Source organism: Procambarus clarkii, chromosome 30 (genome assembly GCF_040958095.1).
Source record: "Procambarus clarkii isolate CNS0578487 chromosome 30, FALCON_Pclarkii_2.0, whole genome shotgun sequence".
Classification (NCBI taxonomy): Eukaryota; Metazoa; Arthropoda; class Malacostraca; order Decapoda; family Cambaridae; genus Procambarus; species Procambarus clarkii.
The window spans coordinates 14,725,564-14,827,506 of record NC_091179.1 but is presented as its reverse complement, the minus strand read 5'-3'; the positions used below and the strand labels follow the sequence as shown (position 1 = coordinate 14,827,506).

The following is a 101,943-nucleotide window of genomic DNA, read 5'->3' as shown; positions in this document are numbered from 1 at the left end:
CATATGAATGTCTGTACAAATATTTAAGATTCTTAAAGACATTCTTATGTTTGCTAGTGTCCCACAAGATGCTAATGTTATTCTGTTCACATAAGCTTATGATGGGATTATGTGTACTCCCAGATGTTCTTACTTTGTTTCTTTTAAATGTCATTCCCTAAATGTGTGTGTCTCACCTGTACGCTTAACTCATGGACACTTAATGGAGCGCCACCCTACTCATTATTGCCCAAACTGCATTGTCCCTCTTACAGCTGTGTATATCCTTGTTGAATGTCCAGACTTCAAAGATGAGCGTGTCTTGCTTTCCGACTGTCCCTCGTAATCCCTTGTCCCTCGATAGAATTCTTGGTGAATCATACTTTTGATATCATTCGCCTTATGTGTTTCTGTTCTCATATTGGCATCCTTAGTGATATTTAGCGCCCTCTGATTATTCTGCACGTTTGATGGTGCTACATAGCATTCCCGGCTTGGCGCCTTCTTTTGATAATTAACATATCCATTGTTTTGTCTTGTATTGATACCATCCTCTTGTGGGGCACTATGTCAAAGGCTTTGACAGTCCAAGAAAAAGTAGTCCATCCTCCCCTTTCTTGTTATCATATTTAACTTGAGGCACAACTTGCCATCCTTGAATCCATGTTGGTGGTGTTTAACAAAGTCCCTTATCTCTCTCTATATGTGCTGCTAGCTTTTTTCCCCATGATCATCACCTTGCATGGTACAGGTATACAAGTTGGGAACATCAGCCTGTAGTTCAGTCCTGGCATTCCAGAATAGCTTTCAAGGTCATGACAGTTGTTACTTATTACTGACAAGAGACATGCATGGGTTTGACAATATAGGGTTTCTTGTGATGAATCTCTAAGATGTCCTAATAATTGGAGTTTTTTCTTTTTTGTAACAGGCAAGTACAGAACAGACTACTACTGTTAACAGGCAGAGTGCTTTTCCCTTACTTTAAGCTATGATAAGCCTATTCACTAGTTTTCCCTGGAACATGACTGGTCAATTAATTAACAACCGGGTGTTCAATTACTGCAGGGTAAACAGAGGCAAAGTTTAGAATTTATGCCCAGACAATCCTACCTGGCCAGGACTCGAACCTAGACAAATCTCTCGTGAAGTATTACCACTGTGCCATCAGAGATTGTTCTTTTAGACCAACTTCTATCAGGTTTATTAATATGCTGCTGTTGGAAAGTGACTACTTTATGCCTGCTGACTAAAGTACGTACTATGTAGTTTCAAATTGTCCGTGATCAGATCATCTGAATTTACATTAAAGAACTTTGTTCATGTTTGTTGCTTGAAGACCAAAAAATTATTAGAATTGATCTTATTGTGGGCAAGGTTGTTTTAGTTTGAGTTGTATATTTCAAAAGTTTTCAGTAGTTTGAAAATTAAGCAAGTGTGCCTTTGTGAATGATACTGCACCGTGTTACATGCACCAACTGCCTCAAATGTGACAGCGAAAATAAAAGTGCAATTAGTAGATCAAGAAAATGTTTCAAATACATGGTTGTCCAGGTAGACATTCACCCAGCTTCACCCCCCATTTCCCCTTCCTTTCTTGGTACTGTAACCATACTACGTAGCTCATAAGTTCATATTCTCCCCAGCTTGATGCCTTCTTTTGACAATTACTTAGCTCAATTAACTTGGCTCATATTACTTAGCTCGTGGTCAAGATTAGGTGCGAGGGTTCATTTCAGTTCATAGTACAATACAGTGTTCTACATTAACAGGAACAGTGAGTTGACTGGCTCCTGTGTTAGATAATCTCAAAAGCAACTTCAGCCCTAAGGCAGTTCCCAAAAGGGGGAGGGGGGGGGGGCTGGTATTATGTAGTTAAGTACTACTGTGTATGACTTTTGGAGTGTGGTTGTGTTTGTTAATCCATGAAACTACTATATGTACAAGTGAGAATTATTGGGGAGTGTGCCAAGCCATTACGACTATATAGCACTTTGAAGGGGTCAAAGAGATTTTGAAATGGGATGGGGGAAAAGGAATGGAGCCCAATCACTTGGCCGGTCAGGGATTGAACGCTGACCTGCATGAAGCGAGACAGTCGCTCTACTGTCCAGCCCAAGTGGTTGGACTATATTAGTACATGTGTGAATGAAAGTAATATAGATTTAAAAACAACCTTATTGCAGTTGTATGTCGTTCAGATTTTGTCAGAGCTGATGAATAAATGCTGCCCATCCTCAAATAAAAGGCCAAAGTATATTCCATGCATCAAACATTGTTTATGAATGAAAAATGGTTTACACAAGATTCAACGTGATGTCCGAACACTTCTGGAACAAATGCTTTGCTAACGACACTTGTTCGAATCACCGCTTTACCTACGTAATACAGGTAGGTACCAACAGAATGTAAACACCCAACATAACCAATGCCTAAATGTGCACAATATGCCGACATTTAATATTAATAATTTGTATTTGGGAAAATTCCCGTTTTGAATGAACAGCATGTTAAAAATTGATGAATGTCTCTTTGGGGTTGACCTCTGGATGGAATGGGTTGATAAATGAAATGGTTAATGAGCAAGTATTAGTAAAATAGCCATGTGTAATTTATTAATGATACAGTAATTTCAAATATTTGTCAGGAAGTTACTTCGTGATGGATGGCTATTTAGGACACTAAATTAAATGATGGGCAGAGTGAACAGTTACACAGTAGGGGGATGCACACACAATTACTATAATCTCTTTATTTCTGAAAGTTGTACATTGCAGTTTTATTATAATGTTAAAATAAAATTCCTCAATGCCTGACATTCTACATAAAGTGTAGGATATACAAAGAATTTATTTGTGCCTATAGTAGTTACTAATTCTAGAGGTGTTACATTATCTTGGCAGCTGAGGCATGTAATTTATGACAAACAAAAATTAGTACTTTTATATTCTGCATTAATGTTTTAAAGTATAATTATTGTATAATTACATGATACTGCATATTAGGATGATATCTTTAGTATAAAATGAAACTTGTAATTATTATAACACATTTAAACATTTGTTATTGTCTCCATTTCAACCATCATCAAAACTATGAAAAACAAAATTACCACTACAAACTACTCTCCAAAAATTTAATACAGTAATTACCTTTAGTAGTCTATAAATTGATGGTTAACTAATGAAAAAAATGCACAATTGATTAATCAACAATACTTTATTTTTCACCGAAATATATGAGTTCTTTGCTCACCTAAACAGGTTTAATGCTGCTGTGGATTCAATCCTTGCCTATTACTTTTAATAAAGGTTCAAGAAATTAGTTCTGTGCAATGGGAATGACTTTTTCATCACCTCCAACGATTGCTGGAAGTGGCGATTCCACAGTCAACACTCCATCTTTAGAGAGTGAAGATTTGATCAGTTCTGGGTTTGTACCCTTGGGAAGCAGGAACTCTCTATTATATTCACGGTAAACAGAGCGACTATCTGTCTTCTCTTCATGTTTGGCATGGACCTGTTGATAGCAAGTTAAGATTAATCATGACACCAGTTTCTTTTCATTAATCAATGTATAGCACATTTAAAAAAAAATATATATATAAGAAAATAAAATTACAGTACACAAATGTATTTTTCAATTCTTCTGATGTGCACAAATCATAGTACAGTACTGTGCCTTAGCAATGAAATGCAATCTGCATTCAGAGGAAAATAAACATTTTCTCATTTCTGTATTAAATATTCGTGTCGTCCAAAATAGGTAGAACTGTACTTCTTATAGTTACTTTGGATGGAAGAACAAAATGTGTATTTTTTAGCCATATATAGTCTTATATTACAGTATTAATTTTGTCAAGGGCCTGAAAAAAAAAAAATCCTTACTTTTCCTAGGCTTTAATATAGTGCATTATGTACTAAACTAGGCCCAAGAGAGTGCATGCTTGTCTACAATTACTATTTAGCCTAGAATAGGTTAGGAAAGTTTTATACTGTTACTATAGAACAAAGTGAAACAGTAGTTATAGGTTCTATCATTCCTGGAGGATGGGTTGTAATTTTATTATAATTTTTTTTTTTAATAATGAAACAGGAGATTGGTTGCACTTAGGTTGCAGACCTAAAAGCGGCGTCCGACAGCTGAGTGGACAGCGCTTTGGATTCGTAGTCCTGAGGTTCCGGGTTCGATCCCTGGTGGAGACAATGGGCAAAATGTTGCTTTCACCCTGATGCCCCTGTTACCTAGCAGTAAATAGGTACAGTACCTGGGAGTTACACAGTTGCTACGGGCTGCTTCCTGGGGGGGGGGGGGGGGGGTTCGTAACAAAAAGGAGGCCTGGTCGAGGACCTGGCCGCGGGAACACTAAGCCCCGAAATCAAGATAACCTCAAGATAGATCTCTAGTTTGCCTAGTAAGGCATCTCTAAAAAGGCACCAAGGGTTTTTGAGACTATTGGTACAAGCCTGAAACAATGTCCCAGACCACTGTACTTGCTGGTTTTCTGGAGTCTCCCTGAAAATGGCAGTCCCACTACTATCAGACACACTGTATTGTAGATGGGTATCTTCCAAAGTAGATGTACAAGCTTTATTCTGGATAACTTGCCCTAGGCAACTCTGGGCAAATGAGCATGTAACAAAAATTAATGATTAAACATTACTCAATATGTTTTGCCAATTGGGTATTTATAGTCCTTCCAAGGTTGCAGTGACTTCATCTGTATACTTGTGACTTATGTCTGCACATTTTGGTGCCCTTTGTGCTGGATGCTTAGCTGTAACCAAATGTTTTAATAATGATAATGATTACTTCATGACAGCATCTTTTCCCCCTCATAAATTAGAGTAGACCATGGTTGCCATATTGGTCTGCCAATACATTGCCACAGTCCAGACAGGAACCCAATGAGGAATAAGGGACAGCTAATAGGAAATCTAGTAAGAAGGCCTTAATCACAAGGCATGCTTTATCTTTCCTAAAAAATGCATTCATCATTAAGACGATTGTCTTTACTATGGAGCTATTCTAGTGGGTCTGCTGTCATTTGAGGATGCTGGCTTTGGTAAAGAGCCTGCCAAAATATCCCAAAAACTGGCTCTTCAATGACCCTGGGATCATGAATCCCAATGAAATCTCCAAGTGTTCTGGTAGGATCACACTAATTCACTACCAGCACTACATTAGGATAGGAATGCAGGCAATGTTACCTGATTGATCGATTAAGATTAAGCCACCCAAAAGGTGGCATGGGCATGAATAGCCTATAAGTGGTGGCCCTTTTGAGCCATTACCAGTATCAATCGATGATACTGGAGATCTGTGGAGGTGCGACTGCACCCTGTGTGACGGGAGATGTCTCCTGTAATGTTATCGGCATTGCCTTGTCAATATCTATATACCCCCAGTGTGTGGTAGGGCTGCTCGATCCCAATGGCCATGTTCCAGGAAGAGATTTAACACTAACATTGGTATTGCTTTCAGAAGTGTGCCACTCTTACCCAGGAAAATATTATCTGTAAATAAGGTTTCTTTAATTAGTTTAAATGGCTTTTACCCCAAGGGTTAATTATATGTTTAAACAATGCATAAAAAATTAGTTAAGATGTCTATATATGATGACCTCTATAATGCTTTATATTGTAGCGAGTTAATCTTATACTCACTCCATTATCTCATTATCTTAACAGCATAACTAATTGGCACTAATTACAGAAGCTACAATCCTTTCCCCAACTACAGGTAATACTCTTCTCATCTTGTTGGAGGGAGCCGAGGCGTAGTCGCCATATAAGCAAGCGATATGAGGAATAATGGACAGTACAATTTCCACAGTCAACAATGTAGCACTCAGCGTGTACAGTTCTAATCGACCCCAAGACGCTACAGGTTTGACAGCAGACAGCAAACTACGACCGCATCGAGCTACAACGCTCTCACTCCCCGAGTTCAGACACTCAATTCCCAATCGAGCTGCCACGCTCTCCCACAGAGCTCCACGACTCCGGCCTCACTCGGCTCTCTGCTCTGCTCCAAGCTCCGTCTGAACGTTTATGACAATGCCACCAACCGACTACTGTAATCAAGACTACTAAATAAATATGAAAACTCGCTAAACAATGTATCTAATCTACCCAACAAAGTAACAAACGTACGTTACAATGTACAACTGGGCCACTTACCAAGAGTTTATTATCCACAGTCTTAACAACGATCTCTTCTGGCTTGTACTGGCTTACATCAAACCGTAGCTTTAACTGCTTACAGTCACCATCTTGCTGGATAAGAGGTGAATTCATCCCTTCCAGCCAAGACCCAGTACCCTGGTTGGAACTGGCTTGATCTTGTTGGCTGTAAGATTATGCAGGATTAAGTATTTTGTCAACATAAAATAATGTACAAATTACAGTATATCCTTTGAAAAGTCAATATCCATATTGATCTTTATTCCATTAATTGTTTGGCTAATGCCACCATCTAAATTTGCCCTGTCTTATAAAGTACAATGATTACTTTCACTTTCTATTTTTAAAAAGCAAGAATGGCAGCTATTTTTAATGGTGTCACTGTTTTCCATTAGTGTACAGTACTTAATTTTATTAGATTTTTAATGAGGAAATAAGGAAAGAAGCAAAATTTTAAAACTAACTTTTCGGAGATAAATGCATCCAATACAAAATTACATAATATGGCTGAGAGAGATGTGATGAAGTACATCAGGTTGAACTAATTTATTGTAGAGTAATATGAATGGTAAGGCAAGAGCAAGGTAAAAATGGAGAAATTGCTTAGCTAGTATGACTATAGCACTTAGGAGGAATATGAAGACAGTTGTTGAATGAGGAAGGAGTGAAGGAACAGTACCCAACCCCTAAATCGAGGATGGAACACCAACCCAGCAAGACGTGAGATCACAGCTGTACTGACCAGTTTAAGTGGATGGATCACAATGAATAGTAAGAGAGAAGAGCACTTTAAAATACAGTATTTTAAATCCTAATTCTTTGCACCTCACATGATAAAGTTGGTGGCAGGTGACTGCAATAAAACTCAAGGATTTGAGTCTCTTGGACTTATGGCTATCACCCATCACAATTTCAGTCATATTTAGTTATATTTCTTAGAATGAAAAAAAGTTTTACTATACTGTATTCACTTCCAACATTTGTTGCCACCATTGCCAGCGGTGGATTCGGTGTTTGTAGAAGCGGTAGATAGTACTTGCGCTTATATATGTAGGGTGGGGGGTTGTGTTCCTATTGGTTGTGGTTTTATAGGGATTGTGCAACATGTAATTACCCAAGTGTAATTACAGGATGAGTTATGCTGAGTGTTTAGATGTACCACCATCATATAATCTTTGAAACTACTGACGGTTAGTTAAAATAATAGTCTTGTGATAGCCATAACATATATTCCTACCGGTTATATCTAATAATGGTCCCTATACAAAATTTAGACCAACTTTGCAAAAGTAGTGAGCACCTGGAGGACGACGACTCTGTTTCACTGCTGACCACAGTGTTACCGTCTTTGCCCGTGACTCTGGTCTCTCGTCGCCGCGTACTGTTGCTAACTATCTCTGCTCTAGTTAGTGACACGCACACAGACGGTTTGGTTGGGGAAGTGTCAGAGATTGACGGTATTTTATATGCGATGATTCAAATGATAAATATGCCAGGTGAGATGGGTGGTGGTGTTAACGGGCCAATATAAAAATGAATCATGGTCATACACAAGAGGTTATCGGGTCGAGCCCACAATATGATACGAGACAAGAGCCGCCAGTTAGAGATGGTCACGTACAATTCATTTTTTTGTATTTTCAGGTAAAGATTACAACAGGACCTCATAAGAGTAGTAAGCATATTACAAAACAGATACAGTACAATAAATAGTGAATGCATAACATAGCATTAAATTTATAACATTCAAATTAATCACCAGACATCAAATAATGAGATCATAATGAATCCATTGGCAAACAAACCAAATAATTCAGTGAGACCCGCCTCCAGACGAATGAATATGGTCGACCGGTGGCAGGGGTGAGTGAGGTGGGTACCAGCATGTGTAAAGTACAAAAAAGTACCATATCCCAGTCCACGTGTTGAACATCAAGGTGAAGCATTAATGCAGCGTGCAAAAAAAAAGATGGAAAGAGAAGAGTTAATGAAAATTGGTTTTGACATTAAAGAATGGTAAATTTAAATACATCTGTACGTGTTAAAAAGGCATCCTACCAGTCCAAACTACAATGAGAAAACCCATTACAAAGTTCACCAATATCTAGGTCATCGTTAAAGTTGTGTTTTCATATTTGTTAAGCAGAGTTCGGATTACATGAATTCTGCCACATATAACATGACAAAGTAAAGCCATGTAAAGTGTCCACAAAGATATTAAAAGCAATTACTTTTGCTATAAAGTAATTCAAAGTAAAAATGCAAACATTATCAGAAGTATATTTATTATTAAATCTTATTCACTGTGTAGATGGTGAGTATAGTGCTTATCTTCATAGTTCGTATCTATCTGTTGTATTTTGGAACATTTTGCGAATTGACATTCAAGGATTTTCTTCAATGTCGAGATCAAACACGCTACATAATGAAATGAAAAAAAAAATCTCTGATTTAATATTCACCCCAATACCCATCCCGCGGGCGGTGGTGGAAAGTGTTATCAAGGCACATAATCGGTTCAGGAACAGATGATGTTCTCTGAAAGAAATTAACCACATCACGAAATTAGTTTTTCTTAAGACCAGGTTTAATAAATGTTGTTCACAGTTCTCTATCACAGTACCTCTGCACTACTTCCCATAAATTCTAAGTGATTATTTGTGGCTATCCTTGTCTAACTTTTTGTTCTAATACTTTACAGCATCAGCTGTAAATGTCACACTGCTACCAGTGTACTTTTACTAATTAATACCATAATTACAATTAGCTCAACTTTCATCGAGAAGAGGCGTGGGTTGTCCAAGCCTGTCTAAATCCATGGTTTATCACGTTCTTACTGCCATTATTCCTACTAAAATATACGGGGCTCCTCGCCAGCCGTGCTGACGGTTATTGTATATTAAATACAAGTATTGTATAAATATACAAGTTATAATGTACATTTACTACTGTTACTGTGTTTACTAATGTGCATTTAAACTAGTACTTAAAATAAAACTTATAAATAATTACTATCCCTATTATCCGTATAGATTTGATTGAACTTCGTCTATTAATTTTGTTGACATCTTTATCTCGTTTACTTTAATTAGAAAATTCGAGCTCAGTTTTTACCAAAAAATTATAATGAATGTTGATAAGAATATATTGATGGTGGAGTGGAAGCAACAGCCTGGCACAGTGCCAACATAAGGCACCGCGACTCCAGCATCCCTCTCTACGCCTCCCAGAGATGGGGAGGGGGGGCACACCTAGGCGCTCTCCATGTCGCCGAGTAGCAACAAAAAGTTAAAGATTTTAAATTTATCTAAACTAAATTGATCTGCACCCATCCCATCTAAGAATCTATCACCAAGAAATGATATGAAGATCTTCCTTTTCTAAAGCCAATCACGTACAAAATAATTGTCTTATCGAAATCCCAAGATCCCACGAGCATAATGTTTACACTAATGGCTTTATCAACCGTCAAGACTAACAGTATACTAAAAACAATTAAGTTTGTAAATCAAAATCTGCTCTTCAACACTTTAAAACTTATGGAAAATAAACAAAACCCTTATAATGGTAATCAAATAATCTGCTCGCTACGCAGAATAAAATGGTTTAGAAAAGATCATGGGGGAGGGGTACATTCACACCATAAGAAGGCAACTATAGGAATCAAAAGAAAAAATTGGGAGTGGCTATAATTCCAACACTAACACCGGAAGCATATAAAACAGGGTAACAGCAACATATTCGACGCTGGACAAACAAGAACATTTTAGAAATATGAATCAAGCCTCCTTCAAGGCAATTCACATGTTAGACCAATGCTGGAATATGCAGCACCGGCATATAATCGGTACCTTGATAAGCACAAAAGCAAAATTTAAAAAAATACGGAAGCTTGAGATTCAAGGCAAGTCTATTGGAAATATATCTCGCAACCGTAGAGGACAGAAGCATAGGGGATATGGTCAACAAAATATACCAAGGAGAAAAAGAAAAGGTGAACAACGACTATCTTTTTCTCCTGTCCCATCCCAAATCCTTATCCTGACCCCTTCCAAGTGCTATATAGTCGAATTAGCTTGGCGCTTTACCCTGCCTCCCTCTTCAAATTTTAAGACAGCAAGACAAGAACACAAGTGGAAGATTGTAATGTAAAAGTCCACGAAATCCCAGGAAATATTCGTACCCCTGTACGGGTGATCAACATGTGGAATGAACTGGAAGTTGTGGAAGTCATCGCCAGCCACAATTTTAAGGTCAGATTCAACAAAAAATTCGAACACCAGAATAGTTAAATAATAATGCAGCAGGTACAAGAAGGCTAATAGGTGGGACATAAGATCATGAGGTAGGAGTGTAACAATGCAGAAAGTAGTGTCAAGTTGTACAATTCTTTGGTATACGGTGGGAAGTTTCTACTCTTCCAAATAATGCTGACCTGCTACGTTGAATGGTGTATGCTCTATCTTATGCCCAGTTCCAACCGGCTTCATAACAGCATGACAATATAAAACTGAAAACTATTATTGCTACCATGTCTACAAATTTCCACTATACGAGAAACCTACGGCGGAAAGTAGAGAGCAAGAGAAGTAAAGATGATTAGAAAGAATATCCTAAGCCTTGGGCTAACTGGGGCAGTGGCAGGGATGGTAAATCTGAGAATCCACTTAGGTTAATTGGTGGAGACGGCCACCAACTCGCCCAAACATATTACGCTCACACTTTCCAGCACACCATCTGGCACACGCCGTAAGTGCCACCACAACCAAGACAGGATGAACAATCCATCTTAGTTTCTTCCCACTGGGGGATGTTATGCATGCTGCTATGGAGGTATGTTCACTCACAGGATGAGTGACGCTGCCCAATAAACTAGCGCCCTATGGGGCGAATATAAAACCAAAGCAAGTTGTGACAATAGATTGAACAGAGTTCGATTTCAAGATACGGAGACATATTTGAAGTTTCCTTACATCTGATGTTTGTTTACGTAGCTAACTATTAGGCAAATTTTACTGCTGTCAAGGATTCTATCCAAATGATCAGAAGTCGAGCCTGGCTTCAGGCCGGGCTCGGGGAGAAGAACTCCCAAGACCCTCTCCAAGTAAGACGAAGGTATCCTAGGTAAAGTAGCTGGACAAAAATACTATATTTATGCAACATCTCTACATGATCCAGTATCCTGAACTGCTTTGTCACTCGTCTAGCAAAAACAAAAGTAACGCTGTTGTGAGATTTTGCTATAAAGTGAAACAAAACCACCATTCATTATACATGTTGTTCAGAGATTTAGTTCAATCCAGAAATTCGTCTTGTGCTCCCGAGTTGTGGTTGAAAAAGTGTTTGACCTTCACTTTAATAAAAATCAGCAGCTGACACAGCAAACTCCTTGCTTTCGCACAATAAAAGTGAGAAAATCAGTAGAAGCCACAAGGGGGACTCGAACTTTGTACTTTCAAGCTCACGCCATTAGACCACGACATGGTCAAAAGCAATACTGAATTCTCTAGGTTGTCTGAGGCTTCAACTGAAGCCTAAGGACGGAAACCTTCGGTGGAAGCCTCAGGACCCATAGAGGATTCAGCTGAATCACAGGCTGCATTGCTTTTGAGCATGTCGTGGTGTAGTGGTCTAGGAAATGGGAGTGCCAAGTGTGCGGGTTAGAATCTTCCTCACGGCTCCTAATTTTCTCACTGATACATAACGTTAATGTGATTTCATTGTGAGTAAAATAATTGTTATACGAGATGAGCCAGAACACTGTTTGGACTACTATGGGCGAGGGAGAAAGAGTGAGCAGCGGTTCCCGCGTCACACAAATAGCCACTAATACGCTGCACGTATTAGCTGCACGTATTAGTGGCTTAAGACATAGTATATACACTAGCTCTACCTTTAAACCCACCACTATAACGCATTGTGTGTATATGTACTCTTACCTGAATACAATATTGAGCCTCGCTTCCTGGATCTATAAGTGAAGCCAATACACCAAAGGAACCCCGACCTCCTGCTGGCCTGGGTGTGCTATACTCCAGCCAGATGGGCTACCCTGAGGGGTGGGGGGGGGGAGGGGTCCAGGTCACCAGCCAGAGTATCAACCCTGAGGGGAATGTCCAGGTCACCAGCGGGACGACCCTAAGGGGGAAGAGGGGGATCAGGTTACCACACCAGCGGTCAGTGAACCTTCCTCAATCCCAACTATAGATTTTTCTCCCCAGCTGTGGGCCCCTGCAACGTCTCGTCGTCTTTTCTCCACTGCCAGGTATCATTCAGCTCTTCACATCCTCTAGAATATACCGACTAACTTATTTTACTCTCAATGCGTAGATAAGTACTGCAAACTTTAACAGCTTAACACGATAATTTATTCTCGACTGGTCTGAGTATCTGTATTAATACCTCTTGAACTATTCAAAACAAAATTTAGTTAATGAATAACACGCACTTAAGGAGAGAGAAACGATACCGACATGCACGATTCTCAGGGGAACTGACAGTGTCAACAAAGACATGTTCAGTGAGAGGCTTGATTAAACAAGGAGACATTGGGCAGAAACTGTGCTACATAGCCTTTCCGGCTTGATGCCTTTGATAATTACTTGGGCAGAAACTTGAGCTGGAGAGTCCCGGGGATGGTCGGAAGACCTGGTTTGGCGTAAAGGTAGTGAGCAAATTTAACAGACTAGAGGGCGAGATTGAAGCTTGCACACTAGTTTCAAGAACAGATTAAAAAAAAAGAGACAAAATGACTGGTCATAGCATTAGACAAATAACAGCTGGTAAAGTCCGGCTTAGGACGTGTGACCCTGCAAGCATATTTAGGCGAGTTCACCCCCTTTCCACCGCCTAATTATACAACCTGACCCCTCAAATATACAATAAACACTAGGTGTTTGAACCACTAGGTGCAAGAACCCACAAACAACACAACACCACATTTTAATTTAGGAAAACGGGTAACATTATGACTATACACAAGACACTGAAGATAATATACAAGGTGTCTTAAATTAAAGAGAAAACAGCAATTTGAACTTAAAACGCAGTCAAGCCTTTGAAGAAATAAAATGGAATATTTGTACTCTGTACGTGTAATCAACTATAAAAAAAAAATGCACAGATGAACTACACCGTAGTCACTGTTAGGCAAACATGAAGATTAAACCACCCAAGTAGTGGCACGGGCATTTGTAGCCCGGAAGTTAGGCAAACAGCTAGATTGATTAAGATTAAGCCATCCAAAAGGTGGCACGGGCATGAATAGCCCGTAAGTGGTGGCCCTTTTGAGCCATTACCAGTATCAATAGATGATACTGGAGATCTGTGGAGGTGCGGCTGCACCCTGCATGACGGGAGATGTCTCCCGTCGCAAACAGCTAGGCAAGCCTCCCTATATATATGGCCTGCCCTTCTACCTTCCAGGAAGCAAGCCTCGGCTGCATAGCGACAGGGAATGTCGTTAAAGGCGCCAGTGTTACAGTCTCATACGAGAAGTAATACAGTACTATGATGTAGATGGGTGCACGTAAAATTTAATACTATGTTTTACAAGTATCAATGATAACCAGGCCTAGCGTCTGGCGATAAAACTCGTGTAATTCGGTGAAAACAAATAATTTATAAAAGCAAATTTACATGACATTAGTTTCCTTAACCCAATGAAAAGTCTAGATTCCATAAGCACAATTAGAGAATACACCGAACATTATTAGTCTGAACTCTTCAACCTTCCTACCAACAAATATACAAAATTTAGTTAGAACAAAAGTTGAAGCTTAAAGAGGAACTTGACACGCTCCTGCTGGAGTTACCCGATTAGCCTTTGTGATATGAAAACTGCCTCACATACCAGGCAGTCAACAGGCAACCAATGCCTCAGGCCTGGCAACGGTAGAAAGTGCTGCCAGTCCAGTGATGGACGCCATGTGGCTTGCCATGTGGCTTGCCAGGTGGAACCAGACAGAAGCAGCCAGACAGGAAGACACTGGTGTGACCTTACCCCTCCCCCCCTCCCTCCCTAACACGCATCTCTTAACTTATATAACTTAAATATTCTTCCTCGATCTGTAGGATAGTCATACACGACTGTACTATAGCCAAGAAAAAATGTCAAAAGTCGTCGATAGTTTTGGATTGTCTACGGGGCCTCGACAGCTTGGGCAAACGATGTGCAAAGATGTGTTGAAGATGTGCAAACATCTTCAACATAACTCAAGTTTGGAGCCATCGAGGCAGAGACCATCTATTCCATTTATTACCATACTATCAAGCAAGAATAATATATTTAGATCATACAACAACTTGTGTGTCTTTAAAAGTTATTAATGCGCCATTAAGCTACCAGTATCACCTGCTGATAACAAGACCACAAGAATACAAGCAATTGAATCGACTCTTGCACGAAAGCTATTTATATCCAACTACTTCCAACAGTGTATTGTTCAACCATAGCTTTAAACTTTCCAGTTAGTTTACTCCCGTATCTCGGTTGGAATGTTCCACGAATCTGCACCCTTTCATGTTCCAATATTGTTTAATATTTCATCTTATTTTTATCCCTGTTTAAACCTTTCATTAGTTTGTACACTGCTATCACCTCCCACCTGTCTACAATACGTAGGCCGAGTTTTCTTGGGCTTTTCATAAGGATGGTTCCTAATTAGCATGAAACTTTTTGCTGTTCTGTATATTTTTAAGATAATTTACATAAATTCTATAGTATGACATTAGAAAATGGAAACAATGTCAGCAGAATCATCCTAGCACCTTTCACTCTTGTGTATTAGATTATGGAAAATACACAAGAATTTAGAGGCAGTTATATCACAGATTACTTAAAGGAAGAGCCAATACAGTATTCCATTACAACTGTAAATACAGTACTCTAGTTCACTACCACGATAACTTTCATAACTAGAATAGAACTTCAGTTCCTGGGTCCAGATGGTGCCCTTCCCTACTGCCCAGAAGGATGGGTGTAGGGTGCACAATAAACACTATCAAATCAGTGGAATTCATCCGTAATGCAACTATTTTTGCAAAGATTGATAAAGGTGCAGCAACACCGAGGATGTTCAGTGGGACCAGGTAAAGCCTGGCCTGGCGCCAGTCTGACGTGTGGTGTCTCCCTGACCACCGAGAAACCCGACAGCCTCGCCCACGCAACACCTACTTCCTTCATGGTATTTCTAGCAGTCCTCCGCTTTTCCCCACTCAACAAAATCATAATTATTTCCAGACAAATCCAGTGTAGTGTTAAGTAAGAGTTCTCTGTACAGGAGCAGTGTTTGTGGGCGTCTCCTTGCTGCACATATGAACAGTTTCTTACCCAACTGTCTGCACTTCCGGCCCACGTATTTTTGTGCTAGTTTTAAGACGTTCCCAGTGACATTTATAATTAGTGAAAACAAAGTTCTAACTTCAATAAAAGTGACAATTCACTTTTTTTTAAACGGTTTAATGTATTAACAAAACAACACAAAACTGTGATAATTCCTCCATAAAAGACTAGCGAGGATTTACCCAGACATTAAGGCACCACAGTATATTTGCGTCTCAAAACTTCGGAGGAACTTCTTGAATGCGCTACACAAGATTATCAATGCAATCAGCATATTAATACATGTCAAGCCCTAACAATATACTTTACTGCTATCTGGTCTTCAAAGATAATGCAGTGGAATTATTTATTTTGTATATTATAAAGGTGGAGGAGTATGGTGGAAAAATCACACCGGCACACTTTGTCCATCTTCTCCGTCCTCAAAAGAACCTCATGTTATCGCATTTCCCTCCTCATACCCACGCTTCCTTCTACCATGTCAATTACCCTACGATCTCTTACCTCGTCTTACCCTCTCGACCACAACATAATTCTCCCATTTGCCTCTCCCTAACTTCCTATTCTTGCCCCTTTCCCAGGCTATCTTCCTCCCCCCCCCTGCCCGTCAACAAGCCCCAGCAAGCAAGGTTACGTCACGGACGGCGGCCCTCAGCGTCGAGAAGGCAAACATCAAGGTAAAAATAGTCGGTCACGCCCCCCTACCTCCGCCCAGCTGTTGACTGCCTTCATGCCTCCTACCTCATGCATACCTGCTTCCTCCACACTTCCCCATCCTCCTAGCATGTGTGTATTCTAGTCGTCTGTGCCTGTCACTGCATCATGATAACAGTGTCTGGAGGACCAGACACGGGGGTTATTTGTGTAGTGTGTGTACTCTTGTACAGAGCTTGCGGGAAGGGATGCTCTTAAGGCCATCTAGTAGAACTTTGCTCAAAAATTGTCGTGGTTATATTACTTTCAAAGTTGTGTACAGTTTCCGCCTCTACTACCTTTTCGATTTGTTCATTCCAACCGTACATCTGCTGCACGCACACTGGAATAGCACTTCCTTACATCTCTACAGCTGTTCTGTTTATCCAGTTTCTCACTGACCTTTTGTTCTATTTTTCTGTACATGAAACAATTCATCCCTATTCAACTTTTGTATTCGTCTTCTAATCTTAAGACTTCTTAAATCACCTCTCAAGTTTCCCCTCGAACATGACCCGCCAATCTATTAACAACCAGGAACTCAATTACTGTCAAGTGAACAGAACCGAACAGTTAAGGATTAACGCCCAGACAATCCTCCCTGGCCTAGATAAATCACTAGGTGCTTGGCGAATATGCTACCGCCGAGCCATCAGGGACTGGTTTCAAGTGCTCTTCTAAATATTCCCGTCTGCCATGTCCAGTAATTTTACCCTACATGCATCTTCTCTCGTGAAGATCTCTTGCTATCCTGTTGTGTGATTAAAACGTCGAATCATGAACTTTACATCTTCATTGTCTGCAACTTGTGCTACTGTCTCCATGATCTTAGGCCTACTGTATTATTATGGGCTATGGTCATAATCTTATCTTGGTTTATTATAACCATAACTAGTTTATTCCTTCGATGGTAACGCATACAATCTTTTTGATGCATTTGCTTGATTAAGACATTGGGCAGTTTTACGGTATCGCCATCTTCGTTGAAGAATGGAGTAACGATTTCGGCGCCATCTATGGGTGGGCACCTCAGTTCTCCTGATATCGGATGCTACGTGGAAAACGCCATCTATTGGTGGTGGCGTGGCAGCTATTAATGGCTCTTGTTTCCTGCCTTGATTAGACAGAGGTTGACGTGGATGGCGTCTTTTGGATGGCGTGTCACGATCAGCGCCATCTGTTGTGCTACAGAGCATAATGTCAACTCCCCGATGAGTGTTAACTCATGGTTTCCCCAGTGTACCTTACGTCTGATTGATGACGTTTTTGTCCACAAGTGACGTGTGGAGGCGATTGTACTGAGGAAGGCAGTTTACCTTGAGCAGTTCATGTACTCTCGGCTTGGTCCTGGAAGACGACTAAGTAAGCCGCCGTTGATCTGAGCAGTGTGTTAACTGCTAGATTATGCAATGCTGGTAGAGATCGACGTACCTGGGATTGGCTTAGAGTAACGGACGACAGTGAGGCGTCTTTTGTGAAGCTCTGCTAGAGGCTTCTGCCAGGGGTTAGCTACCCCTGTGTATGGTTGTTTGTGATCCCTGTCAGCGTCTTGCTCAAGTCCTCTGCCAGTAGGTTGCTGGAGAGCGAAAGTAGGGGTGTAGGCACCTCGTGAGACTGTGTGTGGATTGGCCCACGTAAAAGGTGAACTCCCGTCAGTCAGTACATGTGTGCAAGGTACTGGACGAGGGAAACGCTGGAATTGGTGAACACTGCCAACGTAGAAGTGTCTTGCGTAAAAGTGGCATTACTGTATATAAGTGTAGTCATATTCTATTTAAAATAATAATTTTAATGGTGCAGGTGTAAATATATTGACAAAACGAACTGTGTATTGTTCATCCCCCCTTTTATTCTTTATTGCACTACTACAGTTCTCGAAAGCTTACTACCGACTTGGGGTCGGACACTAAACTAGGTCAATCCGTCAAGAACCCGGTTACCGGTCCTATGTGGCTGTAACAGGCATTGATGTAGTGAAGGCAGACTCCATACCGTTTCAAATGTAGATATGATAAGAGCCCAGTAGGCTAGGGAAGCTGTACACCAGTTGATTGATAGCTGAGGGGCGAGACCAAAGAGCCAGAGTTCAACCCCCACAAGCACACATTTTCAGTCATTTCACACAGGATAAACTAACAGCACTTCGTTCACAAGTTTCAGCTTCCGGTACACAAACATTTTCCATCTACACTAAATGGAAATTCTGGATACATGCACTCAAACGAGTGCGAGGAGCACAATAAACAATTCTGTCTAAAAAGCAGACTTTTAGAAGTTACTACTACCAGGCTTAGACTGTTACGAGTATATTGCACCACCTGCCCAGGAGAATCTTACCAAAAGTAAACTGTCAGCAGAACTATTCACGTGTCCGACAATGAGAGAAATCGGAATTTATATAATTTTATTACAAAGTTGACCAGACCACACACAAGAAGGTGAAGGGACGACGACGTTTCGGTCCGTCCTGGACCATTCTCAAGTCGATTGAGTCTAATACAAATACTACATATAAATATGTAGTATTTGTTAATACTTACAAATACTACAAATATTCAAGTCTATTACAAATACTCAGGATAAGCACAAGCATTTATTTCAAAATGAGGTACAACCAGAAATCTTAACCAAATATTGTGTTTGTTTACTGAAGGGTAGACACGCACGTGGTTGTAAACTTTGCACCCTACCCATTGGGTGGTGTAGGGTCACTGAAGGAGCATTAGTAAATATTAAGTGGCTCACCACAGATGTAAATTGCTCGGTTTAGAAACTTTGTGGTCCAGTTGTTTAATCAATTATTCTAGAAAAGACTATTTATATACATTAACCAACCAGCTTATCGGATTAACTATTGGCTAAATGAATTTAAAATACAGTTAGAGTCCATTACGTGTGTCGAACCTTTCCCCACTACCTAACACTGAATGGGTATATATCTGGTGAATATATGAACAAAATCAAATTTACATTTCACTTGAAATTGAAATTGACATTTCACTTGTGTCCCATACAAAAAAAAAATTGTATCTACCTTAAGACACTTTTCTTGAAGCATGCGCATTACACTAGTAAAAACGCCCAAGGGGGAGGGGGTGAGAGACCCCAGGTGCAGCAGAGTATCATCCTTATTTAATTATATAGAAATGTGTGTGTTCGAGGTTGGAAACCAGACGATAACGAGAAGGGTGGGGAAGGGGGGAAGGATTAAGAGAGGGGAGAGGTGGTAAGGGGGGAAAACAGGGATAAGATGGAAAAGGGGAAATGGAGAAGAGATAGAAAGAGGGGTTGATATTGGTAGAGGGGAAAAAGAAGGGGGGGGGGGGAAGACACTATCCCGGGCACCGCCATGTACCCACTTCTATTATCTTATAAAATGTTAAACTTCTAAAAAAGTGGTTATACTCAACACCCGCAAACTGTGCCGCGCATGCGCCACGACCGGCGGCCCTTGTACCAACCAAAGGAATGCATAAATATGTCTAGTCACTCGTGTCAAGTATGGCCAGAGGTGACGCGTGAAGCTTCGTCACACGTTTATTCTCACCAAACAGATATACCTCAGGTTACACACATTTACGAGTACGTCTGGGATGGTTTGGAAACAAACAGGCCAGTAGAGCAGTCCTCTGGAGATCTCTGATCGAGGAAGTTGTGGCGCGGTAGTACCACCTTAGGGCGTGTGTCTGATCAATACGCTCCACACGCACATGTGCGCGCACACACGGGTCCTCGCACCCGAACGAACAGTGCTCTTTCAACCGGTACCTCTGCTCACCTAACACTAAATAGGTACCTGGAAGCTAGACAGCTGCCTTCTGAAAGCTACATCCTGGGGGGGTGTGCGCGCGAAAAACTTGCAATAGGTATCATAAAATTTGTCGGGAGTCAAACTTTAAGACAACCTACTGTTAGAAAGGTGGGATCCAAGAGCTTACAGCTCCACCCAGCAGGAACAAAGTAAACACACATTTTCCACGCCCTTGTATCTTTACTGACTATGTTGTTGTTGTTGTTGTTTTTTAAGATTCGCTACTTGGAACAAAAAGTTACAAGTAGCACGGGCTATGGTGTGGGTACCGACCTGTGAGATTTATATTTATTTAATTTATATGAATTTATATTTACGTTAATTTATATACTTCGATAGCAATTTGTATAATGTTAAGTGGACTGTATTTCTGCAATAATCTCAATCTCACAAATCGATCCTCTACACATTAGGGGGGGTTAAATTAATATATATGCAGCCAATCAAACTACAGTAATAGACTACATACTATTAAACATTGAAGAGGTTCCTTATCTTATAGTACAGCAGGTTAGTCCACCAGGTATAACTAGGGTGTAGACACCAAATTATCCTCTTTGAGGTAGCTTCCATATCACCCAGTAACTGGTGCACAATCTTGCATCCTCGTCTTGACCTGTCAAAAGTGCGCTAGCTGTGAAGCCAGAATCCTATATATGACAAGCTATATCAGAGAAAACACTATACAGTACATGGAACATTAAAGACCTGGCTTAATTACCTTTAGTATGAGGCGATTTCGCGTTCTAACCGGCTAACCCTATATCCTGACATTAATGGCCATAAATGAATGATAAACGGGTTTCGGATAGACACTTAACTTGTATTTGTAGACAGCGTGTTGACAATGGTACACCTTTGGGTTCCACAACACTACGTCCAAGTAAATTTAACAGGAGCCGAATTTGCTCCCGTGTGAGCCTCTGGTCTCAATAAACAACAATGGCTGCCCTCCTTCCCCACAGACGCCTGGCCTACTTTGTCCAGATTTCAGAAAGTGATAGAAGGGTCACATTTACTCTACTTTAATATTGATAATTAAGTTAATTTATATAAGATGTTTTTATGATGGTAAAGTCCAAAGACTAATGTATTTAAGAACAATTCCCAGCAAAATAGCTGGTGAATTATAATAGTATGTGGTGATGATATCCCGTTTTCTATAGACGGTAATTCCACTACAAGTTACGTTTTCTATGGGTAACTTGTGGGTAATACAGCTATTATCTGTATGATATTAAATGGTGTCGGATTTTCCGACATAATTCCCCAGGGGGCTGCTCACGGGTCGAAGTCCTCTTTAGAACAGACGAACACCGATACTCCTCCTTCGAATTATTTGATTAATTTGATGTTAGTAGTTAGTAATCACACATTTGTGTGTCTGTTCGTACAGGACGGATGTCCCGTACTAGAGTTGCAGGGGTTAGAAGTCTAATGCGATTTCATTTCCCTGTCAACTCTTGAAAGGCTAATATTCAAGCCTTATTACATATTATTTAACCCAGAAGACTGGATGTGATCAAGTACTACAGTCAAGTATGATTCAGGGACTGCAGTGAGATCAGTGACATCAGATATAACTTGAAGTTTCTTCAGGTAACTGGTCACTGATATATAAACACTGAGGCCCATGGAATACATCTTGATTAAATAATAAATGTATCAAATCAGTCATCAGATTTATTGGGGTTTAATTTAGTTAATTGTTTCAGAAGATTGAATAGCTCATCATTAAAGTAAAGTATGGTTCTGAGACTGCAGTGGGTTCAGTGACATTGGTCGCAGTGACTTGTAGCTGTTTTAGGCTACTGTTCACTGATTTGCCACTGAGGCCTCATGAACTCATCTTCAGCTTCAAATGATGATACTAACATCAACTTCTGTTGGTATAGTCAGCTGTAATCTCCTTAGTATAATGCTACTGGAGAAATATAATCAGCTGACAAATTTAGTTTCTATTGGTATTGTTTATCTGCATGCATAGGTCTCCTCAGGCTTGATACTGGGCCTGAGAGTAATTTACCTCCTGCAGAGTTTAACATGGTTATACCCTGATATTTAGTAGGGCTACCGATGAATCGATGGCAATAGTCTGTCCCTACAAGGAGACCGAAGTCGGTGAGGTGATCAGACTTAATATTATCTGCCAATTTTATTCCTCTATTTCTCAGGAATTTGGCTGTTGCTCTCAGACCTTGAACTTGTAGGTCTACTGGTATTTTGTCCACCACAATGGCTTGTACTCGACAGATGTACCTGCCTAAACGTACTGATGGTTGTACCACCTGGTAGACTTGAGGTCCTGCATCTGTTACAAACCCTGAGATGTTGAATGACATCTGGGCTACAGGCCTTAATTGTAATTCATCTGCCAACTTTTTAGTGATATATGTTCTCTGGGATCCTTGGTCAAACAACCCACGGGTATGGACCTTGGCCCTCTTATTCAGGATGGTAATTTGGGCAGTAGGCAAAGTCGTATTACCTTTAGACTTTGCCGATTGGACACTCTTTGTTTGTTGCACCTTGCAGTACTGTACTGTGGTGGGAATGCTATCTTCCACCTTGGGGTTTGGAGACGTTGTTTTGGTGTCTCTGCACAATGCTGCATGGTGCTGACCTTTGTTACACCTATTACAGGTGTGTAATTGGGTATCACAGTCCTTGATGTTATGTTTCCTGAGGCACCTCGTGCAATGTTGCAAATCTTTGAGTCGCTCAACACGGGCGTCACTATCAGGAAAATTAGAGCAGTGGTACATTGAATGTTTCTCATTGCAGAACAAACATGTTCCATAGCTTCCAGTACCCTTTGGTGTCACGTTCTTGGGTGACACAGTAACTATAGGCTTGGAGGGTCCCACTGCATATACGCCCACACTGCTACTGTTCCACTTTGGTGTTGAATTATATTGTCTAGATTGATTTGGAGTACCTTTGGTACTCTGTGGTTTACTATTATTGGTTTCTGAGGGTTTACTTGGTGGTTTTAATTTGTCATGTGTTCGTAATTGATGAACTACTGACTTTAAACCTTCAGATATTTCACTCATGGATAAGATGCTTTTATTGTAATGAGCACTCATTTGTCTCAATATGTCCCTAGGTATTTTCTCCTGGACAATTATTTTCAAGACCCACTCAGCCCCGTTTGTATCTGCTGTCAGGCTGAGGGCATTGATCAATGATTCTACCTCCAGCTTGAAGACTTGGAGTGAATCAGCTGAAGCCTCCGGTGGGGGTAAATGCAACAGCTCATGAACTAAATGTGATGTTCTTACTTCTGGATCAGCATAATTATCCTTGAGGAGTTTTACTGCCAGATCATAGCCGTCATTAGTTAATCTCAGATGGGATACTACTGTTTTAGCCTCACCTGATAATTGGCCTTGCAAATAAGAGAATTTACTACTCTTTGGTAAAGATTGTTTTGAGTCTACAAGGTCAACGAATTTGTTCCAAAATTCGTCCCAATCTTCCTCATCTTTTCCTGAGAAAGTGGGTAAATTAATTGGAGGGAGTCGAGCTTCTGCTTGACTCGTATTAGATGCAACTGTTGTTGTTGTTGCTGTTGCCTTGTTCTGGGCAATTAATTTGACATAAGGCTGTAACGTGGCCTGAGTCTGATCTTCATAATTCGCAAGATCAACCATAATGTCGTCTATTTCTGTTTCTGATAAATTAGTGTTGGCAAGTTCAGCCACATATGTTGCTATTTGACATTTGATTTGCTCAAATTTACCTGCAGCTGCTTGATAATAGCTTTCCAGGTCAGCATAATCAACTGTTGATTGTTGTGACAAATCTTCACATTTCTTGATCTGTCTTGTTAAGTGGCCTTTAAGACCTGCAAGGGTTCTTTTCATTCTCCCTGCATTATCCATACTGGCTAGTTGGAGAAGCCTTGTGGGGCTTGTACTTGGGCTGCTCATAATACTGAACAAGCTCTAATGGTAGCCTAGGGTAAATTCTGAACTCACTAGGCAATAATCCTACCTCTACTAGAGGTTAGCACTTAAAATTAATACACATTATATATATATACAATCATCCACACTAATGATTTGAGTGATAAACCAGTGTCACTGGAAGTACCTTTAGGTTAGCTCTTCTATATCACCCTAGGATGGTAGAGACACTAATTAATCACTCAAAGGTGTAATGATCATAAGTAAATTATTATATATACACAACTCAACTCGAGTTGTTAAAAATTACACCCAAAATAGGGTCTGGACCATTCATTAATGGTGTTAGGTTGATCAATATAGTACAACTGACTATGGTAATAATGGGACTAGGATGAACAATAATAGTTCAACTAGTCAATGGTAATATCCTACCCTGTTGTGGGTTGGCAATTAGTAAATATTATATTGTGATCACTAGTGCAATATATATTAAATAATTCTCTATTTTGGAGAAATAATATACACAATTATTGATAATAGCCTCTTAATTAGCCTCTATGAAACTTCTAATATTATCTAGAAGTATTAAATATTATTAGTGACCTCGCGAAATAAAGTCCACAAAATTCGTAGATAATCTCTCGCGAAATGTAACACCACGAAATCCGTGAACAATATCGCGAAGACACAGTCACTAATTTGGCTGGATTCTATATTAGCGCTGTCATTTCACGAAATAACACGCCACCAAATCTCTGTGGGTGTGCATGAAACCGCTGATGAGGCAGATCTGAACTGAGGGAGGCTCCTGAGCTCCCTCGAGGCTACGCTTCCGTCTTTGACTGGCTGGCCTTTGTTTTAATAACACTGCACTAGTATTTAATGAATCCACTGGTTAACTGGTTCATCCGGTACTAAGATGACCAAATGTGGGTTCATAGGATCAAATAATCCGTCATCCGGTTCGAAGATGACCAAATAATGTGGGCACCGACCTGTGAGATTTATATTTATTTAATTTATATGAATTTATATTTACGTTAATTTATATACTTCGATAGCAATTTGTATAATGATAAGTGGACTGTATTTCTGCAATAATCTCAATCTCACAAATCGATCCTCTACACATTAGGGGGGGTTAAATTAATATATATGCAGCCAATCAAACTACAGTAATAGACTACATACTATTAAACATTGAAGAGGTTCCTTATCTTATAGTACAGCAGGTTAGTCCACCAGGTATAACTAGGGTGTAGACACCAAATTATCCTCTTTGAGGTAGCTTCCATATCACCCAGTAACTGGTGCACAATCTTGCATCCTCGTCTTGACCTGTCAAAAGTGCGCTAGCTGTGAAGCCAGAATCCTATATATGACAAGCTATATCAGAGAAAACACTATACAGTACATGGAACATTAAAGACCTGGCTTAATTACCTTTAGTATGAGGCGATTTCGCGTTCTAACCGGCTAACCCTATATCCTGACATTAATGGCCATAAATGAATGATAAACGGGTTTCGGATAGACACTTAACTTGTATTTGTAGACAGCGTGTTGACAATGGTACACCTTTGGGTTCCACAACACTACGTCCAAGTAAATTTAACAGGAGCCGAATTTGCTCCCGTGTGAGCCTCTGGTCTCAATAAACAACAATGGCTGCCCTCCTTCCCCACAGACGCCTGGCCTACTTTGTCCAGATTTCAGAAAGTGATAGAAGGGTCACATTTACTCTACTTTAATATTGATAATTAAGTTAATTTATATAAGATGTTTTTATGATGGTAAAGTCCAAAGACTAATGTATTTAAGAACAATTCCCAGCAAAATAGCTGGTGAATTATAATAGTATGTGGTGATGATATCCCGTTTTCTATAGACGGTAATTCCACTACAAGTTACGTTTTCTATGGGTAACTTGTGGGTAATACAGCTATTATCTGTATGATATTAAATGGTGTCGGATTTTCCGACATATGGTGAGCCCGAGTTTTTACCGACTAGAGTTACGCTTTGTGAATATCCTAGTCCCTTTGTCTCGTCGGTTGTGCTTACAACGTCTCCCAAATTTATGATCACATGCTATGGTGCTCAGCGTTGTGTAGAGACCATTTAACTTCAGCACTTTACATTATCTTTCACAGCACTGACTTTCTTTTTCTTAGCCACCCTTCATAACATTTTGCATACAACTCCTTATTAATGTACTGTGTTTCATCCCGAAATTGCTCTGCGAATTGGCAGCATTATGTACACATCTGATGATTCTCCACTCTAATCAAGTACCAAATTTATGTACTTTTGTATATATAAAATATTACTACTATTAAAGAACGCTGTGTTATGGTTGTATTTGTTTGATAAAGACAGAATATACTGGTGCCGTACATGTTTACATGTAACTGGCTTATTAAGGATGCAATTTGCTTACCTAACCGAATTTGGGAGCTTTATTTCAAAGGCCATTATGTGCTATAAAAGAAGATAAATGTTAAACCATGCAACCAGCTTATCAAGACTGGAACTTGCTCAAATAACTTTCCGATTCAGTCCCTGAGCACATTGTGGGCCTCTTATGATCTCTGGCAACACCGCTGTCCGGAAAACCCGTTCTCTTGCATATTATATACGTGGCATTATTACCGGAATCGACAATGTTAAAAATACAACCAAATAGTAAAAATTAGTGTTATGATAGTTTTCTGTGCATCTGCCTCGATGGGTTAAGGTGGACTGCTAGGGTTCGTATGCCTAGTCTCAAATTTCCTCTATTAACAAGCTGAACTAACTTATTTCAGTCATTAAGAGACTTAATTTCTCACACCAACATTTAAAACTAAGATGTTCAAAACGGAAATCAGGATAATGACAGCTACATCTTCACCCAATTCAAGTGACACTGATAGCTGGCAGGAGTACCAAAAAAGCCATATACATGTGATGGTTTGTGGGGGGGCGGGGCAGAGCGCGCGCGCGCACGTGGGACCAGTCAGTGTTAGAGTGGGGTCGTGAGAGAGACGCGGCCAGGTAATATATTTACCTGGCACCATAAAAGGGTGAGCAATGTTTGGGCGTCAGAGGTGACCACCCCGGCCAGACACGCGGACACCTCAGGGCGTGGGGCCTCACATACTGGTGTCATCGATCACCAATGTGCACCAGTGCTTAAATTGGTAGTCTCTACAGACCGCCTCTCACATCCAAGATTGTATCCTGTTGCTACTTTTGGCCCGAGACCTTTGCTCGACGGCCGATGGAAAAGACGGTATTTATCAATATATATAATTCATGACCATGTTACGACCCTCGGCTTTAAAAGTTCTTGCAAATGTCTAACATCGGTGGTTCATACCAATGAACTACCTACTGAACTGTATATGTATGTATTAACACGATGTACTGAACGGGGTGAGAATAGCTTGAGCTACCTCATCCCTTTGTGTGTATTTTACATCAATAAACTTATTTCAATACCAATAAACTTGAAAATAATTATTCCATGCGTTATAATATTGACTTTCTATGAACCTAAATAAATCTATCTGCAATACAACCACTCGACATTGAGCTTCAAACGGCAAAACATGCTGAAGAATGTGATAAGCTTAAGAATGCTAATACTGTATTAATATTCCAAGCGTGTGAGGGCGAGCCACATGCCACCACAGTGAGTGGTGAGGTGACGCGGACTCACCGGTCAGACTAGTCTCATCCCCAGACACGCATAGTGCTACTCACGCACAATATGAAACCATGCAAGTATGTTACAAAAGGGGCTCACCATAGCCCGTGCTACATGGACATATCCTTCTGAGTAGCAAAATCTAAAAAAAAAAAAAGCTACAAAATGAATAATAAGGTAAACTATACGAAACTGAGTGGGTGTAATACAAGATCTTTTAATACAAGATTATATATATAATATATATATATAATCAGTCTTGTGCAGTCTCCGTGGTGTAGTGGTAAGACACTCGCCTGGCGTTCCGCGAGCGCTATGTCATGGGTTCGTATCCTGGCCGGGGAGGATTTAATGGGCGCAATTCCTTAACTGTAGCCTCTGTTTAACGCAACAGTAAAATGTGTACTTGGATGAAAAAACGATTCTTCGCGGCAGGGGATCGTATTCCAGGGACCGTAGGATTAAGGACCTGCCCGAAACGCTACGCGTACTAGTGGCTGTACAAGAATGTAACAACTCTTGTATATATCTCAAAAAAAAAATATTATATATGTATACATATATAATATATGTATATTATATATATATATATATATATATATATATATATATATATATATATATATATATATATATATATATATATATATATATATATATATATATATATACTATATTAATATAGTAATATTAAATATATGGTAACATATATTAAGTAACATGGTAATATATAATATATATAATTATATTATATTTGTACTATATTATGTATCAGCGTGTATTAGGCCTAGAAAAGTTAGGTTTTATCAGTAACATATACGAAACTTTTTCCCAGTTTGTCCACATTCAATAGTACCAAATTCTACTTTATATGTATATAGACGATTTGGATCATCGTCAATATATGTAAGCTGGTCCACACCTTACTATAAGTACTATCTAAACACGAGGATGGTCTGGCATAAGAACACAAAGTAGGCACGTTAATACTGAATAAATACAACAGAACAATGCAAACACCATTTACAAGTTAAAGCTGTGCCCTAAGTCTTACATTTGTATATATAAAAGAGTTAAGAACACTAAGATGATGCCTCTTACAAGAAACCGAAATTGACTTCACTACATTTGGTAATGTGCTCTCGCGTAGAGAAAGAATAGCCAATGTGGCATGAGTGTTCATATTTGGTCTTCACACTAATTTACAATACGTGCATGAAGTATGAAGTCACCACCCAGTCAAAACCTGTTCTCAAGTGGCTTCACTGCCTCCTTCCTCGTCCTGATATAAAAGGATATTCTAGTGTGATAATATCTATGACGTCTTCATGGGAACATTCTAGTGTTCACCTGGTCGCCGAGGCATTCTCAGCCTCTGGTTACCGTGACCTTGTACAATTACTATAATCCTCAGCCAGGATTCATCAAACATGTACCTGTCCACTTACGAAACCTATATATCTTTCCTCGATCATAGTGGCTTAACAGTTTACGAGGTATAAAACTTTGCAACCCAAGCTTATTATTATAATAGGCAATCTCCTAGCGTTTCGGAGCTCATAAACCATTAAATAATTGTAAACTAAGCCGCCATAAGTAAGGAAAGAGGTACAAGTTTCATAAGTGGTTACGTAAATGTTTTACGAATTTGGTCTACGAACCAAACGAACGAATTTGGTTTTACGAACCTTGGTCTACCCGGCGAGGTGCTCATATTTAAACACCATCACGGTATATCACGTTACTATATTTCCTGCCCTGGTAACCGCCACTCGGTTTTATGACGCCAGCAATTTAATCCGGCTCTCGTTGAGTCATTAAACACGTGACGAAACCTAAGGTGACACTTATGAGTCACCTTGGGGCTGGACGGTAGAACGACGGTCTCGCTGCATGCAGATTGATTGAAGAAGATTAAGCCACCCAAAAGGTGGCACGGGCATGAATAGCCCGTAAGTGGTGGCCCTTTTGAGCCATTACCAGTATCAAGAGCTGATACTGGAGATCTGTGGAGGTGAGACTACACCCTGCGTGACGGGAGATGTCTTCCGTGGACAAGACCCTATCAATATTTTCATCGCACCCAGCATGCTTTATAAAATTTACTACCTACTTTGCCGGCAACCTCAAACACTTCCGCTCCACCCTACATCCCTCAGTAGGCCGATTTTTACTTCCCAGGCCGCCGTCCACACCATGTGTCTCCCTCTACCCGTCCCCTCACTCCCCTCGTATCACCTGAGAACATCAAACACTAGGAAAAAATGTGCACAACTTCGAGAGAACTCGTCACGAAATCCAAATTACTAGTATATTAAAATTATGCCACTGAATTGTCAGTTAAGACCAATCAAGATTCATCACTCGGTTAAATCGCTCTAAATATTTTAAGAACAAAATACCAGCTTTAATACCAGACGTGCACAAATCTATCAACAACATACATGAAAATGGCAACAAAGGACTGTTTTAAAACATGAGGAAGTAATCTTTTAAAGAACAGTTTGTACATAGCCTACGCCAAGGTTCAGTTATAGATTATGCAGCACCCAATTGTAATTCTTTCCTTGTGAAACACGAAGCTCGAGAAAGTCACGAGAGTTGCTAGGCGTCATTTATCAGAGATAAGAGCAGAGTTACGCGGGCAGATTATAAGCACTGGTAGCAACACCAAGACTATGATCACTATATAAGGCACTTAGGAGAACAGATGAGGTGGACAGTTTCTTTTTAAAGGATAGGCCTAAATAAAACATCAGCCAGAGGGTCAAGTTAAAAATACAAACGAGTCAAACTATACTATACAAATTCAAATGTAAACATTTGAATTTATTTATTTAGAGCGATCAACATAATATGTTGATTACAAGATCTTGAAACAAAATGTACAATGTCAAATTTTTCCCAGATGAGGGGAAGTTGAACAGGAGAACACTGGTGGAAACCTAAGACAAACCAAAGAGATGCAAAATATTAGCCATTTCTTGACCGCCCTAGTTGTGAACACATGTTACGAATCGAGAGCAAAGCTGTCAATTCAACCCGGAGTTTTAAATATATGACAGTCATAAAAATTTGCTAATACGGTAGTTTTACTACATATCCGAAAGCAATGAGGCAGCCCATCAACTAGTGTTCCCTTACCAACAAGCAATTGCCACCCCGCCCCCGCCCCCCCCCCCACCCACAGGGAAAGGGGATGCAAAAAAACTCCGAAGCTTCAAAGGGTTATATAACATTTTAGGTTAGACGGTAACTCAAGCGTAGCTCTCGCCCTGTAACTACACTAAAGTAATTACATACACTTAAAACTGAGAAAGTACAGTTGTTTACTAATCGACTATCCCAGAAATAGGGGAACTGATCTGCGGGGATAGACTGCTCGAGTGAACTTTATGATGCTGTACAAAAATAGAGGGGCCATATTTCAGAGTAATTTTTAAGCAAGTGCTTGGGCTGACCAGTAACTTAAGAAAACATGCATTGACACTAACCCCCCACCCCCCATGGGCGACGGAGAAACCAGCAAACATTCCTACGGTATAAAGATACTAGGCAAATAGAACGAACTGTAAGGTAAAATAGCGCCTGCCCTCATCCATAATTTTAAAAGCAAATAAGACAAAATGGTCTGGAAGCCTTGCATTACACTACAGTTGACAAGATCTGGTCCAGGAACTAAGTTCGGCCAAACAAGTTGTTATATAGACACCATAACGCAAACAGTCGCCAATGTAGGATGATAGACAAGATCAAGGCAAAATATAACACGGAAGAATATGTAGTTATTTAACTGGTGTGCGGGATGAAAATGTTCCACCCATCCTTCGGACTAGCAACTTGAAGCGACTCCACAGCTTATAAATAGCATACTTGGCAAATGCTGCCTACAGGCTCTGCTGACCTTGACAATAATGCGCGGCAAAAAACCCTCACCTTGAGATGTCCGGCAGATGAGACAACAATTCCCGTTATGCATGGCGTTATCACACTAGAGTGGTTGGATCATGTTGAGAATAATCGAGAAAGATAGCCCGGCCCTCTATCTGCGCAACCCGTCCTATTACAAATTACGTCGCTTTTCGCTCACATGCACTACGGCCAAAAAAGGTCGTAATTTGAAAATTAAAAGTAATTTAAAATCATTTTTTGTTATCGATTTTTCTCCAAAACAGCAAGTTATGGGTCCTCTGGCAGGTTAGGAGGGCAGGATAATCACCCCATGGTTTTAAGGGTTAAGAGGACAGATTGACCTGCTGCCATATCTCGCTAAATATGCCTAGACATTCCCAGCTTTGATTTCATGATAAAATCACACCCCATTTAGAATTTAAATTATAAATTATAGAAGCTACTACAAGAGGTTTAGAAGGCTGAAAATGTATAGGATGCTGTAAGTGGCATTAATTTTACATAAATACCATTCAACAACTTAATGTTCATGCAGAGAAATTAATAACATTAATACCAACAGACATGGTAATGAAATTTGTAAAACTAAGGAATTCAAATGAAAATTAACATCTGAAGAGCTGAACAAATAACCACCGGGAATGTTACTACGATGAAACTTTACACTATGACATGACAGTATTACAGTGCAGAAAATGGCTCTTGCGCAAAGCTTCCTGGAGTGTCAATTCAGAGACTACTAGGAAAAGCAGAACATCAAGAAGGCATGTTTCGCAGTAGATATGCTTGTTCTTTGTTGTAAAATAGTTCAATGTCAGATTTCTCGGGACTACCCATTTCTATAGGAACTTTGTTTCTCTATTTTTCATAGGTGTTAAAGTCGGTAAGAAACATTCCCAAAATATAACAAACCAGTTAATGAAAATATAAAAGACACGACATCCAACTAAAGACAATTACTGGCTACCGACTACAAGTTTCAATCTTTTATAGCCTATCCAACATTGCAATTATGGAACCTGTATTATGAAGGAATGTTGGGGGCCGCATTTTCCTGTACGACTAAGAGAAAAAGGCTATTAATTTTTGTTTGTTCTCAAGCGAATAGCCATCACACATACATACAATGCATAGGATAAGAGGCCCGGGTTTAAATCTGGAAAGGCTACCGTTCATCCCTATGTTCCCAACAGTAACTGGGGATATGAAAGTAAAAGATTTAGGAGATCGCATGCCGAGGAGAAAAATCGAGTTGAAAATCTTAACCAATCCCAGTACCTTGCCCCCAGGCCTAAATCTTAAAATATAAATCACAACCTAACTGATCAGACACCATTGAATTTCCATTTAAAGCTTCGAATACGGTTTCTATACAAAAAAAGGGACAATACTTGTTCTGAATTTTGACAATGAACGAAATGACTAATAAAAAGTAAGGCAAACAACTCCATTGATTAGAGAATCAACTTTTGGATTAAACAAAAAATACTGAAACTAATTGCCTATTATATTTAAGTTGAGAACTATCCACTACTAACTTTCTAGGTGCTTGCCTGTGAACTACCAACTACACGAGGCTCCTAGCTTACCAAAGCCCATTCCCCAACACACAACACAAAACGTAAATAAAGTATCCCAGCAAGCACCCCCAGCGGCCGCTGCTGGAGGAGGATGCACTCATTACCCGCCACACCACCTCACGCTTCATTGACCATGCATGTATTCAAATGTTATTGTTGATCCCTGTCTGGGAAGCCAAATGCCCATCGTTTTGTATTATTAAAACACCTAGCCATTCTAAATTGTTCACCTTTCATTAAATACTTTGTAATTCTAAATTTTTCACAACCGCTGGTTTCATATTGATGGGAAATACTTTGATATTGATATAGTTCAGTACTTCAATGTCCAATAAAAGATTCGGTAATACTGAAAATGCTTATACAGAACCTTTCACCACGTCATTAAAGAAGTCGAAATGGATACCAATTTAAACAGAAAATGCTCCATTAAATAGGAACGTCATCTTAAAGGATTTTAGTGTTCTCGGTTTATTACGAGTTTTAACGTGAAACAAGCCTTTCACGAGCAATGCGTCTTTATAACTGTGACAATATCGAGCAATAGCGTTATATATTAGGCAACGTAGTAACAAATTAATTCCAGAGATTCATTCTCCAGCTCAAGTTATTCGCCTCGCTATATTTAAAATAAATCAATAACGTGCCACATTAGTTCCCAGCACGAGCCACACATTCAAACACCATGGTAACTGGCAAGAGCTTCGGCAAAAAAGAGAGATAAACCGGCCGTCATGCTTGAAGGTGCAGTAGCCACCGCCTTATCTCGCCACAATCTCGGGCCTCACTCCCATAATGGCTTTCCATTAAAGCCAACCTACCGCTACCACTACACGCGGTGCGGGAGCGGTCACAAGGTCAGCAGAGAAAGCTGGGGTCCAAATAATTTCAGACTCCAAAATATATACATAATACTTTGAGTATGTGTGTGTTGTGTTGCCATATAGTCCACCCTGGTGGACTGGAGCTGGTCGGCCGAGCGGACAGCACACTGTACGTGTGATCCTGTGGTCCCGGGATCGATCCCGGGCGCCAGCAAGAAACGATGGGCAGAGTTTCTTTCACCCTATGCCGCTATTACCTAGCAGTAAATAGGTACCTGGGTGTTAGCTGTTGTTACGTACTCCTAATAGATACGTAAGTAAATATATTAATATGTACATTTATAATTGTATGTAAATTACAAGCATGTATATTGATATACTTATATGTTCTATGCAAACGTACATTCATGTTACAGTGTTGGCGTTAGGCCCAACGTATCGTGGGAATGATTGTTTATTTCTTTGTGTGATCAGTTTTCCCACGGGAACTAATGATTTATATGTGATCATATGTGGGTAACAGAGGTGAATAATAATTGAGTGAACTGTATCTGGCAAATTGTCGTGGGATCGTCCGTTGCTGGGTGTGCATGCCATTATTCCTTTCTGTATGCATATTTTAATTACTATGTAAAGAAGTTAGTACTTTATTTTTGTATATCAATATGTATTAATTATTCATTAAGTTAGTTTAAGATTACTCTTGTCACAATGTATTGCTCCATTGTTGAAATAATAAATATTGTAACTTTGGCAAATTGTTCGCGGGGCAAGGCAATGTGTTTTGACTCCCGCGTTATTTTATTCAGTAGCTGATCTGGAACCAGGGAGATAACATCTTGTTGGAGTTAAGTTTTACATTTTTGTTCTGTCATAGCCATACATATAAATTTTTAATTTAATGTCTGGAAGATAGTGATATTTTTAATGTGATATATTGTGACCATATAATCATCTGTTTGCTATTGAGATTTATTTAATATATATAGATAAGATATTGTCTATTCTTCAGTCCTAAGGAAGATTTTATTTTTGTGCTCATTACTTATCAAGGGGTTATACTGGTGATTCGCTATTGAGAACAGCAGTTGTGTCGTATCCCTAGACGTAATTAAAGTTGGCTGCTGTAGGATCACGAGCCGTAACGTACGATAGGTAACAGCTGTCACGGGCTGCTTCCTGGGGGTGGAGGCCTGGTCGAGGACCGGGCCGCGGGGACACTAAAGCCCCGAAATCATCAAGATAACCCCCTCTCTCTGTGCGCTTCTCTCCCGTTTTGTGCAAATTGATCCTCAAGGTTCCGAGAAAACGAAAGAAATTAACGGTGGCACAAGTGTCCAGTAAATGTTTTAAGATTCGGCTATTCTGAACAAATACTGTGTAAGTACCACGGGCTATAGTGAGCCCGCAGTGTACTTACCTGGCACAGGAGCGAGGTTGTATATTGACCAATAAAATAAAATAGTAGCAGCATTTGTTGACCCCCCCCCCTTTTTTTGCAAGTCTTATGCTGTATATTAAGGTATTATGAACAACAAGTCGGGCAAATGATTTTATTTTGCACTTTTCTATGTTCAACTAAATCTCTCTGGTATGCAACATGCATTCAAAATTACATGCCATCTGACGTGGAGACGCTGTGGTTTGAACGTTGAGCCGTTGGGAACAATGTTCTCATCGCAATGCCTAATTCATGGACACCTCGCCATACATGTAACTACATCAGGGTCTCGTCATCAATAACAAAAGGTCTAATTCCCAGTTACCCCTAATACGGTCGACATCATTTATGGGAAGCGATTAAGACTCCACCGCCCGTTTCCTTAACAAGTCAGTATTCTGGGAACCTAGCAGGCACAAGTCTACTTCATCAAATGATCGTGAAATGCGTCACTGGCCATCAATTAACCATTTAAAGTGTCTGCTAACTGTACGTTGCACAGATGCTACCTGGTTGCTAATCTCGTTCTACCGTGACACGAGGCTACTTTCATGATTTCCTTCTACAAAGAAATTGTTACCCGTTATTTAACCATTTCCATTTAATACAGCATTGTCTCACGTAACACATTTGTAAATGTCCTTTGGTCAAGACGAAAAAAAAGAAAGCATGGAAACTGGGTTTCTGGATATCAGCACGAATATTCGCTAATAGTACATTAAACAAAAACTTGTGTAGATAAATATATTTTGCCTGACGAACGAGATACAGCAGTTAGTATGATCCATAATCAACTTACGTATTTAATTCATTGTACAACTTGGCACTCTTCCAAGAACAGGCTTTGCTCAACTTTATTGATTGACCAAGATTTAGCGTACTTGTAAAATAAATTCAAAGATGCTCTTCAACAATATATTTTACCATAAATATTGGAATTGTGCCCCATAGTCAAGGTGGAGGTAGGATACGGTGGTATTTAACGTATACAACATTGCACGAATTCTCAAGAAAAACATGACTGCATACAATTGTGAACCACCTTGAGAGGAGAGTAAACAATGTGGGTGTCCTTGCATACACGAGCAAACCCCCATGGTGGGCAGTGAGTCACGTCCAAATATTCTCTCTGCCTGTATCTCTGCCACAATTAACCTCTCACTCGGTGCCACTCGCACCTGACTACCATTTCTTACACTTGCATTTCCGGGTTTATCGGGCACTGACTAGAAGAGATTTGTGAATTGCCACCTTAACATCAATTTGATCCCACGCTGTCGAATTTAATGAATAAAATAGTAAAAGCAAGAGTAATTCCGCCACTCAAATTTACAGACAATGCAGCTTAAGAATGCACACACATCAAGGCAGCTATAGATTGGTGTGTGTGCATGGGAACAGAGCACCAGCATTGCTTCCATGTCACGGGAAGGAAAAACAAGTAAATAATTGTGTTTACTATAGTCGTAGTCTCTCTCCAACTAGAAGGTGAGACGTGCCACAGGGCCAAGTATTCATTTACGATCGTTCAGAAAAAGGGGGGGGGGGAGGAGGGGTGGCGCTGAGCAGCGAGACACTCATCCCCAAGACTAACTACTATACTACGTTGTAACGTGTAGGTGTGTAAAGGAAGGTAGACCTCTAGTTAAACGTTCTGCGTGTTTTTTCACAATTTCCAACATTATGTAGAGAAGATAGTTTCAAAGCCGTACAAGATAGTATTCGTAATAAGTTACTTATGATTCTCATTTAATTAAAGTTTTAAATAATCAGTGAATTTTAAACACTGACTATTTGATCACCAAAATTTATTATCAGACGCTGTCTTCGGTGACCTCAGATTTCTGAATGACAGCCCAAACAAGGGAGTTCCTGGTGTCGACATTCCAAATAAATTACACATTTCTGGACGAATATCAGTTAAAAAAAAATTGCTAACCTGTTTCAGCATGTCTTCTGTATTTTACCTCTGCCATCCTGTAGCTGTCGTTAGCTTCCAAACATGGCTTGCTCAATCCCTTTGGTGTTCGTCCTCCATTTGTTTAATTTTCACGTGGGAAGTTGAATGTGAGGGCGAAGGGCGTAGCACCCTATACAACCATACAAGGTCAACACCACACTGGGGGCCTTACTACCCGACTGGTACACACACAACCCTACAACACTCACGTCAGGAAGTTTTTGTTACTGCATACATAAAACTTAATTGTTTTTAAGCAATGCCCTAGAGTAATAAACATGCAGGCAGGTAGCACCATACCGCAACGAAGCTAGGAAAACACTACTTGAATTCTTGCACAAGCCGCCCACACCCACTGACTGACTCACGCTAGCCACCCACGACCACAAAATGACTCGCGCTTAAGTAACAGTTTTAACATGTTTAATAGAAACTTAAGACAAATGTAAATGTTTACAGTTGGGTTCCAAATACCCAGACATAAAATGATTTTTGTACAATTTCATTTTGGGCAAATCAAGACAGGTAAATTCCACATATTACCCTAGATGATGTGCAGCATAAAAACTAATTTCAACTCTGCGGCCAAAGTGTGGATAGATAGTTCTAGTAGGGTAGCCAATAGGGTGTAGGAGCGGGCAGGTCGCCAAGTCTGGCGGGGATGATGATGCAACAGCCTCAACTTCTGCCGGCTCCTGTTGCCATTCTTCCTACATACATACAATATACTATTTCCTGTGATTGTACGGGTAATAATTAGCAATTTTGCACGAAGGAATGCACTATAAAAGGGATCAAAATTAAACAAGAGCATATAATGCCTAACTGTTGGGATGCGCTATCAAATTTTTAAATAAAATAGTTGTTCTGAATGTCGTTTTCATTCAAGTGTTTACACTAAACCTGATCACAAAGTTAATGAAGATGAACATAAGAGCGATGCATTATTATGCCCATGTGTGACCGCTCACATTTAAGGCTCCCCTCTAGCCTACCCCGTGCCAGAGATCTGATTCGTCTTGGCAACAGTAAAATTATGTAAATAATTGTTAAAATTATCCCCTTAACATTATCTCCTCATTTGAGATCAAATGCAACAATTTTCAATACATCAGATCCCTGAGTAGCAATAATATACTGTCGCATTATTCCATCAAGGTAACACTGACATGATTCGCATTTCAGGACTGCCTTTGAGAGAGCGCCGGCTTGTGACGTTATCATTACGTCTCACTCGACCAATCTTGTGTACACAAACCTGTTAGTCAGCTCCATAAGATTTATATCCCCAGCCTCACAAACCTGTGCCAACAGCTTATACACGAGTGGTGTATATGTGTATTGTAGTTTCAGCATTATATAACAGATTGCACTTATCAGCGGCAGCTGTCATAAAAAGGAAACTATGCAAGGGTAGTAACTAAACTGTGACGCACGTACTTTTTTTTTGTTTGAGCAACATTAACATTTTACCGAATTTTTAATAATAATTTTGCAAAATTTGGAAGTATTGGGAGGTTAATATTAAAGTCGTATATTTTCCACTAACAATGAGTGGCCCGAGACATTATCCACCAGTTTAATTTCAAACAAATTCAGAGCGTAGTCTTCCTTGTGTGTATGCCTTCTAGCAAACTCTACACTGTTTCTTGGCTACGTGTACAATACTACTAGCCAATGTGCCAGCCCTTGCCAACACTCACGTGAACAAGCCAAACGAATATCATGCGTGTGTGTGCATGTTTTACTATTTGTATTTACTGTACTCACCTAGTTGTGGTTGCAGGGGTTGAGCTATGGCTCTTTGGTCCCGCCTCTCAACCGTCAATCAACTTTTGAACAGATTCCTGAGCCTACTGGGCTCAGTCATATCTACATTTGAAACTTTATATGGAGTCAGCCTCCACCACATCACTTCCTAGTGCATTCCATTAACTATTCTGACACTGAAAAAGTTCTTTCTAATGTGTCTGGCTCGTTTGGGTACTCTGCTTCCACCTGTGTCCCCTTGTGCGTGTACCACCCGTGTTAAATAATCCATCCTTGTCTACCCTGTCAATTCCCCTGAGAATTTTGTATGTAGTGATCATGGCTTCCCTAGCTCTTCTATCTTCCAGCGACTTTCGGTACAGTTCACGTAGTCTCCTCATAACTCATGCCTCTTAGTTCTGGGACTAGCCTAGTGGCTAGTCCCAGTAGTGAAAACACTGTTTTCATGTACGTATATTTACTATTTATACCTGCAGGATCGAGCTGTTAGCTCTTGGACACCACATTTCTAACCATCGAAAGCCTAATGGGTCATTATATAATGGAATGTGAAAAAATCGCGGAATTCAGAGAACACCAATGGAGCCCAAGAAATGTGCAAGTACTTCATTCATAATGATGTGCTGCCGGAAATCTTGGCGAAGTATCCAAAATTTGCTTACTGTAGGTGATTCATGCGCATGACTAAAGCTGCCGCCCATCTGGGTGGGTGTGGAGCCAGACTAGTAACTGACTCACCATAGATGTACAGTGCCTTGTATAGTGACTTTTGAGCCTCTTGTTGCATCACTTGCGATACAAAAAAAAAAACAAGTTATCGATGTGTGTATGTATTTTTGTGTAAATGATTGTGTGGATTATATATACATGCATGTACAACATTAATAATTGCGTAACTAGCTTCAAAAGATTGTTACTTGCTTAGCTAAATGAACTATTAGTTCAGTTCCTGAACCGATTATGTGCCTCTAACCCTTTCCACCACCGCACGGGTTGGGTATGGGGTGCATAATAAAGCAACATTGAATTTAATTGGAAGCTTAATGTACTGACGACCTATTTTTTTCCCTATCATATCTACAACATTTCTTCCACACATCCCCGGGATGCAGACAACTAACTAATTCCCAGGTACCTATTTATTGCTAGGTGAACAGAGGTGAAAAATCAGGTAAAAAAGTACCCATTTGTTCCTGCCTCTGCCCTCATGCAGGAATTGAACCCGGGTCCCTGAACAGCAAATCCCGAAACTGTCCGTTCGGCCGCAAAGATCTGTGCTTGCCTACCTACGTATATAGGTGCGTGCGCGCGCATGCATTAAGGTAGTTAAGAGTTATCGAGCAACTACTCGCCATTTGTTAATGTCTAGCGTTTAATACCATCTGGATAGATGGGGCAACTATAATTTAACATTACGAAACATGGTTCTGAAGATAACTAGACTGCTGAAAATCGCTGGTGCAAGAATTTCCACTTTTAAGTACTGTATGTACAAATGAAAAAAGTTGACATTTACAGTTGTCTAAATGGGAGAGGGGTTATACATGAACATAATTTAAGAAAGTTACATTTTTAATTATGTGCTAATTAAGTTCACGTTCTGATTCAATATTCAAGCTAAATTGAGGAAAGGATAGAAGAACAAATTCACAAGGGCCGTGACGAGGATTCACGTCCGAGATCATCAACTCTTTTGACCATGTCGTAGCTCAGTCGATTAAGGCAGCGTCTGAGATGATCTCGGACGTAGGTTCGAATCCCCGTCACGGACCTTGTGGATGTGTTTATTGATGCATCACGCTATTGTGATTTCTGTGCGTAATAGAAGAACAAGTCTTCTAATCTGTACCCCTAGTACAGGGAAGTTACAGCAGACAACTTCCTATTACTATATAATAGAAGACAGGTGGCAGACAAAAATTTTATGTAAAACCTGTAATAGAATGAATTCATCTTGTATGCAACTATTCATGGTAATTTGGAATAACCAAGAAGCAGAGTTCCTGAATCTGCCGCACGAGAGGCAGAGTTTATAAACGGCAGAGGCCGTTTATAAACTAATTCCCAACTTTACACAACAGTGATATATAACAAACTTAAAGGTCGGTAAACGACCCTTAAGATATCTTTCCTCGACGCTCTGTTCACTCCAGACAGTAAGGTCTCGGCTGCGCTTGGATACAAGTGATAATATTTTTTTTTTTTTTTTTTTTTTTTTAACTTATTAGGGGAGGTTGGTTGACTAGTCCAGCAACCAGGAGGCCCGGTCGGGAACCGGGCCGAGGGGACGTTGAGCCCCTAAATCACCGCAAGGTTTGGAGTGCAGTACATGCTGTTACGGCAGCATGTTAACTCACATTAAGAGGGACGCTGCCCAATAAACTCGCCCTTCAGAACAAATTTGATTTTTAGTTTAATGCTAAAAACCAGAATATTAGGCAAGATTCAAATTAAAAAACTTGATTCATAAGTTTATATAATACAGCTAGTTATCCAAAACTTCAATACATTATTTAACCCAGATAGATAGTGTATAATTTAGATCTAAAAGCTGTATATGTCAGATTTATACAAAATCATTACAGTTGGGACTGGAGTGAATAGGTGTTACAGCCGCGAAAATATAACATACTATTACAACGGCGAGACTGATAATGTAAAGTACTTCAGCTCACCGATTTAAAAAGTTAACAGGTTACATTTACTGTAACAATGATTTCTGGTCGAGTGCAATTCTTGATTTCGATTTAAAAATGTTTAATGTACATGCTAAATTAAACTTTAAAAGTGGACAAGAAACCTAACCGATACGTTATCGAACATGTGTACAAGGTTAAGAAAGAGGAAATTCTAATGAGGGTGAGGTAAAGGAATGCGAAGCATACATCATCCTGCCAGGCACGCAAGCCCGCCCTCCCTCAGGCACGCACCCGCATGCAATATTCAAATTACTATGGTCTCTAGCTAGGACTGACAGCCGACACTAGCCTCAAAAGATAAATATTGAGGCACTGTAATGGGATAGAGAACTGGCGTCCCTGGACTCCCAGACACGCTCTACCCACTGGACAACCAAACTGTCTCAATGTTCTCTCGCAGATACATCACACTTATTTCATTGTGCACTACCTTCTGGTCTTGGCATGATTTTCGACGAATGGGAGTCATAGTGGATGAGTCAGACGCTATTATTAGACCTCCGACGAATGAAATAATAAAAATAAACTATCCAGTTAAATATTAACGAAGAGGTCTTGAGTAAACCCTTTTCAATTGCACGGTCGGAACGTCAGGGATGTCTCCTTTCATGATTTTGAACGTTATCTTTCAAGAGCCTCTGCATTTGGCAATAAAAAAGCAATGACTATTGTTCCACCTTGTCTTCCCAATTTTATGACACTTCCTGTTGGTTATGCAGACTATACCAATATTTGTGTGTCGACAGAAGACTGTGGTGACTGTTCAAGATGAGTTAGCCAACTTTGCGAGGGCAACAGGTGCTGCCATTAACAAACAAAATTTGTATGCGGGTACTGCATTTTTAGTGCGATTAAGGAACAGTTCATAGAGGTGCTCGAGTACGTTCCTACCGTCCTACCTACCGTTCCTACCGGGTGTAATAAAAGTTAATGGACAGGTTCATGGTTCTGTGTAGTCTAGTCATTATGATGGGTTATATTTGTGTGTGGTGGCATCCAGACAAAGTATATTCGAAAACCTTTACTCTGTTCAACAATTAGGTCATTTATAATTGCTAGTACTGTATGAGGTTCTTGCTGTCGATCTTCCGAGAGTTCTCGATTATTTTAAGAGAAGATTTTGAATCATAAAATATTATTCCTCCTATATTTTTAATGTGGTAGCTAGCTGTAGTGCCGCAGCCAAATTTGCGTGTGACAAAGATGAAGTTGAATTAGACCTAGGTATCCTCATCTCTGCTGTCAAAACTGCAAAACACTCAGGTCTACTAGAGAAATTACCGACTCCCAACGATCTGAAAGAACCAGTATAAAAAACTGATTTGTTCAGATCTGAAACCTACGTTTATGGGCAGCACAAAACGTGGACCAGACTGTGAGACACAGTGGTTGCCAGGATCAGGTTGGGTTACCTTTACCTGTGGCAGGTGGCTGCAGGTGAATGGTCTCCCAATCCTGAGTACTCCAAGTGAAAACTCAGAGCAGGAACTTGGACATGATCTCCCACACTACATCACCTAATGCCCAGTTATCAGACCATTCAGACCCGTTGGCATGAGGTACCCGGAGCTTTGCAATTACTTTATTGACTCTCGTGTTCTTGAGGATATCCTCATATTGCACCAAACATTTGCCAGTGCAGGCTACTGAACGTATGACTGACTAACCGACTAACCATCCTGCGAGATCTGGGACTTTCAGTATCATTGCTCCCTCTCACTCGTTCATGATATCCTCATAATGCACCCAGAGTTTGTAAGTGAAGACTACTTATCACATGCCTTTATATGACTAACCATCCTGTGTGATGGGGATTTTTACCATCACGTAGCTATTTATTGACACGCTGTACTCCTTCACATAGTTTAGGGTAGTTGCACAAATGCAGATGTACCCAAATGTGTTAATATTTATATATTGCCTGATTGGTCTTCCGGGTTCTACCACAAAGCTACAACTCTGAAGCTCGCACATGCAGCACGAGGGTAAGGCGGTTCACTAACGCATGGAGACGATATAGATATCACTATTCTCTCCCTAAGCCTAGCAATGGTAAGTACGAACGTCCCACGAAGAAAGCAAGTGTAAGGTGTTACACCAAATTTATAAATTAAGCAAACTAATTTGTGCAAAATAAATCAAACTCACTAAAAGTGAGAAATTTGAGAATACAATTAAAGAATTTGTTGGGGGACAGCCTATCCGCTCATTAAGCGCTGGAGAAAGCAGGGGTTCGAACAGTGGTGCAGCAATAATGTTAGAAATGTGTTGCGAGATACATTCCAGTAGTAATTACTATAGCACAGTATGTGGTAATTTAAGTCGTCGTGGGGTGTGTAATAATAGTTTGGATGGAAGAGTGATGACGTGGTATGTTGAACTTTACGACGCTGCGAACTGTTACCCTCTAGGTGTTCCACTAGCTTATTTTCCTCATTTTTCCGTTACGTTGCAGGAAATGTTTGTTAATGGTGCCGTCTGTACCTTAGCAAGTATTCTCGCTTGATGGTGTTCCTGACTGTGTATTAATGGCTGGTATAGAATATCTGCCGTTTTCAAGCATCCTTTGTATTCCATCTGGTAACTTCTTTTTGATGTATCAGCTTTCCTTTGGCATCTCCTCACTTGTAATAACCTTTTTCTCAGCGACCTGTTCTCTAATTCCGTCAATTGTGTTTCCTATTTTAAACTTCCTGGAATTATTGAACTGAATTCAGGACATTCTATATCCTTATTAAAATAACTTTTCGAAATTTCTGTATCTGCTATTCATAAAGACGTGATTAGTCCTATAGGGTAATTTGTCCAATCACTTGGGGTGGGCGGTAGAGCGACGGTCTCACTTCATGAAGGTTGGCGTTCAATCCCCGACCGTTCAAGTGGTTGGGCACTATTCCTTCCCCCTGTCCCATCCCAAATCCTTATCCTGACCCCTTCAAAGTGCTATATAGTCGTAATGGCTTGGCGCTTTCTCTTGATAATTCCCTCCTATAGGGAGGGTAATTTACGACTGTGTGGTAGTGGAGAGGTGTAGCAGTGGCCTTGGGGGGGGGGGGTGGTGGCAGTGGCCTTTGGGGGGTGGTGGTGGCGCATGGTTTGACAGGGGCCTTTGGGGGGTGGTGTGGCGTGGGGTGGCAGTGGCCTTTGGGGGGGGGGTGTGGCCTTTGGGGGGGTGGTGTGGCCTTTGGGGGGGTGGTGTGGCCTTCGGGGGGGGTGGTGTGGCCTTCGGGGGGTGGTGGTGTGGCCTTTGGGGGGGGGTGGTGTGGCCTTTGGGGGGGGGGGGGTGGTGTGGCCTTTGGGGGGGGTGTGGCCTTTGGGGGGGGGGTGTGGCCTTTGGGGGGGGGGGGGTGTGGCCTTTGGGGGGGGGTGTGGCCTTTGGGGGGGGTGGTGTGGCCTTTGGGGGGGTGGCATTTGGGGGAGGTGTGGCATGGGGGTGGCAGTGGCCTTTAGGGGGGGTGGTGTGACGTGGGATGGCAGTGGCGTTTGGGGGGGGGGTAGTGTGGAGTGGCAGTGGGGTGGGGTGGGTTGGTGGGATGAGGTGGGTTGGAGTAGCCGGGTGGGGTGGCATGAGGTGGGATTGTGTGGTTAAAAACGAGATCTGCGGGCTAGCCAAGACCGTTTTGCGAGTGGTTATGAGGTGAAATGTTGCACTGGTCGTGTACGAAGATGAGGCTGTAACCTTGCAATGTCATATGAAAACATACCCGTGTGTGCATAAACACGCAAATATATTTGCAAACCATGCATGTCAACGTACGTTGGGCGTTTACCTATATCTTAGTTGTATTAGTCTACGTTGGAAGCTCTAGTTCATACACCTGCACGCATTAAGTCAAGACGGCAGGTTGGGGATGTCAGCAGACGGGTCCTCAACTCTGTTTACATTTCTTCCCTGACACAATAAACCACCACCAGCACCACCACTACCGGCAAGCCGGTGCCGGCTAACGCTCTTCACACTAACGTAGGGATATTAATACAAGCCGGGGGATCTACTGGACGGGGTTGGGAGGATTACCAAACAAGGGAGCCTTTCGCCAAAGTTACCCTATATGCTTGAAGAATCCAGCGGTGGGGGATGACAGTTAGGGACAAAGCACAAAATTCATCTCGTGTCATACGCCGGAAAATTATTATACCATAGGTGAACTATATTCCATAGGTAAAGGTCAAGGGCATGGGAGGGAAGAACACGGGGAGCACTCAACCCAAGTCTGGGATAGCCGTGAGCTTACTAGGTGCTGGTGAAAGGAGGCGACGGGGAAGTCTGGGGGAAGCTGGGAAATGGCATCTGAGGCATCATAGGCAGGGACGGAAATCTGCAACGAAGAGTGGGGTTTATCTACAATCTTCATGGCAGTCTAACAGATGCATCCTGACAATGCTTGCCCGGTAATAGTCTAATATTATATTAGCTCCATATTTTTATAATGTCCCAAAGTGCGAGTTTATTGGGTGGTGACTCATTTTGCGAATGAAACCGGCATAGTAGCATGCATCTATGTCCCCAATATGCTGCCAACCCGCTGGATTATTCATCCACTCACATACCCAGAAGCAACTGGGCTCACTATCCCAGTTCTATTGACATTATCTAGGGTTTTGTACTATATAAATGTAACCTTGTAAAAGTACCATACTTTTAGGCTGTTCATTATTTTTCTGTTCTGACAGCACCCAACCTGGTAATGGTGGAATGTACCAGATTTGTTCAGGAGTAACTTATGGAAAAGATGAGGAAGAGTGGATGTAGAAGAATACTTTGGGGGGGGGGGGACGGTAATGAAGGATATGCCCATAGGCAATGTTAATCTCAATTACGTTAACCTCAGAAATTATGCACGTTAGAAAATATCGTTCATGATATTTATAATCCATCCGTTATGTGATGTTTTTACTTATTAGATAAATGATTGTAGTGTATACTGTACAAGCAGACTTCCTGAGGGGGGGGGTTATGCCACATAAGATCAACAACGTAGTCGTTGTTTAACGAATATCTAAATGTTCGACGTAGCGAGTCCTTGTTTAAACAGCGGTACACAAGCCAAGATTGAAACGGAAACCAAATAATTGTGTTGAAGAAGGGGGGGGGGGACCACTTCAGGTATCTATGTTCCCCCCCCCCCCCCCCAACCATCACCCCAATGTCGAACTACTGACCCTCCCCACGATGCAACCCCATAATAGCTGCCCAACTCCCCGATACTTTTTACTATTAGGTAAATTGAAGCATTAGGTGAAAAACGTGCCCAGCCACTTTGTTTTGTCCCGGAATCGAACCCGGATCACATATTGCAAGTCGAAAACGAATCGTACTTGCAACGAGACCCCTATGTGTCATGACAAAAAACTATGCTCAATTAGAGGAATGGAATAAATTATACAACTCACAAAATGACAGCTTTATGTACTTTATACCCATTTTTAAATATGCTTTATACATCTTTCTGTTATAATTAAAATTAACAGTAAGCAACTGATTTTAATGTACAGGTGTATACAAACCTATTAATTTGTAGGGTACTTCGATGCACAAATGTGAATACTGTACAAAGAATACCCTCATTTATTAGCAGCAAAAACATGGCCGCCGCATTGATAGGCAAGACATTCTAAGTATTTCCTCAGAAATGTAACATCTGTTAAATGTAAATTTTGTTGACAATATTAGTATAAGTGTACATGGGTCTATCTAATTTCACAGTTTCACATTTGTAACAGTTGTAATTTGTAATTATGACAAAATTATTTTCCTGAGGGTACCCGCCCCCCAAGATTATATTTTTAGGATTTAATACTCGTGCTTGATTGCGTTGGTAATTTAAAATAACATATTGGAATAGCTTATTAATGCCCCCTAATATCACTATCAACTTGTGGTTTCCATTAATAGAGGAAATGGACGCTTAGGATTATGAATATATTATGTACTAGCTTAGTTGAATGTTTGGGGCTCAGTGTCTGAGCCTACTGTGTTTTTCTAACTTCCCAAAACCACTCACGGGTAAGGTTTATATTGTGCGCATCATAAATATAGGAATGTGAACTACCTGTGCATCGAATCGCACGTCCATGGTTTATCCAATAAGGTTAGCAGACTGATGTTACCACTGCTAGGCTTAAGCTAGTCTACAAGTACCTCTGGAGTTTGTATCATCTGCTGATAGAGATTTGACTAAATGTCAACTTAAAACTATTAGCATAATTTACGTCATTACATGGAGTGTGAAAAAATCGCGGAATTCAGAACACACCATCAATGGTGTCCAAGACATATGCAAGTACTTCATTCATAATGTTCAGTACTGCCCCGAATCTTGGCAAAGTATCCTAAATTTGCTTACTTACCAAATCCTAAATTTGGTAATGCATGCACATGGCTGTAAAGTTGCCGCCCAGTTGGGTGGGTGTGGAGCAAGATTAGTAAGTGTGTGACTCACCATAGATATAAACTGCCTTGTATAGACACTTGTGGGCCTCTTCTTGAATCACTTGTGATTGAAAAAGACTATCGATATGTACTGTATATGTACAGGTATTTGTGTCCATATATACACTGTATGCAGTGCATGTACACACATGTATATGTGGCAGTCAGACCACGGAGGAAAATTTAAACAGGAATTTCCTTAATGAAATTAAGGAAATTTAAGGAAATTCCCGTTTCAATTTTCCTCCGTGGTCTGACACATTTTTAGTCACGAGTTTATTTTCGTGATATACACACATGTATATGTATGTGAATAAGATTAGCAACTGTGTAACTAGCTTCATAAGATTGTCACTTGCTTAGCTAAATCAACCATGGGATTCAGTTCTTAAACCCATTATGGGCCTCTAATCCTTGCCACCACCGCCCATGGGATGGCTATAATGTAATCCTTCTTGCGTTACCGCTCACAGTATGAGTATGGGGTGCACAATAAACTGGCCGCCTCCGGCGGCAACAATAACAAATTATATGGGGTGCATAAATGAATATTAAAAATACTCCTACTCCAGTAACGCCAAAGTGTTAACCAATATTACGCCAGACAGGACACTAACAACAATTTGACCGATGCAGTTGCCAACAAACCATGTGATTATATTTGTATTAAGACGTACAACAATTAAATTGACACGAATACGCAGACGTTGAATCAAATACTGAAAATAATATCCTTTACTTTATGAATTAGGATTAAGGGCTTGCCCGAAACGCTATGCGTACTGGTGGCTGTACAAGAATGTAAGAACGCCCGCCCGCGCGTGCGTGTGCGTGTGTATTCGCCTATTTGTACTTGTGGGGGAGCTCTGCTCTTTCGCCCGCCTCTCAACTGTCAATCGACTAACTTTTTACACACACATCATACACACGCACCGCAGGAAGCAGCTCCGTAGAGGCTGTAACTCCCAGGTACCCACTTACTGCTAGGTAACAGTGGCATCAGGGGTGAAAGACTTTGCTATATATTATAGCAATATAAATATATTATATATAATATAAAATGTGTAACTGTCGGGTGGCAGAGGGACGGGATTTCTTGACAAGGTGAGGCTAGGAGAAAAGGATGCGGGGAGGAGGGAGGGGGGAGGGGTGGTCCTGTGGCGGGGAGAAGGAAGATCTGATACCGTGACTCACCGCTCAGGATTGTTGCGTGGCTTCTTCACTCACATTCAATAAGTCATGTTCTACAGAAATAAACAGGAAAATACAGAAAAAAAGTCTACATAAATATATTAGACATTGAAAACTATTTGGCAAGCAATCCCTGCAAATCCGGAACTGATTTTACCGTACTTTACGGTTAAAGTTTATCAGGGACCCTCTCACCCGCCTCTGTTTAGCACCTCGCTAAACTGTTCCTCCTGAGCCACTACACGTTTCTGGTGTGCAGTATACATGTCACTCATATCTATGATAAAAACACAGTACGAAGCCACTGCCAATGGGCTGAAAGCATCGCAAGATAGCTAAACCTTTTTAAATTTAGCAGTACATCAACAGCCACTTGTTCTCAAGCTGGGCTTTCTTGATAATTTGTTTTATTTAATGCATGCTACTTTAAATTGTTTTAGTAAACTAGGTTTAACAATTACTTGGTTTTTGTATTAATGATTAAAATAGAAGGGTCAACCTATTCCTAGTTATTGTTTACTCACCTGGAGAAACCAATGTGTGTTAGTCACCTTATTTTATCGTCCCGTGTTTCTCAGCATCATAACGCACACCCACTATTATTCAACCACTATACTATTGTTAACATTCAATGGCGAATTCTTAAGATACTACCAAACACCCAAGGAGACGAGTTTCAGCACCTCAAAGTGGCGATCCAGAGGAAGACAATCTGGCTGTATCCTCGGTTCCAAGGGGTTCCTGACCAACATGTCCTCTTTATAGCACGTCGTATTTTGACGAATATTTTACACAAGACCAAAAACTGTCTTACTAGAAAATGCTAGCAGCTTGCGAAATTTATATACTGTCCCGTTTTCTGTTCGTGGGTAATGTGGTTAGTTAGGATAGGACACTTTAGTACGACGGTTTCTTGACGTTGGGAATGCTCGCGAGAACGGACTGACCTGGCGTGACCTGGCATGTGTGGCCACGTTTGTGGTAGAAAATAATAATACAAAAAACTGCCCAGGTCTGCATCTCTCTCATCCCCCCCCCCCCTTCCCTCTGGTTTCGAATAACTTGTCCTCAGGCTAGGCTCGTCCATGCGGTGGCCGATCCCAAAGATTTTATTTTATCACCCGAACTCAAATTTTAACGTACTGCGTATTAAGAATTAATATTTTCTGAAGTATAAAGTAATATTACAATGTTGAATAGTTAGGCCTAAGTAAGGTGTTTTTTTTTTTTGTAATTATTGGCATTTGTTGCACATGTGTGAAGAATTTAGAGGTGTAATTCCAATAATAAGATGGACGTAAACACTGCTCAAGGAAACTGCTCGTTATCAGTTGCAAGTCTTGTGTAGTGTTCATTCATAAACGTAGTTTGGTTGGTGGATTAATGAGCATTTGACTTTTGTCATTGAGGACGGGTTGCTTCGAGACACGTGTTGCTGGCTGGTGGCCAGGTCTCAGGGTGGTGGAGCAGCCCGTCCTTTAAACAGCCCGTCCTCATTAAAGGGCAAACTCCATTCCATGCACCCGCCAAACCCGATGTTTATGAATGAAAAACGATTTACACAAGACAACTGATGACGTATCTTGAGGTTATCTTGAGATTTCATGGCTTTGCGTCCCCATAGCCCGGTCCTCGACCAGGCTTTTTTGTTACACAGCCCCAGGAAGCTGCCCGTAACAGCTGTCTAATTCCCAGGAACCTATTTACTGCTAGGTGAACAGATGCGTCAGGGTGAAAAGCTGTCCATTTGTTTCTGCTTCCGCCGGGGATCGAACCCGGAACCTTAGGACTACGAATCCCAAGCGCTCTCCACTCAGTCGTCAGGCCCCCGAACACTTCCAGAACAAGTGCTTCGCTGACGACTTTTGTTCGAACCACAACAATGCTTCACCCATGCACTAATACAAATAATCGCCACTGGAAACTAAATACCTAACCAATGCCTAAATATGCATAATACGCTAATATATAATTTATATAAAAGATAATTCCCGTTTTGAATAAACAGCATGTTAAAAATTGATGAATTCGTCTTGGGGTCGACCGTTGGATGAAGTAGACCGAGGACGGGTCGACTAACCGGACCCTCAAAAAACAAGAACAAAAGTAGCTATTAAGGTTAGGTTAAGTGTGTATTTTGGTTACGTTGATTTTGGGAGTGTTTACACTACAGGATTTGAAAGAGACTTTTTTAATCTTAGCTTCACATTATTCCAGCCCATCCTCATCAACAAAAGGCCAAATGCTCGTTAATCCAGCCGGCAAATCCCATGTTTATGAATGAAAAGCTGTTCACACACGGCTCTATTGATTACATTTGAAAATTTATCAAAGAGTGCCTCATTGACTACTTCAGTTCGAATCACACCTGTAAATGCTTAACCCACATACTACAAATACAAGTAATTACCAACAGACCCTAGACACCTAACTACACACACAACTTCAACATATAAAATTAATTAATGTACATAAACATTTTTATTCACAATACATAAACATTGATGAATGTGTCTTTGAGGACACACAAACAGCTGCTTAATAATAAGCTTGGCCCCCTTAGGACCGACTGCCAGAGTCCCGACTAGACGGACCCGCCCTCAACCATAAATCAACCCACAACCCATAAATCGACCCAACCACAACCATAAATCAAATACTGTACCGACTTGCGTAATTTAATGTTGGTTTCTGACATACACGGCTGTCAATCCGGTGGATCTTTAAATTTTTTTTTGACGATCAGTTTATAATTAACGCTGGTAACGTAAGTTCAGTTAGTATGGATTAAAACTGCATGAACTAACCAAGATTCATTTGGCGCTACATTCCAGCCGGTGTTCATAGTGGAACAACGCGAAATATGAACATTACAGAACTAGGTCAGTGCATGGATCTTGCAGCACATTTTAAGTTTAATTAGAGTTACTAATTTAAAGCATTTCCAAGCAGTGTCATCACGCAACACAAAGCTCAATCTGTTCTAGTATAATTATTAGTAGCAACTATCAATAAAACTAAATATTAGGCAGCAGTTAATGAAGACAATACCTGGAAGATGTGAGCATGGAGCGCTGGAAGAGAGACGATTCTCGATTCATCAGTTCATTTCGGAAGCGAGCCATCTCATCTTCCATTTTCTTCATTTCAGAATCGAATCTTTCGCGAATAGAGTTGAATTCCTGATCAATGACGCTGAAGTCTCCGAGTTTCACGGGAATGTGCTTGAAACCTTCCATTTTTAATGCTTTTTTTCCCCGATAGATCACGTGTGTAACACAGACAAAGGCGCAAGTCCACCCTCAGTGGCTGCTACAGGCACACTGGCTGAGGTGGTTATGGCGTGTTTTTGGCAACTCTGGTTTAGTTGCCGACGTTCGAGTATATTCTCCGCGTTCCGTTTATTGCCACTATCATCGCTTCTAAAGGGATTATTTTATATCAACAATTTTCAATGCATTAACGAAAATTATATATACATTATTTTTTATAATCTTTTTTTCTTATGTAGATGTTATGATTAATATATAATATTGTGTTATACTTGCGATTTTCACATAAACAGGCGTAGATTTCTAGAAAGATCTTAGAAATAAAATTCGTTGATTTCCTTTTTTTTGTATTAGCCAGCACAGCACACAGTAATGTGCTTCTACCCAATTCTGTATGAGGGATTACAGTGTGTATAATACAAAAAACTAGCTTCTAGTTCAGGTAATCACCGATTACTTAATATACATATACGTTTATACTAACCACCTTGTGAGATAGGAATATTATATGAACTTATAGCTAGTTTTTGATCTGCACTGTGTAATCTTTCATATAGCATAGGGTAACAGCACATTTGTTGTGTATACCTAAGCTTGTTAATCAAAAATAAGTGTTTTTACACTTATTATTAATACGTTACCTAGCCCACACGCATGCACCTGATCAGTTCGCCCAACAGTAAATAAATACTGTACATGTGCATAGGAGTTTAGCAATTGGTGATGGGGGGACCTCGATAAGCCAAACATGCTTATTAAAGTCAGGGTTATAAACCCATGGAACAGCCTACCCGCCGAAGCCGTAACTGTGCGCCGGTCGGCCTAGCGGACAGCACACTGGGCTTGTGATCCTGTGGTCCCGGGTTCGATCCCGGGCGCCGGCGAGAAACAATGGGCAGAGTTTTTTTTTCACCCTATGCCCCTGTTACCTAGCAGTAAAATAGGTACCTGGGTGTTAGTCAGCTGTCACGGGCTGCTTCCTGGGGGTGGAGGCCTGGTCGAGGACCGGGCCGCGGGGACACTAAAAAGCCTCGAAATCATCTCAAGATAACTGCTGTTTTTAAAGTCCAACTGGAAAAGATCATCAGGGCAAATGGAGGAACCTTTGACAAGCCGCCGGCTTCCTGTCCTCGTCAGGGCTACTAGCCTGTTAGGGGCCCTTAAGTAAATTATCGTACGAAAAACAAGCTAATAATTTTTAATTAAAACATAAATAAACTAAGATTTGGAAATGTTCGTAAGTGGTAGACATAATTTTTCCAACTTTTTATAGTTTACAAATTATGTACCCATTAGAGGGAGTATACATAAGTGTACTTTGTGATGTGAACACTTTCTGAGGTCATGTGAGAATATTACTCGATTAACATAGAAATCAGGCACAAATTAGCCGTATGAAATGAGGAAGTACGAAGGCGTCAGGTAGTTAAGACTGGGGAGATTGCGAGTATACAAGAAAGTGGAGTAACTTGAGAACTGGGGGTACACGATGTGGGTTTGGCGGTAGCCTCCCCCCCCGGGAAGTATAAGCCATTATTAAAAATGCACAGACCAGGAGAACAATGTAGGTGGACAAAGACCAGGAGGACAAAGGAGCAGGGTGGCGTCCCATTAATTGCCTTTTAAGGATGTATTAAGACACTTTTAAGTTACGTGTGTATGGCCAATATGTACACTAGTTGTGTACAGGAGCGCGAACATCTGTGCCTTCTGGGTTCGTCTCTTGCAGGGGGATGAGTCCTTAAGTGTGTTTACATTTGACTTGTGATTTGGGCAAGTTTATGTGTGTATATATATATATATATATATATATATATATATATATATATATATATATATATATATATATATATATATATTATATATAGGAAGGGAGTACCACCACTGGCTAGAAGCGGTCCCTTAGCCTTGAAGGAAACCACACAACGTATTAGAGGGAATGTTTAGGTCCCCTCCAATACAGTTTGTGTGTGCTTTTCACCTACCACCCTCTTCCTTTTGCGTTTTGTTGTGCTTTATTAGATATTTAAAGGTTACAATATGTACACTGGTGCTTTATTAGATATATAAAGGTTACATGATGTACATTGGTTGATACAATGAGTGCTTAAAGGTTATGGATCTTCTGAAGCTCCTCCGCTTCCAGACAGGAACCGAGGACACAGCAGGGGTATCCCCTCTGCATCGCCACACTGAGGCACTGAAACAAAAAACTGGCAGCCCCTGGGTCTCTGGTGACGTCAATGAGCCTGGAACTATATATTATACATATATATATATATATGAATAACCTTTCTATATCCCAAGTGATTAAATAGGAGGACATACTACCACATTTAAGAGATTGTAATCTGTAACACTAGCTCAACGATCGCGGATTGAGGAATCAATGACTGGGTAGAACTTAGAATAAGGAGTTTTGGGGGAAATAGGACAAATGCGGTAACCTCCATAGCAGCAGCGCCCACACACGGTCTTTTAAAATAACTCTCATTATCTTAAATCTGCTAGATAAGAAATAGGAATTACTGGGTTTTGACTACCACAGGATGTATAAAGTTAGATGACACCAGATTCATGCGAACACTGAGTGTGCCAACAACAATAACAAAGGAACGTTGACGTCGGGAAAGCAGTTGACGAAGAGCATACAGAATTGCATCCAGGTCAGCCGTGAAGATGCCAGTCTCCGGGGGTAGGAGGCACACACAAGGGTTTGGTCAGGAAAGACCACGGAGTAGCCAAAACCGTTGGCAGACCTGGGCGTGGAGTAGTGGAGTGTTTGGCGAACAAATCTAACATCACAACCAGAAAGAACACTTTCTTGATCTGGTACAGGACTCCTTTCTCACACAGCATGTGGCAGACTCTATGCTCGATCAAATACAGGTAGGGGGAAAAGCTCAACCCTTCGTATGATCACAATATTCTAAGATGGATTTCAATTATAGAAACCCATGTAAAGGTCTAGGATGATGACTTTCTAGATTACCGTCGAGAAGACTATTAAGGAATGAGAGAGGCATAGCGAAACACCTGGAGGGAGCTAATAGGTGATCGAGGTATGGAAGCGTCATGGAAAAATGTATAAAATATCATCACTGAACTTGTTCAAAAATATGTGCCAAGGAGGAGAACGAAAAGAAAGGGATCTATAGATGAATGACAAAGGTTATCTTGAGAGGTTATCTTGAGATGATTTCGGGGCTTTTTAGTGTCCCCACGGCCCAGTCCTCGACCAGGCCTCCACCCCTAGGAAGCAGCCCGTGACAGCTGACTAACACCCAGGTACCTATTTTACTGCTAGGTAACAGGGGCATAGGGTGAAAGAAACTCTGCCCATTGTTTCTCGCCGGCACCTGGGATCGAACCCAGGACCACAGGATCACAAGTCCAGCGTGCTGTCCGCTCGGCCAACCGGCTCCCTAGGTAAGGTGGTAAAAAAAAACACTCGAATAACTAAACGGAACCTCTGGAGAAGGAAAAGGTATCAAAATGCAGGTAAAATCAACGCAAGATGGGTTTGTTAAAATTAGATGCTATGAAAAAAACATAGATTAGGATATATATAGAAGGACGTTAAATTCAACCACCCAGGAAATCAGATCAGCCAAAAGAAACTAGGAAAGAAAACGTGCTCAAAACATAAATTAAGATCCAAAGTCGTTATAAGCCTATATAAGAAAGTAAAACCAAAACAAAGGAGTCGACAGGACCCATATAAGACGAGACTAACCAAGTCAGAATGGATGAGGAAAGAGCAGTCAACCATGTGAATGAATACTTTGCATCACTTCTCGCACTAGAGATTAGACACCATCTCAATACCCACATAAATGTTTGAAGGTGAAACAAACGATTGTCATAATCAGGAAGAGCATTGCCAAAATACAAGGCTCAAAAGCCTAAGGAGTGGAGGGTATTTAGTCCAAAGTCATAAAGGAACTTGCAAAAATAACTGGCTACAATTGAAACTAATTTTCCGAAAATCTCCAGACCAAAGGATAGTAGATTGGAAATATGCTGCAAACGACACCAGCATAAAAGGTAGGAGCTCAGCAGAAAACTAACATCCGATCAGCTTGACTTCACACATCTGCAAGTACACGGAGAAAACCATTCACCATCTCACCGTGAAAAATCTAGGAAAATCTTCGCAACATGGGTTTGTTCAAATTATATCCTACCTTACAAATCTGCTCACATTTTTTAAAATGGTAACCAGCTATTCAGACAAAATATTTCCAGTAGATGTAGTATACATGGACTTCGCTATAAAGCTTTTGATAAGCTACCAAATAAAAGACTGGCAAAGAAATTACAATCACATGGAATAAATGGTAAAATACTAGAATGGATAAAGCAATGGTTAAAACAAAGAAAGCAAAGGGCAGTCCTAAACAGAAATGAATCAGATTGGAGAAATGTGGCGAGTGAAGGTAGCAAATGCAAGGGTCCTTTTTGGGACCAACCCTTCTTGTCACATACATCAATGACACAGATGAGAATATTACAAACCACATCATCAAATTTACAGATACTAATATTTATAGTCAAGTGGTAGGATATTGAGGCCTTACAAAGAGATCTACATGAACTACACAAATAGCCAGAAGAATGGCAAATAATTTTTAATATCGAAAAATGCAAGACCTTGCATGTAGGGCATAACAACTCACGCCCAAGTACAAATTAACAACATTACCTTGCAGCAGATTGATGAAGAAAAGAAAAAAAACCTAGTCAGAATCCACCATTAACCGAAAGTTGCAGAAGTGGGAGCTGCACTAAAAAAAAAAATAAAAAAAAAATACTGTACACCCAAACCCTGGGAACAGTTAGGCGAACCTTTGACTTTAAGGAAAGAAGGTAGTTATCAAACTGTATAAATCTTTGGTGCGTCACCACTTGGATTATTGTATCTAAGCATGGAGACCTCTTTTCAAAAAGACACACCGGCCTTGGAGGAAGTTCAACACCGGGCAGCAAAACTCATTCCAAAACTAAGCCGACTCTCATATCAGGAACAATTGAGGGCTACAGGGCTAGCAACACTTCAAACCAGGCATGACAGGGCTGATCTCATTAAAACTTTTGAAATACTGGACAATTTGGAGGATATTGATAGACAACTTCAAAAGGTCAGATGTAACACAAACAAAGAGCAACGGTTTCAAGCTCAATAAGCCTCAATGTTGGACGGGAAAAAAAAAAAATAAATAAAAAAAAAAGATGCTTTTCCACTCATAAGGTTATAAACCCATGAAACCAGCTTCCCATCGAATGCCCATTTGTATGTTCATTTGTCTCATTTGTATGGATACCATCTCACATAGGTGCTGTCCAGCATGATGACACAGATAATGCAGCTAAAAATGCATGTGATAAGCTTGAAATTGAGTTAGATCTGGGCATTCCAATCTCTGTTGTAAAACCCCACAGTATTTCAGGAAATTATAGATAGCAGAAGACTAGTCATTTACATTTAAAGGCCAAAAAGCACAAGGACTGTATAACGTAATTATCAAAAGGAGGAAGCAATTCGGGGAGACTATGTAGCACCATCAAAGGTTCAGGATATTCAACAGGCGCTAAACATCACTAAGGATGCCAATACGGCAAGAGTATAAAATGTCATATGTTTAGAACCAAGAACTATATGTATGGGCAGCACAAAACATCCACTAGACAGTGCAACATTGTAAATTGCCAGAATTAGGCTGGGGTCAGTAAATAGATGCTTGCTGAATCTTGGCCCTGTGAGATGGGGATATTAGATGAACTTAGTTTTTTATCTGCACGCTGTAATCTTTCGTACATAATAGGGCAGCACCACACTGCTATGTTTACCCAAGCTTGTTAATAAAACAAAATACAAAATTATCAGGGGCCACATTAAACACAGTTTAATGAAGCAAATTACAAATTATCATTTAGAAAATATTAGGAAACAAAAAAATTGTCTTTTTAAATACCTTTTATAGTATATAGCATGGCAATTTTTTTGTTTAGTGGACATGCCGTGTCGTAACATTAGTCTTATATTTTTTATTTAGATATACAAGTGTTCTTAAATTCTTGTATAGCCCCTAACAGTGTTTTGGGCAGGTCCTTAATCTTAATTTTCCCTTGAATACGACCTGCCAAACCAGGTACCCATTCACTGCTGGGTGAACAGATTTGTACAGTTAAGGATTGACACCTGGTCAATCCTCCCCAGCCTGGATACAAACCCAGGCTAAAATCGCTCGCGAAGCCGGCTTGTCGAGGTCCTCCGCCAATTTGCTCAACGATTTTTTCAAGCTAGATATTAAAATTTTACAGTTTGTGGTATTTACAGCTTTGGCTGGTAGGCAGTTACACGAGTTTATAACACTGGATGAAAAAGCATCTCCTGCATTGTGGCTTCTTGAGCTTAAAATCATTGCTCCTTGTTTGTGTTACATCTGACCTTTTGAAGGAATTGTTTAGATCATCACCCTCCAAATTGTTCAGTATTTTCAAGTTTCAATGAGATCCACTCTGTCATGCCTGGTCTGCAGTGTTGTTAACCCTGAGGTCCTTTTCTTCATCAATGTGCTGTCATATTATTAATTTGGTAGTGACATGGGTTGTTTGTTATACACTAAACTGTAGTGTAAATACAGAAATATGTTTTAATTATACAGATGTATCACAGCTGAGAGTTGGCATTTTTTATTCAAGTGCCGTGCTTTATGTATAGAGTACATACATGAATTAGCAGTAGGGTCACTGTAATGTGAAATGAAGGTCTAAAAAGAGTGTACCTTAACTTTAAAAGTGATAGAATCTTTGTACAGTATTATGAATAGTATACACTGTCATGAACAGTACTGTGCTAAGCTAAACAATACAAAAGCGCAGAAGAGGATAACGTAATCTTCTCAGCTTCGTAAAAGTCAATGTCAATTTTATTTACATCTCAAATATTTTTTTTTCAACAATAGCAATATATTAGTCAATGCTACAATGGTGTAGCAGATGGTGTTGGCTACAGTGGTGTAGCCAACACTGTCAGCATACTTCGACCCATCTGTAAACAGAGATATGGAACGCGAGAAGAAAAATGTTAAAATTAAAGGATTTTCAGAACAGTAGGAGGGGTATGTCTTTACCATGTCGGCCAGCATCTAGTAAAATTTCACAAGCAGTACTCTCCATGTGGGCAAGGTAGAAGGAAGTAAGTAATTATCAAAGAAGGCACCAAGCCAGGAAGGCTATGTAGCACTATTAAATGTGCGGAATAATCAGAGGGCGCTAAATATTACTGAGGATGTCAATATGAGAACAGAAATGCATAAGGCGAACGATATCAAAAGTATCTGATTCACCAAGAATTCTATCGAGGGACAAGTGACCGCGGGGGACGGTCGGAAAGGAAGACACACGCTCGTCCTGGAAGTCAGGACATTCAACAAAGATATGCACTACTGTAAGAGGGACAATGCAGTTACAACAATAAGGAGCAGGGCAGCGCTTCATTAAGTGTCCGTGAACTAAGCGTGTATGGCCAATATGCAACCTGGGCAAGGTAGAAACAACACAAGGAAGACATTGCAAACGTGGACAGAGAATGAGGGAACAGGTCCCTCCTGAAAGGCGATGGCAAAGTATGGCTATCTTGAGATGATATTTTGAGGTTATCTTGAGATGATTTCTGGGCTTAGTGTCCCCGTGGCCCAGTCCTCGACCAGGCCTCCACCCCTAGGAAGCAGCCCGTAGCAGCTCTCTAACCCCCAGGTATCTATTTACTGCTAGGTAACAGGGGCATCAGGGTGAAAGAAACATTTTGCCCATTTGTCTCCGCCTCCACCGGGGATGGAACCCGGAACCTCAGGACTGCAAATCCGAAGCGCTGTCCACCCAGCTGTCAGGCGCCTAAGAGAGTGCGTGCCCATGGCACAAGAAAGAGTGGGATATTGCAGGAACTGTGTGAGGTAGTAAAGGTAGTAATGATCCTATAGACAGGATGCCAGTTTCAACATACAAGCTCTTGGTGGGGATGAAAGAAAGGCATCAGGGCCAAGGCTAATCTAGTATGGTACAGTGTGTTTAGATGAAAGGTTGAGGGAGGGGCAGCCACAATCAGGTGCAGACAGTACAAGAGAGAAGTACAAATAGAGAAGTGTACATTTATCAGCTCCCCAGGAAGTACAGGACAAAATTTAAGTAAGGTAAGGGCCTTAGAGCATTCAACTCGGTGAACAACATGGGGGATGACCAAGATAGATGGGTGTTGAAGATTAACACCAAGAGTTTGGCTTTATGCTAAAATAGCAGGGATTTAACGGTGATAACAAGGGGGACGAGGAATGATATGCCTTCAAATAAAAATCATTGCACGTCTTGGTTGTAGAGAACTTGAATCTACGATTGGTGGCCCAAGACAATTCATTATTGATCAGGAGTTAGAGCTGGCAATGGAGGTAAGAGAAGTAGTAACTACAATTGCAGAGAGTGAGATTGTCAACCTAAAGAGCTGAGAAAATGCCAGAGGAGAAAGGGAGACCATTTAGGGCAACCAAGAAAAGAAGTGCTCAAAACACTCAATACCTTGGAGAACACCTTAATATTATTGAAAAGAGTGGGAAAGTAATATCAACTCTCACTTAAAATAAATGATGAGAGAGGAAGCTTTGAGGTAAAAATGAGACTGCTGTAAAGGCCAAAAGAATGTAGTTGGGTTAATTTTTTATATCAAGGGAGGGGGAAGGGGGGGGATGGTGTTATATGCATTTACAAGGGCAAAAAAACTGCAACAATGGAGGAATTCACAGCAAAGTCAGCTCAAAAGTTGACCTCCAAGTCCACTAAGATATCAGTCATGTTGCAACACTTGAGAAAGCTAAATTGAGAGGTGAAAGGATAGTGATGGCAATTCAGTAATCATACGAAACATACATTAACCATATATTCAAAAACTTTGCAGAAACAAATTGTCAGGGCAATGGGAGGAAAATTATAAGGGAAAGCTTCTTGAGTACTGGGTTTTCCTAATGGGAAGAACCACCACCTTGAGCCAGTCTTCAGGGACTGACATCTCCAAAATACGGTTATAGATATAGTGTAATAGAAAATATTGCAAAACAGCAGATGATGGAGGATCTCATAGTAAAAACCATCTGAGCTTGTCTAAAAAGTGAAAACACAGTTCTGTCTGCCAAGAAGCATCATGGAGGTGTGAGGGTGAGGCCGGCATCAAGCAGGGTGGTCTTGGTGGTGGTGGCGAACAGTGTTTTGTGGTACAAATCACTGGAGAAGATCAGATTCGCCCCTTCTCTGGTCTCCAGGATGTCAACCAATGAGATGTTAGCGATGGTTGAGATTTTTGTCTAAAGTTCTGCCATGGTGAGGGAGTGGTTCTCCTGGAAGCAAACCTTGACCTTGTGCATCATGGTGCAGGTCGCCCTAAAACATAGATGCTTTGGTCGACAGCTTACTCCAGATGCAATCCCCTCAACAGAATGCAGTAGTGACGGACGGAGTGGAGCGGCAGAGAAGATACGCCTTCCCCCATGGTGAGCGTGCAAGCTTCTTGTTTTGTGGATCTTGTGATCACGCCAAGCATTGGCTTCTGGAAACAAACACAAAGTTCTGATAAATGTGATATAAAAAGTTGCTTTTCATAAAAATTGGCATAAAAAACATGTATATTCTATTGAAGAACAGACATTGTAAAGCACAGCTATAAGAATAAACTTAAAATATAAATATAAGGACACAATATTACAGGAGATCAGGACCAAGTTCAGAGATATTAGGGTTGGGGGGGGGCATAGGTAAAGTACATCAGAACTACGAGACAGGAAGAAAAACACTTGGAGAATGACAAAGAAGTGTGTGATGAACTTAGGACATTCCAGGAGTTCTACAAACCAGAACAAGATTAGTGTCCAAGGATAACAGACAGTGAGAAGCAACGTTAGGCAGAACTGAAGTTACTGTAGAAGAGGTAAAAAGACACTTGGAGGAGCTGGATGTAGCAAAAGCAGTAAGATCAGATTAGATGTAAGTGTGTTTACTAAAGAATGATGCAGGGATTTTGTATTAGAGCTTTCAGCAAAACACTAGGGATAGATCAGCATATTACTAGAGACTGGAGAATATTCTAGATATCAGGAAAAGGGGAAATGTAGTTCCAGTATTTAAGGGAACAAACATGAAGCACTACAGACCAGTGTCATGCACCTGATTCAAACTACTGGAAAACGTCCTCAGGAAAAGAATTTTAAACCATTTCAGATAAAATAATGCTTAACAAACTTGTCTGAATTTTATTACAAGGTCGCCAAAATAAGGCCAGAGAATTAAGAATGGGTAGGCTCCATCTTTCTAGAATATTAGAAAGCTTTTGATACAGTTCCTCACAAAGATTAATACTCAAGATGGAGAGAAAATCAGGGATAACAGGAAGGACACTGAATTAGGTAAGGGAGTACCTGATGGACAGGAAACAAAGGGTCAAGGTCGGGATATGACAGACTATAGAGGAGTGGAAAGAGAGGTTCCTGTGGCCCTGTCCTGAGACTATTACACTTTCTTATTTATGTACATGACCTATCAGATGGAGTGAGCACATACATTTTAATGTTTGCAGCTGAGGAACTTAGTCTCATCAAAGTTGATGAGACTAAGAACTGAGGAGGACAGTAGTGCACTGCAAGAAGACTTTGACAAGCTCCAGGATTGAGTAGATAAATATCTGATAGAATTCAATCCAAATAAATGTAAGGTAATGACAATGGGGAAAAAAAGATATGGGAAACCTTTAGGTAACTACAGCACAAGAAAAAGACAACTACAGTGTTACCTTCATTTACGAATTTAATCCGTTCCCAGAGACGGTTCGTCAACCGTAAATTCGTAAACCAAAACGAATTTCCCACAAGAAATAATGTAAATTTAATTAATCTGTTCTACACTCCCCAAAATATTAACTTCATAATACATTTTATATATAATACTACTAATATTATGTACTACAGTACAGTATATCTTATCTTAATTGAGGACACATGTTGGTGTATGGAAGATGGTGAGAAGGGAACCCGCCAAACACACACCGAAACTATGACATTGGTACAACGTTCGAACAAGTTTTACCACCACCTAACCAGTTATAACAACCAATATAGCAAGTTGTAACAACGTTCTAATACGTCAAAAACACGTTAAGCCAAGATGTAACATCTTTATTACAAGTTGTAACAAGCAGAAAATAGAGAAAGTTACGGTTTGTGTTTCTAGGGAAGGAGGAGAGGTGTTAGTGTTTGGAAGGGGGAGTCCCATTCCATTATAACATCAGACACTGATGACATTTCAGAGGTACTCTCTCCTATGTTTTGCAGGCATACCATTAGGACCTTTTAGTGGCTCACTGCTTGCTTGTCTTACTAGGAATCTGTCTATAGACATTTCTCAATTTCTCACTCCATCCCCTGCTTGCTTTAAATGCTTTCATCTCTGTATCACTTGTTCCAGGGGTTTTCTTTATTAGATCTTCTGCAATAGCCTTGCTGTTTCATAAATGATGGTCTCTGAAATGCTCTCAGAGACCATGGCGAAATATATAAGAACTTTTATGTTCAGAAACCAAAAATGCACAAAAGACAATGAAATTCTTCACAAAGAATTCAAGCGTGGTCATCACTAGGTGGGAGACACTGGTAAACTGAAGTGCACTATGCGCTCAGTCAGCCCATACTCTTCTTGAGTATCTTGAGATAATTTCGGGGCTTTAGTGTCCCTGCGGCCCGGTCCTCGACCAGGCCTCCACCCCCAGGAAGCAGCCCGTGACAGCTGACTAACAGCCAGGTACCTATTTTACTGCTAGGTAACAGGGGCATAGGGTGAAAGAAACTGCCCATTGTTTCTTGCCGGCGCCTGGGATCGAACCCAGGACCACATGATCATAAGTCCAGCGTGCTGTCCGCTCGGCCGACCGGCTCCCTAAATATGTGTATAAAAATCTATAAGATACGTGTATAAAAAAATCAGCAAGCGAGGCAAAGCTCGTATACCGAGTCGAATTTTACGAAAAAATTTAGCTCGTAAATCGAAAAATTCGTAAAGATGGGCATTTGTCAACCGAGGTTCCACTGTACAAGATACAAGAGAAACAGACATGGGAGTGGATATAATCCCAATAATATTACTAGAAGCTCATGTGAACAGGATACTGTAAATGTAAGTAGCATAATTAATGTTGACAAACATAGGAACAGTATTTAATAAAATAAACAGGATTTAAAATCTACATTCTCGAAAATGCAGCACCAACATCGAACCTGCATCTCATGAAGCACAAAAGGAAAATTGAATCAGTTGTGGAGAAATAATTATTGTCTCTTTAATTGGTAGAGGGTGGACTGTATGAAGAATTATATTTTGTTTAGTTTCCATACAAATTAAATTGAGTTAGCCTAATGTAACTGATATTTAGACCATCCAGCTTGTTGAGCGTAGTCTCAGATTTGATTTAGATATTAAATTTATTTCCCTGGGTAAACCAGTTTGTTTCTATTTAAATTTGTCTAATTTATATATGATCACTGGACTGTCTAAACTATTTATAACTTAAGAGCTTAGCTGGCAGGTAGAATATGAAGTCCTCAACATATGATCGACAATATGGCTGCTCAGCGTCCATTTGATGGGAGAACTTGCTGGATCAGCACCTTCCTGCTGGCAAAGTCACTATTAGATTGAATTTATAATTATATTTTATTTCACCAAATTATCTCTTATAAATAATTGTATGAATAATGATCGTATGATCTTATATGATATATTGGTATTGTCATACCTTGTAACCTTTCTCATCTAACCCCTTGTGTTTGCCACCAACATATCTATCATGCCCACAATATATAAATAGTTAAGGGTATGGGTTATCACTTCTCTCTGATTGAAGTGTGAGGCAGACACGACCTGATTTAGAAATTGCAAAGTTTTGAACAGCAGCAAAGCAATATTTAGGCTGCGTAAAAACAATGGCACCATTTAGTAATTACACAAGTGTAACTACCTACGTATAGTTACTGGATGAGAGCTACGCTCATGGTGTCCCATCTTCCCAGCACTCCTTGCCATACAATTGTCTGAAACTACTGATGGTTTTGGCCTCCACCACCACCTCACCTAACTTGTTCCAGCCGTTTACCACTGTTTGTGAAAGTGAATTTTCTTATATTTCTTTGGCAGCTTTCTCTAGTTAGCCTTGATCTGTGTAATGGTGTGTAATGGTGTAAAAACCTCCCTCCACCTCCAGAGTTAAGGAGAAAACTCGTATATTATTTACTCATTGCACATTTAAGGCTATCTGTTTATAAATGTTTATAAATTCAAATTAATGATGTTAATTCAATTAATTCTTTAAAGAATTGGTTATTTTTTAGTTATATAATTTATAAGTAGTAATAGGAGAGAGAAAATTAATTTTCTAATTGATTGTTATGATGTATGACATAATAAGTCAAGTGGCATCAGCTGTGGGATGACATACTCTGTTTAACTAGGTGCTTATTAATGCAAGGAAATTCTTGTATTCTGTACAATGCATTGAAGGCATACATTGCTGAAACCCCTTTTATCCATAGCTTAAAGAAAAAATCAGCATTGAATGTAATGAAATGCCTCTTTCTGGTAGAGCCTTGATGGCTTCTTGAAACTAACTCGCTGAGATAGCTTCCCACTACTGAGTCACAATAATCATATTAGTCCTGTTGTCTACTGGGGACCAGAGCCAGAACCTGGCCCCCCCTCTCACAGAGGTACAGAGATCTAGGAATTATTATGATTACCCACACTGAGAAAATATCCAGCAAGTAGGTGAAGCAATGGAAACAACTGCATAGTTCACAAAAAGAAAGCATTGAAACAGCTAACAGACTCCACAAATAGTTCACTCAAAGTATGGCTCAAACTCCCTAATACACAAAGCTATTAACAAGTGGCATCTCAGGAGCTCCTGATTTCCACCCCAGCTACAAGTCAGTGTCGAGCTGGAGCTACCGAGGCATATCATTACACCTAAAGGTATGCTGAACTGAAGGGACAACTGTAAACTGAGGGAAGGAAAGAAACACCAGCATCCTATTGAGACCAAGATGGCTCTGGAGGAGTATAAGCCAGCTAGAGGGTGAAATAAAGCTCGAGACAATTTGCAAAACAGTGCCGAGTGAGTACTGTATTGACACCGAGTGATATTAAGGCAGTTCTGCCAAAGCTGAGAAATAGGAGGAGACTGTATTAAACATGATATGCTAATCAACAAACCACTAAGACAAAGACAAACACCAGAACAGACACTGAAGAAAGACGACAGAGACAGAGGAGAAAGGAGCAACAGAAAACTCCATGCTGTCACCATGACAAAATATGCAGGTGGGACACCAATTCAGCCATGTATGCACAGTATAAATAGTAGTAAACCCATGTCAAGAACTCCAGACTAGCAATTCAGTGGAGAAGGTCGAACCAGCAAGGTACATCGCTGGGTTGATTTGACGAAATAAGTGAAGACACTAAGAAATGCCTGCTTTCGGACACCACGTCAGAAGAGCTAGAAGGCAAGGCTGAGCCGGTCACCAAGGAGCCAGCAGGATCACCTCCAGAACCCACCATGGAAGATACTATAGGTGCTGCTGCTGCTGTTTTAGAATCAGCTACCAGGAACAAAAAGTTGCAAGCAGCACGGGTTATGGTGAGCCTGCCGTATTCACCTGGCACATGAGATGTACACTATTAGTGCATGGGCAACTCTAAATGAGCATTTTGAGAAGGACTATCCTAAACACATGCAGCTTAAAGTGCAGATTATGTCATGTCCACTCAAGAAATGTGGCTTGTAAAACACATTTGTGAAGCAAATACTAAAGACAAAGAATGACACATAAGCATATGGCACCCAAGGGACAGAGTTCAAAGGATGGCCTATACTTGTCTTTTGGAAAAGAATTGTAACTCGTGAACAAATCCACAAGGGCCGTGACAAGGATTCGAACCTGCGTCTAGGAGCATCCCAAACACTGCCTTAATCGACTGAGCTACGACAGGGTAAAGGAGTTGAAACTGAAGTTCTACTGAACTTACTGGATCCCGTAGCCTCTCCGAGGCACAAACCAGGATTTTACACAACTCCCCCCTGCACCCGAGCTATGTCAATAGGCCGTTCTCCCTCTTCGCCCTTACATCATTACACACAGAGTTTGCTCCGTTTGTGCCTCGGAGAGGCTACAGGATCCAGTAAGTTCAGTAGAACTTCGGTTTCAACTCTTTTACCCTGTTGTAGCTCAGTCGATTAAGGCAGTGTCTGGGATGCTCTAAGACGCAGGTTCAAATCCTGGTCATGGCCCTTGTGGATTTGTTCATTTGATGCATCATGTTAGTGTGATCTCTGTGTGTAATTGTAACTCACTATGATGAGGTGATTCAGAAAAGTCAGACAGGTCTGATATCCGTGACAGGACTGGGTGAAGGGTAAGGCTGAAGCTGGAAGCCCCAGGTATGCTAACTATTGGTAGCTTTGCACACTAGGGGGAGTTTGAGTTATGCTTTAAGTGAACCATTAGGATTTGCGTGAATCATTTGCAAAGTCTGTTGACTGTTTCAGTGCTTCATTTTTGTGAGCTGCACAGTTATTGGCATTGCTTCACTTACTTTTTTTATACTTTCTTATTGTGGGGTGATCGTAACAATTGCCAGCTCTGTGCCTCTATGAGGAGGGGGCCAGGTTCTGCCTCTGGTCCCTGATAGTCCAACAAGACTCCTACAACTGAGTCACAGATGTGACTCAATAGTGGGAAGCTATTTCAGCGAGCTAGTTTCAGGTATTTACCAGTAATTCCTCCAGACGGGAACTTGAACATTCATGAATATAATTAGCAAGCCAAGAAAAATGGGAAGGATGCAGGTAAAATAAGTTCTAGATCTCATTACCCTTTAGTCATTGTTGGATAAGCACCAGCTTACCCAACAGATTAAACCAAGCCGTGAACCTCCTGTTTTATCCCTATACCCCCCATCACCATAAGTTGTCCCTGCTAACAGCTGCAACTCTTGAACAGATTACTGTACTTCCAAATAGGGAAATAAGAAATATCTGTATGTGGTTTCTATGCAGGGAGAAACCTCAGCATTGAATGTGATGAAATGTCTCTTTCTGGTAGGTCTCTTCATGGCTCCATGAGATACCCACCTGGAACCTCCCAAACCTTGGGTGCCACACCAAGCTCTTAGCAGATCACAAGTGCCTACCGGAGACTAGAACCAGAATTTGGGTCCCCCTTAATAGAGGCAGAGGGGAGTCTGGATATACAAGAATGATAGAGTATTGAAGGAAAAAAACAGTGCACCAAAACCAGCAACTGTTTGGACAACGTTTGCAACCCTAAAACTATGTACACATTCATTGTCTAATACCACATTATACAATGGTTGCTATAATCAGTGCAGTGCACATGGTACCTCAGTACATCAGTGCACATGGGGGCTGAACAATTTTTTTTCCCTCCCATAGCTGCCTGATAAGTGAATAACAAATAAAATTCTACCAGTTTTAGAAAATGTATGGAAAATATTGGCAAAAATATAAATGTTCCTATTTGCAAAACTTTGATTATTGCACATCCCAGTGTGAACTAAAAGTATGGTGTACACTGGGATGCACAAATCAAGCCTGGAACAGGCTTGGGTCCTGGTAGTCCAGTCGAGTTCGTTCTTGACTCACAATCGAGAATTCCGGGTTCGAATCCCGGACAGGAAAGAAATGGTTGGGTGCATTTCCTATTGCCTAATGCCTCTGTTTACCTAGCAGTAAGTATGTACTCAGGAGTTAGTCAGCATGTTGTGGGGTTGCATCCTGGGCAGGATCAGTAATTCTACTGGGGGTTAGGGGGGAGGGGAACCGACCGACCTCAATGTAAGCCTAACATGTATGATTACACACTGCCTGCCTGTCCCGACACAATGAATTATTATCATTATTATTATTATTATTATTATTATTATTATTATTATTACAGAATATGCGCGACTAATTCTTGAACCAAGAGTGGAAAATCTGCAACCCAAGAAACCAGTCGTCTGGGCAAAAAAGAACAGGGAACACAATACTGTACTTTGAGCAAACAACTCAACCACATGATATTCAGAGGTAAGAATTAGGGAAATGCCATCTGGAACAGTGTCTTCCAGAAAAGGAGATGACAGAATATCAAGAATTTTATCCAAGGATAAGGCTGGCCTTTAATGGGACATGAGCCAGCTGCAAGTGTAAGAAAGCTTGACTGAGCTAAACAAAAGGTGCTGAGGCAAGATCAATACCAAAAGCTAATGGGAGATGCTATGTCAAAGCTGAATGATAAGACATGACAGGATTCAGTATGAGCTGTCTGTGTATAACTTGAGGGGAAGAGCTGATGGATGCTACAGAAATGAACTTAGACACACTTAGAGAGGAAAGTAGAGATTAAACAAATAAACAAATCCACAAGGGCCATGACGAGGGTTTGAACCTATGCACGGGATGTTCCCAGATGCGCCTTAGTCAACTGTACCACGACATGGTAAAAGAATTGCAACCTGGAGTGCTACTGCCCTCACGAAGATTTCGAAGCTTCTCAGAAGCACAATTGGAGTTTTACACAATTCCCCCATGCACTCGGGCTCTGTCAACCAGATATTCTACCTCTATGCCCTTACTTCAATACACACAGATATCCCATTAGCGTAATATATTAACATGACATGTTCATTTGATATATCATGCTATTGTCATACGTGTGTGTGTATGTGTGTAGAGATTATAATGTCACAGGCCTCTCAGAGTCTACATTACATTGTCCTGAAGCACTGACCACCACAAAAAGCAGAAATAGGTCTTCAGCCACACCCAGCCCACTGGGTAGATCATGTACTGGTAGGCAAAGTTGTGGTGTTCTAAGAACCATTTAAATTCATAATGGGAAAGTCGGTACCTGCCAATCACCAGCCACCCATGGGCAGCAAGGATGACTAGTATCCCAGACTAGCCCCAATCACTGAAGTTATTGAGCTGGCGCAAACAGTAATTGTTCAACATTTAATAAAAACCCAAAAGGAGCGGGAACATGAAGAATGTGACCCCTAGAGCTAACAGAAAATCAGCATGCCTGAGAGGCAAAACCAACCAGTTATCCGGGAAGGCCAGCACTCAGATCCCCCCTGGAGATGAAGCTTCTAAAAGGCTACAAACATTAGTCTGGTGAGGACCGTGGGTGCAAAGTTCAGGTTAAAGAGAAGAGCACACAAATGATGAGCAAAGTGTCCCAGCAGAAATATGAGGTACATATCCATTTTGACACGGTACCTGGAACACCACTCCGAACAGCTAAGAGGCGAGACGTTCTGGCAAAAGATCCTACAAGTCGACAAAAACAATGCAGCTCCATCACTCAGATTTGGAAGGATGTGAGCAGGCATAGACAAGACAAAATGTCAATCATTGTTGCTCTCAGCACTAACCTGGCAATGGTGCAAGGTGTCAAACCTATGCACACACTGAAGCAAGCAAAACATAATTAAGATTAACCACAGTTGCAATCATTCCTCAGATATAGGTCGTGTTAATAAGAAGTCCCAAAGCACTACATGATCTCAGGTTGACTGAAAAAGGAGTTGAACAGTTGGAACTTAAATTCTCAAGAAAAACAAATTTTAGCAGAGAACTGCAGTTGCTGACAGCATCAAAGAAGATTGTCTTGCTTAACAACTGAGGCAGATAGTGGTAACGAGACATGCATTGTGAACAACATACACATTTGCAAAATATAAATAGCATGTAACCCTTGTGCAGGACCGAGGTTCAATGAAATTCCGAACACTTATCTTTTTTCCAAACGCGCTGGATGCCGAATTATTGTCGTCTGGACTAGTAGCTAACTGTGTGTCATCTGGTGGTGGATGGGGCGAATTATTGGGGCTGCTTGTTTAGTAATTTTTGTTGTATTTTGATTGCTCCGCACTGTTAACAAAATAGTTTTTGTAGGGAGTTTGGGTGTCTTATAGTCTCCTTTAATTGCAGTTAGGGTAATTTACCTCAGTATACAGTACAGCAATTGCAGACTGCACATGTCCATGTCCTTGAAAGGCAATGAGTCTGCCTGTGTTTATTCATATGACCTTCAATGCCCAGTGCATAAGCTCAGGGAAGCAACTGAGGGAAAAGCCCAGAAAAATACCTTGAAATATGAAGGTATGCCTCATCCTTTAATTCAACTACACAGTGGTGCTCAAGATCTTATGAAGGAGAAATAGAGACCCCCCCCCCCCATTAAGTGTATTAGCTTTGCCAGTAGCAACCTTAATTGTTATGATACTAATACTGTACAATCATGTGACAAAATCCTTGTCTTGGTGCCTAATTTAAGTATCCTATGGGTATGATATCAGGTTGTCAAATCTTTAAATTGTCAAAACCACTAGTGTGTTAAGTGACCTTTAGGTAAATTCAGTATATTATGGTCTAGTTCTTGAAATCTTACTATGGGCCATAATACTGATATTGTCCAATTGCCCTATGCTTACAACTGTTTGACACCTAAGAATTTTTTTGAGATTACACTAGTTTCTTAACACTTTCACTGTCTACTGCTGCATATTCCATCATAAAACCAAAATACTATACTGTACTGTATGGAGTATGTGGGATGAAGCAAACAGTGTCATGCAACTTTTTTGCAATGGCTTATTATTAAGTATAAACATGGTGTGTGAATGAATTTAACATTGGGTTGTGTGCTCACCAGGAATCCGCAGCCTACTTTCCGGTGCGATTTGGGTGCCCCGCCGGGCCAGCGAAAATGTTAACTTCGTCTCTGACATAGCTCGAGTGCATTGGGGGAGTTGTGTAAAACCATGGTTTCTCTCTCGTAGAGGCTGCAGGATCCAAGTAAGTTAGGTACAACTTCTGGTTTCAACTCTTTTGACCATGTTGTAGCTCAGTCAATTAAGGCAGCGTCTGGGATGATCTCGGACGTAGGTTCAAATCCTCGTCACAACCCTTGTGGATTTGTTCATTTGTTAACTTTGTAAATTTGCAATTCAGTATTTGAATGCTCTAACAGCTATCTTCTCATATTTTATATCTGTAAATAAAAATTCTAGCTCTACCTGGCTGACTGGAAAAAATATAGTATTATATATACATAGTACAAAACAGAAAGCTACTTAATGAATAAGATATAATGTCTGGTGTTCTTTATGTGATATAAAGAGAATTTATAGCAACAAAATTGTACAAAATACTGTACTGTAATGTAACAAACAATGCATTTTCCCACCTACATCTAACAATAAACAGAAGTACATCTTTTGCCAGCTCACATAAGTCAATACTTTATGTGATACGGATGTTGTTCACCTCTTCTATTGGCTTCCAGAACAATCATTGTCTGGGTACCCAGCATTTTAAACTGCAAAAAAGTAACAAATTATTCATCTGTGAAAAAAACTAATTCAGTTAATTGAGACACAGAAAATCAATATAGAAGTGTCTGCCTGGACACACAGACAACAAAACTTGAATTAATTATATTTTTGCATTAATACAAAATCTGCATTAATGCCATTTTTAATTAATGTGTATTAATATATTGTTGTAACATCATTGACTTCTGTGCAAAATATTAAAGACAATTAATTGTCTTTATTAATTGTCTGACCCTGATTGATATATGGGTCAGATTCCATTAAGGTTCAGAACATATACACAAGGTTTTACATTCTTTTAAAGCCACTAACATGCATAGCGTTTCGGACAGGTCATTAATCCTAATGTTTCCCCTGGAATACGACCCGCCAAATTGTTTTAACAACCAGGTACCCATTCACTGCTGGGTGAACAGAGGCTACAGTGAAGGATTGGCGCCCAGTCAATCCTCCCTGGCCTGGATACGAACCCAAGCCAAAGGGCGAGTGCTTTACCACTGAGACTCCTCAGTGTCCCCGTGTTCTTGTATTCTATATACGTATGTACTGTTATATAAATGAATTATTATTATAAACAAAATAAGTGTCGCGGGAATCATACGGAGCACCGGGAGCAAACCTCAACAGGTGTCCCAGGAACTCCCAGGCGGAGCGGAGACACACGTCCACCTTCCTGCTTTACAGTAATGTTTACGTCTGGGAATTTAAAAATGGCGGTCGCCTCCAGTTATAAGCATGCGTGCGCACACGCACACAAAAACACACACACACACACACACACACACACACACACACACACACACACACACACACACACACACACACACACACACACACACACACACACACACACACACACACACACACACACACACACACACACACACACACACACACACACACACACACACACACACACACACACACACACACACACACACACACACACACACACACACACACACACACACACACACACACACACACACACACACACACACACACACACACACACACACACACACACACACACACACACACACACACACACACACACACACACACACACACACACACACACACACACACACACACACACACACACACACACACACACACACACACACACACACACTGAACCTTACGACACTAGAGAAAAGAAGGGAGAGAGGAGATATGATAGGGACATATAAAATACTCAGGGGAATTGACAAAGTGGAAATAGATCAAATGTTCACACGTAATAATAACAGAACGAGGGGACATGGGTGGAAACTGGAAACTCAGATGAGTCACAGAGATGTTAGGAAGTTTTCTTTTAGCGTGAGAGTAGTAGAAAAATGGAATGCACTTGGGGAACAGGTTGTGGAAGCAAATACTATTCATACTTTTAAAACTAGGTATGATAGGGAAATGGGACAGGAGTCATTGCTGTAAACAACCGATAGCTAGAAAGGCGGGATCCAAGAGTCAATGCTCGATCCTGCAAGCACATATAGGTGAGTACATATAGGTGAGTACACACACACACACACACACACACACACACACACACACACACACACACACACACACACACACACACACACACACACACATACATACATACATACATCTCCTTACACCCACAGATGATGAACATTCTAATTGTTATGTGAACAAGAGCTTGGATATACTATCCAACATCATATCTATGATTGCCCCGTTATCAGTGCTTTCAGACCACATGGCATGAGGTACTTCCAGCTCTGTAACTACTTTGTACACTCAGGAATATTAGAAGATTATTTATTAGAAGAATTATTTAGAAGATATTTATTAGAAGAATTATTTAGAAGATATTTATTAGAAGATATTTATTAGAAGAATTTTTATAATTATAATTATCGGAATTATTAGAAGAAGACATAATCTTCATTTTTAATTATTATAATTATAATTATTGGAATTATTAGCAGAAGACATAATCTCAAATTTGCAAGAAATTACCTATTTAAAATTATCTGTTAAGATTAAGGACCTACCGATGTGAGTATTTGTGTGGGGTGGCTAAATATGTATGTGTATGTATATATGTATACGTATGTATATGTACATGTATGCATGAGATTGATTGATTGATTGATGAAGATTAAGCCACCCAAAAGGTGGCACGGGCATGAATAGCCCGTAAGTGGTGGCCCTTTTGAGCCATTACCAGTATCAAGAGATGATACTGGAGATCTGTGGAGGTGCGACTGCACCCTGCGTGACGGGAGATGTCTCCCGTGCATTATTGTTTGTTCCTCTGGTCTCCTTAATCTTGTTCCCATCCTCCTATTTAGATAGTACTTTTTGTAAGTATGTGGACCATCGTACATACTAATGGACAATCCACTATCTAATGAACAATTAGATAGTAGAATTTGGTACTATTCACTGTATAGAGTCCCCTAAAAATAAAGCTAAAAACCGAATTTAAATATTCCTAGGCCTACTTCAGCACATATATGTACTACATTAGACCTCAAATACCGAGGAAGGTTAGGTTAGGTTTTATTTGAAACATTGGTGTAAAAACCTTTTCCGGTTTGTTCAAATTCAATAGTAACAATTTCTACTTTCTAACTTCCTTTTGTGTCAATATATGTACGATGGTCGTCATTGTTACTATAAGAACTACCTTAACAGAAGGATGGCCTGCATCCTCATGCACCGTTGAAATCCATTTATCCGAACACGAGTTTCCTGTTTGTTAGGTGCAGTAGTTTGCCCACCGTTTCCTCCCCGAAACGGTACGAGTGTTAGTGTTGTTGTTGTTTTAGATTCAGGTACTTAGAACAAAAGTTCCAAAGTAGCACGGGCTATGGTGAGCCCGTAGTAGACTTACCTGGCGCAGGAGCGGGGCTGTAACTGAGTGTTAGTGTGGGTTTAGGCATAGTATATACTAGCTCTATCTACAAATCCAACATTCTGTTTCGTAACTCATTTAGTATCTATTTACTCTTACCTGAAAAAATATTATTATTATTATTATAATACCAAGCTTAGTAGCATGCGACCTTTCAGTTGTTGTTGTTGTTGTTGTTGTTATAGATTCAGCTACTCGGAACAAGTTCCAAGTAGCACGGGCTATGGTGAGCCCGTAACTTATCTGGCACAGGAGCGGGGCAAGTAGCACGGGCTATGGTGAGTCCGTAGTGGATTTACCTGGCACAGGAGTGGTGCCTGGACCTTCCAGTTGTTGTTGTTGTTGTTAAAGATTTAGCTACTCAGGACGAAGTGTCCATGTAGCACGGGCTATGGTGAGCCCGTAACCTTCCAGTTGTTACAGGCGTCTTATATAGGGCAGAGTCAAATCTTTGACAATCTATGTAAATGCAGGTGGCTTGCTTTTCGCCTTTTCTTTGTTCAGTCATTCTATCTATAACAAATGTTCCAGAGATGTGTAAATATTTCATTAAATATGATCTGCTACCAAGAATTTTAGCCAAATATCCCCAGTTTGCTAACTGTAGGTAGTAACTAAGTGATTGTAACCTATCCACCGCCGCCCACTGGATGGGGGGCGGTGTGTAGGACAAACATATCAATTGTGACACTAGCTCTCCACATATGTCAGTTGCTTAATTTAGAAACTGTACTTGTGGTCGATCTCGAATCCATTGTTGATGTGATGATGTTCATTGAATTTTTTAACTAGCTCATCAAGATTGTAACTTGCTTAGCTGCATGAATTGTGGGGTTCAGTCCCTGAGCCCATTATGTGCCTCTGTAACCCTTTCCACTACCGCCCACAAGATGGGTATGGGGTACATAATAAACGAACTAAACTATTGTAAAAGCCTAGCAGCAGCAGCACAACTTCCCTGAGTTTATGTTCCGCCATCTTTGTCATTATTTTCTTCAGTACTTTATACAGTATACTTGATAAGGACACTGGCATGACGTGACTCCTTGCACTGGAGATCACCGAGACTAACTTGCACTGCATTTCAACAACCTATTTTAGGCTCCAAGGCGAGAACCTGAATGTGTGCGTGTGTGCATGTTAGGCTTATATCGAGATGCCCCATAAGGTAGACCTATTGCCCCTCTCCGGGATGTAACCCCATAACAAACTTACTCCTGGGTGCCTATTTACAATAGCCGAACAGGTGCATTAGGTGATAGGATACGCGCCAAAACTTTTCTGTCCCGCCTGAGACTCGAACCTGGAATTCTCGATTGGGAGTCGAGAATGAACTGTAGTTCTCGAACCAGTTCTCGAACTGGGAGTCGAGAACCATGAGTCCAGTTAAGCTATCAGGACTCATAGTAGCTTAACTGGCTCATGGCGTAAATGATAATTTACTGTACCTGAAATTATCTGGGGGCCACCATCTCTCTAGTGGCCTCAACAGGGACAAGAACCCGGCGGTTTGTCAAGGTCCCCCAATTTTTCCAGCTGAATTTTGAACTCTAGCAATGTCTTGGCATTCAACCAAATCCTGTCTAGTGAACCCTCTGCAAATCACAGAGCAACATTTGGAAACACTCCGGAAATAAATAGTCACGAATACACAATAAAATGTAGACACTGGTGACTCAACTTCTCTAATAAAGTTACACACGGGACTGAGAAAAAGTAATGTGTTATGAGACAACTCAAGTAGCCACTTCCTGACCCCCTTCACCTTGTGACCTTACCCCTGAACACCGTACATTGTCATGTATCAACTAACCATGTATCGTTTTTGCCCGAAACGCTTTGCGTAATAGTGGCTTTAGGCATTGTATGTACTAGCTCTATCTATAAATCTATAATTTTTTGTAAAATCTCTTGTATGTATGTACCTTACCTGAATAAACATTTATTTATTTATTTATTATTTATTTAACACCTCCCACACGTAAACAACTGTTGACCCAGTTATTTCCCGCTACACGGGAACGACAGGCTTCATATGGCCCTGTGCTGTGGCTGCCTCTAACCCAACAACAACAACAAACAACTGTTGAAGTGCCGAGATCCACACTGAAATCACCACCAGGTACAGTCTAGCACTGTACAGTAATCACCCGGTGGTGATTACTCGAAATTATTGACAACACTGAAATAGACAGCTTAATTATTTCCGACTCCCTCTCCTCACTACGAGCAATAAACAGTTTGCAATCAAGTAATAACGTGCTTGTCTCAGAAGCTAGACGTAGATATATAAGAATACTTAGCAAGAGGGTAAATATAAAAATGTTGTTGATTCCTTCTCACATTGGCATGCAGGAACATGACAAAGTTGACGCCCTTGCTAAGGCTGCAGTAAATAAAGACAGTATTGAACGGAATCTTGAGTTATCAAATACGTCCCTTAAAAGTGTCATTAGACGAGAACTCCTGGATGGATTTGAAGAAAGTAGAACAGTGCAAACTGGAACTAGCAGGTCCATTGTTCATCACAATGAAATGTGTGAAGTAAAATATGTGTATGGGGCAAGTAACAAAGTCAGTAGACTAACCGATGTTGTCACAGCTCGTATAAGACTTGGCTACAAGTATCTCTGGCAGTTCGGCTTGTATAGGGATCTAGATGAAGTAAAGTGTGTGGACAAAGACAGGGACACACACTCGAGCACTATATCTTGGACTGTAGTAAAATTGAGCCATTTAGAGATAAATCTAAGCTCACGCTGTATGATATGGCAACCTATCTTATTGCCAAGGAATCTATCTTATACCTGAAATCCTTGCACTGTATCCATATTTCGCTTCCAGTAGATAAACGACATATGAGATGAAGAAACAAGTAGTGTATTGTTAAGACTAATAATAAACAGAAGCTCCTCCATGACTCTGTAATATCTCCATTGGTCAAACTATTATGCATTAGCGATAAGACCTACCATTAATGTATAATGACTTACTGTAAATATATAGCTCTTGAAATAGAACATTCTCTGTAACTAGCTGACATTGTAACTATAAGGTGTGAAGGATAGATGAAATTGTTTATGTAATAATCTAAGATGAGGTCTGTTAAAGACCTTTTGTGCCCTCTGTAATGCTTTTTGCGCTACCGCTCACAGGATGGGTATGGGGTGCAGGGTTGCCAGATCTAAATTGCTGAAAGTAGCGAGCTGACGGTCTAAAAGTAGTGAATTTGTAATTAGAGTAGCCCAATTTTTTTTAGTGAATGATATGGGTTTCAAATATATTTTGATATATAGAGTACACTACACGATGTTAATTGTTTTATTAATATTATTTGTGCACATACACACACACATATTATATATATATATATATATATATATATATATATATATATATATATATATATATATATATATATATATATATATATATATATATATATATATTGATTTTTTGCCGCCAGAGGTGGATAGTTCATTAAGCATCCTCTATTCAACCAGTGAGTGGTGGTTTATTGTGCACCCCGAACCCCGACCAGTTGTGTAAGCGGACCCCGACCAGTTGTGTAAGCCAACCCCGACCAGTTGTGTAAGCGGACCCCGACCAGTTGTGTAAGCGGACCCCGACCAGTTGTGTAACTGCAAGCCTAGCATGAACGAACCGACAATAAATATACTTGAACTTGAAATGGACTTTAATGTTTTTTCGGCAGCTTTATTTCCTTAGTTTCCGAGCTGTTTTCTATACCGTGTATGTTGTAATAAACTATTCCTATATTTACAGTTGTTTCTCCCTGTGAAGATTATTAAACATTGGTGATTATAAGGGCGCGGAAGTTCAGCCTGGCCAGGGCCGCCAGTAGCCCGTGGGCCCGCCCCGGCAGCACCCAGTCTTTAATTTGGCACCTTTGTGGCACCTTGGTATAAGCCTAATATGTATATATACACACTGGCTGCCTGTCCCCCCTACACAATGATTTATTATTACCTATTTTATAATTTAATTTAAATATTAAATAAAATAATTTATTTAATTATTATAGTAAGCACTTAATAATTTAATAATATGTAGTAAGTACATACAAATTATTAAAAAGTACAGTTTAGTCATAGGAGATTCCTAAGATTGGAATTCACTACCAATTTTCAATATCAAGTATTTTTAGTGTGAAATGCTGTTATTACATGCATAAATTGTTGTTTTAATAATATTACGCTTAACCACTTAGGCTGAACGGTAGAGCGACGGTCTCGTTTCCTACAGGTCCGCGTTCAATCCCCGACCGCCCAAGAGGTTGGGCACCATTCCTTTCCCCCGTTCCATCCCAAATCCGTATCCTGATCCGTTCCGAGTGCTATATAGTCGTAATGGCTCGGCGCTTTCACTTGATAGTTCCCCCACCCCCCTGAATAATATTACGAGAGCAGTATTTACGGGCTATTCATGCCCGTGCCACCTCTTGGGTGGCTTAATCTTCATCAATCGAGAGCAGTACGTCCTAACCATACGTTATATGATGATATCCTGAACAGTTGATAAATAAAAGTAATTGCATAACTCCAGTTATCTAATGCTTATCATAAATGGTATAAAATCTTATCATAAGCCAAGGGATTTGTAGATCAGTGTTTAAAGGGAATTCGGAAGTAATAATAACACAGCTGATGCCATCTGTCGGCAGAAGAGAACACCATCAACTGGCAGGTCAACAGTGGCCATAAGATACAGCTTACGCCATCTGTTGACATCAAATTACACTTATAACAAATCCTCCTACAAAATACAACTAACGCCATCTGTTTTTTTTCCAACGCACTATAAATAGCCAAACAGCAACAACAGGTTGTTGCGCTCGGGTAGGAGGTTCCAAGCTCCGCCCACAGATGGTATGGGGTGCATAATAAATGGCATATCATTGGTAGATATTCTTTGTTGACATTCACACAACAGCCAATCACAGGAAGGGATCAGCTAAAGGCTCCATCCACTTAATAAATCATCTTTATTCAGCACACCATCCTTGCTTATGACATTCTGCTTCAACTTTAATCTACCTAAAAAAGGAAATGTTAAGTATTTAAAAGTATTAATATAGTGATAATTAAATACTGCAGGATGTAACGAGTGTTACAGAAACATGGGCTGGCTACCTAACTTGTGACGTCATCAGTGGGGGTTGCCTCACACAAATAATATCGGCGATACAATGCCTCCGCCCTCTTATTGGTCTACATTATTCAGTTAGATGGAAATTTCTGTCTTGTATAAAACAGAAATTGTTGTTCTTTTGTACAACAACAAGGTTATTGAGCAAAAGGATGTATTTCTTATTTTGCATTTTATTCATATAAGCGGTGGCATTCCCCGCAACAGCCAATCACAGGAAGGTATTTGTTGGAAACTCTGCCTTCAACAAAAATGATTCCTAATGAACTCTAACAATAAATTCGTTTAATAAACGAGTATTTAGGGTCAAGCTACAGATGAACATTATAGGATAGCGGTGTTTTAGCTTGCAGCTTCGTTAGACAGAATCCCTGGTCTTAATTTTAAAAATAAAGAAGTAGAAAGCGTATTTTATTGCTAACTTTTCGAGAAATAAATCCCAGTCTCATATTTGCGTACATTTATGCAATGATTTTTTGGCTTAAGTTCTTATCATAATCCCTTTTGCAATCTCAACACCATCTGGCTCGTATTTTGTAACTATCTTCGTTACTTAGCCTCAAAACCTTACATTTGTCTTGCATATCCTCAACAGTAGACAAAAAAAAAGTAATTGCAGAATTCTAGTTACCTAATACCAGCATGGTATAAAACCTTATTATAAGCTACCAGACGTATAGATCAGTGTTTAAAGTACTAATAATACATAATTATTAATGTAATAATATTATTAAAATAATAATAATACAGCTGATGCCATCTGTCGGCAGATAAGAACACTATCAACTTTTTTTTTTTTTTCTTTCTTTTTAGCAGGGATAATCCTGCGCGGGCCCTAAGCCTCTGGCTGGCCCACTAAGTGATGCTCGTTTCTGGTTTACCTGGGCGGAGGATGAGTATGTATGACCCGTATGGTCGCTTCAGTAAGATGTTGCCATATGTACACTATCAACTGGGAGGTCAACAGTAGCCATAAGATACAGCTTTCGCCATCTGTTGACATCAAATTACACTTATAACAAATTACCCTACAAAATACAACTAACGCCATCTGTTTTTTTCCAACGCACTATAAATAGCCAAACAGCAACCCATAAGGTGGGTTGTTGTGCTCGGGTAGGAGGTTCCAAGCTCCGCCCACAAGATGGGGTATGGGGTGCATAATAAATAAAATGGTGGCATATCATTGGTAGAAACTCTTTGTTGACATTCACACAACAGCCAATCACAGGAAGGGATCAGCTATAGGTGCCATCCACTTAGTAAATCATCTTAGTTCAGCCCACCAGTCCTGCTTATGTAATTCTGCTTTAACTTTAATTTACCCAAAAAAGTGAAGTGTTAATTATTTAAAGTGTTAATAAAGTGATAATTAAATATTGCAGGATATAACAGATGTTATATAAAAATGGGCTGGCTACCTAACTTGTGACGTTATTATTGAGGGTTGCCATGACACAAATAATGATACACTGCTCTGCCCTCTTATTCGAGTAAATTATTCAGTTAGATGGAGATTTCTGTCAGGTGCAAAACAGAAATTGTTGTTCTTTTTCACAACACCCTTGTTGTTGTGCACAAGGACCTATTTCTTAGTTTAAATTTTATTCATAAAAAAGTGTTGGTACTCCCCGCAACAGCCAATCACAGGAAGGTATTTCTGGAAGCTCGGCCTCCTTATGGACTCAGCACATCGATCTAGCTCATGGCTCTCTGTTTCATCTCTTGTATATACAAACTATGACTTTTTTCGATTACTGTTATAATTAATAATATGAGATATAAAAGTTTTTACACAAAATGGCTAAGATCTGCCATTAAATGGACTTTGTCTGGTATACATACAAACATACACCAATTTATTACCATTCATCCATTATTAATTTCAAATGTAATGTATACTGTCTAGTTTTTTTTCTCTCGCCATTACTTGGTGCAATATTTGAAAGTTGTCTATTTATTTATCGATCTATCTATTATCTTGTATTTATATTTACAAGTTTCTGTGCTTGGAAGAAAACTCTGCATTGAATTGGGACTAATTTATTAAATAATATTATTTAGTATTAATTAATATTTACAATTATTATTAATCACAATTATTTATAGCTTAGTTACTTTCATGCAACTCGCAATCGTACAATCTTAACATTAATAGCCCAAATTAGCACATCTTGCTTTTAAATTAGCCCAAAAAGTAGCAAGTAGCGAAATTAAAAATTTGAGAGCGCGGGGCTCTCACAAGTAGCCCAATTCGCTATTTGTAGCCCAATCTGGCAACACTGATGGGGTGCACAATAAACTAGCCGCCTCCGGCGGCAACAGTCAAAACTACGGGCTCACCATAGCCCGTGCTACTTGGAACTTTTTGTTCCCAGTAGCTGAATCTATAACAACAACAACAGTACAATTGGGTTCGTCAGTCCTAGCAGCTTCCTGTATGGGACAGACCGTCCTAGGACGAGCAGAAGTTAGGCGGCGTCAGTAACGCATTGTGGCGACGACGGGAGAGGCCATGCAGGTAAAAATTGCGTCTGCCCCCAGCAAAAGGGAAAGGTCGCCAGGATAGGCTATTCATGCTCCTAATTAACTCCCTCGCAGAGCCCGGGGTCGAATAAAAATGAGAAATGTGAAGCTCTAAGAAAATTTGTCCTTTTCTGAGTCACGTGATTATTAAAAGGTTGCTTTTGATGTTAACATAAAAAAAGATCAAATGTTGCTGATATTTCCACACGTTCTTGCAGAGTTTCACATTGAATCGGACGTGAGGCGACCTCGGTAAATTTCTTTTGATCTTTGCTCACTACGCAGGCGGGGGAAGAAATTTACAAGGGATCTTCATCCGATAAAAACAATATATGATCGGCCGAAGACCCACAAAACAGGAGTCAGGACGCGCCATTACCGGAGGCAGAGGCCGCTGTGTCATGAGGGATACGGTAGCCTCGGCTATTCATAAGTACCTCAACTTGCCCCCCCGACTTTTCGATCATCAAATTGGGTGAGTCTATTATATCCCGACAATGCACGTGAGAATTCATCGAGGCAAAAAGATTGAGACCGGGGATTATATTTACGAGTCTCCCCTTCTGCGTTTTCTTTTGCTTCCAATTTCCGTTGTACAGGACCCTGAGATTTTGAAATTGAAATAAGTTTATTGAGCATTTGTCGCTGTAATAAATGAAATGTATGCAAATTATACATAAGGTTTTACAACCTATCTTCCACATATTCCGGATAACGTATTGACGGATGGTATTTCCCAATATTCAAGAACCAAGAATGATTTTCAAAAAGAGGTGATCACAGGAGACCGTGGAGAGGCGTGAAAGGTATTGAACATTCACAGGTCTCTCATTAAGACGTCTGCCTCATGTCCCTTGGGTAGCTGGGGACCATACTATACCTGCCCTTCCAATTGTGAGGACATCTCTCTCATTTCCAAGCTGTGAGAATTTTAATATTATTTATCATAAATGCTCTTGTGTATTTGCATTCTTTGTGTGCTCCTTCCAAGATAGTGTGGTTAATCAATAACTTCCAGCGGCTAAGCAAGGTTGAAATTGAAATAAGTTTATTGAGGTAAAATACATACAAAGGGATGAGGTAGCTCAAGCTATTCTCACCCCGTTCAGTACATCGTGTTAATACATACATAGACACACATCACAAACAATAAACATATTATCAAACATTCTGAGAGATAAACATCTACATTTCCTCCTTTACACATCGACTGTCTTCTACAGACAAGGGGTCACCCCGGGTTTCAGCACCGCTCCTGTGCCAGGTAAGTCCACTATGGGCTCACCATAGCCCGTGCTACTTGGAACTTGTTCCGAGAAGCAAAAGAGACGAGAAGGTGGGAAACGAATTAGTTAATATTAGAAGAGAATCAGAACTAAGAAAGTTATATTATTTCCAAGAGCAAAAAACACATGAAGTTGGTCCATAGTAATATTAGAAATGAAATATAAGAGTGAGAAGAGCGCCCAGTGGCCTGTACCCGGAAAGGGCCCGGGTACAGGCCCGGAAAGGGCCCGGGTACAGGCCCGGAAAGGGCCCGGGTACAGGCCCGGAAAGGGCCCGGGTACAGGCCCAGAAAGGGCCCGGGTACAGGCCCAGAAAGGGCCCGGGTACAGGCCCAGAAAGGGCCCGGGTACAGGCCCAGAAAGGGCCCGGGTACAGGCCCGGGTACAGGCCCAGAAAGGGCCCGGGTACAGGCCCAGAAAGGGCCCGGGTACAGGCCCAGAAAGGGCCCGGGTACAGGCCCAGAAAGGGCCCGGGTACAGGCCCAGAAAGGGCCCGGGTACAGGCCCAGAAAGGGCCCGGGTACAGGCCCAGAAAGGGCCCGGGTACAGGCCCAGAAAGGGCCCGGGTACAGGCCCAGAAGGGGCCCGGGTACAGGCCCAGAAGGGGCCCGGGTACAGGCCCAGAAAGGGCCCGGGTACAGGCCCAGAAAGGGTCCGGGTACAGGCCCAGAAGGGGCCCAGGTACAGGCCCAGAAGGGGCCTGGGGGAGGTCTACCCAGGCGACACTTGACCTGTAGTGAGACAACACCACAGGTGGTGGTGAGTTACTATATAACTCCTTCCCTCTCTCTTTTACTGCTATTCCTTCTCCCTCCTTCGCTACCAGCAACTCTGCCTGCCTGCCTGCCTGCCTGCCTGCCTGCCTTCCTCAACCACTTGGGCTGGACGGTAGAGCAACGGTCTCGCTTCATGCAGGTCGGCGTTCAATCCCCGACCGTCCAAGCAATTGGACACCATTCCTTACCCCCCGTCACATCCCAAATCCTCATCCTGAACCCTTCCTAGTGCCATACAGTCATAATACCTTGGCGCTTCCCCTCATAATTCCCACCCTTCCCTCTCCCCTATTCCCCTATCTTCCCCTTTTCTCCCCCCCCCTCTTCTGGTCTGCGGCAGTTTGCAGTAAACACCTTATTAAAGTTTCTTCAGAGTTTCGGGACGAACAAAAAATTCCTCTCGTGACAACGAAGCCAAAATGACGGCCATTTATCCTTGTTGATTGACTGCATCGACGGTGACGAACTGACTTTAATTATCAGACGAGAGAACAATGTACACCTTTGTGCCCCAGTGGTCGTGTCTTTTGTGGCCAGGAATTAAAAAGTCAAGTTTGGTGGCTGAGGAGGTCCTATAGAGGAGTGGAAGGAGGGGGGAGGCAAGGGGGGGAGGAGGTCCTATAGAGGAGTGGAAGGAGGGGGGTAGAGGCGGGGAGGGGCTGGTTACAGGATTGTGGATAGGGGAAGGGACTCCTGGATGGGAAATGAAGAAGGGAGGAGGGGGGCTTAGGTAAGGGGAAGAGTGGGCCTGGCGCGTAGTGTGTGGGGGTGGGGGGGGGGGAGGGGGGGTTGAGGCTTTTTTGTATGGAAGGGAAATGGAGAAGGGATGATGGTCTAGTAAAGGGAAACATGGAGGGGTGAGGAGATGGTGTAGGGGAAAGAGTGATGCAGGTGGAGGGTGGAGAGTGCCTGGTGGAGGATGGAGAGTGCCTGGTGGAGGGTGGAGAGTGCCTGGTAGATGGTGGAGAGTGCCTGGTGGAGGGTGGAGAGTGCCTGGTGGAGGGTGGAGAGTGCCTGGTAGAGGGTGGAGAGTGCCTGGTGGAGGGTGGAGAGTGCCTGGTGGAGGTGAAGAGTGCCTGGTAGAGGGTGGAGAGTGCCTGGTGGAGGGTGGAGAGTGCCTGGTGGAGGTGGAGAGTGCCTGGTAGAGGTGGAGAATGCCTGGTGGAGGTGGAGAGTGCCTGGTGGAGGGTGGAGAGTGCCTGGTGGAGGAGGGAGTGAAGTTAACTGTACCTGTACTACACCTGGCCTTGTATTAAGATGAGTGCAGGTGTACTCACCATGAGACCACTATTACACCAATGACAGTTTAATACCATAAATATTCTCTCCTTTTAATAGATCATATTTACATTTACAACTATGAATTGAGACAGCTTCAGCCAGTTCCTCATCTTACAACTCTTACATTGAAGCTCTTACTGACACGTCTGTCACTCATTTGTATCACTAAAGTTTCCATCCAAGTCTTCTCGATCTTCTGTTCCGCACTTTGCATATTGCTTCTTTGAATACTTTTACAAATTCCCTCTCAATCTTCTATGTCGTTGTTACGGCCCTCTTGGGACGCAACGGGGTTCTTACTCTGATGTCGTTAGAGGAAGATATATATCCGACCCCAAGCCAGTAGAGGCTTTCAAGGGATGCGATCCGTGACGTAAGTAACTTAAAGGGAGTATGGAAAGAAAGCTAAGAACTTAATATTATAATTAGTACCATCACCATTTAAATATATAAAATAAAAGAGTACACAAGGGGGAGGGGTATTAACACTTTACAAAGGGGATCATGCACAATCTAGTCTTCTGCTGAAGACTCTTGATCAAGAAGCTAGGTGCTGAGTCCGCGGTGCTTTCTTCGTGGCCTCACGACGTGTCCTCTGAGAATGCCGAGCCTACCCGGGCCACAGGTCAGCCAAAACGCAGGTCCACTGGGGGCACCTTCGTGGAGGCCGTCAACCACACGTCCAGCTGGTCTGCTGGCAGGTACTGAGCCACCAAGGCTGGTACGGCCTCTCCACGAACGATATAAGGGGTACACCCTAGACAGGAGTCTCGTGTGATATCACAAATCACCCTCCTGTCTTCAGTACCCCAGTGGATGATCGTCTCCAACAGTCGGTCCCGGGTAAATCCTTTCACTGCCACTCCACTGGCAGGCTAACACACCACAGTGTTCTTCCGGGGGGACGACGTCACAACAGCTGCAGTAAACTTCACAGTATGGAGACTGGCTGCCTCGGGTAGACTGACTCCACTTCCATCACAGTGGTCCCAGGTCGGCTCTGTAAGCAGACACGTCATCAATAACCGGGACACTAATACATCTCACTTACGGGCTCGGGCACAAACACCTGACGTATCCAGTCCATAGATGGCGCTGTCGTCGGAGCACCACCTCACCAGAGGTCAGGGGCGGCGGTGTTGAGCGCTGAACCAGACTGGAAACTGGTCCTCGAGGCCAGTACACGCTGTCCTCACTAGGTGTCGTCGTCCGTTTGGCGGGGGTTTCGGGAGCTGACCCACAGATGGCGTGGTTAATTGTCACTGCTCCAGGCTCGGACGCTGGATCCGGGTTCGTGACAGTCGTTGTCATGTCTTCTCTGTTGGTCCTCCCCTCAACTGTGGTTAGGTCTAATTACCAAACTATTTCCTCGTAACTCAGTATCTTCAAGCCAGGGTATACCCCTTTTGCTGTGGTGATTAATGCAGGTCGCCAGCTCCAACAAGCAAGTAAGTCAGTGACTGGCAATGTTGTGTCCAGAGGTCCGGTCCTTCAAGTTATCAGTCAGAAAACTCCACATAAATACGAAATGTGTTATGCTATGGAAATCCCAAATCATCAAGTCGTTCACCATTTGTCTTGGTGTCTCTTCTTGAGGAAGACATCTTACTTCCTAATAATGTGCAATGACCTGTGTATTCACCTCTCCTTCCTATGTTGTAAATATTTAGGTCAAATGAAACACATTATTACGGATGTTTAGTGATCAATTGGTAGCTATGTTGCCGGGTCTGAGAGTCGGCCAATCACAGTCGAGGTATCACTGCGCATCACCATCACGCAGGTGACGTCATCATGTCACCCACCAGCCCACGGTCTTATTACACTCATTTATCATTAATTTAGACATACAAATGCTGCTCATGCATAAACAAAATGACTTGGCTGTGCTAACAACGGCTAGTTTATCGCAATATACGGGCCAAAACACCGTGAGTTCGTGTAAGAACAAGTGTAGAAAGTTGAAGATCAAGAAGCGTCTAGCCCGCCAGCTGAGGGAGGACAGGTAAGGCAAGGATGGCCCCGTAAAATCGAAGGTAAGCGAGCCAGGACAGCCAGGTGGGTTGGGCAGGCAGGCAGGCAGGCAGACTGGCAGGCAGGCAGGCAGGCAGGCAGGCAGGCAGGCAGGCAGGCAGGCAGGCAGACTGGCAGGCAGGCAGGCAGGCAGGCAGGCAGGCAGGCAGGCAGGCAGGCAGACAGGCAGGCAGGCAGGCAGGCAGGCAGGCAGGCAGGCAAGCAGGCAGGCAGGCAGGCAGGGTCGCCTCTCACACACACACACCACACCACCATTTCTCTCTCCTTACTATTACTGTTATCTGTTCGCCTCCGCATTCATCTTCTAACATGGACTGGATTGGAAATTGCAATCTTGAATATACATGTTAAATTATCTATTTCAGGAGGCAAATAGATGTCGGCTGCCAATTTGCACAAGTTCTCACACTGTTCATTCCTCCCTTGACACACTGGTGCAAGTCTAGCACACTTGGGGCAACGCGAGGTCAATACTTCCATGTTTTACATCATATTTCCGTGTTTTACACCATATTTCCATGTTTTACATCATATTTCCGTGTTTTACACCATATTTCCATGTTTTACATCATATTTGCATGTTTTACACCATATTTCCGTGTTTTACATCATATTTGCATGTTTTACATCATATTTCCAATGTTTTACATCATATTTCCAATGTTTTACATCATATTTCCAATGTTTTACATCATATTTCCAATGTTTTACATCATATTTCCAATGTTTTACATCATATTTCCAATGTTTTACACCATATTTCCGTGTTTTACATCATATTTGCATGTTTTACATCATATTTCCGTGTTTTACATCATATTTCCAATGTTTTACACCATATTTCCAAGGTTTTACATCATATTTCCAATGTTTTACATCATATTTCCAATGTTTTACATCATATTTCCAATGTTTTACACCATATTTCCGTGTTTTACACCATATTTCCATGTTTTACATCATATTTCCATGTTTTACATCATATTTCCGTGTTTTACATCATATTTCCATGTTTTACATCATATTTCCGTGTTTTACATCATATTTCCGTGTTTTACATCATATTTCCAATGTTTTACATCATATTTCCATGTTTTACATCATATTTCCATGTTTTACATCATATTTCCGTGTTTTACATCATATTTCCATGTTTTACATCATATTTCCGTGTTTTACATCATATTTCCATGTTTTACATCATATTTCCATGTTTTACATCATATTTCCATGTTTTACACCATATTTCCAAGGTTTTACATCATATTTCCGTGTTTTACATCATATTTCCATGTTTTACATCATATTTCCATGTTTTACATCATATTTCCATGTTTTACATCATATTTCCATGTTTTACATCATATTTCCGTGTTTTACATCATATTTCCATGTTTTACATCATATTTGCATGTTTTACATCATATTTGCATGTTTTACACCATATTTCCATGTTTTACACCATATTTCCATGTTTACACCATATTTCCATGTTTTACACCATATTTCCATGTTTTACACCATATTTCCATGTTTTACACCATATTTCCATGTTTTACACCATATTTCCATGTTTTACACCATATTTCCATGTTTTACACCATATTTCCATGTTTTACACCATATTTCCTTGTTTTACATCATATTTCCAAGGTTTTACATCATATTTCCAATATGATGATATACACACTGAAATCCCAATAACGTGAATGATATCAATGAGAAAATCATTGGAGCAGGACGACGGGATCGAACCAGCGTAACTTCTGGGTCGCCCTGGACGCGGCTTCTATTCCATTGCAAGGCTTGTATATCGAGGTCCCTCCACAGTCGAATTCCTGACCCTCTCCAGGATGCAACCCCACAGCAAGCTGACTAACTCCTGGGTACCGATTTACTGCTAGGTGAACAGGTGCATTAGGTGACAGGAAATGTGTCAAGGACACATATGTCCTTGGAAGTCGCTACCTGTGGGCTTCTTTCTATGTTGTCTCCATTTTCGTGAGACAAGGAATTCTGATAGTTTTGTCCAGCGTCGTGTTCTGTCTAACGAGATAAGGACTCCTTATCGATGCTGCATATTACAGAATTGGTCTGACGTATGTTGTATAGAATGTTCTTAACGATTCCTTGTTAAGCAGGTGATAATCGTTGGGTTTCTGACGACGGGTGTGGTGTAATTCCAACTTCCCAAACCTTTGATTTACCCGTTTTCACGAGGGTGTCTCTTCAGTCTCCTGTTTCCAGTACCCAGTTCTGTGATATTGCACTTACTTGAGTTAAACTCTAGCAACCAATTGCTGGATCAAAATTTAATTCTATCCAGTTTATCCTATAGTTTGTTGCCGTCTTCCTTCGTATTCAAACTCTTCATAAATTTTTAAATCATCAGCAAACGATGATAAGTCATATGTATTGGGCAGATAACTGACTCCAGTACGGAGACTGACTAGGTCTCTCTCCTCACAGTAAGTCTTTGTTTTCCGTTGCTTAGGTACTCTCTTTATCCCACTCTCTTTGTTTTAGATTTAGCTACTCAGAACCGTCCATGTAGCACGGGCTATGGTGAGCCCGTAATTATCCCGCTCTCTTTATAATCTCTTTATCCACTGGATCCAACCCGTTCTCGCACTTTCGTATAGTCAATATTGACTTATTAAATACGTGTATATGTGACATACTAATTTATTGTGAATATTTTAATTTATCTTGAAAAGCTTCATAGAAAACACCGACCTTACCTAACCTTCTTAGTATGTTAAGATAAGCATCTTATTGCTTCGTAATTACAATTATTACTTAACCTATTATAGATATAGGTTAAGTAATCCTCACCTCCTCACCTCTGCCTGCGATTCCATCTTGTGCCTTAGTCTCATGTAGGTTATCTTGAGATATATGCAAGTTGTGTGTATCAATATTTATGTGGTATATTTGGGCATTGATTGACATTGTTTTGCTCTCAAGTGCTGTTATTGGTCATCCAAGTGGCCGTGTTTTCCTCATTACTTGAAGCTTCCTGTGTTATCTTCTTGTATTTTTAGATACTATTAACGTCGTGAACATGTCTTACTCACCACAGGAATTATCTCAGTTATTCAAATGTTTAATTCACTTTACTATTTTTGATTTAATATCGGCCGCTTAAAATTATATACATTTATAGTATAAATATATAGTTTGTCTCAGAAGACATATACTTCCACAATTATACTATATAACAGATTATATATGTATGTTCTGTTACACAGTACTCTATACTACTCTACACCTGTTATCATAGTACTGTGTATAATAAGCAGTCTTTCATCTGAAAGACCAAATGTAAAGTGAATTTTTGTGTGAGAGGCGAGGCAGCATCTTTGATGGTGGGGCGGCCGATCTGAGAGTCATTAGGATGCCAAGATTGGAACTGAAATTACCATAATGTTGTTTCTCATGTCAAGGGGAAAATGCTGGCAGACCTTACAGGTACACAGCTCGAGTGTCTGTCTCCACAACTTGTACCTGGTGGCTGGGGGGAGGTGCTGTTGTTCCCTGACCTCTCCTGACACATTCCCCTCATGTCTCTCTCACACACACACACCCTCACCTCACAACCCGTCCTCTTAAAAAGTAACGTCACTTTTGGCTCGTATGTGCGCTATGGCCAAATTTAGACGTAATTTGAAATGAAATCGACTCACAAAAGTGACGTACTGTTCCGTTTTCTGTTTGGGTCGTCCGGCTTACTCGGTAAGGTTAGAAGAGGAAACTTTCAATTAACGTTTTGAAACTTTATGATAATTTCCTGCCCACCTAACCTATCAGAGAACCCTTAACTTATTGTTGTTGAAAAAAAAATCCCAAATTTATTATAATTTTGTTAATTTTCAAATTACGTCCACTTTCGGCCATACTGAAGACGGTGGAGAGTTTCTCCACTTCCAAAGTCTTGTGTTAAAATATTATTTCCCCGCTTGATTTACTCTCTAACAGGAAGCCATTTCCCTCGTTGATTAGTTTCTCTTGATCACAAACCACCCATGTATACCAGAAACAGGTATTTTACACACAATACCGTCAAATACGCGAGAGAAGGATCCAATACCGGAGCAGGATTCCCCTAATGCAGTCGGGAGTCTGAGTATAATCCTGGGCGTTTAGTTATGCGCTATGCTGGGGCCGCGAGGGATGATGGCGGGAGTGGGCTCCGGCAAGCAGGCGACCCGCCGCCCAGCAGGCCATCACTAGCCGGCTATACTGATGTAGTCCGGCGGCTACGTCAGCCGGATCATATGGGTAAGTTGAGTGGGAATGGAAACAGCAGAGAGGGTGATGTCTGCATCAGCCGTGGTCTCACTGGGTATATCTGGCTCTCACTGGGTATATCTGGCTCTCACTGGGTATATCTGGCTCTCACTGGGTACATCTGGCTCTCACTGGGTACACCTGGTTCTCACCAGGTACACCTGGCTCTCACTGGCTACACCTGCCTCTCACCACGTCGTGCATAAAGCACAAGATAACCTGTATATATATATATATATATATATATATATATATATATATATATATATATATATATATATATATATATATATATATATATATATATATATATATATATATGGGACCGCCTCAACAAATGGCTACTAGAGTTTAACTCAAGTAAATGTAAAGTAACGAAACATAGTGGAGGGAGATGTAGTCCAGATACAAGGTACCAAATGGAAGATTAAAACCTCCAAGAAAACTGACAGAGAGAAGGAACTAGAGGTTGTAACGACACCGAACCTGTCTCCTGATTAAGAGTTGAGAGTCGGAAGCTAAGAGCCGAAGCTCAACTAGTTGAGTACACACACCTGTGGAGCATGTCTTAGGGTGGTGAGAGAAGGGAAGGCATTGTTCCTAGGTCACCTCTCTGCTGAGCCGTCAACAGGTATTGTCATGGTAAACATCTGTCACTCAATACCTGCCTCTGACCTCGCCTCACCACTAACCAAATGACTGGCACTATACCACACTGTGGTACACCACACTCTTACACACCATAGACCCGTCACTATACCACAACATTATCATTATACCACAAATACAACCTCATACCACAAATACAACCTCATATCACTAATACAATATCATACCACTAATACAACCTCATACCACAAATACAACATCATACCACAAATACAACCTCATATCACAAAATCACAAACACAACCTCATACCACTAATACATCATACCACAAATACAACCTCATACCACAAACAGACCATCTCCACTAAACCTCTAAATTGATCTTTTCCTTATCATAATCACACTACACTCACACTCCACCCCACACCCCCCCTACACCACCCTATGACGCTACCCCTGGCCCCTCTCTCTGTACTACATTAACTAAGACGAGAGCGCTGAGGCTTGCCGTAGCCAGCGATTGTCTCTGTGAGTTGAGAGGTGGAGGTAAGGTCTCCCTGTGGTGTCTGTGGCGTCCTGATTACCTCTGTTGTAACGGCTGACTGGGGAAGACCCCTCACTCGTCTATGTTGTTTTTGATTCAGCTACTCAGAACAAAAGTTCCAAGTAGCACGGGCTATGGTGAGCCCGTGGTGGACTTACCTGGCACAGGAGCGGGGCTGTGTATGTGTTCACTTGTCTAACTGGGACCGCCTCATATACCAGTACTGCTGACGACACTCACAGGTCCACCAGTACCCCTGATAACGATAACGGGTCCCGTTATTGGTCAATTAATACAATAATGTATTAATTTATTTCCATAGATAATTAAGCAATGTGTGGAAACAGAAGCTCCATCCAGTTATACATCCGTTCGCTTGTTCGCTTGTTAAAGGAGCCCATTGAAGTGGTACTCGAGCCTGTCTTCTAGTGTAGTACGTCGTATTTTGACGTATAAATCCTCTAAGGATAAAAACTGGTGTACTAAATATCATAGCGGCTCGCAAAAAAATTTAACGCGATATCCCGTTTTCTATTCGTGGGTCGTCGGTTAGGTTAGGTTCGGGCAATTTAATACATCATTTTCGTGACGCTGTGAACGAGTGACATTTAGGGATCGCGGAACATAGGTGTCTGGCACTGAGACTTGGGTGACGAAGCTATTCCTTGTTTATGTATTTATAAAGGATCTTAAATGTGATAATGGGCAGTTTGGCCTTTAGCAAGTGTCAAGCAAGCTGCCAATAAACGGACGTGCGGGCCCCTGCTGTACGGAGAATGGACCCATTCGAACGTGGACTCAGCTGTAAGGACCCGTTCGAACGAGGACTCAACTGTAATGACCCGTTCGAACACAACCTCTCACAACATTGGCATCTGTCAATGGGAACTGTGATGATGGTGGTTCTCAAGTAGCAGGGGGCGCCGCCCGTCTCTGCCAGCCTGCCCACAAATTGTCACCATCTTAAGACAACTAAAGTTGGCTCTCAAGACGATCTCTGTGAACTGCATGTCCCTCAGACCAGATAATGTCTCGTAACACAAACATGACAATCATTACCAGCCAGAGCTGGTAATTAATGGCCCATGTTGGTGATATGGACTCGTGATAGGCACCAAGTGTGCCAGGTGCCAAAGTGCCAAAGTGCCATTAGTCTCAAATAAAAACGTTATACCCTTGACAGTTAATTATTCAATGAACGTTGGTGTATATCTAATTGTTTTCCATTGTATATACGTGAATATACACCCAACAACATGTGAGATATGATCACCCCAACGTGAGTATACCTGATCAACGAGTATACCAGTAAACCAGGCTGTGCACCTCGGCCAATAATCAGTACAGACTTTTCTAAACAGGTTTACCTTTTAAGACACATTCAGCGTCGCTGAACACCAGTGAATGCTATTTCAGTTGGGGGAAACTTTGAGGCGCGAGTATAGCTGTGATTCAACACCTAATGGAAGATTATTCGCTAAGATGCGACTATATCAGAGTTCGAGTTGAGCCAATATTGTGATGAGTAAAGTTGGAGCGACGAGAGGCTGAATAACTTAGCGAGTTCCTGGCTTCACCAACTTTCCTGCTGATCCCTCCCGTCCGCTCCGCTGAGCTGCCACCACGGCGGACGGCAGCTTGTAGCGACGACCACCACGGCGGACGGCAGCTACGACACACCACGACGGACGGCAGCTTCTGGCGACGACCACCACGGCGGACGGCAGCTTCTGGCGACGACCACCACGGCGGACGGCAGCTACGACACACCACGGCGGACGGCAGCTACGACACACCACGGCGGACGGCAGCTACGACACACCACGACGGACGGCAGCTTCTGGCGACGACCACCACGGCGGACGGCAGCTTCTGGCGACGACCACCACGGCGGACGGCAGCTACGACACACCACAGTACCGACAACCATAGACGCAGATCACCGGTAACTCACGATAATGACCATGATCAACAAATCCGGACAACGAATCACTAATCACTGTCAGTTGAAGCTCCAGCAAGGAACACACACATATATACCAAGCCGTGACAGACGGTGCCATCTGTCAACCTGTAACACACTCCCCACAAGCCCTAGGGGACGGGGAACACCTGTCATGTCCCTCCCTAATGCCTATTAATCCTCACTGTGTGAAATTTGTATTTACATTCACCGTGAGAGATTAAACAAAAGCAATTCAATAAATTTTGAAAATAATACAATCGACTACAGTGAATCCCAGAAATACAAACTGGGATTCCACTCAATCCACAGGAAGTTTTAAGGCTTATCCTGAAGGCAGTTAAAGATTTACGTATAACCCTTCATGCCCATGCACGTATAACGCACCCTCATGGGAGGGTGGAGTGAGACAGGGTGGGTGGGAGGGGGGAATGAGACAGGGTGGGGTGGGAGGGTGGTGAGACAGGAGAGGACACCCAACACCGCCCGCATCACCACACAATAATGGAGGGAAGGTAATGTCTGGTGTGGAGGGAGGCCAGGGCACAGTAACCATGCTCCAGTATGATGCCACATTGGTGAGAGTGAGAGTGAGAGTGAGAGTGAGAGTGAGAGAGAGAGAGAGAGAGAGAGAGAGAGAGAGAGAGAGAGAGAGAGAGAGAGAGAGAGAGAGAGAGAGAAGATGGTAACCCATTACATAGAAGCCCATACTTCTCCAATACCGGCGTCTAATGATAACGGGAGGGCCCGGGACGGTGCTGGTGGTGGTGGTTAAGGTGCTGGTAGGTGAAGTGATGCAGGTGATGGTGGTTGAGGTGCTGGTGGTTGAGGTGCTGGTGGGTACAGGGAACGAGCACTTCCTTACATTTCTTCGACTCATTTGGACGTCCAGCTTCCAATGATGTGCTCATGTCTCACATCTTTCTATTTTCAATAGGCTTCCTTTATTCGCTTTATCAATTCCCGCCATGATCTTGTATGTAGTTATCATATCCCCCCTGTGTCTTCTCTCTGTTAATATTAAGGGAGGGAAGCTAGTTCTCTCAACCTGTCCTTATAGCTTAGGTCTCTCAATTATGGTACTAATTTAGTTTCAAACCTGTGAACCTTCTCAAATTACTAATTATATGCAATTTCTCACACGCCGCTGATGTTATCCAGTTCACATGAGCTTCTAGAGGTAGTACTGGGATTATGTCTACTCCCAGGTCTTTTTATCTTATCGCTTCTTGTAAATGTCTACCCTTTATGGCACAGTTAAATACAGGTCTCCTATCCCCCTTACCCGTTTTCATTACGTTACACTTGTCTGGATTGAATTCTAGCAGCCATTCATCTCTCCAGCCCTGACGTTTGTCAAGGTGTCCTAGCAGCACCCTTCAGTCGTCTTCAGTTCTTAATCTCCTCATCAGCCTTGTATTATCTGCAAAGTGGTAGTTACATGGTTGAGGTGAAGCAGGTAGTAGTAGTAGCAGGTAGTAGTAGTAGTAGTGGTAGTTGTGGTGATGCTGGTGATGGTGGTCATGCCTCCTACACACACACCCAGGCTGAGACGGTGAATGAGACGGTGACTGAGACGGTGAATACTGTCTAATGAAGCTGTGGACAGCCCTCAGGGAGCCACAAGTCAAGTTACCTGCCATTGTTCCTGTGGTAATGGGCACCCACCACCACCACCCTCCCTCGCTACCTTCCACCTATTCTGCTCCGACTGACCGCTGATGTGGTCACCACCTTCATTATATCCTCAACACAGTTGGGCTAGTTGCCTTAATTATACGGTACGTAGAATGGTATATTAGATCACTATTACACATATAATCTTGGGGACTGAGTTTTCTGGCATATGTGGAGTGTTCAATCTTGCCTTTAAATGTGATTTAATATAACCTACATCAATATTTTTACAAATAAATTGCTAAGATATAAAACAACAGCGTCTCCAGTCATCACTAACAGATCGTCGTGGCTATATGAACCAAAGATATCATTTTCACCTTATTTAATCCTTCTCTGCTCACTTTATATGAATTTTCTAAACATCTTTATTAAGTGAAGATGATGGTAAAGATTCCACCCACAAGGGGTTGGTACTGAGAGCTACAATGGATCATTATATGAGAGCTACAGTGGATCATTATATGAGCGCTACAGTGGAACATTATATGAGAGCTACAGTGGAACATTATATGAGAGCTACAGTGGAACATTATATGAGAGCTACAATGGATCATTATATGAGAGCTACAATGGATCATTATATGAGAGCTACAGTGGAACATTATAGGAGAGCTACAGTGGAACATTATATGAGAGCTACAGTGGATCATTATATGAGAGCTACAATGGATCATTATATGAGAGCTACAGTGGATCATTATATACCTTGTAGTATACCTTCCTCGACAACCTCCTGGTATATAAACACGTGCAGTATATGTGGGAAAAAATAGGGTTACGTTCGCAGACATGACAAAGTTGTGGTATGCGGGTCGGGTGTAAGCCCTTGTGGTATGAGGATCAGGTGTAAGCCCTTGTGGTATGAGAATCAAGTGTAAGCCCTTGTGGTATGAGGATCAGGTGTAAGCCCTTGTGGTATGAGGATCAGGTGTAAGCCCTTGTGGTATGAGGATCAGGTGTAAGCCCTTGTGGTATGAGGATCAGGTGTAAGCCCTTGTGGTATGAGGATCAGGTGTAAGCCCTTGTGGTATGAGGATCAGGTGTAAGCCCTTGTGGTATGAGGATCAGGTGTAAGCCCTTGTGGTATGAGGATCAGGTGTAAGCCCTTGTGGTATGAGGATCAGGTGTAAGCCCTTGTGGTATGAGGATCAGGTGTAAGCCCTTGTGGTATGAGGATCAGGTGGTATAATAGCCATTTATATGTTCTGAGACGCCACGACCCTCCAGGAGAGAGTGGGGTGAGGAGTAGTGCTCTTGGTCTACAAATTCAGAGCGAGAGGAACAGAAAGGGAAATAGAGAGAGAGACATGAGCGAAACAGAGAAGAGCAGAAAAGTCAAGTGGGATGGTACAGGTATGGTGCTGTTCCCTAGCAGTAAAATAGGTACCTGGGTGTTAGTCAGCTGTCACGGGCTGCTTCCTGGGGGTGGAGGCCTGGTCGAGGACCGGGCCGCGGGGACACTAAAGCCCCGAAATCATCTCAAGATAACCCATCCTCATCAATTAGCGGACGCTTTAATCTTCCTGTTTATTTGCAATCGGTTTCAAAATCTTCTCCTTCCCCAAACCGGCTTAGGAAGGGGGGGGGGCAGGTTGATTGATTGATTGATGAAGATTAAGCCACCCAAGAGGTGGCACGGGCATGAATAGCCCGTACGTGGTGGCCCTTTTGAGCCATTACCAGTATCAAGAGCTGATACTGGAGATCTATGGAGGCGCGACTGCACCCTGCGTGACGGGAGATGTCTCCCGGACCAAGTGGTGACCAGATGGTGGGGGGCAGGTTAGGACAAGCCTGTCTATGGAACAACCCACGAACTATACTCGGAAAATCGCCTATAGGCATGTGAAAAAAACCATTTCGATTATACTTAGTATTAATCTCAGCGGGTACCAGACACTCCTAGAATCATACCTGGGGTTCAAGAGGAAACTAGATTTATTCCTCCAAGGAGTGCCGGACCAACCGGGCTGTGGTGGGTATGTGGGCCTGCGGGCCGCTCCAAGCAACAGCCTGGTGGACCAAACTCTCACAAGTCAAGTCTGGCCTCGGGCCGGGCTTGGAGAGTAGAAGAACTTCCAGAACCCCATCAACCAGGTATATGTGGGCCTGCGGGCCGCTCCAAGCAACAGCCTAGTGGACCAAACTCTCACAAGTCAAGCCTGGCCTCGGGCCGGGCTTGGGGAGTAGAAGAACTCCCAGAACCCCATCAACCAGGTATATGTGGGCCTGCGGGCCGCTCCAAGCAACAGCCTAGTGGACCAAACTCTCACAAGTTAAGCCTGGCCTCGGGCCGGGCTTGGGGAGTAGAAGAACTCCCAGAACCCCATCAACCAGGGGAGTCTACCAGCGGCAGCAGAGGTAGAATAGACACTACTGATGTACTGGTTGTGACAGACCCACACGCCAAAGGTGGTATTGTTATCACGTCTCTAGTCACACACGCGCGCGCTCGAGCATGTGCGCGCGTGTTTACCCATTACCCATTAGTGTCAACGAAGGGGTGAATCTCTTTATGCCTCGCCTGCTGGCCTCGTACCTGCTGCGTTTCAACCTAACTACTCTGACGTTGAAAATCTTTACCGAATCAAGCCTTAAAGCTGTGGATGGAGGATGCTTCCACAACTTCGTCTGGTAAAGCATTCCACTTGTTAACTACTCGTGCTGAGAACGAGTACTTTCTTACGTCCCTTCGGCTCATTTGCGTTTCCAGCTTCCATCTGTGTCCTCTTGTCCTGCTGTCTCTCAGAGTGTGTTTCTGTGTGAAAATGGATTGATTGACAGTTGAGAGGCGGGCCCAAAGAGCCAGAGCTCGACCCCCGCAAGCACAACTAGTTGAGTATAGACACACACACAAACAGGCTCCACCCACCTCGACTGCCTCCCGGCTGCAATAGAATACGCCACACTGCAAGATGCGAATACTCAATATTTTAAAGATGTTTGTTGAGTGTGCAACACGTACTGGGACCAAGAATTTGTCAAAAGAATTCAGAACATCATTTTCATTTTTGCAAGAGTGAGGGAGGGAGGTGCAGGCAGCCGATACCTGAATGTCACCGGCAACTTCCTGACACCCGCTCCACAACTTTCACACTGATTCGTCAGAGCTTTAAGTTTAGGGTGCTAAACTTTGTCGGTTTTCCGTACTGTATGACCTGTTATTTGTCTTCCTATTCTTGCCTAATAGGAAGTACGTTTATAGTTTACAAAGATAAATTAATTTTTGTTGCAGACGTTGTTATAGTTGTTATAGATTCAGCTACTGGGAACAAGTTCCAAGTAGCACGGGCTATGGTGAGCCCGTAACTTACCTGGTACAGGAGCGGGGCTGACGTTGGGTCACAATAATGGGGCTGAAGATATAATGACCAAACCACTCATCAGAAAACGAAAAATCGACGACGTTTCGGTCCATCTTCTACCATTACACAATGGACTTGATAATGGTCCTGGACGGACCGAAACGTCGTCGTCTCCTCATTTTCTGGTGTGTGATTTGGTCACCATGAAATCTATTATTTAATTATGCAATACAAGGACGAGTTTCAGCTCCTGGGTTCTGCCTTACAGTCGTTACTTATCATGATTAATCTTCAAGCTATGATTAAGTTACACACAGAGATCACACTAACGTGATGCATCAAATGAACAAATCCACAAGGGCCGTGACGAGGATTCGAACCTGCGTCCGGGAGCATCCCAG

The 101,943-nt window shown here is 41.4% G+C and overlaps 1 protein-coding gene and 2 long non-coding RNA genes across 11 annotated transcripts; 1 reads left to right on the top strand and 2 right to left on the bottom strand.

The window, feature by feature from the left end:
- Nucleotides 1–2,716: 2,716 nt before the first annotated feature.
- On the bottom strand, nt 2,717–52,769 carry LOC123765502 (heat shock protein 30C). Of its 3 annotated transcripts, none has more exons than XM_045754128.2 (4): nt 52,478–52,769; nt 46,038–46,121; nt 6,162–6,330; nt 2,717–3,498 (listed from the first exon to the last, which is right to left on the bottom strand). In XM_045754128.2, exons 1-4 carry the CDS (start codon nt 52,663–52,665, stop codon nt 3,301–3,303), a joined length of 639 nt encoding a protein of 212 aa, XP_045610084.1. In that variant the 5' UTR covers nt 52,666–52,769; the 3' UTR covers nt 2,717–3,300. The 3 variants fall into 3 exon arrangements, with proteins under 3 accessions (XP_045610084.1, XP_045610083.1, XP_045610085.1); XM_045754127.2 differs by lacking the exon at nt 46,038–46,121 and adding an exon at nt 7,465–7,566; XM_045754129.2 differs by lacking the exon at nt 46,038–46,121 and having other exon boundaries at nt 52,478–52,768.
- Nucleotides 52,770–55,310: 2,541 nt separating this feature from the next.
- Nucleotides 55,311–79,817, top strand: LOC123765501 (uncharacterized). Its single transcript, XR_011230031.1, has 4 exons — nt 55,311–55,587; nt 69,744–69,874; nt 72,507–72,649; nt 79,582–79,817. It is a non-coding gene; the product is annotated as an uncharacterized lncRNA (long non-coding RNA).
- On the bottom strand, nt 59,613–73,963 carry LOC123765500 (uncharacterized). Of its 7 annotated transcripts, none has more exons than XR_011230030.1 (5): nt 73,790–73,963; nt 73,041–73,172; nt 72,504–72,845; nt 65,309–65,403; nt 59,613–62,293 (listed from the first exon to the last, which is right to left on the bottom strand). It is a non-coding gene; the product is annotated as an uncharacterized lncRNA (long non-coding RNA). The 7 variants fall into 7 exon arrangements; XR_006773722.2 differs by having other exon boundaries at nt 73,045–73,172; nt 73,790–73,959; XR_011230025.1 differs by having other exon boundaries at nt 72,504–72,760; nt 73,045–73,172; nt 73,790–73,951.
- Nucleotides 79,818–101,943: the final 22,126 nt, after the last annotated feature.

Excerpts from the sequence above, each read along its gene's own strand:
- LOC123765502 (XM_045754127.2), bottom strand. The coding sequence starts at position 52,665 with ATGGAAGGTTTCAAGCACATTCCCGTGAAACTCGGAGACTTCAGCGTC. Across the intron at positions 7,567-52,477 it reads TCCATGCTCACATCTTCCAG|AGCAGAGATAGTTAGCAACA; the intron begins GTATTGTCTTCA and ends GTCACTAACTAG. Across the intron at positions 6,331-7,464 it reads ACAGAGTCGTCGTCCTCCAG|CCAACAAGATCAAGCCAGTT; the intron begins GTGCTCACTACT and ends ATAATCTTACAG.